Source organism: Ornithorhynchus anatinus, chromosome 10, assembly GCF_004115215.2.
Source record: "Ornithorhynchus anatinus isolate Pmale09 chromosome 10, mOrnAna1.pri.v4, whole genome shotgun sequence".
In the NCBI taxonomy this organism is placed as follows: Eukaryota; Metazoa; Chordata; class Mammalia; order Monotremata; family Ornithorhynchidae; genus Ornithorhynchus; species Ornithorhynchus anatinus.
In genome coordinates this window covers 5,677,722-5,821,900 of record NC_041737.1, presented here as the reverse complement: position 1 = coordinate 5,821,900, position 144,179 = coordinate 5,677,722, and the positions used below count along the sequence as shown (strand labels likewise).

Here is a 144,179-nt window from a genome sequence, read left to right as displayed (position 1 = left end):
ACCCTGTAACCTCTCTGACGGCAGGGATCGTGTCTAACGACTCCGTCGTATTGTACTTTGCTGAGGACTTGCCGCTCCTCTCACATTAAGTGCTCGTTATGGACCGCTGAATTGACGGACCGATTAATAACATAACTGAACTGGGTTTTTTTGGTTGAATTTCATGCTCTGTGGGGAGCATCTCTTCGAGGTCACTCCTGAAGGCTTAGGTCAGGAAGGTGAGTCACACTGATCCAAGTATTCAGTCCAACACCCCCAATTTGCTATTCTTCATTATCTTTTATTCAAGGTCCTTCCACCAGTTTCCTGGGGAAGCTGTGGGACTCCTAACTCAAGCAGTAGGAATTAACTTTGCCCATAAAATTTTATGAGTCACAGAATCTGCAGTTTCACTGATCGCCTAGGATTTCTCTGCCCTTGTATCTCAGTCCAAAAAGAGATGTTTTGTTTGTTTTTCCAGGATGACTTTTTACTACTAAGCCCTCTTTCTTCCAGAGGCCCTCAGGGTTTCCTTGTTGGTACTTACATGTTCACTTTTTATTGGTTAAATTAATGGATACCAGTTCTTTTCAAATATCAGTACTCTCAACCTCAATCAGTGCTATTTATTGAGTGCTTACTAAGCGCATAGCACTGTACTAAGTGCTTAGGAGAGTAATAATAATAATAATGTTGGTATTTGTTAAGTGCTTACTATGTGCAGAGCACTGTTCTAAGCGCTGGGGTAGATACAGGGGAATCAGGTTGTCCCACATGAGACTCTCAGTCTTAATCCCCATTTTACAGATGAGGTAACTGAGACACAGAGAAGTTGTGACTTGCCCACAGTCACACAGCTCAACCCATCTGTTCTAGTTCAGAAAAAGCATGTCAGGTATCTGCCAGTCCTGATGGCGACCACTCTATGCCCTGGACATCCTGTGTCTGTGCCCACCAATCTGCCCCAACTGGGAGATGTCCTGGGCACAAGTGTCCCGACAGAAAGTCCCTGGGCAGAAAGTCCCGAGGGAGTGGGAATGGGCCTTTAGAGTGATATTTCTTTTCACACATTCATCTTGTGCCAAGCTCTGTGCTACGTGTTGGGATAGATTGGAGATGATCAGGTTGGGCACAGTTGCTGCCCCATAAGGAGTTCACGTCAAATCGGAAGGAGCACAGACATTGTCACCATTCTACAGATGAGAAAGCTGAGGCGCACACAGAAGTTAAGTGACTTGCCCAAGGTCACACAGCAGGTTATTGGCAGAGCCGGGGCTAGAAGCTGGGTCTGCTAACACCCAGGCTAAGGCTTTTTTCCCTCTAGTCCCTTCTGCTTCCACACTGTAAACAGGAATACTTCCCAGAGGCCCTGAAGTCTTTCTTCCTGAAAAGGTCTATGTTAAAAACTCACTGTTACCGTTTCATAATATAGACTTTTCTCATTAAAGACCGACTTGGAAAGCAGTGCTTTTCCTCAGCCGTTTGAAAGACTTCCTGGAATTTACCCTTCTTAGAGACTGATGCTGCTGCTTTTCTCCTCAGTGTTTCCTCACCTTGGTAGCTTTGAAAGCTCTTTGATTTTCCGTATCCCCCAGGGAAGGCATTCTCTCATCCTTCTTCCTTCGCTCTCAATCTTTGCTTGCTGTTTCCCACACTGGTTTGGATTTCCTGGAAACAGCCCCCCGAGAAAGGAAGACTGCTTTTTTTTTTGAGGGGGAGGGAGGGCTGGGTTTTTGTTATGGTATTTCTTAAGCGCTTACTTTGTACCAGGCAGTGTACTAAGCACTGAGATAGACACAAGATCATCGGGTTCGACACAGTCCCTATTCCATGTGGAGCTTAGAGTCTTCATCCACAGTTTGCAGAGGGGGTAACTGAGGCACAGAGAAGTGAAGCGACTGGCCCAAGGACCCAGAGCAGACAAGTGGCGGAGTTGGGATTAGAACCAAGGTCCCTGTGACTCGCATGCTCATGCTCTATCCACTACGCTACTTCCCTGGAAGCTCTGCGTGTCTTGATTCTCCCTGTCTTCCGGAGGCGTAGGGTAGCGGAGAGAGTACGGGAAGAAGCATGGTTTCATGTTTGATGTTTCCCATGTGAAAAGAAGAATGACTCCAGTCCAAATAGAACCCTCACCCAAGACAATTTTGTGTCAGAGACCAGGTTGGCCATTCCCCTGCCTGAAATTTCCAAGTCCCCAGAAGGAACTGGACCCTGTGGGTCAATGGAGATGGATTCTCTTAAGAACTGGAGGGGTTCCAGGAGGAAAAACAAAAGAGAGAAATTTTGATTAAGCCAGAAGTAGCCAGGATTAAAGAGAAAAGAAAACATTTGAAGCTGTAGTGGGAATTATTTTTAGGATGGGGACAGAGGACTACTGAGGTGGGGACTTGCACGTGACAGATTTTACATACGGGATGTTACATGTTCTGTGCGAGGCATTAAGCTTAACAAATTGACAACATGGCCCATGTTCCCTTCAGGGCTGATTCATTCCCCTCCCAGGACCCCATGTGAACCCGGATGTTACTTCTGAGCCATGGAACCTGGTGGCAGTCAGTCGATCGTGTTTATTGAGCTCCTTCTCTGGGCGGAGCACTGTACTAAGTGCTTGGAGGAGTACAATAAAACAATATAACAGACACATTCTTTGCCCACAATGATCTTGGAGCTGAATGGGGGGGGGGGGGGCCGGGCTGCTTATAATGAAAATACAGGGCGGGGAGGCTTCTGCTGCCATTTCAGTACAGATGGGGATCAGATGAGCTGAAAACTGAGCAAATGGCCCCCCGAAATTCAAGACCAGTCATCTCTAGGGGAAGGGCTTTTCTCTCACTGTTTCAGAACCAGTTCCGTCTAGACCGTAAACTCACTGCGGGCAGGGAACGTGTCTACCGACAGTTATGCCGTACTCTCCCAAGCTCTTGACACAGTGCGCTGCACACGGTAGGTGCTCAATAAATACCATTGATTGGTTGAAACACCGACAGGGTATTTGAAAGCTGATAGCATTGAGCGCCCTCATTTTTAAAACCGAAAGCTACACCTCCCTGTCTGTGATTTTTCCCTCTCCTCTCCCATCGTCTTCCTCTTTCCCTTTAAGAGGCCCAGGCATTTAAAGCAGAATTCCAGGCGTTCTAAAACCAGGAGTCTTCTACTTCTGACAAGAATCTGGAGAATTGGAAAATGGTCGCTGAGCACTAATTAATGGTTAAGTTATCCAAATGAAATTAAGACAAATAGTTCTGACGCTCTAAAATAATTATAAAGCGGAGTCATTACTGTATGAAGTGCTGAGCCTAAGTATTACCACATCTTTTCTCCTAATTGGATCTTATTTATTTCCAATATCTCTCCGAGAGAGCGTGGATCACACACAGCCCATTGTGTAACCGCTCGGCTTGAACTTTTTAGAGACAAAGTAATTCCCGATTCAGCAGAAATCCATGTCATACGGAGTCTTTTCTCGCCACAGATACATGCCAGGAACAATCTCTTTAAATCTGCTTCGAGGAGATGTTTTGGGTGCTGATCCATCAGAGATCCCTCCACTCAGCCGAGCCTGTTGTGAAAGGGGAAAGGAGGCTGGAGGGACTCACCAAAACTCAATTAGGAAAAGTGCGAATTCCATGGAAAACCGAGGGGAAATCAGAAAATTTCCTGCAAAGACATTAAACTGCTCTGATCGAGTCACGCCAATGTCCCTCTTACCCGAGCTGCACTGTAATAATAATAATAATAATAATGTTGGTATTTAAGCGCTTACTATGTGCAGAGCACTGTTCTAAGCGCTGGGGTAGATACAGGGTAATCAGGTTGTCCCACGTGAGACTCACAGTTAATCCCCATTTTCAGATGAGGTAACTGAGGCACAGAGAAGTGAAGTGACTTGCCCACGGTCACACAGCTGACAAGTGGCAGAGCTGGGATTCGAACCCATGACCTCTGCCTCCCCAGCCCAGGCTCTTTCCACTGAGCCGCGCTGCTTCTTAAATAGAATCAAGGGGATGTACATCTCATTTACAAGATAAATAGGGTAATAAAAATATATACAGTGGGAGGGAGAACAGATAGTAAATCCTCATTTTGCTGGTGAAGAAAGTGAGATATAGAGAAGTTAAGTGATTTGCCCAAGGGCACATAGCAGACCGCAGGTAGACCGGGGATTAAAACCCAGATCCTGGGACTCCCGAGCCTGTGATCTTTCCGCTAGGTCACATTGCTTCTCAGACATACACTGGACACACCAGAGCTATTCAGATAAGGGGAATAAGCTAATCGGTTGGACATGGTCCCTGTCCTACATGGAACTCACGGTCTAAGTAGGAGGGAGAAGAAGAATCGAATCCCTGTTGTACAGATGAGGGAACGGAGGCAGAGGGAAGTGAAGTGATTTGCCCACGGTCACCAGCAGGTAATTGGCAGAAGGGGGATTAGAACCCAGGTCCTCTGCCTCCCGAGCCCGTGCCCTTTCCACCAGGTCACCCCGTTTGTGCTAGTGTTCTTCGTTGAGGTTACAGTTTACCTCTTGGCTAGCGAGGGATTTGTTCGTCCAGATCCAAACGCAGTCACACTAAGATGGTACCTCGTCGTCCTGACTCCGGAGTGAGTTGAGAGATGTGGCGGGTGTGAACACCTGCATGGAAAAGTCACACTTGCTAAAATGGGGCCATCCAGAGGGATCCCTCTTTGTTTGGACTCTAACCTGTTGCCTCTTAGAGAAGCAGCGTGGCTCAGTGGAAAGAGCACGGGCTTTGGAGTCAGAGGTCATGGGTTCAAATCCCGGCTCGGCCATCTGTCAGCTGTGTGACTTCGGGCAAGTCACTTAACTTCTCGGTGCCTCAGTTCCCTCGTCTGTAAAATGGGGATGAAGACTGTGAGCCCCACGTGGGACAACCTGATTCCCCTGTGTCTACCCCAGTGCTTAGGACAGTGCTCGGCACATAGTAAGCGCTTAACAAATACCAACATTATTATTATTATTATTCTTCCCCGGAAGCAATTATATCTAAGCAGGTGTGGGTCAATGGAAGCAACGGAATAAAAGTCTCGCATCACCTGAGGAAACGGAGACACGTGCGGTCAAAACCTCTTATAAAAATCATATTTACTGAGTGCCTGCTGTGTGCAGAGCACTGTACTGAGCACTTGGGAAAGTATAATACAGTAGTTGGTAGCCACTTGCCCTGCCCACATCGAACTTACAGTCTAGGGGACCACAAGGCAGGCTGTAAATATGGCCTCTTCCTCTCACTTGTGGGAGGTGACTCATGGTGTAGTGGACAGAGTAGTAATAATGTTGGTATTTAAGCGCTTACTATGTGCAGAGCACTGTTCTAAGCGCTGGGGTAGATGCAGGGTCATCAGGTTGTCCCACGTGAGGCTCACAGTTAATCCCCATTTTACAGATGAGGTCACTGAGGCACAGGGAAGTTAAGCGACTTGCCCACGATCACCCAACTGACAATTTATTGCTATCGTTTTAATGAGATGTACATCCCCTCGATCCTATTTATTGCGATTGTTTTTGCCTGTCTGTCTCCCCCAATTAGACTGTAAGCCGGTCCGTGGGCAGGGACCGTCTCTATCTGTTGCCAATTTGTACATTCCAAGCGCTCAGTACAGTGCTCTGCACATAATAAGCGCTCAATAAATACGATTGAATGAACGAATCAAAGGGTAGCTGAATGATCCTGAAATAGGGCCGGCAAGGTCTTGGGAAATGATCGGCCAGAAAGGCTTTCTCCACTGATTTCCGGAGCGAACCACTCTCCTTCAAAGGAATGAAGTTAGCCGGCTGGGTCCCTTGCGGCCCGAACGAGCCCTTGGGATAAACACCCACCAAATAGACGAGAAGGCAGATCAGTCAGCTCCAGCTCAGTGAAAGCTTCTGCCTAAACTCCCGTCTCAAGAGACTTTGTTTCCCCTTAGCATCACCTTTCGAAAGTCCTAAGAGAAGCTCAACGCAATCGACTCTCCTTTGAAAATGTGCGGGTTAAGGTTCATTCTGATTCTTCGGGACGCATCCTCCTAACCTCTTAGTTCAGGATGAGTGGAGATGCGGAAATGAACGAGACCAAACCGTGGTGCCGAGCGGTGTCCGGGACAGCAATTATCCTTCCTGTCCAGTGCAGGACGGGAAAGAGCACCGGAAGACGGTGTTTCTGAACAGTTAACGGAATGTTGGAGTCGGAGGAAGAACGCCCGGTGGGCGTAATGGCCTGCTCTGACCGCAGGGATAGTACGCAATCGAGAAATGACATATTCCCCGCTCACGAGGAGCTTGTCCTCGTCATCAGCTGTAGTGAACTCGCCTAGAATGCAGAGGTGGAGTTCTCGGCTTGCCCAGATGAAGGATTTTTTCTTTCAAATGGGATTGGTAAAGCACGTATGGGTCAGATGCCGTACTAAGAGCTGGGGTAGAAACTAGCAGACCAGGTTGGACACAGTCCATGTCCCACATGGGGCTCACAGGCTTAATCCCCGTTTTAGAGATGAGGGAACTGAGGCACTGAGAAGCTAAGCGACTTGCCCAAGATCACGCAGCAGACAGGTGGCGGGACCGACAAGTGCTTAACAGTGACCGTAATTACTATTATTTTTATCATTGGATGGACTGCATTTCGAGGTAGGGGAAGAGTAGTGGAGAAATACACCCTCTTTTCTAAGAGTTTCATAGTTCCCCATATCCGTTCATTTTTGCCAACATCCCTAGGTGGTAATGATTTTCTCAAGTTTACAGATGGAAAATAACCGATGCTCAGAGAGGCCTTTTTAATGGTATTTGTTAAGCAGTCAGTAGAAGCCAGGCATTCTTCCAAGCCCTGGGGTAGATACGAGCTAATCAGATTGGGTATAGTCCATGTCCCACGTGTGGCTCATGGTCTTCAGCCCCATTTTACCAAGGAGATAACTAAGACCCAGAGAAGTGAAGTGACTTGTCCAAGGTCACAAAGCAGGCGAGTGGCAGAACTGGGTTTAGAATTCAGCAGGTCCTTCTGATTCCCAGGCCTGTACTCTATCCACTAGGCCGTGCTGTTTCTCAGGATAAATAATAGTAATAATGGTGGTATTTGTTAAGCGCTTACTAAGTGCAGAGCACTGTTTTAAGCGCTGGGGGAGATACAAGGTGATCGGATTGTCCCACGTGGGGCTCACAGTTTTAATCCCTATTTTACAGATGAGGTAACTGAGGCACAGAGAAGTGAAATGACTGGCCCAAAGTCACCCAGCTGGCAAGCGGCGGAGTCGCTTCTCTGGCTCACACAGTGAGAAGAGAGCCATCCCTCCTCGAGGACCCTGGGATTTATTAATAATAATAATAATAATGATAATAATTGTGGTGTTTGTTAGGCACTATACGGCAGGCACTGTACTAAGCACGGGGGTGAATACAACCAAATCGGGTTGGTCAGAGAGCCCTGGCTCACGTGGGGCTCACGGTCTCAATCCCCATTTACAGATGAGGTAACTGAGGCACAGGGAAGTGAAGTGACTTGTCCAAGAAGTGGAGGAGCCAGGATTAGAACCCATGACCTTCCGACTCCCAGGCCTGTGCTCTATTCTCCATGCCCCGCTGTTCATCAGTTGTGTACAAAGTGGCCCTAATCAGAGGTCTGCTTTAGGTCTGATCACGGGGAGCGGTTGGTTTGATTAACTTCGTCCGAGCCGTCTCCTGCCTGCATTTTAATATAGGTGCAGTTGAGAAATCTTGATCTCGGTGAATTTCCGGGCAGATCAGAAAAAGTAGACATTCCATTTACGGATACTAATGGGCTTTTGGAGACGCTCGCTGAAGCGCAGCTAAATCACATCGCCACCAGCTATTTCGGAAAGCCGAGCGCCGCTCCGATATTAATGCGTGACGGGTCCGAGCTACGGTACGGAGCTTCCATGCAAAATAGAGTTTCAAACAATTAGCCTCCAGCGGGGCAATTCTTCATATTCAAAGAGTAACTCAACGTCCTAGCCGTTATTCTGACGGGGGGCTTGTCGGCCGGGACTCTATAGCGGTCAGAAGCGCCCTTTCAGGGAGCGAGAGAGGAAACTTGAAGGAATGAGGCAAGTAGAGTCCGGTTTATCAATTCTTTCTCGACAGATGGAAAATCCATTGAGGGTAAATCCATCGGTGGTATTTAATGAGCGCTTACTGTGTGGAGAGCACTGTATTGAGCGCTTGGGAGAATACCATCTCAATCCGTGATATTTACCGAGCGCTCACTATGCTTAGAGAAGCGGCGTGGCTCAGTGGAAAGAGCCGGGGCTCGGGAGTCGGAGGTCATGGGTTCGAATCCCGGCTCCGCCGCTTGTCAGTTGTGTGACTTTAGGCAAGTCACTTCACTTCTCTGGGCCTCAGTTACCTCATCTGTAAAATGGGGACGAAGACTGTGAGCCCCATGTGGGACAACCTGATCATCTTGTATCCCCCCCCAGCCCCCAGCGCTTAGAACAGTGCCTGGTACATAGTGAGCACTTAACAAATACCATCATTATTATTATTATGTACAGAGCATTCTACTAAGCGCTTGTGAGAGATGCATGAGTGCTGACCCTGCTGCCACTGGGCCCGATGGGAAGCCTGAAGCTGACTGGGTGAGTCCAGGGAATTCCCTGTCGCTCTGCCCTGGGACATCTGGCTCTCATAATAATAATATTGGTATTTGTTAAGCGCTTACTATGTGCAGAGCACTGTTCAAAGCACTGGGGTAGATATAGATCGTCAGGTTGTCCCACGTGAGGCTCACAGTCTTCATCCCCATTTTCCAGATGTGGTAACTGAGGCCCAGTGAAGTGACTCGCCCACAGTCACACAGCTGACAAGTGGCAGAGCCAGGATTCAAACCCATGACCTCTGACTCCCGAGCCCGGGCTCTTTCCACTGAGCCACGCTGCTTCTCATGCTTCTCATAATAATCAGGAATAATGTGCCATGTCTCCACCGTTCCTCTGAAGATTGTTGGCCCCAAAATTCAATCCACATCAATCGTGTCCTGGGAGTTCCTGAATGCCATTAGGTGTCATTAGCCCAAGGAAATAATATCCCTATCACTCTTCCTACTGGCATCCTACTCGGACCCGAAATAATAATAATAACGATAATATCAGAGCCAATCATGATGACAACCCACAGCCACAGGCCTGAAACACCCTCCCTTTTCATAGCCAAAATCCCTTCATCCATCACCCACCCCAGCCCCACAGCGCTTACAGACCCATCTGTCATTTATTTATTTACATGAATGCCGATCTCCCCGCTAGACTGTAAGCTCACTGTGGGCAGGGGATGTGTCTGTTTATGGTTATATAGTACTCTCCCAACCGCTTAGTACAGTGCTCATTACATACGAATGAATGAATGACTCAAGCCCCCAGTAGTTCAGACCGATCACCTTCCCCAATCTCCAGTCGATCAATGGTATTTATTGAGCGCTTACTATATGCGGAGCACTGTCCTGGGTGCTCAGGAGAGTAAGATACAACAGAGTTAGCAGACGTGTTCTCTGCCCACGTGAGCTCAATCCACAGAACAGCTCAAGTCCGCAGCCTCCTCCAGAGGGAGATTGACAAAGGCCCAGCAGAGACAAGAAGCTCCCCCCGTACCAACACACACACACACACACACGCCACAGACACTGCATACGAGACTCAGGACAACGGGCAGAAGGACCACACACAGCATTTTGAGAGATCTGAGTGACAATTCAAGTCTCTTAGCTCAGAGATACATAATAATCGTAATACTTGTGGTATTTAAGTGTTTTTTTTTAATGGTATTTGCTTGGTATTTGTGCTTACTATGTTGGTATTTGTTATTTGCTAAGCGCTTACTATGGGCAGAGCATTTTTCTAAGTGCTTGGGTAGATACAGGGTAATCAGGTTGTCTCACGTGAGGCTTCATCCCCATTTTACAGATGAGGGAACTGAGGCCCAGAGAAGTGAAGTGACTTGCCCACTGACACGCAGCTGACAAGTGGCGGAGCCGCGATTCGAACCCATGACCTCCGACTCCCAAACCCGGGCTCTTACCACTGAGCCGCGCTACTTTGTGCCAGGCACTGTCCTAAGTGTGGGAGGTGATACCAGCTAATCAGGTTGGACCAGTCCCCGTCTCAGGGTTCACAGTCTTCATCCCCATTTTACAGAATAGGGAACTAAGACCAGGAGAAGTTAAAAATAATAATTATAATAATGATGGTATTTGTTAAGCGCTGACTATTTGCCAGGCAGTGTACTAAGTGCTACAATGTGAGCCCCTTGCTGGGCAGGGATTGCCTCTATCTGTTGCCGAATCGTACATTCCAGGCGTTTAGTACTGTGCTCTGTGCACGGTAAACGCTCAGTAAATACGATTGAGTGGGATGGATACAGGCAAGTTGAGTTGGATCCACCTGGGTCTCACAGCGTCAATCCCCCATTTTGCAGATGAGGTAACTGAGACCCAGAGACGTTAAGCGCCCAAGGCCACATAGCAGACAAGCGGCGGAGCCGGTATTAGAACCCGGATCTTCTTTTTCCTGGGCGCTTGCTCTTTCCACTTGGCGATGCTGTTTCTCCTTGAAATAAGGATGAAACTTTGCAGTCTAAACAGAAGCTGAAACAGTGGCTGCTAGGAAGAAATGACCTAGTCTTCCCATAGGGTGTAATTTTGGATAGGATTCAAAATTTTCTGAATCAGTTCATCGCTCCTTAATAATAAAAAAAAAAAGACACTTCAGTGATTGTCCTTGATCAGCCGGCTAATGGCAGGATTAAAAGTCAAAGATTGCAGGGCTAAAAAGAGGAGGCTGAAAGAATCCCGCTCATCACATTGCTGAATGCAAAAAGGCCATTTTATGAAAAACTAACACCTCACTGTAGGCAAGCCACACACGGCAGACTGACTCAGTTGCGGTCACTTAGTCCTGAGAATTCAACTAGAGAGAGTCATGCTACGTGCTCCACCTACCTCCCCCCTTTTTTTGTTAAAAAAAATGATTTTTTTAAGCACTTGCTATCTTCCAGACACTGTACTAAGTACTTAGTTCAATGCCCTTCATACAGTAAACGTTCAATAAATATGATGTAATGAATGAATACAAGCTAATCATGTTGAACACAGTCCATGTCCCACAAGGAGCTGACAGTCTCTGAGAATCAAGAGAAAGTCACGAAAGAGAATCGAGGTGTGAAAATTCCCAGATAACATGTAAAGAAAGGGTGATTCCAATAACATTTAAAAATAGACCTGTTTGAAATAGGACGCGGGAAATTGGCGAGAATGTGGTGGATGAAAGTGGTCTTTTCTATTCTCTGCATCTGATCTCTTGGGATTTCGGCTTCATCGGTGCTCTGAGCAGGCAGGGAATGACTTCTGAGCTCCGCTCAGCCAGCCCGCGGTAAGGCAGAGAGTCGACATCCCCTGCTTATAGCCCAAACCATATAATTGGGGTCACCGTCGTGACCCTGGTTGGACAGTTGGATGGGAGGTGTTGGGCAATCAGAGAATTGCTCAATCAATCCACCAATTGCCTGGTCAAGTGATCCATAGATGGGATGTCATCCAGGAAATTGATTTCTGCTTTTTTTTTTTAAAAAAAAAAAAATTAAACCAGAGCTGGGAGACACACTGACCAGGGCCTGTGGACACAGGAGCCAGAGCTTGGAGACAGAGAGGGTCCAGGGCCTGAACACCCAGGGATCAGGCTCCGCGTTCTATAAACTACCAAGGTACCGAACTACCATCTGGATTCCGGCAAGGCAGCTCAGCGTCGGCACTTTGGTCCAGAAAGAGATCCTGCGTGTGAAATTTCCTTATTCAGTTATTTGCTTGTGTTTATCGAGAGCTTACTATCTGCAGAGAACTGCACTGAGCCTTTGGGAGAGTACAATATAAGAATAAACAGAAACATGGGTTTTATTCCCGGCTCCGGCACCTGTCTGCTTTTTGACTTTGGGGCAAGACACTTCACTGGGCCTCATCTGGACAATGGGGATTAAAACCGGGAGCCCCACAACGGACAGGGGACTGTGTCCATTTGATTTGTGTGCATCCACCCCAGCACTTAATATAGTGCCTGGCACGTAGTAAGCACTTAACAAATGCCATCATCATCATCAGGTCCAGGTCTGGGAGGATTCTACTCACAATGACTCCTCTCTCTTCCTTCTCCTCATCCGATTAGGGGACTCTATATCCATATCCTGCCCAGGAAGAGTTAATCTTTCTCCTACTTTCTTTCCTCTTTGGGGTAATCAGTGGACTTCTTATCCCCACTGCATCTTCTGCTTTCTCCCACCCCGAGTCTTGTGGGGAATTTGAGCTCTTAACTCTACCCCTAAAGAAAAGAGATTTTTAACTAGACTGGGCATCCCTGGGCCCCAGAAAGACCATAAGGGATGCACAAATGCTCCTCACCTTTCCAGGGAGACTGTCATTTTGGCTACGGACTCAGTTAGCGGGACTAAATTTTGAAATGAGAGTGGGAATTATCATTAGTATTTTGCAGCACGCATCATAAGATCCGGCTAATCAAATCTCATGCTTCAGAAAATAAACTAATTACCGCAGGAGTTAGAAAAGAGATCCTTCTCCTTGGTAAGTAGCATTGCCCAAATGCTCCGTGCTTTGTGTAGGAGTGTGTATGTGTGTGTGCGTGTGTATCTGTTGCCGAATTGTGCTATCCAATACACAGTGCTCCGCACACAGTAAGCGCTCAATAAATACGATTTAATGAATGAGAGAGTGTGTGAGTTTCCGGAGTCAGTCTGAGAAGTGGGGATAAAGTTGTTCTTCGGGTATCTGTCCTGCCCAGGTAAGAGATAATCTTAATAGTAATTCTGGCGTTTGTTAAGTGCTTACTCTGTATCATGCACTGTGCTAAGCGCTGGGCTGGATACAGATTAGACCTCAGGAATCCATGCTCCAGAATCAAAACTGTACATATTTTAAATGGGCCTCCCCCATTAGAGGTAAATACGGCGTGAGCAGGGACTGTGGACTTCTTTTGGACTTTCCTGAGGGTACTGCAATGTCAGGATGGAAAGTCAGGAGACTGGGGTTCTAATCCTGACTCCACCACTCAAGTGCTGTGTGACCTTAGGCGACTCACTTAAACTCTCTGTGCTTGGGAGAATACAGCAGGGTTAGTAGACACAAGCCCAGCTCTCAAGGACTTAATAATAATAATAATGTTGGTATTTGTTAAGCGCTTACTATGTGCAGAGCACTGTTCTAAGCGCTGGGGGAGGCACGGGGGAATCAGGTTGTCCCACATGGGGCTCACAATCTTAATCCCCATTTTACAGATGAGGTAACTGAGGCCCAGAGAAGTTAAGTGACTTGCCCACAGTCACACAGCTGACAAGTGGCCGAGCTGGGATTCGAACTCATGACCTCTGACTCCAAAGCCCATGCTCTTTCCACTGAGCCATGTTATGACCTAGCAGATAGAAACACATACACATTAAAACATATAAACATAAACCTGGAAATGCACGCCATCACACAGACATGTAAACACACACATGCATTCAGAAACACACATCCACACCTACTCTCCAACACCTGCAATCACAGATGTGCACCTCCCCCTTCTCCCCCCTCAAAAAAAGAGCTCACGTGCGAGCAAGCAATTTTCTTGAGGAAACTACTGCTCTTTAAATAGAAAGATGCAGGTTTTGAAAGACTCTTAATGCTCTGAAAACTATAGCATCTTGGGAAAAGTTTTGCAGTTAATCCAATCAATTGCTAAAATATCACTAACGCTCCTCAGAAGAGCGAGGGGGTGGGTTTTTATCTAGCAGCATGAACCTGAGCTTTATTGACTAAATAGTTTACCTAAAAGCTCACTCGATGCAAGGCCAGATCTCTCGGAAGGGACAGGAAAATGGCTGGTGCCAGAGATGTGTCAACTCTCCAAGACGAAGACTTAAACATAGCATGTTAGGACAGCCTTTTCTGTCACTGCTCACCCATTTCTTCCTGCTTTTCCTCAAAATGTCTTCGAGGACACTGGGGCAGAGACACTCTGCCGGAAATCCCCAGAGCCGGTTTCACTGTCATCGTTCAGTGGGACGAACGCTTTATCGTGCTAGTTGGCAGCATTTCTCCGTCTCGTTTCTCAGACGGTCTGCCCAATTCTCCCAAAGAGAATTCTTCCTTATAACAATGTCACGCTCACCTTTTATCTCCCGGTTCTGTTTGGATTTGAATCACCCAGATGCTTAAGGTATTCACCCAAACACAAACATCCCTAAGAGAGATCACAACATTCATCTTTTTCATCTTTTATTACGGGCCTTCACGGTTCATAATAGGTTACGTGGGTGACGCTCCTTTTTCGTTTTTCATTTGGATGTGCTCTGAATTCCTATTCTGCTCCTGCAGACAAAAAAAAAAATTAATCAAGAAATATCTTTGCAAGATAAGATACAATTAAAATGCAATTCTCGTCACGTGCTGGTGAATGGAGTGAATCTGAAATTAGGTGTTTGGTATTATCGTTATCGAAGCCAAAATTTCACCGTCAATGTAAAACACGTCCGATAAGCAAGATCCCACAGATTGAACACTGGAGCTTGGAGTTTGAGGGACAGGGAGGTGGGAGCTTAAAGTTGCCCCCTCCCCCGCAACCCGCCAAAAAAAAAGGTCAGCTGATCTGGGCTTCTAAAAAAGATTTAGTCCAACGCCTGTCATCAAGCGGTGATTAGGAATGGGAAACTCGGGATGGGAGCAGATCAGGGTGAGTAATTGGATTTGCTAAATCCGGCATTGGCCGGGTCAGAGTTCTGGCACCTGCCGCAGAAAGGGGCAGCTGTTCTGGAGGCCCACCAACTCAAAACTGTTGAGTTCATTAACATGAGTCTTTTGGTGAAGATCAAGTGGGGGATCAGTTTAATCCACGATAAGGTTCCTGTTGGGAGTGGGGAGGGGTAGTTTCTGTGCTTGGAAAGGGAGGGAGAGGGGTGAAATGGGCAAGGTGTGTGGTAATGGAGGAATTTTTGAACTTGGCAAGCAAACAAAATGCTTGTCATCGATCAATCAGTTGTATTTATTGAGTACTCTCTGAGTGCAGGGCACTGTACTAAGTGCTTGGGAGAGTACAATATAACACATTCCCTGCCCACAGTGAGCTTACAGTCCAGAGGGGGAGGCATCCATTCATATAATAAATGAATTATGGATTTGTACATAAATGCGGTGGAGCTGGGAGGGGTGGATGGTGACTAAAGGGACCAAGTCAGAGCAAGGCAGAAGGGATGGGGAAAAAGGAAAAGAGGGCTTAGGCAAGGAAGGCCTTTTGGAGGAGATGTGCCTTCAGTAAGGCTTTGAAAGGGGAGAGAGTAACTCTGTCGGATTTGAGGACTGGAAGTGTTTCAGGCTAGAGGTAGGAGGTGGGCAAGTGGTGGGTGGTGGGCTAGACAAGATCGGGGTTCAGTGAGAAGGTTAGTGTTAGAGGACTGAATTGTGAGGGCTGGGTCAGAGTAGGAGAGTATCGAGGTGAGGTAGGAAGGGCAAAGCGATTGAGGGCTTTAAAGCCAATGGTGAGGGCTTTTTTGTTCGATGGAGAGGTGGATGGGCAATCACTGCAGTTTCTTGAGGAGTGGGGAAACATGTCCTCAGTGGTTTTTGTAGAAAAATCACTTGAGAAGCAGAGTGAAGTATGGACTGGAGTGGGCTGAGACAGGAGGCTGGGAGGTCAGCAAGGAGGCTGATGCGGTAATTAAGGTGGGATAGGATAACTGATTGGATTAATTTGGTAGCAGTTTGGATGGAGAGAAAAGGATGGATTTTAGCTACGTCATGGTGGCGGAACCAACGGGATTTAGTGAGGGATGGAATAAGTATGTTGAATGAGAGAGAGGAGTCAAGGGTAACGCCAAGGTTATTGGCTTGTGAGACGGGAAGGATCGGGGTGCCGTCTACAGTGATGGGAAAGTTAAGGGGAGGGCAGGGTTTGGGTGGGAAGATAAGAAGCTCAGTTTCAGACATATTAAGTTTGAGGTGACAGGAGGACATCCAAGTAGAGATGTCTTGAAAGGCGGGAGGAAATGTGAGACTGCAGAGGCTTGTTTATTCTAATATGGTTATGTGCAGACGAGATTATCTTCATCCACAGCATATTGATTGAGTGCCCATTTGAATCAATCAGTCAACTGATCAATGATATTTATTGAGCACCTCCTGTGAGCAGAGCACCTGTGAGCATGGGTCTAGTTCACTCGTTGTTCCGGAGGATTTTCTCATTGTCCTTCCCCTCTCGAACATCTCCATGCTTCTCTTTCTTTCTCCCCTCCCTTCCAGCCCCTGCTAGCCATTCCAGTGAAGTTTTCAAGCCCTTCAGAAGTAGAAAACTGGAATTGGGAGATAATATTCATTTGCTCATTTTCAGGGGGATTAATTGGAAATAATAATAATAATCGTATTTTTAAGCGTGCCAGACACTGTACTAGGTGCTGGGGTGGTTATAATAATAATCGTATTTTTAAGCGTGCCAGACACTGTACTAGGTGCTGGGGTGGTTACAAGCAAACCGGGTTGGGCACAGTCCCTGTCCCGTGTGGGGTTCACAATCTCAAGCCCCATTTTACAGATGAGGTAACTGAGGCACAGAGGAGTGAAGTGACTTGCCCGAGGTCACACAGCCGACAAGTGGCACGGCCAGGATTAGAACCCATGTCCTTCTGACTACCAGGCCCATGCTCTATCCGCTTTTCCATGCTGTTTCTCTATAATAATAATAATAATGGTACTTGTTTAGTGCTTACTGTACTAAGTTCTAAGGTAGCTACAAGATGATGAGGGATTGTCTCTATCCGTTGCCGAACTGTACATTCCAAGTGCTTAGTACAGTGCTCTGCACATAGTAAGCGCTCAATAAATACCACTGAATGAATGAATGATGAGGTTAAACACGGTCCATTTTCCATATGAGGCTCATAATAGTCTAATAGGAGAGAGTAGGATTTAATCCCCATTTTACAGATGAGGAAACGGAGGCACAGAGAAGTTAAGTGATTTGCCTATGGTCACACAGCAGACAAATGGCAGAGCCAGGATTAGAACCCAGGTCCTCTGACTGCCAGGCCTGTGCTCTTTCCACTGGGCCACGCTGCTTCCCGTTAAACCTGTCATTTACATGACAGGTCCATTTTATTGCCGCGATATCTTGGGGGAACACGTTTCCGTAGAAGGAAAGCCTTCCACATGCAGTTCACATCCTCTTTCATTATTTCCTTGTCATGTCCTGGCACGATGGACCGTACATTCCTTGAAGAGGGTGTATATGTGGTTCTGTTCCCGAGAACAAAACAAAGTAAATTATAAGGACCTAATACCGGCAGGACAATAGGCTCTGTCTGTGTTAAGTACCCAGTTGAAGTAAAAGGTTCATCTAGTTGAGCTCACTATTTCTAGAAAAAGTTATTTGCCCTCTGAAGAGAGAGGGACAACACAGCTTGGCAAACCTCCTTGGGATTTCTAAACTATCTTCCCTTTCAAGAGCTCAGCACTCTGAATCCGTATTTACTCAGAGTCCTCTCCACCGGATAATCCACCCACCACCAATTTTTGAGAAGGAAATTAGAGATTCTTTTTATAAACGGTGAGAGTGCCACATGCTGGGAGGAGAGGTAGGTTAGAATAGCAGGTACAGGCTCGCTCCTGGGCTGAACTTTCTTCCCTGAGATATGAGAATTGCAGAGAGGAAGACAACCAAGTGAAAGGGAGTAATTCAGAGTGCATTTGGGAGATGTGGTCAAAGTATTCGCTGACCTTTTTCTTCCTTCTCCCCTCCTTTCCTCCTCCTCTTGTTCTTCTGTTGTTTTTTTTTTCTTGTGTGTGTGTGTGTTTTCCCTCTTCTTGATTCTTATATGTCCCTCCCTCCTCCAGTTTGGGGTTCTAAAAAGTAAGGCAATTATGCGAGTGAATATGGTAGCCTGGATCTGCTCAGCTCAAGGGAAATGAGGGATTGAACAATCGCAGTTAACAGCAAATCAGTAGTATTGAAAGTCTACCGTGTGCAGAGCAGGGTTAAGCACTCCGGAGGGTACGACAGAATTACTATACGTGATTCTGGCCCCTGGGGAGCTTATAATCTAATCGGGGAGACGGACACTAACGTACATTCCAGATAAGACTACAGATTTGTTTCCAGACTATAAGCTTGTTAAGGAAAAGGATCACATCTGCTATTTCTGTTACATTGTGCTCTCCCAAGCACTTAGTACAGTGATCTGCTCAGAGTAAGTGCTCAGTGAATATCATTGATTGACTGATGAGAGGTAAAAGGACAATGTAGACCACAAAGTGGACATGGTATTCTGAATGATCCGGTCAAGATCTGATCTCCATCTACAGGAGAAAGTCACCTGCATAATTTCTCAAGCCTCAACTTCCCTTGAGGTGTAGGTGCCAAGCAAATACTTTGAGTCCATCACATTACCCTGGGGAACTAGAAAGGATCAGTTGTCACTGGCCAAATTTTACGGCTGGAAAAAGTCCGAGAGAAATCGGGGTCCTAGCCCGGGTAACAGAAAGTCCGGGTTGATCCGGGCACTTATCCTAGCCCACCTTGACTACTACATCAGCCTCCTTGCTGATTGCCCTGCCTGCTGTTTCTTCCCATTCCAGTCCTTACTTCATTCTGCTGTCCGGATCTTTTTCTAATAAATGTTCAGTCCACATTTCCCCACTCCTCAAGAATGTCCAGAGGTTGCCCATCCGCCTCCGTGTCAAACAGAAACCCTTTTCCACTGACTTTAAAGGACTCAATCACCATATTCCCTCCTATCTTACCTCACCGATTTCCTACTACAATCCAGTATGCTCACCTTTAAAGCCAACCTACTCACTGTACCTCAATCTTGTCCATCTCGGCACCGATACCTCACCCGCATCCTACCTCTGGCCTGGAATGTCCTCCCCCTTCGTATCTGACAGACCATCATTCTCTCTGTCTTCAAAGCCTTATTAAAATCCCATCTCCTCTGAGCGGCCTTCCCTGACTAAGTCTTCATTTCCCCTACTCGCTGTCCCTTCTGCACTTGGATTTATAACCTTAATTCACCCCACCCTCACCCCTACAACACTTACATTCCTATCCGTGATTTATTTTAATGCCTGTTTTCCCCGCTGGACTGTAAGCCAGAGGGCAGAGAACAAGTCTACCAAATCTGTCATATTGTCCTCTCCCTAGTGCTTAGTACAGTCTTCTGCCTACAGCAAGCATTCAATACATTTGGTCGATTGGAGTGGAGGTGGGATTAGAACCCAGCACTACTGACTCTGGCCTTTTATGGGGCCTGAGGAGATTAAGCAATGTCGGTGTTCCCAGTGTGAATTGATGAAGGTCCCATCCCTGATTTTCAGAGCTCAGAAGCAGCACCTGAGCTCCCAGGAACCTGGGAGAGGAAAGCGAGGGGTGGGACTCACTGTGAAAAACTGGAGATTTGGGTGGCTTGGACAGGCTTCTGTAGAACAGTGAGCGTGATGTTATTAAAGACCTCACCGCATTTTCGGTGGAACGTTTGGGCAGTGACCTGCTTCTGGGTGTCTGGTACCCACGAGGACCCTTCTAGCGTTCTGGATCGGCTTTCCTTATCAGAGTAAGTGCCGCGTTTGCTGTTTGGCTAAGCTCTCGGGCCTCAGCTGGGGTACTTGCACCTTTCTATAAAACCCACCGTCATTAACTCCCGGTGACTTCCTTTTTACTAATGCCGTACCTACTGGCAGCATAAATCCAATGCCAGCTGAGCAAAAACTGAGCCTCTGGAAAGAAAAAGGCCCACACAGATGATTTTTTTTCCCACCGAATTTGCTGGTTTGACATTTTAAAAACCTCACAGTTTTACTTGATATTTGTCTCATTTGTCCTTATCTATTAGGAGTCGGGATCCTTGTTCCCTTGAAGTTCATGGCTTCACCCGTTTGCAGGGGAAAAATCATTTCGAGGCTTAAAAATAATTTTTTTCTTTTTTTTTTCCTACTCCAATCGAACTCGAAAAGAATGGTGCCGGTTTTCAGTCCCAAAGGGATTCTCTCTGAGAAGATGAGAAGCAGGTGGAAGTGGTATTTGACAGCAAACAGCCCTTTCCCTTCAGCTGTCCCTGCTGCTAAGCACTGAACGGTCCCTTAGTGGCGGGGAAGGGAGGAGGTGGCCTTCTCAGGTCGGGAAGTACTCCAGGCCCCGGGAGATGCGTGAACCCGGATCACTCTCGCAGCAAACCGACATCGCTGAAACCCAACGATCCTCCCGAGGAAGCATCCAGTTGAGGGGAGGGCTGATTCTTTGCTTCGAGCATCAGACGTGCACTGGGTGATTTTGGATAGGGGTAATTTGTGAAGCTTCTCGGAGGTTTGATGCGCCGTAATTCCAGGGACGAGGGAGATTGCAAGTGGTATTAGAAACAGTTACTTCATACGGGTTCTCGGCTGCAAAATCTCGGAACGGAGATTCGTCCGCTGTCTGGACAAGACCTGTGCTCTACCTTGTTCTCTCTCTCACCACCGACCTCTTGCTCACTCCTTTCTTTCTAGAACTCTCCCTGCTTTTCCATCTGGTAGACCTCTGTTCTCATTCATTCATTCAACCGTACTTATTGAGCGTTCACTGTCTGCAGAGCATTGTACTGAGCACTTGGGAGGGTACAGTAAAACAATAAACAGACACATTCCCCGTCCACAAGGAGCTTACAGTCTGCAGGATGACTTTAGCCCCTCTGAAATCCCATCTCCTTCAGGAGGCCTTCCCAACACCATGCTGAGCTCTTAGCACTGCACTAAATGCCCTCACTCCCGACCCTACTGAATTCCAACTATCACTTCAGAACTCCTACATCACCTAAGCACTCGAATAGTCTCTTCCTCTCTCCCCTGGGATTCATTCTCATTGGTATATACTCAGTAGAGTATATACCAAGCTTCTTCCAATCTGTAATGGATTTTAGTGTCTCTCTCTCCCTTGCTAGACTGTAAGCTTCTTGAAAGCAAGGGTAATTTTTACTAATTCTACTGTAGTCTTCCTAGCTCTTAGAACAGTACTCGGCACAGAATTCAGGTTCAGTGTGTACACTTAATGGATTGATTGATCAGAGACTCCATCACTGGAGTATGGGTTATCAGACCTAGGCCAGCAGTACAGATTTTGGTTTATTCACAGTTTGATTGCAATTATTGGTAATTGGGCTTTTCACTCCTTCCCTCCACCTTTCTCTGTGAGGGAAGGCTATTTTAGCCGGCCCTATTAAGATGACAAATGCCGTATGATAAAACGCTGAAAAGCGATTCCCTAGACGGGTCATTAATGGCTCAAACAAAATGGAGATTTACAAAATTCCTAAACGATAGGAACCTTTTTGTGTAATGGAGGGAATTCTTGTTTCTCTGAAGGAGTGACCCCCACGGAGGCTGGTACGTAAGTGTACTGCAAGGTATGGAATTCATCATGCAGTGGCAGGTTTTACAGTCCTATAAATGCTGGTTCAATACAGATTTACTCACGTAGGCACTTAACGCTACAAACATACAAATTATTTGATGTTTTGCGCTTGTGAAACTTCAGCAGTTCTGCTGCGCGAGGGGGTTGATTGTGCCACCTGATAGAGATTTATGCTTCTCTCTGGAATTCGGCATCTGAATTGGGTCTGAGGGGAGGTAGGTTGGAGGAGAGTCCTTGCTTGATTGCACAGAGTTTCTCCTGGAAGCTGCTGGGACTTGCTGGGAATAGTAATCCCAGCAGCCAAAGGTTGTCATTCAGTTGTGAAAACACAATCCGGGAGCAACCTGCCTTCTGACTGTGAGAATCTGGATGCTTTAGGTTTGGCCTGGTCTCAGGTTCTGTCTGGCAGAAATGCACCTGTGGCTTTACGGTCCCTTGGCATGAATTGGGGGACAATCAATCGATCATAATGATGTTGGTATTTGTTAAGTGCTATGTGCCGAGCACCGTTCTAAGCGCCGGGGTAGATACAGGGTAATCAGGTTGTCCCACGTGAGGCTCACAATCTTAATCCCCATTTTACAGATGAGGTAACTGAGGCACAGAGAAGTTGAGTGATTTGCCCACAGTCACACAGCTAAGTGGCAGAGCCGGAATTCGAATCCATGACCTCTGACTCCCAAGCCCGGGCTCTTTCCATTATGAGCCACGCTGCTTCTCATATACACTGAGTACTTGCAGTGTGCAGAGCGAGCACTTGGGAGAGTATAATATCACAGTGTTGGTAGATAGATTCCCTGCCCACAACAAGCTTACGGTCTGAAGGGAAGAGAGGCTTTTTGAGCGCTTACTGTGTGCAGAGCACCGTACTGAGCACTTTCCATCCTCTGCTCCTCTTGGACAAGCTCCAGTGCTCCTCTGGACCCGAACTTCCTTTTGGAAAGTCCAAGGCTCCGGAAAGGGGCTTGGGATTTGTAGGGCCCAGTCAAGCAAATGCCCCTGGGAGTAGAAAGGGCATTCGTCTTACATTCTATTTGTGAGTTTACTTTCTGTTCAAGGACTCTGGATATTCAGTCGGTGAGAAGCAGCGTCGCTTGTTGGAGAGAGCAAGGGCTTGGGAGCCAGAGGGACCTGGGTTCTAATCCTAGCTCTGCCACTAGTCTGCTGGGTAAGTCCCTTCTCTTCTCTGTGCCTCAGTTACCCCATCTGTAAAATGGCGATTAAGACTGTGAGCCCCGTGTGGGACAATGACTGTCCAACCTGATTAACTTGTATCACTACCCAGTGTTAGTACAGTGTCTGACACATAGTAAGCACTTAACAAATACGAGATGTTCTTCCTTTTGACTCTATTTATCGCCATCGTTCTCGTCTGTCCGTCTCCCCCGATTAGACCGTAAGCCCGTCAAACGGCAGGGACTGTCTCTATCTGTTGCTGACTTGTTCATTCCAAGCGCTTAGTACAGTGCTCTGCACATAGTAAGCGCTCAATAAATACTATTGAATGAAATACCATAAAAAAATCAATCAGTCATATTTATTGAGCACTCGTGTGCAGAACACTGTACTCAGTGCTTGGAAGAGTGTAACAGACTTGGTTGACGTATTCATTATCATCTTGCTGTGTGCAGAACTCTGTACTTAGCGCTTAGCAGTATCAGAGTTGGCAGACACAATCCCTGCCTAAAAGGAGCTTACAGTCTAGAGGGGAAGACGGACATTAAAACCAATTACAGATATGTACAAAAATGCTGTGGTCTGAAGGCGGAGAATACCAATGCCAACCACGAGGGTGGTACAGAAAAGGGAGTGGGAGTTGGGGAATGAAGGCTGAGACGATCCCTTTGACGAAATATGATGGTAGCAGGGAATGTCAACACTACCTGCTCTCTTTGCCAGTCGGTTCATTTTACAGCGCTCCGAACCACGCTACTCTTTCAGGATTTAAAGTTCTAAGTGTAAATCGGGTTATAGTCTACATAGCTTGTTACTTTCACGGATTCATCTTAATCTGTCCTTTTGGTTCCCCTATGGGAATGAGTGGAAATGATTAATATTGAGCAAATCCAGTCAGAGCGACTTTGTGGCAGAAATGTTAGATTGTCCCAAACGGCCTTGCTTTTGTTTTCTCCCTTGAACACACTGACACTTGTTAGAGTCGTGCTCAGTGCGTGAACCATCCCCCGATGACTCCTGGACAATGGCTATAAATCTCTATTATTTGGCTCTTATTGTCTTGTTATCCAAGAGCTGTCGACACCGATTCTTGGGGGAGGTGAGCCCAGGTGTTTCCACACGAAGAGAACAAGTACGGTTTTCCCTTAAACCCATAGATTCCTGTCCTCCCTAAACGGGAACGGGGGCAGCCGGTGCAGTCGAAAGAGCTCGCGTCCTGGCTGTCAGGAGATTGGAGTTCCGACTGATCCAGACTCAGCTGTGTGACTTTGGGCGAGTCACTTAACTTCTCTGTGCCTCAGTTACCTCATCTGTAAAATGGGGATAAAGACTGCGACCCCCACGGGGGACAACCTGATCACCTTGTATCCTCTCCAGTGCTTAGAACAGTGCTTTGCACAAAGTAAGCGCTTAACAAATGCCATCATTATTATTAGAGTTCTAGTCTCAGGTATGACCTTCTCCCGCTGTATGACCCGGATCAAGTCATGACCTTTCTGGACCTCAGTTTTATCCTCTCTAAGATGGGTACGATAAGACCCACTTCTCCGTATCTCACCAGTTTGAGGAGAAAATATAGTGAAGCAAGCGCGCTTTGGAAAAATCAGGCAGCAGAAAAACCAGGTATCATTAATGGGCCCAAAAGAAGCACTAGCAGGCAACTGTATTCTGATCCTGGCTCTACTACGTACCCGGTAAGTGACGTTGGGCCAGTCACTCACTTAGCTTCTCTATGCCTCACTTCCCTCATCTGCATAATGGGGATTCAATCCCTCTTCTCCCTCCTCTTTAGACTGAGAGCCCCATGTGAGACCCGATTGACTTGTATTTACCGCAGCACTTAATAGAGTGTTTGACTTAAAGTAAGCCTTTAACAAACACCACTATTATTATTATAATTATGAGGGCTTACACTCTAATGGGAGAGACAGTGATACAGATATTTTTATTATGCCATGTCAGAGCTGAAAATCCTTTGGAGTTGCATTTATCTCAAAGAGACTCATCTATCTTTTGGATGGGATCTAGACACCCTCCTCGCCTGAAAAAAAAGAAGTCCAGCCTTTCTATAAACACCATTCTTTCCCTAGAGTTCGGTATTGTAACGTTTTAGTGATCCAGGAACACTGCCAAGATCACACCCTGTACCACCTGCTGATCTCTCAGTGAAGTCTTCCCAGAATAATCTGCTTCCATTCCCAATCACGAGAAGGGTTCCAGAGTTGAAACCCCCTCCCAGGAAAGCTGGCGGTAGCTATAATCGAATATAGGATCGTTGAACGCTTAGAAAAACAAGGCCAACTGGAAACATCAACCTGTTTTCCGTAAGGGGAGGTTAAACCTCTCCAGTCTCCTGGAGGTTTTTGCAGGGAGATCGATTTGGATTTAGGCCAATAGCAGATGAAATTATCAGTCGATCGATAGTATTTATTGGGTACAAAGGGCACTTGGGGAGTTCGGGAGAGATAGAAGACTCGATCCCCGCCTTTAAGGAGCTGATCGCTTAATAGCCTACACGTGCATGCACACACAATTTTGTATTCAGCCTATTGTTAGGGAATAGTTTGCCCCTGCCTGGGTCTTCTTTGACCTCTCCATCATCAGACTTTCCACTTCAGGTGAACCACCCCCATGCATGAGGTGACATCTCAGAGAATATATTTCCTACTCCAGTTCTCTTGTGAGAATAAATGTCAAATGCAAACATGGTTGTTGTTGTCCAGGACAAAGAAACGTAACGTGTCTGAATTGTTATACTCTCCGCCTTCTTCAGGTTGTGACAACACAATCCATCCCCTGTGCTATTCCCTTGTGGCGCAGTTTTGATCTGACACGGAAACAACTCAAAAACGGTAATTGTGAGAACAGTGCTTTGCACATAGTAAGTACTCAATAAATACGATTAAAGATAATAGACTGTACACCATGGTGGAGAGAGCTAGGCCTGAGAGTCAGGAGAATGGTGTTCTAATCCTCAGTCCACCACTGACTGACAGTGTGATCTTGGGCAAGTCACTGCCCTTCTCTGAGGCTTGATTTCCCCATCTATACTTGTCTCGATTTCCTCAACTTAGACTGAAGTCTCACGTGTGAAAGGAACTGCCTACGAACTGATCCTCTCACACCTACCGCAGCACCGTACTCTTAGCGCCATTCTCTGTGCTTAAAACATCCGATGAATATTATTATTCTGGGATGGACATGGAGCAGAAAAACAAATCACCAGCATTAGTGTCCACAGAGGAGTACGTGAAGGCAAAAAATGCACACACCAGAGAGACATCCAATAGAAATCACCAAGATTGCAAAAGAGACCCTTTCAAATTAGCACAGGTTGGAAAAAGCTTCTACTAGTCCCCCTGTAATCATTTATTTCCAAACCTCACCTTAGTTTCAGCCAAGGTGATCAATACAAAAGGTTAATGCTAAACAAATTCAACAGTTTCTGATAGATTTTAAGTACCTTGAGGGTAAAGGTTATGTCTACCATCTCTATTGTCCTCTCCCAAGATGCACGGAGTAAGTGCTCAATAAATACTCTTGACTAATTGAAGTTTGGGAGCAGAATAAAAATGTGCCTTTTTCCTAGATGATTAGAATATAAAAGAGAGTCTAACCAATACATTTCATAATAGTAATTGTGGTTTTTGTTTGTATGTGCTAAACACTCGGGTACATTCAAGACGATTAGATCAGATGCCGTTTCTGCTCCAAACGGGGATCACAGTGTATTTAATTCCCATTTTACATATGCCGAAACTGAGGCAGGGAGAGTCGAGTGACTTGCCCAGGGTCACTCATCAGGCAAGTGGCAGAGTCAGGATTAGAACCCGGGCTTTCTGACTCCCAGTCCTGTGCTCTTTCCATTAGGCCAAGCTGCTTCTAATTATTCATTTTGTATGTAGGTGGTCCTTTATGAGTAACAGAAGGCAGTCTTTTTTTTTTTTTTTCCAAAAGGAAAGATATTATAAGCCATTTTTTAAATCGTACTGACACATTTTTACTGAGACTTGGAGACAGATTTTAGTTAGAAATTAGTTTTCTGGAGCTTTAGCAGTTGAGTGTCCCGGAGTCCATACAGTTTCCTAACTTCATAATCTCCTAAATTTGTCTGGACGAGGTGGATGGGTTCACTCGTTTCATCGGCGAGGTGTGCTTTGAAATCTTTATGTTACGGAATCCAATTTTACAGTGCTTGTTTTACTAAAGGTCTCAAAACTTAAACCTACCCAGAGCCTGTCCAGCCTGGGATCCTGGAAATCTGGGGGAAGCACAATTCCACCACACTATTAGTTAGGGAGAGAAGTCAGAGGACTGAGGATATGACTGACTGGGAAGAGCAGTGATGGGGAATGGAGGGAGGTTCAAAGTGGACACGGGAAGGACACGGGGAGTTTTGGTGACGGGCTCAAAATGTAGTCTTGGCAAGTCAGAGAAGAAAACGTGACGTTCCTCAAATCGGTGGGTTTTGGTTTTTTTCTGCCTCTAAAGAAATGCCAGTTAGAGGTATCGATGAATCAGTGCATTCATTGAGTCTTACTGTGTGCAGAACACATGAATTAAGCATTTGGAGAGTTGTCAGATGCCTACCGACGGGGAGCTTCTAGACTATGGGGGAAACTGCCAGTGTACAGATCACCCAGTTTGGAACTCTACATTTGTGCAACAGCACACAACCTAAGCGCTCAGTGAAAACCACTGACTGATTGATTGATTTGACAAATACTTTTATTTACTCTCATGCAGAGTAAATATTACCTGCTCTTTTTGGCTCAATCACTCAGCTTTATGAGATCTTGCTGTAGTTTAGCAAGTGACATCTGTGTGACACCCCCTGCAAAAAAAAGAGCCAGTGTCATCTCCAAATGTGGAGCTTTTGCTGTGCCCATTGACGTTGAGATCGTCTATTAAAAATAATAATGATAATAACAATATTGGCACTTGTTCAGGACTTACTATGTCCCAAACACTGTTCTAAGCACTAGGGTAGATACAAGGTACTCAGGTTGGACACAGTCCCTGTCCCACACGGGGCTCACAGTCTTAATCCCCATTTTACAGCTGAGGGAACTGAAGCTCAGAGAAACGAAGCGACTTGCCCGAGGTCACACAGCAGACAAGTGACGGAGCCGGGATTAGAACTCACATCTTCTGACTCCCAAGCCCGTGCTCTTGCCAATAGGCAAGATGTTAACCAAATCGGTCCTAGCACCATTCCTCAGGGACTACATGATTCTTCCTCCCCCGCCCCCATTCTTTTAGTCCTTCCTCTTTGTTGATTATAGCCAGTTTTCTTTCCAGGACAGGACGTTCTCTTGGCTTTATCAAAGGCTTCTTGTGTGGAACCTTGTCAGTGGCCATCCAAAAACCCAGTCCGATGAGCCAAACTGGCACACTTTCCCCTTTCAAAGCCCTACTAAGAGCTCACCTCTTCCAGAAGGCCTTCCCAGACTAAGCCCCCCTTTTCCTCTGCTCCCCCTTCCTTCCCCATCACCCTCATCCCCTCCCTTTGCTCTACCCCTCTCCCTGCTCCACAGCACTTGTGGGTATATATGTACATATTTATAATCCGGTTTATTTCATTAATGATATGTACATTTATATTGATGCTATTGATGCTTGCTTACTTGTTTTGATGTCTGGCTTCCCCCTTCTAGACTTGAGCCCACTGTGGGCAGGGATTGTCTCTATCGTCTTCATTCTTTCCAAGCGCTCAGTACAGTGCTCTGCACACAGTAAGCGCTCAATTCATACAATTGAATGAATGAGGGGAGAGTCTAGCATAGTAGTCACTACCTGGTTATGGTGAGATGGCATCCATGAGGTTGAATGAGTAAGAGAGAGAAAACCTCTTGCCCCCCTGGCTCAGCGGCGACTGAAAATCCAGCAATCCACCTCTTCTGCTCTCATGCTCAAACCCCAGTGGGTAAGAGAGAAAAGATGCGTTGTATCCCCAGCAGAACATGCCCCTGATGGCTTGAGTTGATCCACCATAGCTATTAATGAACAACTGCGGTATTTGTTAGGCACTTACTATGTGCCAAGCACTGAGCTAAGCGCCGGGGTAGATACCATACAAGCTGATCTGACACCCCCTTGCCCCACAGGGGAGGCATTTAATCCCCATTTTACGGATGAGGAAAATGAGGCCGAGAGAAGTAGAGCGACCTGTCCAAGGTCACACGGCAGGCAAGCGGCCGAGGCAGGATTGGAACTCAGGCCACCTGGCTCTCAATCCTGTGCTCTGCCACGGGGCTTTTCCAGGCTCGTCTGAAATGGAAACGTTCAGTATCAGGAACTCTCCAGAGCCACGGTCTAGAGTGTCAACAGGGGGATGTATCAGACGTAAGGAGGAGGAGGCGTGCACACCCCTCTTCCTAAAGGTAAAGAGGGGACACTTCATCCACCGTGAATAAATAGTCCAGCTAAAGGAGGCCAGGCTTGCCTCGGTCTCTAGGAAGCCATTCCTATTCACGGAGCCTTTTGATTGTGCTCTGAGGTCCCGTTAGGAATCATCTGTTGGAGGCAGCAGTCTGGTCTTAATGACCCAGGGAAGGACTTTCTAATGAGCCCTGACAGCAGCCCGAGCCTTCCCTGTGGCGGGAGGAAGGTGATGGACACGGTAAAGGAGGTGCGTACGGTGGGGGGGCTTGCGCCTCTTCATCTGATATCTTTGTCCGGGAATCGAGAGTGAAGCTCACCGGACAACGGAGCCGCCCGTCGCGACGGCTACGGAAGGATTTTCGACCGCTTTGGAGGCGTTCTACAAAATTAAGTATACGAATTGTTTTTCTTATTGGCAACTATCGATCTCTGGCTGTGCCAGTCTCTCTCATTAACACTTTTATTACCTTGTCAATCACAGAGCCACCTGCACTCACCAGAGGCTAAAAGGATTTACCATTATTAACAAAACTGCCGGGTGTCTCGGAGCAGTCGATGCTGCCGAAAGTGGAAGGGGAAATCAGCGGGGATTTCCATGGTGTTTGAGGATACCGAATGCAATTTAGAGTAGAAAAACGCCTAGGTTCCACTCCAAAATCGTTTGGTTAAGAAACAGAATACCCTGCCCCTCCCGAACGCCTATAATCCCCGATTTCTCTTGGCGTTTAGGTTGTGTTAGTTGAAGCTAGTTTTGAGGAGACTTTCTCGTTCAGATAGAAGTGAAAAATTCCATCAAAGATTGTCACATACGCCCAGTTAGCTGTTCTTATTGTTTCCACTAACGGTGCCCTATTTGAGCAAACAGATTAGCTGTTAATTGGTATCCTCTAAATCAGTCTGGTGCCCCTATTTGCTATTTTTTCCCATTAGCAATCAAAGTCAGTAGGGACAGGCTTGAGTTCCAAGCCCCAGTGCATTGATAAAAATGCCGTATTGTTTGCCGGGTGGTTGGAAAATTGCCCATCCGGCCCCCGTTCTAGTTTCCCCCGATTACCTTCCCATTGTAGAGCATTGCTTTCATCTGGCTACGGCATCATTTGATTGCTTCTTTACAGTGGGTAGGGTTTCAAAGGATTCTTGGAATAACGGAATGGATTCTGTGTGTTACAGAAAAGGAAACTGAATCTTTGGGTCAGGAGTCCTGTGGAAATATGAAAGCTACAGTGATCTTGTAGTCGCCGTCATAGTCCTAATGAAATAATAATAATAGTGATAGTAATAATCATTTGTTACGCACTTACTATACATCAAGCACTGTTGCTAAGCACTGGGCTAGAGGCGATACAGTCATATTGGACCCAGTCCCTGTCCTCTACTGTTTATTTTTAAAGAATTAGCGACTGTTTCATTCTCTAGACCGTGAGCTCGTTGTGGGCAGGGATCGTCACTACTTACTGTTGTACTCTCCCAAGTGCTTAATACAGCGCTCTGCACACAGTAAACTCTTAATATGAATGAATCAATGATTTCATTCTCTAGACCGTGAGCTCATTGTGGGCAGGGATTGTCACTACTTACTGTTGTACTGTACTTTCCCAAGTGCTTAGTACAGTGCTCTGCTCACAGTAAACTCGTAATCGATACGAATAAATGAATGAATACCTTCCGAGTACAATGCATCACATTCAAAGGATGCACAATAGATACTATTATTATCCCTACTTCTCTCAAAGGCCTCTTTTCTCAGCCTTTTCCTCTTTTCTACATTGTATCTCTGAAAATCATTACCAAACACACCCTTTGTCCCCTTCAAAGAATGGGAAATTTCCACATTGAATTCTATTCCTCAAAAATGGTCCCTGTGAACTCAGGCGAAGGAAACTTTAGAGCTCTCCGGCCCCTACCTTCTGTAGACGCAGAACCGAGGGTCAGAATGGGGGGCAAAAATCAGTCCGGTGAAAGGCAAAATACTATCCAGAGAGCCACAGGGCCCCCATGATCGCCTTGGAGATAAAAAACAAAAAGAAAAATCTGAGTAGCAGCAAATGAAAACTCCGTCATTCTCCCCACAATATTCCCCTTTTGTGAGCTCCCTCGGGGGAGGCTGCCGTTGTTGAGAGATGATGGTTTTTAGGGTGTTTACTCAGTGACCTGCAAATTTTACTAGCTTCTCGATATGTCCTTTTCCCAGTTTACAAAGCTGCTTCCACAGTTTTCACCAAAGCCGTGTCCCCTTGTCCACAGGGACTAGCTGCGGTCGGTCGTTATGTGGAGTTCATTCATTCAGTAGTATTTATTGAGCGCTTACTATGTGCAGAACACTGTACTAAGCGCTTGGGATGAACAAGTCGGCAACAGATAGAGACAGTCCCTGCCGTTTGACGGGCTTACGGTCTAATCGGGGGAGACGGACAGACGAGAACAATGGCGATAAACAGCGTCGAGGGGAAGAACATCTCGTAAAAACAATGGCAACTAAATAGAATCGAGGCGATGTACAATTCATTAACAAAATAAATAGGGTAACGAAAATATATACAGTCGAGTGGACGAGTACGGTGCCGTGGGGATGGGAAGGGAGAGGTGGAGGAGCAGAGGGAAAAGGGGAAAATGAGGCTTTAGCTGCGGAGAGGTAAAGGGGGGATGGCAGAGGGAGTAGAGGGGGAAGAGGAGCTCAGTCTGGGAACGCCTCTTGGAGGAGGTGATTTTTAAGTAGGGTTTTGAAGAGGGAAAGAGAATCAGTTTGGCGGAGGTGAGGAGGGAGGGCGTTCCGGGACCGAGGGAGGACGTGACCCGGGGGTCGACGGCGGGATAGGCGAGACCGAGGGACGGCGAGGAGGTGGGCGGCGGAGGAGCGGAGCGTGCGGGGTGGGCGGTAGAAAGAGAGAAGGGAGGAGAGGTAGGAAGGGGCGAGGTGATGGAGAGCCTCGAAGCCTAGAGTGAGGAGTTTTTGTTTGGAGCGGAGGTCGATAGGCAACCACTGGAGTTGTTTAAGAGTGAGTTAAAGCTGAGGTAATTTGGGTTCCCCTAATTAGGCCAGTCAACAAGAAAAGACCAGAAAATTAAATTTATGTGCCTTTTTCTTCTTCCTGGGTAAACTTTATAGTTCCTCTCTGAGGGCCCCATGAGGTAAATTTTCTGTTTTTGCGAAGACCGACCTGAGCGTGATCCTGTTTCTTTGCTGACGGGATTTGCACTCGTCTGTGCAGCACACTTCTTAAATGCTTCAGTAATTCTAGTGTTTTACGTATAAGACATCAGATGGCCCCGAAGACCAGATCGAGTGTATAATGGATGGTGAAATGGACTATCCCTTCAATGTGTCCTTCCTCCCCATTTTTAGGGTAGAGTCCCCAGGCCGGTGACCTGGGCCTCTCCCAGGAAGGTATAGGTCTCTTTCTATAGACAGTGCATATACACTGCTAATAAAGTGTCGTCCAGTTAAACAGATCCCATTGAGAACATTCGACGAGCCAGCCATAGATTCAACCAGGAGTTTTCTGCTTGATGCAGACGAGAACACATTCATTCATTCATTCATTCAATTGTATTTATTGAGCACTTATTACTTGCAGAGCACTGTACTAAACATTTGGGAGCGTACATTACAATACTAAACAGTCACATTCCCTGCCCACAATGAGCAGACTGGGCAATGGGTAATTTCCTGTCTATTAACTTTAGCTCATTCAACCAGCTAGCTCCATCCTGGTTAGCCTCGTTCCTTCCTCTCATCAACTTACCATCTCATCAGGAAGCAGCGTGGCTTAGTGGACAGAGCCCTGGCCTGGGAGTCAGAAGGACCTGGGCTCTAATCCCGGCTCTGCCACGTGTCTGCTGTGTGACCTTGGGCAAGTCACTTCACTTCTCTGGGCCTCAGTTCCCTCATCTGTAAAATGGGGATAAGAGTGTGAGACCCATGTGGGACAGGGACTGTGTCCAACCTGACTAACTTGTATCTATTTCAGCACTTCGAATGATGCTTGGCACATAGTAAGCGCTTAACAGCAATTATTATCGTTATTATCATCAACCCCATCCACAAACGTCACTCGTCTATTACCAGCCTACTCACAGTGACTCTCGTCTCTCTTGCCCCCGACCCCTCATCCATGAACACCCCCCTCTTGCCTGGAATCACTTCTCCCTTCATGTTTGGAAGTCCTCCACTCTCCCCATCTTCAAAGTCCCTTCTCAAATCGCATCTTCTCCAGGAGGCTTTCCTTGATTAACCTGTGATCTCCCTCCTATCTCTTAGTACATCGTAAACCAACGCTCGTGCTAATTAAAGGCAACTTTTGAGTAAATGCTGGAACACATAGGCGTTGATCAGAAGGAGATGGAGTTATGGAAGAGCAATGAGGGAAGAGTAGAAAAATAACCAGGAATGAGGTCAAACTGGTGGGATTTTAAGAGAGCTTAACGTAATTTTGCTTATAGGAATAATTTTTATTGGGGGAGAGTTGTAAAAAAAAATTTAAACAAGTTTGATATCATTATGATATTTATGAAGCACTTACTATGAGCCAAAGCACTGCGCTAAGCATTTGGGTAGATCCACATATCCATAATTTATTTATATCAATGCTTGTCTCCCCTTCTAGACTTGTAAACTCATTGTACTGTACTCTCCCAAGCACTTAGTTGAGTGTTCTGCTCTCAGTAAGCACCCGATAAATACCGTCGACTGATGTACATAATTATTTCAGACTTAGTCCTTTTTCCACTTGGGGCTCACAATACGAAAGGTAGAGATAACACGTATCTCAACCCCATTTTACAGACGAAGAAGCCGAGGCTCAGAGAAGTTATTTGCCCGAGGTCAGACAACAGATCAGTGACAGAGCTGGAATTAGAATCTGGGTCTCCCTTGCTGCCTCCGTGTGGAGTTTACAAAGAAGTTTTTCCAAACTGCCATTAGGTATGCCCATGTGGACTTGTCAAGTGGGTCAAGACCAGAACCAAAACCGAATAAACCCTCCAGTGACGCATCCTCTAGGATAATGAACTGATTCTTCACTGAACCGTCTATAAATGACCATTCCTAAGTACCCTGCATGGAGAACTGAATAGTCGCTAAAAGCTCTTGGAAACGGAGTGGAAAAAAAGAATCTTGGGAGGAGTGGTGAAAAAGAGACGGGGAAATGAGAACCTGTCCATGCTTTATTTCAGAACCCAGGCCTCCTGACTTCCAGCACCGTGGTTGTCCCAGTAAGCCACATTAAGGTCTCCAGATCAGTCCTAACACTGCACAGCTTTCAATCCATGTTGAAGGATTGGATGGGTGAGAAGGGGTCAACTCTGGGGTTATGATTTGTATAAGAGGCTTTTGGTTGTCTTACAAATTTGCCCGGGTGTCCTATCGATTCTAACAGTCCCGAGGTGAAGGGGCTATCCTACGACCCAATACCGCGCCGAGGAGTGAGGCAGCATGCGTAGGATGATGTTTGGAAAAACGATCCCAAAGAGCAAAGTTCTGGATGAGAGAGATCTCTTGGCCTCTAGGTTTACCCAGTAAAACTTCCTACCTAGTAAAAAATACGTTTTTGCTCACTTGCAATATCCAAGAAAATCCTCGAGATAAAATCTGGGTTTGGTGGGTAACTTTTAACCTCCTCTCTGAGGCAAAGTGTAGAAAATGACGGTCATAAGACATTATTCCTGAGAAAATTCTGCTTTCTTTCTTTATTAGGAGCATTAATTAACCTATTATGCTGGCCAGTTATATTGCGCTGAGGTTATTATGATGCAATTGGAGGTTCATTACACTCTAATGTGCCTAGCGGACATGACCTCTCGGAGGGGTGGGACGAATGTCTCTTCCAGGAGCCGGCTCGTCATATCCAGAGCGTAATTGGGCGCTCGTGGAAAAAAATACATTTTGTTAAATGGATCCAGTTATGAAGAATCCCGTGACTGGAAAACTAGAGATCTGGATACCGAGCACATTTCCATCATTTGTTAGGAAATGAAAGAGGCTGCATTTTGGCCATCTCATCTTACTCAGCTTTATTAGATGAAGGATGTTTGCTCAGCTCTTCCATTCCTCACAGGCCCCCAAAGATGGGAGAACATAAGGGATGCCATATTGAGCCAGATAATTGGTCCATTCATTCTAGTGTTTGGTCGGAGGCGATAGCACCAAAGAATGTCTCCTTACCCTTAATGATGGACCTGAATGTCCTTTGCCTTCCCGCTAATAACTGACCTTGGACTTATGAACAAGTCCAAGCCCTTGAACCTTCTCTTTTCCCTAATGTTTCCTTCTGATAACCAACTATTGACCCAGTCTCCATGTGTTTATCTAGCAGTTTCTGACCCTGTTAATATTCACGGTCTTCACCGGGTCCTGAGCTCGGCACACAGTTAGTGCTCAATAAACACCCTTGATTGATTGTATAATGAGTTCCAGATTTTCCCGTCCGGAGACTCCTAATCCTTTCAGTTCATACTCATACAGAAACTCCCTTCCCCTACTCTGAAATGTCCGCACAGGAATTCCACAGATTTGTGGCACCAATCTGAATAATAATAATAATAATCGTGGTATGTATTAAGCGTTTACTAAATACGGTGCTAAGCGTGAAGTAGATCCAAAATATGCACCTCAGACTCAGTCCCCTTTACAGCTCATTCCCAGCACATGAGAAGTGGCATGGCAAAGTAGATAGAGCGCAGGCCTGGAAGTCAGAAGGTCAGGAGTTCTAATCATATCTGTGCCACTTGTCTGCTATGGGACCTTGGGCAAATCACTTCACCTCTCTGGGCCTCAGTTCCCTCATCTGTAAAATGGGGATTGAGGCCGTGAGCCCCACGTGGGACAGGGACTGTGTCCAACCTGCTTTGCTTGTACCCACCCCAGCGCTTAGTACCGTGCCTGGCACATAGCAAGTGCTTGATAAATGCCATTATTATGATTATTGATTGAAGTGAAGCAGTTGGACTGGGCTGTGGAGCTTTTCCCAGATTAATTTGATATGATTTCCTGCCCGACGTACACTGCCCACATCTTCTAGTGCTTAGAACAGCGCTTGGCACATAGTAAGTACTTAACAAGTACCATCATCATCATTATTATTATTATTTGGTATTTATGGCATGGAGGGCATCACTGGACGGGAAATGGTTGGATATTAGATAGAACCTCCTAGCAGGAGAATAGAACATTACCAAGTCCATGAGCCATCCAAATCCGCTCTTGTGTTCTCTGGAACATAACATAAGCTCCGCAGCTATGAGTTCCTTTCACTGATAACTAGAAAACGGTCATTATCATCTTTGTTCTCAGACTCCTCCTCATTAATTGTGCACCCATACTAGACTGTAAGTTCCTCGAAGGCAGGGATCATGTCTACTAAACCTATCGTACAAGCGTTTAGTGCTGAGGCAGATAAATTGCGGAAAAAGAAAGTGAGTATTTAAGGTATGTACATAACCGTTCAGTGGAGAACCACAATGGTAGACTGTGGCTCTCATATCTCCAGGCGAGCATTCTCTATGTCACGATTAGCAACACTGCTTATTTAGTAGCACTGATGTCAATCTTCCTGGCTGAAACCGAAACGAGCCTGGACGTATGGTAGTCTGCACATTTTCTTCCTCACAGTAAAGGCCCTTACTCTGAACACAGTGTGTAATTCATTATTCTGCAAAGAGAGCGCTTCGAGATGGAGCGCGAGAAAAATACCGGGTAGAAATCAAGCACGTCAGAAAAACAGGAAACAGAAACAGTTCTGCGGGGACTCTGAAGAGCTGTTTTCTCATCAGATCCAACTCTCCTGCCTTGCATTTAAAAGCTTCTGTAAAGCTAGCCGGGCAGAACACGGAGAGACAAGAATAAAATACAGGTCCTGCTATTCAGCTCCTCTTTATAGCCATGTCATCGCTAATAATGTACGACTTCATTCCTTTCAGAATACAGTTGTCTGAATGTTGTAGGGCGGGGGGGGGGGGGGGTCTTCTTCGTGGGAGCCCTGCCAAGCACACTTCATCTAATTCTGATTTATGCCCCTAAATGCGTGAGGCATCGAGCTTCACAATATAAAATTCCCCTCCTGCTGCCTTCCCAGCAAATGCATAAAAACTCGAATCCTAATGAAATTTCCCTCTTGCCTGTACAGGGTGTTGAACATCCGACCGTTGTTGTCAAATACCCAGGGGTTGCTGAAATAATCACTATGGAGTCAAGTGGAAATCTTGCTGAAAAGCCCTCTAGACTCTAAACTCTTTGTGGGTAGGGAACACGTTTACCAACTGGGTCATATTACAACCTCTAAGTACTGTGCACAGTAAATGCTCAATAAAAAAACACTGATTGATTGATTAATTGAAAAGGGAGCTTGGAGTGGGGAAAGCGTAGAAACAAGGCAGCGAGCCCATAGACGTGATTTTCACAAAGCTTGACTTATCCTTGGTCAATTACAGGAAGATTCATTTGTTCTTCATATTTGAAGTAGACCCCACCGATAGGTGAAACTCAAAAATGAGAAGCAGTGTTGCCTAGTGGAGAGAGGCCGGGGCCCGGGAGTGAGAAGGACCTAGGTTCTAATCCCGGCTCCACCACGTGTCTGCTGGGTGACCTCGGGTAAGTCACTTAACTTCTCTGTGCCTCCGTTATTTCATCTATAAAAGGGGGATTAAGACTGTGAGTCCTATGTGGGACAAGGGTTGTGTCCAACCTGATCAACTCGTATCTACCCCTGTGCTTAGTACAGTGTCTGGCGCATAGTAAGCACTTAAACACCATAAAAAACAGAAAAACCAACTAAACAGCAACAACAAAAAACTACCAGTTTATGTGTGGATGGGAAGTCCAATGTGGGATCTACCTGCCTGGCCATATCGTGCCCGCAAAACGATGTCACATATTTTCTGTGTTATGGATCTTCCACCCATCAGTCAATCTATAGGATTTATCGATCACTTACTGTGTACAGAGGGTTGTACTAAATGCTAGAAAAGCCAATACACCAGAGTCGGTAGGTACGTTCCCTGCCCGTAAAGAAGCTCAAAGTCTAGAGAGGGAGACAGATAGTAATGTACCTAAATACAATACAGATATGTACAAAAGCGTCCTGGGGCAGAGGGTGGGGTGAAGATCAAGTCTTTAAAGATCCAAGGAGATGCAGAAGGGAGAGGAAGTGGGGGAAAAGAGGACTTAATTCGGGAAAAACCTCCTGGAGGAGATGTGATTTGAATAAGACTCTGAAAGTGGTGGTCTACGGAGCGGGAGGGAGTTCTAGGCCAGAGGGAGAATGTGGGCAGGTGGCTGGTGGTGAGGGAGATGAGAACAATCCAAGTGCCTAGGTGACACAGAGGGGGTAGGGGAAAAGAGGATTTAATCAGGAACGGTCTCAATCTATGGTATTCACTGAGAACCTCTGTGTGAGTAGCTCTGTACTAAGTGTTTGGGAGAGTGAAATGCAGTAGCGTTGGCAGACACTAACCCTTCCCTCAAAAGAAGGGAAACGGAGTGGCCTAATGGAAAGAGGACGGCTTGGGAGTCAGAGGACGTGGGTTCTAATTCCCTCTCCACCACTTGTCTGCTGTGTGATCTTGGTCAAGTCGCTTAACTCAGAGAAGCAGCGTGGCTCAGTGGAAAGAGCCCGGGCTTGGGAGTCAGAGGTCACGGGTTCGAATCCCGACTCTGCCCCTTGTCAGCTGTGTGACTGTGGACAAGTCACTTCACTTCTCTGTGCCTCAGTTCCCTCATCTGTAAAATGGGGATGAAGACCGTGAACCACACGTGGGACAACCTCATTCCCCTGTATCTACCCCAGCGCTTAGAACAGTGCTCTGCACGAAGTAAGCGCTTAACAAATACCAACATTATCATTAATTTCTCTGTGCCTCAGTTACCTCATTTGTAAAATAGGACTTAGGATTGTCAGCCCCATGTGGCACACTGACTGTCTCCAACCTGATTAGCTTGTCTCCACCCTAGCACTTAGTAGAGTGCCTGGCACATAATAAAGACCTAAATACCATTAAAAAAAAGAATTTGTAATTTAGCCCATCCCCTCCCCCTCCCTTATTCTTAGATTGTGAGCCCCTTGAGGGCCAAGGACCATATCCAGTTTTCACTTGTGTAATATTTCCTAGCACTTAGTACAGCCTTCTGCACATAGTAAATGCTTAATAAATACTAGTAAATGCTTAACAAATACTACATGTTCTGTCCCAACACATGGGAGGTATTTATAGGAGGTGACATCACTGTTTCCTGTAGAAGAGGGACTTGGAGGAGGCTCGAGCTTTCAGGTTTTGAAATTCCACTTAAAAGGAGTGGGAAGTGGCTGTGAGACAGAGTTAGAATTATGCCCTTTCTTCATATCCTAAAATGAGTACCGTTATTTCATTTGGGATGGGGGGAAGGGGTTAAGGAGTGAATTAATAGAATAATCTACTTACTGAAAGTCTCAGAGCTCTCTGAAAGAAGGGTCCTCCAGTTGAAGACGCTCTACCTCTTTGCTTACAGATGTTTCTCAGGCGAGTAGGTGACTTCTTGCTCTGAGCTACCTCTCTTGGCTTCAGAGGGTCATGCTTGGTTCTGTCAGCCGTTTTACCATTCCAAACCACTTCTGGATAACCGGCAACACAACGTAAGCAGTTGTTTAGCACACCGTAGTGGTGTTTGCCCAGCGTGGGAAGTAAAGCCCTAAACATTTTAGTCCCCTAGTGTCTGAATGAATCAAGATACCTTCCAGAGTTCCTCTTCTCCCCAAGGACTAGCCATCATTGGGAGAACTGGGTTCAAGAGCTGTTATTATCATCAGTGTTGATGAAAAAAAGCTCAGTGCTTTTAATAGTTAATTGCCTGCTCCTCCACGAGACTGAAAGCTCCTTGAAGGCTCCTTAAAACTTCATTGTACTGCAGTCCCCCAAGTGCTTAGTACAGTGCTCTGCACACAGTGAGTGCTCAATAAATCGATTGATCGACTGATGAACAGCTCTAAATATTTCCTCGTCATTCATTTTTGGTTAAGGTTGTATACAGCACAGGGAAGTGCGTGTTTAATCTTTTCAGATGCTCCTCATTATGTTATTTTTTATTTTTATTTAGTTTGGGCTGCTGAATTATTCTCAGATTTTTGTTGGAGTGTCTAGGGCATTTTTTAAGGATACTGTTAGTTGAATCAAGTATCACTGAATTTTCATGCCTGTTATTTTCTCCCCCCACCCGGCACAAAGTACACAAATAAATGAGCCTCTGAATCCTTGGTAGGAATCCTCAAATGATACTCCTTGAATTGGCAAAGAGCTTAACTACAGCCGGTCCTGAGCGCAAGCCACTTTATTTCTCTGTGCCTCAGTTACCTCAGCCATGAGAAGGGGATTAAGACCGTGGGCTCCATGTGGGATATGGACCGTTGCAACCTGATATCTAGTTTTTATCCCAGCCCTTAGTACAGAGTCTGACATATAGTCAGTGCTTAACAAATTTGGTTAATATATCTATATAAAGTTATGTGAAGTGCTTGGAACTTTGTTTCAGAAAACTGCATGCCATATCAAAATAGCATATGCTGTTCACTAAAACTTTTATGAACAATTTATCCACTCGATGCAGTAAAACTTGCCACAGGCTTTCTCCACAACTTGTGCTTAGGGGAGTTTCCAAACAGAAAATATGACAGCCTTTCAGTAGAAGGCTCTTGTCTGAAACTAAAAAACAAATGCTGCAAACTCAGGAAAAATATATACACCCTAACCAGATCTGTTGTATCTTATTAAATGCCAAACCATTTTGGAAAAAGTTGATTTTGGGGTTTAACATATAAGCTTTAGCCCACATGCTTTTAATAATCAACCGGAACATCATTAGCAACCAATTACTTGATTCCTTAGTGGAGACACAGCAGTTAAAGCCTGGCGAGAAATTGAACTGGATGTGCCTGATTCCTTCCTGCTCGGCTCTGATGACTGATGTCTTGGAATTTTTTTTTTTTAGAATTAAACTTAAAAGGCCAACAGGCTAAATTTTGTGTTCCTAACCAGAGAAGGAGAGAAGGGAATGATTGCTCTTTAAATAATTAATTAACTGACTGATTATGGTATTTGTTAAGCACTTACTATGTGTCAAGCGTGGTTCTAAGAGCTGGGATAGATGCAAGATAATCAGGCTGGGCACGGTCCCTGTCCCACATGGCGCTCACAGTCTTAATGCTTATTTTAAAAGATAAGGTACTGAGGTCCGGAGAAGTGAAGTGTCGAGGTCACACACTGGACAAGGGGCAGAGCTGGGATTAGAACCCAGGTCCTTTGGATTCCCAGGCCCATGCTCTGCCCACTAGGCCATACTGCTTCTCTAGGGAGACTTTCTTTGCAGCTTTCCGGATGCCAGAAGCATTACTCAGTCCTGAACTCTGTGTGTCCTTGGCAGTCCGAGAAAGACATCTCTCTCCTTGCTAGATGGCAATCTCCTAAAGGGTAGAGAACGTCTCTACTCACTCTATCATAATTTCCCAAGTGCTTAGTATAGGGCTCTGCGCAGCATAGGAGCTCAATAAATACAACCGATAGTTGATTCACTTAGCGGGGGGAATCGGAATTGAAAGATAGCTTGAGAGGGCAGAAGGGGAAGGTTCGGTGGACAGGAAGACAGTCAACATCCTAGAATTGAGAGGCCAGGATCAGAGAGGGATCGAAATTGAGAGTGGGGAGCTCAGACAAAAAGGAAAGGGTAATTAGGTTTCCCAGACAGAGACCCTCCACGAACTAGAATTCTGGATACGCCTCGAGCTTCACCCTAGAGTGGTTTGGAATGTAAAGCAAAGCGGGGGATTTCTCTCAAGAGTCAGGATTTTGCAAAAACCAATTTTTTTGACACAGCCTGAGCAGCGAGGAGGGAGCGTGGCTGGTCGTGGGAGACGACTTTCCATGCAGTGCAGGCGTTTCCAAAGGCAGGACGATCGAATTTGATCAAAAACCCCATTAGGGCCCTATCTGCATCACTGAGATTTATAGGGCAATTTGGTCTGACCCCATGGATTTCTCCCCCTTCCTTCAGACACCTGGGTCCGCCTCTCACTCCCCTATCGGTGAGACACGCGGAGTGATTGATCTATCAAGCAGCCTTAACTGATCATATTCATTTATTCATGCCCTGCAAGCCCGTCTCCCCCTCACGACCCCAGATGTCGAACAAATCGCATCGCTCTCCTGTCCTCCCGGCTCCGGGTGAATGAGCGATGCTGTGGCCGAGGAGACCTCTAAAGACTTTTCAGGGATATAAGCGGTGCCATACCTATATCGTGATAAATACGCATTAACATAAAGTGATTTATTTCCTAAGAGGAACCGGAGATGTGTTTACAAGATGCCGAATTATCATTAAAAATTGTCTATGGTCTAAAACGATGTTAGAGCAACAGCTGGTGAGTGATTCCATCCTGCGTCAATCAGTCAATCAATGGCATTTACGGAGGGCTTAAGGTGTGCGGAGGATCGTACTAAGTGCTGGGAGAGTGCAGTGTAACGGCCTTCTGGACAAGCGTGGGCAGGTTCGTTGCTACATTGTACTCTTCCGAACGCTTAGTACAGGGCCTGGCACACAGTAAGCATTTAGCAAAGACCACAATTATGTTTTGGTCCTCTGGCCCCTTTTCATCTGGAGAGTAGATGAGTCTGACAGGACTCGCTCTTTTCCAGTGCCATCCAAATGGCTTTCCATCCTTCTGTTCTCTTCAAGGTTTTGCAAATTGATTTTGTAATGATTTTTCTTCATAGTCATTTTTTTCCTCCAAGCAAGTTCCATCTTAGTTAATATATTGCATTAGACTATATATAACCAGGGACCATAACTCAGCTAAAACATAACACATTTTCATTTTGTTACTCCATTATTTCTGCAGTAGGTCAATACAATCTGAGGTGAGGCATGCCTTGCTCAGCACTTATCGATCCACTGCTCTGCTCATTGTTTACATCAAAACTCCGCTTGTCAGCTCCGCTCCGATTATGATTATCTTATGAGACAAGAAATGGCATTTGCCTTCAAAGACTGGATGGGAATCACATTCTCACACAGAATGAGAACCTTTGTGGGCCCCAAAGATCTGGGTGATGTTTTTGCTTCTTCCTGAGAGAGGAGGGAAAAAAAAAAAAATTGATCTATTAGGATGCCTAAGGAAAAACAGAGCAATCGTCCTATTTCCTTTTCCACTAAACCTATTTCTTCTAGACCGTAAGCTCGTCGCGGGCAGGGAACGTGTCTGTTTATTGTTATATAGTACTTTCCCAAGAGCTTAGTACACAGTAAGCGCTCAATAAAGATGTGACTGGCAGTTGCCACCATGGATGAATCAAATTAGTCTCTTACCAATGCCCAAATTATGGCCAATGGATGAGTCCAGATTGGTGGGTGTGTATGTGGTGGAATTGGTCTTCCGATATGGTTGGAAAAATCTGGTCCTGGAGTAGTTCTGAGTCAAGGTGCATCCTGGCTGATCCATTGATTTATTTATTGACTTTAATCTGCTGTGATTTGTCACTGATTGAGTTTGCTGACAGATTGATTTTCGTTTTCAACATCGCCAGAGGAAGAATTTTGGCCATGATGAATTTTTAGTTGTTTTTTATTTTTTTGTGGGGGGCGGTGGTGGTGATTGATAGTTACACATTGTTGTACAATTCGGCTCGGAAGGATCGATCTTCCATTTAGTATTTGATTTCTCTATAAATGCCTTCCGCCGCATCTGTTGTTCCTCAGTGCGTTGACTGCCGGTCCCTCTCTTTGTATTTCCACCTGGAAAACAACCTTATTGAGTGCTGAAATCTATTTGCATTTATCCTGGCCTTTCTGTTCTGGTAGACCACGTTGAAACCCGTTTAGAGAGCCCCCTCTCCCTCGTCATTGCACAGAAAATCAGTCTTTTGGGTAGGCTGGCTTCCTTAAACATAGGTGTGGGATTTTTCTGTGAGGTCTAACAGTAATAATTTTTGTGGTAATTGTTAAGCTCTTACTATGTGCTAAGTGCTAGGATAGATAGAGGTAATCAGGTCCCACGTGAGCTCACAGCCTAAATAGGAGGGAGCACAGGTATTGAATCTTCATTTTGCCGGAGGTACAGAGAAGTTAAGTGACTTCCCCGAGGTCACACAGCAGAAGAGCGGTAGAGGTGGGATTAGAACTCCAAGCCCAGTCTCCTTCCACTAGACCCTACTGCTTCCCTAAGATAGATCTTCGGAAGATTCCATCTTTAAACCATTTCCTTTTATGACAGTTGCTCCTCTAAGCGGGTTTGGCTATATACGAGAAGACAATGAATTGCAAATGTGGACAATTACTATACCGTCACTTTTACTACCTGACAGAATCAACCTTCTGGGAAAAATGGAAATATATCAGGAAATGGAAGACTTTAATAACTTGAATATTTAAAGATACTGAGAAGGAGCAGGAGAAAGAGGGTGAGGAGAAAGAGGGAGAGGAAGAAGAGAAGGAGGAGGAAAAGAAGCAGGAAGAGAGGAGGAAAGATATATCCTTATTCCTTCATTCCCTGAGCACACGTTAACTACGTATATCATACAAAGGGAATGGTTCCCATAACACCTCAACTATATAGTCCATCTCTCTCTAAGGAGAATAATAGAGCCTCCTTTTGACTACATGAGTTAAGGGATAATTACAGTGACTTGATGAATTATGATATTAGATGGCACACTATGTAATTTAGCTGCATAATAATTATTGTTGGTTTTTCCAAGGCTTGGATAGAGAATGGCCAATTTGATGGCTGGCTTGATACATGCCGGATCTCGTGCAGCTAGCTCTACAATCTCAGGAAAATCCCAGAGTTTTGCCAGAACCTCTCTTAAATTCCCCTTGAGGGCAGTTTCTCTGAGTTTCACACCAGGTGAGTGCTGCAAAGCACAGGATCTCTCCTGCTTCATTCCAGTCTCTGCCGTGTGACCTTGGGTAAGTCACTTCACTTTTCTTTGCCTCATTTCCATCAGCTATAAAATTATCAATCCATCGGTGGTATTTTTTGGGCTTTTACTCTGAGTACAAAATTGGCTGGGTGAGTACAAAATAGCAGAGTTGGTTGACTTGTTCCCATCCACAATGAGCAGGATTAGACGTGCCCTCATTTTTCCTCCTCCTATAGACTGTGATCCCTATGTGAGACGGGGACAGTGTCCGACCTAATCATCGTATCTATCCCAGCAACTAGTACAGGGTTTAGCACAGAATAAGCACGGGACAAAAAACATAATTATCATTATTATTTGTATTATTCTGGAGCTGCTGCTGTCGATGATACATAGTTCAGCAGATTCCACCTGCTTGGAACAGGCTGAGCCTGGTAATTCCGGGATGGAAAACTCTGTCCTAGAAGCATCGTGGCTTATCATATAGAGCACAGGCCTGGAAGTCAGAAGGATCTGGGTTCTAATCCCAGCTCTGCCCCCTGCCTGCTGTGTGTCCTTGGGCAAGTCACTTAACTTCTCTGGGCCTAGTTACCTCATCTGTAACGTAGGGATTAAGACTGTGAGCCCCATGTGGGACAACAGCTGTGTTCAACCCAATTTGCTTGTATCCATCCCGGTGCTCAGTATAGTGCCTGGCACATACTAAATGCTTAATAAGAACCATCATCATTATTATTATTGTCATTGATGAAGGGATCAAACAAGGACCCTCCTTGGTGAAGGCCTACGAACCTCCATACCAATAGCATCCTGATTAGCGAGTGATTTTACTACCCCTTCCGATACCGGCTTTCAGGTAGACACTGAAAGCTCTCGGGATAGTTTTGTTTGAATTGCTAATATCAGGTGGTCAGGTTTGTGAAACCGTAAATCAAATGATGGACAAAGGTCAAAACCATGGTCAAAAGTAGAACTCATTTAAATAGTGGCTTCTGCATATGGCCTGGCCAAGGTGGTTTTAGTGGAATGATTTGTGCTTAATTACCCCTCGATGGTGCTGTGGTTGATAACACTGTGCACACCCTAGCCCCTTGGGAGATTTAATCTCTGTCTCCTCTGGTGTTTGATGGCTGAATTGCCTGGCCTGCTTCCCCCAGACTGTAAAACCTGGAGGCAGCAACTGCTTTTCCCTGCTTGGGCTTCTTTTTGAAAGGTATTTGTTAGACACCTACTATGAGTCAGACGCTGATCTAAGCTTCGGGGTAGATACAACGTAATTAGGTTGAATATATTCCCTGTCTTGCAGGAGGCTCACACTCCAGGAGGGAGAACAGGAGATCTGAGGCACAGAAGTCAAGTGTTTTGCTCAAGGTCACACAGCAGACAAGTGGCGGAGCCGGGATCAGAAATCAGGTCCTTTTGACTCCCAGGCCCGGGCTCTATCCACTAGGCCACACTGCTTCTCCATATCTGGCGGACCAATTTAACCTTCCCCTTAAAGATCATCTATCTGTTGGTCAATCTACCAATCAATTTATAATAATAATAATGTTGGTATTTTGTTCAACGCTTACTAAGTGCAGAGCACCGTTATAAGCGCTGGGCTAGATACAGGGTAATCAGGTTGTCCCACATGAGGCTCCCAGTCTTCATCCCCATTTTCCAGATGAGGGAACTGAGGCCCAGAGAAGTGAAGTGACTTGCCCACAGTCATACAGCTGACAAGCGGCAGAGCTGGAATTCGAACCCATGACCTCTGACTCCCAAGCCCGGGCTCTTTCCACTGAGCCACGCTGCTTCTCGTAATTTATCTCAGTCTATTATAATCTATTACCTATTTATCATCTGTCTATACTCTATCATCTATCTGTATTCTATCAATCATCTATCTATCTATAATCATCCAGCTCTTGGAAAGTACAATTCAGCAACAAAAAAATCCCTGACCACAACGGGCTCACAGTCGTGCCCTCACCCTAATGCAGATGTTTGAGTTCCTCCGGGGCACCTGAGGAGAATCCCCCTCAAATTCCTAGATAAACACCAACTAAAAAAAGGAGATGAAGGATAAGACCCGGTGGCGGTGGAGGGTTCTCTCTCGTTTGGCTTATTAATCAGAAGAAACAATATCCCGAAAATCGGGGAAACCGTGCTGGGGGCGGAGAAAGGGCATCATCCAACTGCAGGCAGGTTGGTCTACCTCCAAGGGGTCAGAAATAGACCTTTTAGGCTGCGTCCCTCTGATGGTTCTCGAAACCTTGCCGCTAATCATTCTGAAGTCCTGCTCCGGGCAGGGAAGATCGTGGGAAGGGGAAGAGCAGAACTCGGGGGGGGCGACCAGGAAGAGAGCGGGTGAGTAACGTCTCCAGCTCACTGGAGCCGGCTAGGTTGGAGATTTTCTTGCATAATGGAACCTTTTCTAAAGGTTAATGCACGCACCGCACCTAAGCCCGGCTTACTGTAAAGGTGAAAGGGAAAGCTTTTCTTGGAGAAATGGGGACGAGAAATGAAGAATGAAAGAAATCAAACACCTTCTACGTTCCAACCCCAACCACCGGGATCATGCGGCATACTGAAATGGAAAAGATTAACTATGAAATGGAGGATTTGTAGAGCTGTTAGGCAGTGACCCGCGTCCTCCCCTTGCCCCTCTTTCCGTGCCCGCTGGGGTCACAGGCTAGTATTTTCACACAGTCGGGATTTTCATCAGGTGGCGGTCTTGTTCCCGCTGCCGGGGGCGTTTGGAGACAGAAATAACCACCTGGTATGGAGTAATTCCTTATGGGGAAAAGAGAATCCATCAATCGGATTTATTTATCGAGCGCTTACCGTGTGCGGAGGGTTGGAGAAAGAGACCTACAGGGGCTACTTAGGGCACTCCAGAACACTGGGCAATTATTTGCCGATCCACTCGTGGTCTCTGTCGAGGGCTCACTAAGTACAAGGTGCTTGGAAGGGGACAGTAGAGCCGGTAGACATGATCCCTACCCTTGAGGAGCTTTACAGCCGAGTGGGGCACCCAGAAGCAACAGAGTAGCACTAGATGAGGTACGTGGTATAGGCTGAGTTGTGGAACGGAGGGCATTGGCTCCCTAAACACACACTAGAGTGTTTTTTTCAGAAAGATATAGAACCCAAGCCATGTCGATCAAGAAGCCCCCTGACGTTTTCCTTTGTCCGGAGTCATTGTGTCTCCATCCCTGACACCTCTAAGTGAATAGGTCATGGTAATAATAATGATAATGGCATTTTTAAGCACTTACTATGTGCCAAGCACTGTTCTAAGTGCTGGGTAATCATAATAATAATGGCATATGTTAACTCCTTACTATGGGCAAAGCACAGTTCTAAGCGCTGGCGGGGAGGATACAGGTGATGAGGTTGTCCCATGTGGGGCTCACAGTCTTCATCCCCATTTTACAGCTGAGGGAACTGAGGCACAGAGAAGTGAAGTGACTTGCCCAAAGTCACACAGCTGATAAGCGACAGAGCTGGGATTTGAACCCATGACCTCTGACTCTCCAGCCTGTGCTCTTTCCACTGAGCCATGCTGCTTCTCTGAAGCAAGGTAGTCAGATTGTCCCAAGGGGGGCTCACCGTCTTCATCCCCATTTTACAGATCAGGTAACTGAGGCACAGAGAAGTGAGCTTGTCCAAGGTCACACAGCAGGCAAGTGGTGGAAGCGGGATTAGAACTCATGTCCTATGACTAGCCCCCGCTAGTTCCACTAAGCCATGCGGTTTCTCTATCCGTAACACCCAGAATACCTCAGGGAGCCCCTGTTCCTGCCCACCCCCGGTTAACATTAGAAGCAGCTCCCGTTGCCCGTTCTCCGGCCCCTGCCCCAGCCCCTGTTCCCTGAGCACCCTAACGCTCGCCTCGGGCCGGCACTACAGCTTTTCTTCTTTGTCTTTTTTTTTTTTAAGGGTATCTCTTAAGCCCTCACTATGTGCCAGGGACGGGACTGAGCATTAGGGTAGATAAAAGCTAATCGAGTTGGACACAGTCTCGGGACTCACAATCTTACAGATGAGGTAACTGAGGCACAGGGAAGTGAAGTGATGACTTGCTCAAGGTCTCTCCTCCGGCAGTCTGACAGTTCCAAGCTCTGAGATGCCCCCTCCCGCCCCATCCTTCCCCGCTCTCTCTTCCCTCCTGTGCTCCTCTTCCCACCCCTCCCCTCCATTCCCGTTCTTCTTCGGGCTCCCGCGTCTGCTCTCTGGGGGCCCAGATGCCAAGTCATTTCCTGATGGGAAGCCAACTCCAGGCCAATCAGAGGCCGGAACGGTGACCTACAAAGTCACAACGTTTACTATTCAGCTCTGCCCTGATTACTGCTCCTAATAGGTTCCCCGAGTGATAACCAAGGAAATTACGCTAAATGCATCCATGTATTCCCAAGATCAGAAGACCTGACCAAAAGGGTGTATTTAAAAGCCGGGGTAAAATCTATGATAGAGTTATACGATCAAACAACAGTGTAAATCCAGCCACTATCTCCGGTAGACAGTTCCCCTTATCGGATTCTTTTCCTATAGCACTCTCGAATTTTAATGCCAGTTATTAGATACGGAGCTCTCTTTGATTCCCTCCGAGCTACGTGAGCCCTAGGTGGGATAGGGACTTTGTTCAACCTGATTAACTTGTATCTACTCCGGTGCTTAGAACGATGCCTCTCACATAGAAAGTGCTTAACAAATACCACAATTATTAGTAGTCATCAATCAGTTATGTTTTTTGAGAGCTTACTGTGTGCAGAGCACTGTATTAAGCACTTGGGAGAACACAGTACAACATAGTTGCTAGACTCGTTCCCTGCCCACAAGGACCTTATGGTCTAGATGGCGAAACAAAGTTAATATAAATGATCTTCGGATAGGTGCATAAATATTTTGAGGCCGAGGATGGGGTGAATAAAGAGTGCAAATCCACATGTAAGGCCAACAGAGAAAGGAGTGGGAGAAGAGAAAATGAGGGAAGGCCTCTGATGACATCTAACGTAACATCTATTTAGCATAGATGATGGCAGATTTCTGGTATGTTGCCTTTTTCCTCTATAGGATGAGAAGGAAAACACTTTGAAAAATGAGTACTGTATTTACATGTATATTCTCCCCGCCCAATCTAACGTCAAATATTTCTTTGTTGACATTGCAATTTGATCTCGTAGCTATATTTATTACATTGTTCTCATTGATTTTTAATATATTTATATTGTTTGAGTCAATTTTGGGCATCTTGGGAACACACTAATGTACTTTATATTATTTCCCAAGAGAAACTAAAATTCATTTAGTGCTTTCCCTTAGCACTTGGTTTTCATGGAACCAATTAAGAGCACTAACCAGGGGATAGCAGTTTGTACCAATTAAAAAACAAAAAAAATCCTCCAAAAATAAAACAAAAAACCCCACCTTTGAATTTGCATTTTAATGGTTACTTATCTCAATATTTAATTTCGAAGATGTTAGCTTTCATATCTTACTTAGAAAAAAAACGTCTGTGAGAACATTCTCCAGGTCTGTCATTATCTATGCTAAACTGAAATTCATTCAATAGTATTTATTGAGCGCTTACTATGTGCAGAGCACTGCACTAAGGTATTGGAATGTACAAATCAGCCACAGATAGAAGTCCCTGCCCATTGACGGGCTTACAGTCTAATCGGGGGAAATCGATTTTAATCAGTATTCAAATTAGCTGAAATATGTCAACTGTTGCGGAAGAGGCTAAGGGAGTCACTTAAGCCTCACTATGAAGTGAGAGAACTCCATAAATAATATCAGCATTGAAAATCCCCTGTGCTGGGACAAAAACGCTAAAGTAATCGATCAGTGGCATTTATTTGATCAATCGATAGTATTTATTGAGTGCTTACTGTGTGCCGAGCGCTGTATTAAGGGCTCGGGAGAGTACAATATACTCTCTATCTACCCACAGCAAGCTTACAGACCAGAGGGGGAGACAGATATCAATATAAATACGTAAATAAATAAATTATAGATATGTACAGAAATGCTCTGGGGCTGAGGGAGGGGTGAACGAAGGGAGCAAATCAGGGCGACGCAGAAGGGAGTGGGAGAAGAGGACATGGGAGAATAAGGAAATAAGGAGAGGCCTTTCGGAGGAGACGACGTGTCTTCAATAAAACTTTCAAGGTAGGGAGAGTCACTGTCTGTTGGATGGGAGATGGGAGGGCGTTCCAGGCCAAGGCAGGTTGTGGGTGAGAGGACCATGGTGAGCTAGATGAGATCCCGGCACAATGAACAGGTTGGCATTAGAGGAACAAAGTGTGTGGAGCAGCTCGACTCAGTGGAAAGAGCACGGGCTGGGGAGTCAGAGGCCGTGGGTTCTAATCCTGGCCCCCGCAGCTTGTCAGCTGTGTGACTTTGGGCCAGTCACTTCACTTCTCTCTGCCTCAGTTCCCTCATCTAGAAAATGGGGATGAAGACTGTGAGCCCCACATGGGACAACCTGATCGCCTTGTATCCTCCCCAGCGCTTAGAACAGTGCTTGGCACGTAGTAAGCGCGTAACAAATGCCATCGTTATTAGTAGTAGGAGAGCAGTGAGATGAGGTAGGAGGGGTCAAGGTGATTGACCTCTTTAAAGCCGACGGTAAAGAGTTTCTTGTTGATGTCCAGGTGGGTGCGGTGAGGGAGGAGGTGAGCACTAATGGGGTATTTATGCTACCTGTCTTTCTGACTGTATATGATTAAAAAAATACATCAGTCAATCAGTGGCATTTTTTGAATGCATACTGTGTGCCAAGCATTGCACTAAACACTTGGGAGAGTACGGTGCAATAGAGTTGGTAGACACGGATCCTGCTGCCAAAGATATTACAATCTAGAGAATTTGGTGGAAATACTACTACTAATACTACTGATGATAATAATAATAATGATAGGAGTATTGGTTAAGTGCTTACTTTGTGCCAAGCACTGCTCAAAGCACTGGGGTAGATAATTGTATCATATGATCCCTGTCCCACATGGAGTTCACACTCTAATGGGGAGGGGAAAAACGGTATTTGATCCCCATTTGACAGAGGGGGAGCAGGGAACATGATGACCAACTCGGTTATAGCGTACTCTCCCAAGGGCTTAGTACAGTGCTCTGCGCACAGTAAGTCCTCGATAAATATGATTGATTGATTGAAACTACATTTCTTGAAGCAGCGTGGCCCAGTGGAAAGACCCCGGGCTTGGGAGTCAGAGGTCGTGGGTTCGAATCCCAGCTCTTCCACTTGTCGGCTGTGTGACCGTGGGCAAGTCACTTAACTTCCCTGCGACTCAGTTACCTCCTCTGTAAAATGGGGATTAAGACTGTGAGCCTCACATGGGACAACCTGATTGGCCTCTATCTACCCCAGCACTTAGAACAGTGCTCTGCACATAGTAAGCGCTTAGCAAATACCAACATTACTATTATTATTATTATTCTCCACAGTAATCCCATCACTGGCTGATCATACTTCCATTATTTCAGGATGCTAGGGTTGCTTCTGAGATAGGAAGACGTGCAACCAGACGTTCTGCTCTACATCTCAAAGGGAACAGGGTGGAGTTCGGTAATTAGCGGTGGATTCTTTCCTCCACCTTCTCCTGCTGCAAAGAGTGGACCAGCCAGGAGGCCAGCAGAAAATATCTAATTTATGTAGTCCGACGCTTGACAGAGATGAGGAACAAAACGTTGATCTCTGTGCGTGGTTAGCGTCATTCTCCCAGTCACACAATTTCAGTTTGATTCAGTTGGATCAGAGAAGCAGCGTGGCTCAGTGGAAAGGGCCCGGGCTGGGGAGTCAGAGATCATGGGTTCAAATCCCGGCTCCGCCGCTTGTCAGCTGTGTGATTTTGGGCAAGTCACTTGACTTCTCTGGGTCTGAGTTCCCTCATCTGTAAAATGGGGATGAAGACTGTGAGCCCCACGTGGGACAGCCTGATCCCCTTGTATCCTCCCCAGGGCTTAGAACAGTGCTTTGCAAATACCAATATTATTATTATTTTTATTCATAATGAGTTATAGCACCGAATAAATAGCTTTGATGGCTTCAGAGCCAGCAGGAAAAATGGGAGAGATCATTTATATGGCAGCAACTTCCCCCAGAATGCAAACTGCAGTTGGCACCGTCTCTCTGCATATGGGAGATCTGTTAGGTGAGCACTCTGGGAGGAAACAAAATGGTTTTCGGAACCGCAGATGGAGCGATGAGCACTGGGAAATGTTATGAGCCTTCCGCTTCTCACATCTCCCTTCGCGTCTCGCCACATCCCTCTGTGTCCCATCGCCCCTCCCCTCATCACCCCGCTCTCCCCCAAGTCCGACCGCACTGCAGTGCTTTCACTCTGCCCAATATTTGCCACACATTTTTCAGGGGGTTGTTGCAGGGAAAGCAGCTCAGAGGCGGCTCTGAGCTCTGACCTCTCCGCTTCCACTGGCTCTCGAGCCACCGGGCCAAAGTCACCTCGGTTCTCCCTCCCTCTCCTCATCTACGTCACCTTCCGGAGTGGAAGCCGAGAGCCCGGAATCAGGGAGGATCCTCGGGGCCAGCTGCCATTCCCACTCTGCTCAGGTCTGCCATCCATATCTGGCCTGAAGGGAAGGCCAAACCCGGAGACCCCTCTTGGGAGGGGATGAGTGTCGCGATGGCCTGGGGATGGAGCTGGAGAAGATTCTTGTCCCCAAAGTAGTATGTCTCTACCCTTACTGATTTTCTATTCTTTTTTCAGAAGAATAAAAGGAATAAACCTGAAGCTCTCTGCAAATGCCGGGAGGAAGCCCGTGGTGCCTCTCGTGCTATTATTTTCTTTCCCCTCCAGAATTACTCTGTCACCTCGGGTAGATTTGGACACTGATCAGATCCTGTCTTGGGGGACCAATCGGAGGAAGCTACTCCTGAATGCCCTGTAAAGCACTGTTTTTTCAATGATGGAATTAAATAAAAACGGTCATCCGGAAGCGATCATTTTGTGTGGCGGGTCGATCTCTCACGAGGTGCGAACTGCTCACAGAACGTTCCCTGAGCACTTTAATACTCATCCTGCCTCCAGTCCTACAGCATTTATGTACATTTCTTATATTCTATCACTTCCCCTATCTCTTATTTATTCTAATGCCTTTTCCCCCAGCTAGACTGTAAGGTCCCTGAGGACCCTGATTGTGTCTATTAACTCTATTGTACTCTCCCAATTTCTTACTACGGTGCTCTGCACAGAGGAGGGGCCCAGTGGATACTACTGATTGATTAATTGATTGATAATCAAGGATCAGATAGTAGTGTGACTATGCCGTGGTGAAATAGTAGAATCAGAATAAATGATAGGATGCACAATTTAATATATCAATTAACGATATTTATTCAATGCTTACAGTGGAGACAGCCCTGTACTAAGAACCAGGGAGAGTACAATGCAATAGAGTCAGTGGACACATTCCTTGCCCACAGTGAACTTGCAGTCTAGAGGAGACGACAGGCATTAATATAAATAAATCATTTATAATACATAATTCTTTGATATGAACCTAAGAGAGGTGGGGCGGATATCAAATGCCCAGAGGTCACAGATCCAAATGCATAGGCAGCGCAGAAGGGAGTGGGAGCTGGGGAAAAGAGAGGCAATGTTGCCTAGTGGATAGAGCATGAGCCTGGGAGTCAGAAGGACCTGGATTCTAAACCCAGCTCTGCCACTTGTCTGCTGTGTGTGACCTTGGGCAAGCCAGTTCACTTCTCTGGGCCTAAATTACTTCATCTGCAAAATGGAGATTAAGACCGTGAGCCCCATGTGGGACATGGACTATGTCCAATCTGAGTTGAATCTTCATTTTACAGGAGGGCTCTGAAGTACAGAAAAGTGAAGTGACTTGTCTAAGGTCCCACGGCAAGCAATTGGCAGAGCCAGAATCAGAACCCAGATCCTCTGACTCCCAGGCTTGTTCTTGCTCCACTAGGCTTTGCTGCTAAGCAGCATCATTTTCATTAACTAGAACAGTGCTTGGCACATAGTAAGCACTTAAATACCATCATCATCATTATTATTATTACTACAGGGGGTATGGAGACAGGGACAGGATGGCTATTCCAGGCCTCACCCATCTCCCAGGACAAATTAAGCAGTAGTCAGAAGTCTGCCGGACAATTTTACTCACCTGCAGGGAGGGGCTTTCATCCTCCCTCCTCCCCAGGATGTTGAGAAGGGATTCCTCTGCAGGTTTATGACAGCTTCTTTCCTCCCTCTCTGCAGGGGCTGGGAGCTGAACTCATTATGGTTATTTACTATTTGGTAAGCGATCAGGTGCTCAAGATTCTGCACTCTCCCCTCCTTCGAGAAGGTTTTATTTTTCAAAATGAAATACCCGAAAAGCACAAAAGCAACGACTCCCTAAACTCCCTTTTCAGAAGGTCAGCTATGACTTCATCTGGGGCCACTGGGGTTCATTCTGCCTCTATCGTGCTTTTTCTTGCTTTTTACTATGAAACCCCAATTTGTGCGTTCCTTCTCATTTGCTAAGTCAAAGCCATCAATCTTTAAAGAGACAAGGGCAGTCCCAATTCTTGTTTAGATGGGTCAACTTGATAGTACTAGCAGAGGAAGCAGGAGAGGATGGTCAAATTTAGGAATGATTATAAGAGAGTGGGTTTTGCTGAAAAGAGAGAGAGACAGGGAGAGAGAGAGATGAGAAAAGCTCGTAAAGCTTGTCTACCTGATGATGCAAGATGGGCTGGAGTTAAAAATGACCTGTTGATTTCAATTCCATGAAAAGCAGTTGAATAAGTGGTCAGCCAATAGAATATCAATGGAGTTGTCTTGAAGCTCATCAATATTACTTCTGTTTTAGTGTCATGGTTTAATATGACATCGGTGGTAAATAACCTGTGTCTGAACTTTTCATCTAAGCATCTGGGCAAAAAATGCTCTTGTTGTTTAAATGATTCACTAAAGGTGTTCTGTTTGAAAATGGTAGATTGGAAAGTAGTCAGTGATTTAAGGCCTACTTAAAAAAAAAAAAACCCAAAACCTTTGGGGTTCAATCTGCTTTTCACATTTCTCCTCCTTTTGGCTATTGGTTTTTCAGATTATTTCCCCAGAGGTACATTAGTTTGCATTTTCCATTTGCCTTGCCATTCATTGTTTCTCACCTCCAGCCCTTTCTGGCTAATTCTTTTATGGCTCTTTTTCCTTTCTGGGGATTTTCTCTTACTGGCTCTTTGTTCTCCTTCCTGGTTCATTAGTGGCTATTCTAAATATGGAATAGAGGCACCTCTCAACAATGGGATCCCCAGAACACTGGATATACACATTCGCCACCGGGATATACTTTTGGACCCTGATCTCCTGCTTTAGCAGAATAGTCATGGAAATATGGAAAGATCATGGATTTGGGAGTCAGAGGACTTGGTTGCTAATTTTCGCTCCACAACTTAACTGCTGTGGGACCTTGGGCAAGTCACTTAACTTCTCTGTGCCTCAGTTATCTCATCAGTAAAATGGGGATTAAGACTGTGAGTCATATGTGGGACGGGGGCTGTGACCAACCTGATTACCCATCATTTCTTGATTGCTGATTCTGCCACTGACCTGTGTATGACTTTGAGCAAGTCACTTAAGCTTTCTGCACTTCAGTTTCCTTGACTGTGAAATGGAGATAGGATACCTCCCTCCCTACCTCTTAGATTGGGAACACCATGAGAGAAAGGGACTGTAACCAATCTGAATATTCTGTACCTACCCCAGTCCTTAACACATAGTGTTTAATCTGCTCCTCCTCCTACTCTACCTCTTCCTTCTCCTTCTCCTATTATTATTATCATCATTATCATCATTTGCTAAACACTGCGTCCCAGACACTGTACTGAGCGGTGGGGTAGAATCAAGGCAATAAATAAATCACAGACTTTATCATTAGCTGTAATTTTTTTAAAGGGAAATTAAAAAAAAAGAGAGAAAAATCTAGACCCTCTATCCCTTCCTAGACCATTTTCTCAGTTACTGATCTGTGGCAAGGAGCTCTTGGGTAGGACACAGCCTTCTGAAGGTTTAGAACATGTTTAGATGGCACCCACCTCTCTCACCAACTTAAAGGTGAACTTTCCCTGTCCCTTCTGAAGCAGCCACATTCAGAATTGGCTTCAGATGTGCAAGAAAATGGTGCTGCTGACTTGGAAGCCAGCCCCTGGCAGAGTCTGGCCCAGCAGAAAGGCTTTTGGAGAAAACTGAAAGGTTGGTTGGAAGGAAGGACCAGCCAACTCTGAAGCCAAGGAGTATAGGAACAGAGCTGGGATGCTTATATAGCACTTTATCTTTAATTTCCTTAAAATCGGAACAGTCAAAAGTGAAGAAGACTTAAATTCAGAGCCTACTTAGGAATAAATGGGGATTAATGCTATGAGCCCCATGTGGAAAGGGGACTGTGTTCAACCTGATTAATTTGTATCTATCCCAGTGCTTAGAACCGTGCTTGACACATATTCATTCTTTTATTCAATCCTATTTACCGAGTGCTTCCAGTGTGAAACTCTCCCTTCCCCTCCCCTCAACACTGTGCTCATTTGAATCTATTTTTATTGCGCTATTTATTTTGTTAATGAGGTGTACAGCCCCTTGATTCTATTTATCGTGATTAAGTTGTCTTGTTTTTGTCCTTCTGTCTCCCCCGATTAGACTGTAAGCCCGTCAGTGGGCAGGGATTGTCTCTATCTGTTGCCGAATTGTACATTCCAAGGGCTTAGTACAGTGCTCTAAGAGAAGCGGAGAAGCAGCGTGGCTCAGTGGAAAGAGCACAGGCTTTGGAGTCAGAGGTCATGGGTTCAAATCCCGGCTCGGCCACTTGTCAGCTGTGTGACTTTGGGCAGGTCACTTAACTTCTCGGTGCCTCAGTTCCCTCATCTGTAAAATGGGGATTAAGACTGTGAGCCCCACATGGGACAACCTGATTCCCCTGTGTCTACCCCAGCGCTTAGAACAGTGCTCGGCACATAGTAAGCGCTTAACAAATACCAACATTATTATTATGCTCTGCACATAGTAAGCACTCAATAAATACTACTGAATGAATGAAATGAATGAAGAGCACTGTGGGGCGGGGAGAGAGGGAAGAGAAAAGGGAGCGAGTCGAGGGGACGCGCAAGAGGGGGCAGCTGAGGAAAAGGGGGCTTAGTCTGGGAGAGCTGAACAAGAACCATAATTAGTATTATTATTATTATTTTTATTATTAGCTGGTATCTATGCCAGCACTTAGTACAATGCCCGGCACATAGGGAGGGCTTCAGATACCATTAAAAATAATAATGGTATTTATGATATTTACTATTCATTCATTCAATCGTATTTATTGAGTGCTTACTGTGTGCAGAGCACTGTATTAAGCGCTTGGAATGTGCCATTCAGTATCATGTAGAGACGATCTCTGCCCAACAACGGGCTCACAGTCTAAAGCGGGGAGACAGATGACAAAACAAAACAAGTAGTCAGTCATCAGTAGGTATATTGCAGTGGGGTGGATGCAAGATAATTAGACACAGACATGGTAGTAGTCTTTCCGATATTGATAATAATTATAATAATTATGGTACTTATTAAGCACTTACTGTGTGCCAAGCACTGTTCTAAGCTGGAGAGATACAAGTTAATCAGGTTGGACATAAGTCTCTGTCCCACTTGGGGCTCACACTCTTAATCCCCATTTTTTTTTTCCCAGATGAGGTCATTTAGGCCCAGAGAAGTGAAATGACTTGCCCAAGGCCACACGGCAGACAAGTGGTGGAGCTGGGATTAGAACACATGACCCATGATGGTGTTTATTGAGAGGTCGTCGGTGTAGTGCAAGGTATAAGTACTGCAAGTCACCCCTTTCCCTCCAATCTCAGCTTCACAGCATTTATGCACAAATCTATAATTTATCTTAACATCTGCCTCCCCCTCTAGACTGTAAGCTCCTTATTATAATGATGTTTGTTAAGCGCTTACTATGTGCCAAGCACTGTTTTAAGCACTGGGGGAGATATAAGATTAGTTGTCCCACGTGGGGCTCACAGTCTTCATCCCCATTTTACAGATGAGGCAACTGAGGCCCAGAGAAATGAAGCGACTTGCCCAAAGTCACACAGCTGACAGGTGGCAGAGGGGCGATTAGAACCCGTGACCTCTGACTCCCAAGTCTGTTGTCTCTCCCCTGAGCCACGCTGTTTCCCCTTGTAGACAGGGAACACGTCTACCAACTCTGTTGTTTTCTACTCTCCCCAGCTCTTAGTACAGTGCTTCGCACACAGCTACCCCAGCGTTTACAGCAGTGCTTGCCACAGAGTAAGTGCTTAAGAAATATTAGGATTACGGTGATTATCATGATTATGACCCCTCATTCATTCAGTCGTATCTCTGGAGCTCTTACTGGGTGCAGAGCACTGTACTAATCGCTTGGAAAGTACAATTCAACAGCAAATCTTCAGGCAAAGAACAGGGAACTGGCTAGATAATAACAATACTGTTGGTATTTGTTAAGCGCTTACTATGTGCAGAGCACCGTTCTAAGCGCTGGGGGAGATACAGGGTGATCAGGTTGTCCCACGTGAGGCTCACAGTCTTCATCCCCATTTGACAGATGAACCACTGAGGTGATGGCCACAGACAAAATGGCAGCCATACCAGTAAACCAGAACCGGCTGCCTTTGGAAGCCTCCCCAGCCTTGATTTTTTCTCCCGGTAACCCGCCTGAAATTTCCTGTCACTAGCAACTGGAAATTTAAGTCTCTGGCTTCCAGGAAATATGGCATTTGAGGCTCCCACTGGGAATCAAATGATTTGGGTACCGTTGTCTACTCTTCTTTAAGTAATGCTGATTTAATCATTGTCAGGGTGAGTGTCCTGCTGGCAGAGTTCCCACGTGAACTTGTGAGGGGTAGGTTAAATGTTAATGGATGTTTTGTGTGTGAACACTCATTTCTCAAGCAGAGTGTGAGTTATTTGTGTTACTGGCCGATGCTGCTTATGCGATCTCCCGCTGCCGGGCGCAGATTGAATTTGCAGTCTTTCTCATTTGCTCGGCTGTTGGGTGGAGCCCATGGTGAAATCTCCTGCGCCTGTTTTCTCAGTTTCCTGGCTCCTACCGTGTCTTAATTATCTGTTAAGCTTCCATGCCCTCCACTGCAGCTACCCCGCTAGAACTACCCACCGTGTTGAAATCCAATTTTTTCCCATTACCGAGTGATATTTTCAGCACCCTGCAAGACCTTCCTCCCCAACCCAATTAAGCCTAAATTCCTGCACTTCGTTTTCAAAATAACTGATTTTCCTTGCCCTGAGCCTCAGCGTACATAAAATCTCCTTCTTCACAACACTTAAAGGGCCTTCGTTCACTCTCTCTGGATGCTCGCTCTTATATATTCAATTTTCATTCTCTTCATAATGCACATCCTTGACTGAATATAAAAGAAACACCCACACCCGTGTGAATGCACCTCGCTTATGAGATTCCCGTCAGAAGATAATTTTACATGTTCGATTCATTGTCTGTGATTTATTCCAGACTAAAGACTATTTTCCAGGCATTTATAGAAAGACGCGATCCTTTTGAACATCTATTTCGGGGGTCCTGCATCACCTTCACACTTGTGCCCTCCCAACCGCACAGAGCAACTTAAGAGCTTGGTACTGTGCTTTGAAGACAGTAAGCACTTCAATCATTCAATCGTATTTATTCAGCGCTTACTGTGTGCAGAGCACTGTACTGAGCGCATGGGAGAGTATGCTATAACAATAAGCAGACGCATACCCTGCCCACAGTGAGTTTACACTGAATAAATAGCATCTATTGATTGGGCTTATCAGTTTACATAACTCTGCTATGTAAGTCCCTGTTTTCCACACATCCATCTTCCAGTCTCTTCTACCTCTGAACTCTAAATTGTCCTGTTTCCCATCTGGTGTTACACTCCTTGAGAGTAGGGATCATGTCTTCTGCCTCAGTTGTCCTCTCCCAGATGCTTAGCTCTGCTTTCAGGGGTGGCTCGATAATCAACAGTGGCAGGTATTGAGCACTTACAGCGTTCGGAACACTGTACTAAGCGCTTGAGACGGTACCGACTGAGTTGGCAGACATGATCTCTGCCCGCAAGAAGTTTACAACGCAGCTTTCTGGATCCGTTGATCCTCAGCAGGTCACCTCCGCCTCCTGAAATGGTTTCTCAGTGGGGCATCCGCACTATGTTGATTGAGCTGCTGGAATGGCTGCAGGGTCCTTTGTGATCCCCTCCCCTTGGGCTTCCTCCATTTCCCCTCCTTTCTCCCTCCTCCCCAGTCCAGACTAATTAATCAATCACCCAATCAATCAGTGGTATTTTTGAGATCTTACTTTGTGCAGAATGCTGTACTAAGCACTTGGGAGAGTACGGTACGACAGTAGACACGATCCCTGACTTCAAGGAGCTTAGATAAAAGAATAATTAGCAGGTTTAGGCTAATTGGAAAACCAACAATGAAATTATTATTTCCCTAGAAAAGTATGTAAGTGTCTCACTGTTGACATAATATAAATTTAAAATAAGAACAGCAGGTGTTCCCAGAGTTCTAATGAATCACAACTCTGCAATCCCATTTGCACAATTAGCACATATGTATTTTTTCCTATCCCCAGCACTTGTGCTTGTATGTTTCCTTTATATGTATATTCAATCGTCGATTCAGCTCCGTCCTCTTGATGTATTGTTACTTACTACTTTCAGTTATATCCTTCTTCTTTCTCCTATTCCAACCACCTGGAAATCAGTCTTTATCTGTCTACCTAATTAGATTGTAAACTCCTTGAAGGCAGGGACAAGGAGAATCGAAAAACAGCACGGTCTAGTGGGTAGAGCCTGGGCCAGGGAGTCAGAGGAGCTGGGTTCCAAACCCGGCTCTGTCACTTGTTTGCTGCGGTGTGACCTTGGGCAAGGCCCTTAACTTCTCTGCACCTCAGTTACCTCATCTGTAAAATGGGGATTAAGACTGAGCCCCATGTGGAACGTGGAATGCGTCCAACCTGATTGCCTTATATCTACCCCGGTGCTTAAAATAGTGACTGGCCCATAATAAGCATTTAACAAACACTGTAAAAAAAAAAAAAATCCAATGCACTCTTCAAAGGGCTTTATATAGTACTTGGAATGAGTACTATATAAATATATGTTTATATATATATATATGTTCAGTAAGTATCTCTGATGAATTTATCTAATAATAGCAATAATAATAATGATGATGGTGTTTGTTAATCGCTGACTATGTGACAAGCACTGTTCTTAGCGCTGGGGTAGATATAAGGTTATCAGGCCATCCCACATGGGGCTCACAGTCTTCATCCCCATTTTACAGATGAGGTCACTGAGGCACAGAGAAGTTAAGCGACTTGCCCAGAGTCACACAGCAGACAAGTGGCAGAGCCGGGATTAGAACCCACGACCTCTGACTCCCCAGCCCGTGCGCTTCCCTCTAAGCCACGCTGTTAATGTTAGATTTCTAAAACAGATTGCAATCAATCCTATGTATTGAGCACTTACTGTGTGGAGGGCACTGTACTAAGCATTTGGGAGAGTACAATATAACAGAGCTTACATTCTGGGGGGATCAACAGACATTAAGAGATATGAATAAATTATGGATATGCGCATAAGTCCCGTGGGGTTAGTGGTGGGTTGAATAATGGATGCCAATCCAAGTTGCAAGGGTGACGCAGAAGGGAGTGGGGGAAGAGGGAATGAAGGCATTCCTTGGAGGAGATGTGCTTTCAATAAGGTTTTTGAAGGTGGGGAGTGTGATGGTCTCTCAGATATGAAGAGGGAGGGAGTTCCAGGCCAGAAGCAGAACTGTAAACTCCCTGAGGGCCAGGATCGGGTCTACTATCTATCATATTCTCCCAAGCCCTTAGTACACTTCTCTTCAAATAAAAAGTGCTCATCAATAAAAATGATTGATTGACTAATTGATCCTCCTCAAAGGATTTCATCTCTCCTCCCCACTCTGACAACTTCCAGCATGCAGTCAGCGGCAACCGCCATTTTCCCTCTCTCCAGCGATCACCTAGCGATTCAGGAAGAACCCAGTCAAACTAATGTATTAGTTTAGAATGCTAGAATAGTGGGGAGGAATGCTTTCATAACCTGCCAGTGTCGGCCGCTTTTCAGTGTGGTTTCTTCTAGTGTGCGCTGGAAATCTATGGAACCTGGGAGTTGGACATCCTTTGGTGTACAAGACAGACTTGAGGGCTTTGGCCGGGGAATCTGTTTGTTTCAGCTGTTGGGAGCCAGGCAGCACTAGTGCCTTTCTCCTCGGGTTTCCTGGGAGCTGGCAGTCACTGAATGAAATCTGCCAATTAAGGCTCGCCTCGAGGTTACTTTCCCACAGATTGTTGTCATCTGAAAGATTCAAGTTGAGTTGCCAGGTTCTGCATAAACAAAAAAGGCTCCTAGACCGCCGGGAAAAAGAGTCTAATTGGGCTCAAAGAGATCCACCGATCTGCTAGAGTGGAATGCTGCTCTCTGTCTTTATGCCCTGGTCCCTTTTTAACTTCTGACCCTTCAGCTTTCAAAGGGCTTGTTGGGAGAAACCACATTAAAGTCGGCCGACGTGACCCACTGAGAGCTTTTTGCTTGGGTCAGGGGGAGGATGACAGTGACGAACTTGGAATCTTCATCTGCGATGAGATGTTGGAATCGCTCTTCATTTTTCCTTAGAATCAGCAAGATGACACCAATTTACAGTGAATGCTGTATTTAAAAAAGAAAGCCATGAAGAAAATTTTGAAAAAAACACAAATGTGTGTGAATCGAATGTCCGGGCTTCTTAATACTTGCCTGTTAGTTGATTTAGCCCTCTAGAAAATAGTCAATCAGTCAAAAAGTACTTACTGAGTGCAGAACACTTTATTAAGTCCTTGGGAAAGTATAATCCAGTGGAGTGGGTAGACACAATGCCTGCCCACGAGAAGCTTACAGGCTACAGAGGGAGACAGACATTATAATTGATTGGTATAGGGGAAATAGTAGAGTATAGGAATAATTACGGAAGTATGAGTAGCAAAGTGCTCAAGTGGTGCACAGCCAAGTATGAGGTCAATGCAGAGGGAAAGGAGGTTAGGGGAAATCCAGGGCTTAAACAGGGAAAGCCTCTTGAAGGAGATGTGATTCCAAGCGCTTAGTACAGTGCTCTGCCCATAGTGAGCGTTCAATAAATACTATTGAATGAATGAATGAATGAATGAGAGATTTGGAGGTGCAGAGAGAGGTGGATTGTCAAATATAAAGGCGGAGGGATTTCTAGACCTGAAGGAGGACATAGGATGGAGTCAGTGTCAGGATAGACGAGTTCGAGGAACAGAGAGAAGGTTGGTGTTCGAGGAGTGGAGTACATAGATTGGAGAAGGAAATCAGCAAGGTTATGTAGGAGGGAGAGAGTTAAACGAGGGCCTTAAAGTTGTTTGAAGGGAGTTTCTGTTTTATATGGAGGCAGATGGGCAGGCATGGGAGGTTTCTGTGGAGTCCGGAGATATGGACTGAATAGTTTTTCAGAAAAATGATCTGGGCAGCAAAGTGAAGTATGATTGAATGAATCGATCAGTTAACCAGTGTTCTTTACTGATTACTTTGTGGGGTCAGAGCACTGTACTAAGTACATGGGAGAAGACAATATAGTACAGTAGATAGAATATATATCTTGTTGTGGATTGTGCCGATGACAGTGTCCCCAGTACACGCGTGCTCTTGTATGTACTATCCTAAATCCCGGGACCAGACTTCAGCTGTGGCTGGTGCGTGCTTGGGTGTTCTATGTGTTGCCGTAAAAATCACATCGTGATTTTGGGTTGGCTGCCTAAAGAGAAGGAATTCTGGCGGGGCTATAAAATTGATCTCTCTGATTCCTTTCTGAAAGATTCACTTTGCCAAATTTGTAAGCCAGAGGATGGAGAAAAGTATGCAGCTTGTTTTTATTCTTCTATCATCATCTGAGTTTTTCTCCATCCAAAGAGCAAAAAGAACCAAAAAGATGAGCTATAATTTCCAAGAAAATGCATAAAGACCTTTTTTTGTAGAAGGCCCCAAAACAGTCCCTGGTCATTTCAGTCAGTCGATCATATTTATCGAGTGCTCACTATATGCAGGGTACTGTACTAAGCACTTGGGAGAATACAGTGCACAAGGCTGGAGTGAATACAAGCAAATAGGATGGGCCACAGTCCCTGTCCCACGTAGGGTTCACGGTCTTCTCCCGCTCCCTCTGCATCACCCTGACTAGCTTCCTCTGTCCTTCCCCCCTCCTGCCCCACAGAACGTATGTACGTATCTGCCATTTATTTATTCATATTTCTGTCTTTCTCCCTTCTCTAGATTGTAAGCTTGTTTCCCAAATGTTTAGTACATTGCTCTGCATACAATAAATGTCCAATAAATATGATTGAATGGATGAATCCCCATTTTACAAATGAGGTAATTGAGGCCCAGAGAAGTGAAGTGACTTGCCCATGGTCACACAGGAGATGGGGCAGAGTCAGGATTAGAACCCAGGACCTTCTGACTTCCAGGCCTGTGCTCTATCCACTAGACCACAGTGCAATCTATTGAGGGGAGCCAGTCCTGGTAATTGATGAGTCGGAAAGTTTGTCAGTAGAACCAGCTGTCTGCCCATGTTGAGATCTTTGAAAAATGCTCTGAAAGAAGCCTTCCCCGTTGAAAAATGGAAGGTGACGGATAAAAGTTGGATCTGCGTGAAGGTGACGTGAATTTTTGAGACAGAAACTGAATGCTCTGGGGTGATGGTGACATAACTGTTATCTAAGTAAATGGGTCCTCTATCGATCGCTCCATCTAGCTGTCTGATTATCTATCTACCTATCTGTCCATCTCTCCATCCATCAATTCTCCAATTCTCATCCATCAATCTCTCTTATCTATCCAGCTTCCTGTCTGTCTGCGATCTATCTAAAGCCCTTTCGGATTATTTGAATCACTGAGTGCTCAAAGCAGCCCTGCGAGTTAGGGCAAGTTTGATTCCATTTTGAAGATGGAGAAACTGAGGGGTAGAGAGGTTAGGTGACTTACCCAAAGTCTCACAGAAGGAAGTTGCTGAGTTGGACAAGAGCCCTGATCCTCTGTCTTTTTTCAATGCACTGTCCATGCCTGCTGTTTCCTCTCTGTCTTCCTCCTCCCTGCCTTGTCTGCCTGTCTGCCTGCCTGCTCATCTGCGTGTCTCTTCATGTTTTTTCTGCCTTCCTCCCTATCTGCATGTCTGTCCTTCTGTCTGCTGATCTGTCTGTCTTCCTACTTTTCTGTCAGTCGGTCGTATTTATTGAGCACTTACTGTGTGCAGAGCACTATATGAAGCACTTGGGAGAGTACAATTTAACAATATTACAGACACATACCCTGACCACAACGAGCTTACAGTCCAGAGGGGAAGACGAGCATTAAAATAAATAAATAAATGGCAGCTGTGTGTATAAGTGCTGTGGGGCTGGGGGTGGGGGGGATGGATGAAGGAAGCGAGTCAGAACGATGCAGAAGGGAGAGGGAGAAGAAGAAAGGAGTCTTTTAGTCAGGGAGGGCCTCTTGGAGGAAATGTACCTTCAATAAGGCTTTGAAGGAGGGTAGAGTCATTGTCTATCTGTTCATCTGTGTGCCTGCCTGCCTGCCTGCCTGTCTGTATAGTAATCTGTTTGCGTGATCATTTGTAATAATAATAATTGTAGTATTTGTTATGCACTTACTATGTGCCGAGCACCGTACCTAGCACTGAGATAGCTACAAGGTCCCAGGTGGGGAACCCCAGTCTAAGTAGGAGAGAGAACAGATGAAGGAACTGAGGTCCAGAGAAGTTGGACTTGCCCAAGGTCACACAGGAGGTATGTAGTGGAGCCGGAATTAAAACTCAGGTCCTCTGACTCCCGAGTCCATTTTCTTTCTACTAGACCATGCTGCTTCTCTATTTATTTACCATACATTTTAATCAGAACAATATACTAAGCATTAAATAAGCCTATAAATCAGCTCACATTGCTGCTGGTGCAAACCATCTCTTCTAAAGCAACACAGGATATTGAAAAATAAATAAGCACAAAAAGGTAATTATGGCTTCTGGGAAAAGATTTGCCCTGGACTCCAAGCCTGCTTGCTCAATGAAAACTTTTTTTTAAACCAAATTAAAAAAAAAAATATTGCTTCGTCAATAATGAAGTCCTGAAGCATGAATAATACTTTACCCATCAGAAATGAAGCTTCTCTCCTAAAAACCTGGCAGGTGACTAATATTAAAAATATTGAATTGATATTTATAGCAACTTATACTGATTTATTTTGAAATGATTTCTTCAGCTGACTGACATCCACAATTTTTTGCTGGGAGCAAATCAACTCCTCCATCAGAAAGCAACTTGGAAGGCCCGGCTTGACTTCAGTCATTTAACGGCTCATGCGGAACCCCTCGGAGCCAAGTCCGGCATCCCGATTTCGGGCTGACCGAGGTTTCGTGTTTAGTGAAGGGATGGCAGAAACAACTCCAGAGACTGTCTGTGGGAGGAAAGCAAAGTAGATCCTTTAGGATCTCCGGGGAAACACCGGTGGGTAGGAGAGTCTTGTCTTCAGAAACGACAATGTCCTGTGTTCCCTCATCTGCAAAATGGGGATTCAATACCTATTCTCCTTCCTACTTAGACTGTGAGCCCTATGTGTATGCACCACTTTTGTACATAACCATAATTCATTTATATTCATATCTTTATCCCTCTCAAGATTGCAAACTCACTGTGGGTAGAGAATGTGTCTGTTACATTTTTCTATCACCAAACACTTAGTACAGTGTTCTGCACACAGTAAGCTCTCAATCAATATGATTGCTGGATGCATTGATGTTATTATTAGTAGTAGTATTTTTTCGGAGTGTACTGACGGGCAAGGCTCAGCCGTGGGATGGTGCCTAGGTGACCCATGGTCTGGTTGTTTAACCTCCACCTGGGAGTTTGCGATCATAAACTGTTCTCCTTCAGGCCAGAAAATTCTCCTGTGGGTGTTTACTGCACTTTTTCCATTTCATATTTTATAGGTGTTTCCTTCTTCAGATCCCTCCTTTGCAGAAGTTCATTCCTACTTCAGGATTTCACAGCACTTCACAGCCCCAGTAAATATTTTATAAACGACTTTGACATACAATACCCTAAGCCAACTAAATGCTAACCAGGTACGCTTTAATATAATCTCTCTGGTAAATGTCACCCCTTGCCTTTAACACAGCGCTAGTGGAGTGATTCTAGTTTGAATTCCCATCTGGCTTCTCACCTCCTCTCTCACAGAGCAGTTGCGTGCCGGCGGGAGGGGGAGAGGGAAGAGTTCTGGAAAGAAGAGGAGCAAGTTGCAAGCTTGTTGTGGACTTAGCCACTAGGGCCATGGTATTTCTCCATGTGCAGAGCACTGGCCTAAGCACTTGGGGGAGGATAATTGAGGAAGCCATGCTCCCTGCTTACAAGGAACCTGCAGTCTACAGGAGAAACTTACGCTATACCCGTTCTATGATATCTGTCTCACATGCTTAGTGTCTGCACACCGTAAGCACTCCGTAAATGCTATGGGTTGATTGACTGATGTAAAGTGAACCGACTCTGTCGTTCCTACACATAACTTCAGAAACGTAACAAGACAATTGGAGCATGTGGATTCGGGGGAAAGGAACGCTAAAATCCATTCCTCTGGACTTGAGGATTTCAGGGATTAAAGATCTCCGTGAAATACTGTCAAGGTTCATTGGGATAGCATGTGTTTGTGTGTGTGTGTGCACGTGTGCATGTACTCATTAATTGAGCATTTGCTTTTTTGTTATTTTTAATGGCATTTGTTAAGCACTTACAAAGTGCTAGGTACTATACTAAGTGCTGGGATAGATTCACTCATTTAATTGTATTTATTAAGTGCTTACTCTGTGCAGAGCACTGTACTAAGCACTTGGATAGTATAATTCGGCAACAGATAGAGACAATCCCTACCCCACAATGGGCTCATTCAAACTAATCAGATTGGACTCCATCCATATGCCAAATGGGGCTCACAATCCTAATCCCCACTTTAAAGATGAGAAAACTGAGGCACAGAGAAGTTGAAACTTGCTCAAGGTCACACAGCAGAAAAGTGGCAGGGTGAAGGTCGTTCTGATTCCCGGGCCTATGTACTATCCACTAAGACATGCTGCTTCCCCATGTGCAAGAGCACTGTCTTAAGCACTTGGAAGAGCACAAGTGAAGAAGACACGATCCTTTCCCACGAGGAGCCTAAAGTCTATTGGAGGAACTTACAATATATCTGTTCTCTGATTTTGAAGATGAAGCTTGGGGCATGAGGAGCCAGATGTTCAGAAAGCAGCTGAACGAGATAAGAAAAGCAACTGAAACTGCGTAGCTTAGTGGATAGACCACAGGCCTGGGAGTCAGAAGGACCAAGGTTCTAATCCCGGCCCCGCCACATGTCTGTTGTGCGACCCTGCGTAAGTCACTTCACTTCTCTGCGCCAAAGTTCCCTCATCTGTCAAATGGAGATGAAGACCGGGAGCCCCAAGTGGAACAGGGACTATGTCCAACCTGATTAACGTCTATGGAACAGGGACCGTGTCCGACCTGATTATTAACGTCTATTTACCCCAGCGTTTAGAACAGTTCTTGGCATACGGTAAATGCTTAACAAGCTTCGTAACTGAGGCTGCTTCTGATATCGCTGCTGCTTCTGCTGCTATTTGTCCCCCCGAGTTGGTGGCTCTCAGTAGTTTCTCCTTTTACTGGCTCTGGCTGCTGTTGCTTTTCTTTCTTGGCCTTAGCTTTTCCTCTGTGTGAGTGTGAGCGGAGGAAGAGGTAAGGGGAAGTGCAAGAGGAACTGTGTCACCACTCTGGTGAAACAAGGACAAGTTCCCATTTCTAAACAAGATCAAAGTCCCCGATTTTAGGTACTTTGGGCTTATGGTAGAAGACTGGGTAGCTAGAAAGGTTTCCAGTGATCTCAGTAAATGGTCGTTATTCAGTCAATCAATTAATCCATCAAGCAGTGGTGTTTATTGAGCACTTTCTGTGTGCAGAGCACTGTATTCATTTATTCATTCATTCAATAATATTTATTGAACGCTTACTAAGTGCAGAGCACTGTACTAAGCGCTTGGAATGGGAAAGTTCACTCTATAGGGCAATACAACGGAAATGGTAAATAGGATCTCTGCCCAAAGGAAGCTTAAACAGTCATTCAGTCAGTCAGTCATATTTACTGAGCACTTACTGTGTGCGAAGACTATATGAGGCATCTGGGGAGCGGGTACAATATAAGAATATAAAGAAACACATTCCCTGCCCACAATGAGCTTACATTTTATAGCTTACTGTCTACAGGGGGAGAGAGACATTAAAATGTATTACAGATGGGGGGAAGGTAAGGTTTAAGAATACTTACACAAATATGGTGGGCCTGGGGTAAATATCCAAGTGCTTAGAGGGTACAAACTCAAGTTACATAGTCGTTGATCCCCGTTAACTTATTGTGATGTCTTTCCCCGCCCTTCTCGACTGTAAACCCATCGTAGGCAGGGATTGTCGCTTTTGATTGCTGAATTTTACTTTCCAAGTGCTTAGTACAGTGCTCTGCACACAGTAAGTGCTCAATAAATATGATTGAACACAAAGTATTTTGAGCCTACTTTTTTTCAGAGTACAGTACTAAGCTCTTGGGAGAGTGTGGTTCCTTCCCTGGAGAAGCTTACAATCTAGCAGAGGAGTTTTACAGTCTGATATAAAATCTCTAGCATTTACTTTGTCCCAATTCCAACCCCTCTTTCTTGCCGTCACGTCATTTTACCTGCCTTTGCCGTCTTCTCGGGTTTCCTTCTGAACACATATAAATGGCAAACATTATCTTCATCTCTCTCATAGGTTGGGGAGGATTATAGGGAATGTGGTTTCTCCTCGGATATTCTCTTTAAGGAAGAATTCTAGGTCTGCTACTGCTGGGGCTATTCACAAGATTAGGGCAAATGACCTGATGTGAGCTGAGAATAAAATTTATACAGGTTAAGAAATGTGTTTTCTAGCATTGGAGAAGTTGTTTCAAAAGCACTGGGTGGCTTAGACACCCATCTCCCCCTCAGTATTTCTCTTTTCATGACACTTCCCTCTCTTTCTCTGTCTTTACCTCCATCTTCATGTGCACATATGCACACAGTTTATAGTATCTAACTATATGATGCTATTTCTTCCCTGTCATTCTTACCAAATAGGGGATTGCGAATGGTACCAGCCAAAGAATATTCAGTGCTAATGAAGAAGCACTCCCAAGCAGGATTAATTACAGGGTTTTGATTGCTTGAATTGTGGAAGGTGAAATTAGCTTTGGATTCCATTCTGTTCACCTTCACACATTTAAAGGTGGTTACCTGGACCTCAGTAGGATGAAACAAGTTCAAGTTCAGTCCATTTCCCTTCCAACCTCCCAAGTCAACAACACCATTGCCGTGCAAATCACACCCCTGTCACGGCATTCCTCCTTTATTTAGACAAATGAATATTTGCTTCAAAGGATAAAGTCCTCTCCTTCCTTGGACCCAACATAAATCAGTCAGTCGTATTTAGTGAGCACTTACTGTGTGCTGAGAAGGATGGGTTTGCTAGATTTCTTTTGAGTCAGTCTCCCTTAGTCCCGAGTCTTAGAAATCAGCAACTCACCTTGCAGAAAAAGGAAAATGAGTCTTTGATGATTAATCCACCTGAATGGTTTGCCAAAATCTCCATGGATCCTGGGTGTTTTGACCTGTCACTCCTATTAAAATAGAAGCCACCTGGAAACTTTGACAAAGAGGAGCTGCTAATGGAATTTCTTCTTCAGGAGGGAATCCAGATACGCATTCAAGGGTTCTAAATCTTTTGAAAGGGTTTATTCAGTTCTCTTAACCCCTTAGAATGTGAAGTTCAGGTGGGACAGGCACTATGTCTGATCCAGTATTACTATTCGAGTGGCCCCCGGGACAATGCGCTGTAATAAGTATTTAGGAAAGTACAACAGAAGCGCAAGACACATTCCCTGCTCTCAAGCAGCTTCCACTCTATTTCTGTATTCAAAGATGTTGCTATTAGTGATGAGGCTCCATCTGTGAGTGTCACTGAGGGTGGATAAGGGCACCCAACAAACTATAGACTGAAAGTCCCTGGTGGACAGGGATTGTGCCTACCAATGCGACGTTACTGAACTCTCCTAAGCACCTAGTACACCGCTCTTCCTAGTACACTGCCCTGCTCTCAGTAAGCACTCAGTAAATACCACTAATTGATTGACTGATTGATCGTTTGAGGAGCTTATGGCTGTTTTTGAATCTCCTCTTTAGCGTCTTGGTATCGTTTCTTTCTCTGGCTCTCTGTGAAAGTGTGTGTGTCTGTGTGTAGAGCAACTATGGCAGCTAGACAATTGTTATTTTATCAAAATCCTTCAACGTACCCTATTTATGCATTTTAGTTTTTAGCATGTGCTTTCCCAGTTAAATGTAGGCAAGTTCAGTGTTTCTACTTTCTCCTAAAGGTCCTTAAATAGCACATTTCTCAATAAGAGCAAAAATACCGAACTGTGTTAAAGGACATGAGGGTTTAATCTACCTGCTGCTAGCATATCCAGCTCCTATTAGTATTAATAGCTTTTACCTGCTGCATCAGGGTAGCTCAGACCTTTTCACCCCTTTAAAGCTGAACCTGTTTCCCACAAAATGTTTTCCTCCTTATTGGCTTTAGGGCTGGTGTAACCATCATATGGAAACCTACCTCTAAAACCACCGAGGAGCCAAAGGAAAAGGATTCCCTGTTGCGGAGTCTTTGAAATATATCCCTCTGAGGCCTGAATGCTTTTGCTATTCACCTGTCTCCCGATGTAATTTCCATTCCCGTAGCCGCTGATTGTCTGGGCCACTTTAAACCTATGATGACCGTCTATCTTCTTTTACTTATCGATTCTCTAGTGCTGCTGTTTGTTCTGAGTTGGGTGACATTCTCTTCAACTCGTTTTTTCCTCATGATGATTTCTGGACAGCTCACGGTGCGCTGACCCAGACATGCCGGTAATCTCGCTAACAGGATCAAACTCAAATATTTAGATGAAAAGCTTAATGTTGGGGAGAAAAGTGCAGCCACCGACTAAGTCATTTGCTTTTTGGATGAATGTTCTCTCTTTGGTTCAAGGGAGTCTCAGGCCAAAGTCTCCTTTTGAAAGTGCTATTGTTTATTTTTCTTGGGGGCATAAAATCAATGAGTCTTTCTTTCTTTGAGGATGTTGCATTAAAAATGCCATGACATATGTGTTTAAAATGTAAAATCCATATGAAGGAGAGAAAAGCCCTGAATGTTGATGATATTTTAGGTTTACCCTTTCCACGTGATCCAAGAACTCATTTTTCTTTTCTTTTATCCACAATCACATGCATATGTCTATTAACCATGGCTGCACTTTTCTCCCCAACATTAAGCTTTTGTGTGTCTTTCTCTTCAACGATTAAATATTTCCCTGTGAGTGGAGGGTCTGTATGAGGTGAGATTCAGATATGACTTTCATCGCTGTCAGCTGCTTCGACACACACACACAAACCAACACACATAAACACACAAACTCACATGTGCACCCGAAAAATGTTCACACACGCATATGTTAGCACCTCTTCAGACACATGTATGTGCATGTTCATGCACACACTCACGTACACATACCCTTACTCACAAGCTTGCACACATTCAAACCCACCCATGCGCACACACAGCACACTTACCATCCATGCACATTCTCTCTCTAGTATAGCCAAGGACCAGGCAGCATCGTCTAGTGGATAGACCACGGGTCTGGGAGTTCAAAGGACCTCGGTCGTAATCCTTACTCCGCCACTTGTCTGCTGTGTGACCTTGAGCAAGTCACTTCACTTCTGGTTGCCTCAGTTACCTCATCAGGAAAATGAGGATTGAGCCTGCGAACCCCATTTGGGCCACGGACGGTGAGCAACCGAAATAGTTGGTGTCCAACCCAGAGTTAGAGTGCCTGGAACATAGTAAAGCCTTTATAGATACCATTAAAAATTACCATAATTAAAAAAAAGAAAAAGGACTGGTTAGCTTGGGCCTGGTAAATTTAAGAGGGGAGATGGCAATAAATACCATTGATGATGATGAGGCTGATGGGAAGGGTGGCAATCTGGACCCCCTTCAGGGAACTGACATGTCAGCAGTGGTGAGCGGTAGAACCTTAAAAAATGGGAGTCTTTCTACTCTCCTACTACACCCAGCCCACACACTTCATTCCTCTAATGCCAACCTACTCATTGTAGCTCATTCTCATCTTTCTTACCGCCGACCTCTTGCCCAACTCCTGCCTCTGCCCTGGAACGCCCTCCCTCTTGATACTTGGTAGCCGATCACTCTCTCACCTTCCAAGCCTTATTAAAAGCACATCTCCTCCAAGAAACCTTCCCATGAAGCCTTTATTTCTTCTACTCCCTCTCCCTTCTGCATCTCCTTCGTACTTGGATCTGTACCCTATAAACATTTTGTATCCTCCTCAGCCCCACAGCACTTATGTCCCTATTTGTAATTTGTTTTAATATCTGCTTCCCCCTCTAGAGTTTAGGCTCCTTGTGGGCAAGAGTTGTGGCTCCCAATTCCGTTGTATTGTATTCTCCTAAGCGCTTAGTGAGGGGCTCTGCAAACGGTAAGTGTCCAATAGGTATGAGTGATTGATTGGTTGATACTTCTTTTTTATGGTATTCGTTAATCGCCTACTCTGTGCCAGGCACTCTAAGTGCTAGGGGTAGATATAACCTAACCAGGTTGGGCACAGTCCATGTCCAAAATGGGGCTTGCCGTCTTAATCCCCATTTTGCAGATGAAGTAACTGAGGTCCAGAGAAGTGAAGTGGCTTGCCCAGGGTCATACAGCGGACAAGTGATGGAGCCAGAATTAGAACCCAGGTCTCTTTCACTTCGAGGCTTGTGCTCTATCCACTAGGCCATACTGCTTCTTCCCACTTCTGCCCCCTTTATCCTCCCTGCTTTATCTCTCCGGAGAAGAATTTCATGTGTATCTATCTATAATTGTGCACATCTCTATGATTCTATTAATTTATATTGACGCTATTGATGCCTGTCTACTTGTTTTGTTTTGTTGTCTGTCTCCCCCCTTCTAATAATAATAATAATGTTGGTATTTGTTAAGTGCTTACTATGTGCAGAGCACTGTTCTAAGTGCTGGGATAGATACAGGGTAATCAGGTTGTCCCACGTGAGACTCACAGTTAATCCCCATTTTATAGATGAGGTAACTGAGGCACAGAGAAGTGAAGTGACTTGCCCACAGTCACACAGCTGACAAGTGGCAGAGCTGGGATTCGAACCCATGACCCCTGACTCCCAAGCCCGGGCTCTTTCCACTGAGCCATGCTGCTTCTGTAGACTGTGAGCCCATTGTTGGATAGGGATTGTCTCTATCTGTTGCCAAATTGTACTTTCCAAGTACTTAGTATGGTGCTCTGCACACAGTAAGTGTTCAATAAATAAGATTGATGGAATGAATGATTGAATTTCATTTCAGGCCTGGTCAGCCATCTCCCTGGACGCTAATCCTGGCCTGCCCCAAGATTGCCAGTCTTTTTTTATTTTCTTTAAATGGTGCTTGCTAAGCACTTACTATGTTCCAGGTACTATTCTAAGGGCTCTGTTAGAAGCAAGATAAGCAGTTTGGACACAGTCCAGGTCCCACATGGGACTCACAGTCTTAAATCCCGTTTTACAGATGAGGCAACTGAGGCACGAAAAGTGACTTGCCCAAGGTCAGCCAGCAGACAAGTGGCAGAGCCGGGATTAGAACCCAGGTCTTTCTGACTCTCAAGCCCGGGCTCTAGCCACAAGGCTAAGCTGCTTCAATGCTGCCCGCCGACAGTGCCGGACGGAGCGTCAGCACACTGGCCCGCTGATGGTGATGGACACTTCCCAGAATGCCCTTTTCTAGAGGGGAGGACAATGGCGACGTCAGGGGAACAGGGATGAGGAAAGAAGGGTAAAAGGAGGTTTTATTTTAAAAGGCCAATTCTGAAAGCACAGTCCTAATGTGCCCCAAACTAACAATTCTGCTTTAGGTAAAAAAAAATAAAATAAAATGAAGAAGATTAAAAACCTTTGGTGTTGGAGGGAGGGTCACTGCTTGAGCTAAAATGCAAGAAAGGATTGTTTGGAAAATGGAAAAGAGAGGGAGATTGAAAGGAAGAGATATAAGCGAGCCATCAAGGAATACAGACACACAATAAGGGAGGTAAGAAAGCAAAATGAAGTAATGTAGCTAGGGGACTCAAAGGAAATAAGAAAGGTTTCTATAAATATATCCAGGAAAAAAAAAAAAGGAGAAAACAGGGGAAAAGAGAAGCACTAGGAAATGAAAAGAGGACATTGACAAAGACTCCAGAAATTGCCACCAACATTTGAAATCACAGATTCTTCTCAGTGTCGATATAATGTTGATAAAGAGAAATGATAAAAAGGAATCGGAGAACCTTTTGCAGGAAGCAGGCAAATTATTCATCTCAATAACAGATGAAGCTATGATTCAGGGGCAGATGGAGACGACAAAACGAAATCCTATAAATTTAAACCAGCAGGTTCAGACTAAATGCACATGGCAGCTTTGAGAGAACAGGAGGGGACATTTTTAAATCTCTGAAAACAAATCTCTGATGTCCAGGAGTGATCACTGAGGAGAGGACAGAGGGAAATGAAAACACCAGTTTTAGGAAGGCTGGAAAGATAGGCTTAGAATATACTCGTAGTTAGTAGTAGTAATATCAATCAGTCACTCAGTCAGTGGCACTGAGTGTTTATTGTGCAGAACACTGTACGAAGCCCTGGGGAGAGACATGTTCCCTGCTTACAAGGAGCTTACATCCTAATCCTCTTTGACCTCTTAGCTGCCTTAGCTCCCGTCTCTTTGGTCATGCACCTCGGGGCGTGCCGATTGCAGAAATTAAATACTCGAGGGCTCCGACGGGTACCGACCTCCTAACTTGGGCCGGTCACAACGTGGGCATCTCCCGTCACTTCGGGCAGGTTTCCTCTGCGGTGGCAACTGGCTCAGTGTGGGCAGAGAATGTGTCTGGTATACTCTTATATCGTACTCTCCAAGAGCTTAGCCAGTGCTCTGCGCCCAGTAAGCGCTCAATAAATACAATTGACTATAAGGGACCCCCAGGTCAGGCCGGTTTCTTATACCCCTTCACCAGAGATGCCACGTTTTCAAGCCGCGATTGCCCAAGCACTGGGGAGATTTGGAGCACTGGCCCTCTGGCACGTTCGCCATGCCATCCCCCACCCCCTTGGACAATCCAAGGGCCCGTGTTTCTCACACAAGCTCCTGAATTACTTTGTTGGAGATCCCCATGGGTGTGGGGCAGAGGGTCACAGACATTAGGAACCCTAAATTTCAGGAGTCTCCACTTTCCGAGGTCAGCCCCAATACCACCGCCGGAAAATATTTTTACCCACTCCCCACATGGGTTAATAATTGAATCAGAGATAAATCAGGCTGCCACACAGGTAGCTGCAAACTGGATGATTTAGGAATAGTTTGGATAATTACTAATTAGATCTGCTGACAGAGGGGGATTTGAATTATTCATGAAGGGCTCTAAACTGTCGGTAGTTCATTCCCACACACCTCGAAAACTAATTTGATAGCTGTTTATTATATTTTTCCCCTAGCTGATAGGTTGATATTTATCACTGGCCTTATTTTTAACAATTACATCTCTGAATAATCTCGAGTCGACTAAGAGGGAGAATATCTTGCCAAGAAAGGTCTTACTACTTTCTCGAAAGGAAAAAGTCTACTGATGACTGGCTCTTGGTGGTTCAAACTAATGTGACGGTTCTATGTGGCTCTTGTACAGTACCGGCCTCCTTGATGGTCTCCCTGCCTCCCCTGTCTATCCTTCGCTCTAATGCTTGGAATGTTTTGCAAAAAGAATAATTTCCAATCCTCTCCCACTCCCACCTAGCCTCCGCACTCTGCCCCACTAAAATCAACCTATTCCTTGTGCTTTATTCTGGGCTCCTTGCTCACCCCCCCTTCTCCCTGGGACTCCTTCCTCCTTTGCATCTGGTAGACCACAACTCTTCCCATCTCCAAAGCCCTACAAAAAATAAAATCTCCTTCAAGAAGACTTTCCTGACTAATTTCTTCTCTTCCCCTCTTATTTTCTCTCCTACTGAATTACCCATGCGTTTGCGTCCTTGCTCCCCAGACACTTAGTACTCATCCCATCCCCCAACCCCATAGCGCTTACGTACATCTCTCCGTACCAGTAATTAATTTTAATATATCTCTCTCCTGCTAGATTGTAATAATAAGGTCGGTATTTGTTAAGCGCTTACTAGGTGCAGAGCACTGATCTAAGCGCTGGGGTAGATACAGGGTAATCAGGTTGTCCCACGTGAGGCTCACAGTTAATCCCCATTTTACAGACGAGGTAACTGAGGCACCGAGAAGTGAAGTGACTCGCCCACAGTCACACAGCTGACGAGTGGCAGAGCCGGGAGTTGAACTCATGACCTCTGACTCCGAAGCCCAGGCTCTTTCCACTGAGCCATGCTGCTTCCCAATTGTAAGCTCCCTGAAGGCAGGTTTTGTGTCTTCTTATTCTCTTTTACTCTCCCCCATGCTTGGTACATGACTTATGACTCCAGTGCTGTGGACTTACAAAAATCATATGCAATTTATTGACCGTGTAGACTTTGGACGGGCTGGTAACCCCCAAAATATTTCAGAAGGAATAACCATTTAAAAGCACATTTTCCTGGGACACTGGTAACTTCTGAGATTGGTTCCCTATTAAAGCATTAGATTAATCAATTGAACTAAGGATTTTGAAAACATCAATATCTTCTAGCCAGGGTGTGTGGGGGTGGGTGGGAGGGTGTGTATTTAGAGAGAGAGCGAGAGAAAGGAGAGGAAGAGAATGCACTGTCCTTTGTTTTTAAAGGTAATGCTAATCTTTAACATAAGTATGGTGGAATATATATACTCCCTTCCACGCTGTTTGATGTTGATAGAGAAGCAGCGTGGCTCAGTGGAAAGAGCCTGGGCTTGGGAGTCAGAGGTCATGAGTTTGAATCATGACTCTGCCACTTGTCAGTTGTGTGACTGTGGGCAAGTCACTTCACTTCTCTGGGCCTCAGTTACCTCATTTACCTCAGTTACCTCCTCTGTAAAATGGGGATTAAGACTGTGAGCCTCACATGGGACAACCTGATTCCCCTGTATCTACCCCAGTGCTTAGAACAGTGCTCTGCACATAGTAAATGCTTAACGAATACCAATATTATTTATTATTATTATTATTATTATTGACCACAGAGATTGTCAGATTTGTAACCTCATAAAATTGTCAACCTTAGCCACATTTCCAACCTAGGGTTTTTAATATCACGCTTAGAGAAGCTCTCTGGCCGTAGACCCAGCCCCGGCAGGGCCAGAGAACCCATGAGGATACAGACGTTCTCACCCCCTGAGAGACCAAGAGAGAATCCTTTGGGGGTGGAAATCCAGAGATGGCAACTCCCAGGAGGACAAGAGTAAATCCCAACCACATTCCAAGTCATGAGAAACAGAAAAGCTTCTAGTTTGGTTGGCATTTCTTCCCCGAGCTTCGTACTAATCACTCCAGCTGCTGTCCTCTCGTCCTACCCCCTTCCTGAAACTTCCTCCCCTTTCGTAACTGTCAGAAGACCCCTCTCTCCTTCTTCAAAGCCCTTCTGAAATCACCTCTCCTCCAGGAGGCTTTATCCAGTCTCACGTCTCACTCCAACATCAGCCCTTCCTTGCCACCCAGACTGTAAAGTCATCGTGGGCAGGGACTGTGTCTACCAACTCTGTTAAACTGTACTCTCGCAAGCACTAAATACGTTTCTCTGCATACAGTAAGTGCTCAGTAAATACCATAGATTGATTAATTGATTAAACAGACTTAGAATTCACAAACCATGTGGAACTTGGGAAAATATCTGTATACTCTATCACTTCCTGTCATTTAAATGTTTCTCTCCCTCGATCCATCAGAAGATGCTTGAAGCCTTTAATCATGACTACAAACCCCACAGTATTCTCACAGATGATCAATACAGCACTGTGCATAGAGTATGTGCTCTCTGAATCAAGTGATCAACAATACAGTATCTAGTAGTATACAATATAAACATGGGAATGGGAGTCAGAGGAACTGGGATCTAATTCCAGCTCCACCACTAGCCTACTGTGTAACCTTGGGCAAGTCTCTTAATTTCTCTGTGCCTCAGTTTCCTCCACTGAAAAATGGGGATTCAGTGCCTGTTCTCCCACTTACTTAGACTGAGAGCCCCATGTGGGATGGGAACTGTGTCCGACCTCATTAACATGTATCCACACCAGCGCTTAGAACAGTGCTTGGCATCCCGGCTCCACCACTTGTGTCAGCTGTGTGACTGTGGGCAAGTCACTTAACTTCTCGGTGCCTCAGTGACCTCATCTCTAAAATGGGGATTAGGACTGTGAGCCTCATGTGGGACAACCTGATTACCCTGCATCTACCCCAGCTCTTAGAACAGTGCTGGGCACATAGTAAGCGCTTAACAAATACCAACATTATTATTACTATTATATAGTAAGTGCTTAACAAATAGCTAATAAAAAAAGAGTGTCTGCAGTGTGTGCAGAGCACTGTACTAAGCACTTGGGTGAGTAAAATAGATTTAGTAGACAACAAACAGGTAGATTGAGCCTTGCAGAAATCTACAAGCCAAGAAGGGACATCATAAACTCGGTTTCTGCCCGGACTTTAACTTGGCGTGCAGAATGTTAAACGGTAATTGACATCTGAAATAAGCCAAGTGAGATGCCGACTCAGTAAACTATGGGGGCGTCTTATTGTTCTGCGTGCTGATAAATCTTCGGGGGAGAGAAAATGTACGGATGTTAGATTGTCCATCCATAATCATGAGCCTAGACGTCAAGGTGAGACCCCAGCACGCTATTTTTCCTACCATCCTTTATTGCCACTGGAGGAGACAGAATACAGGACCCGATGGGTCATTCGTCTCACCCCGGTTGACACATCTTATGTTCTTCAGTAATTATGTAGTCCTAGTGGACAGGCTGTTGAAGAATAGCGTTAGCCATGCACTCTCTGAATCACAATGCGGCAAGAGGCCAAAATAACTCATGACAGATCTAATCCGTTGTGTCCCGACTACAAGAGAGATGCGGGGAGACGTAATAAGCCCAAGGCAATACCTCAAGCTTGAACCTAAGCCTTAAGCTCCCTGTATTTGTAGATTTTACTACAGGGGTTGTCATTAGCCACAGATCAAAGCCGTGGCAAGTCCTTAGTCCCGAATAGGACCAAGATTGAGAGCGTCCTCCGTGATGATTTGGCTAGTGAAGTCCTCATCACCATTGCCATGCTGTTGGTGGCCTGGTTTTGCCTCTTTTCATTCATTCGTTCATTCAGTCATATTTATTGAGAGCCTGCTATGTGCCAAACACTGTACTAAGCACTTGGGATAGTACCAAACAACAATAAACACATTCCCTGTACACAATGGGCTTACGGTTTTACTGTGCTCTTCTTCCTGCATCATCTATGCACTTGGATCTGTGACTTTTGGACATTTCATTCATTCGATCGTATTTATTGAGCACTTACTGTGCGCAGAGCACTGTATTAAGCGTTTGGAAAATGCAATTCTGTTGGTTGCAATTCACCAACAGATAGAGACAATCCCTACCCAGCAGTGGGCTCACAGTCTTGATATTCACCCCACCCCCAATCCCAAAGCACTTGTGTGCATATCTTTAAATGATATATCATAAATTACTCATTTACTCATAGTCATATCTATCTCCCCGTCTACACTGTCAGCTCGTTATGGGTAGGGAACATGTCTGCTAATTTTGTTTTATTGTACTCTCTTAGGCTCTTACTACAGTGCTCTGCACATAGTAAATGCTAAATGAATACCTTTGATTTATAGATTGACTGATTATGAATCACCATGCAATCTCCCTATAAAGAAATCCCATACAACCAACTCCTCCATGTTTTATTGTATCTGTGCCTTTGATCTCTCAATTTCTGGGATAGAACTTACTTAAAAAATGCTAATGCTTAACTCAAAGCTTAATATCATTCTTGACTCCAATAAATTTCAAGGCTAGTCTGAAATCCACTGATTTTTTTTTTTCACTGAAGGAGAAAGATAAGGTACCACCGTCATTCCTGTCTTTGGCCTTACTCTGGGATTCTTAGAGAGAATCTTAATCAAAATCAAGCGTCTTAAGTCAAGGGGACAAGAGTGGCCGAAGTGTGTCCGCATAAGCTCCAAAGAGCAACTTCAGTGAATTTTAGAGCCACCGCTACTGCCTTGCCAGTTATTTTTAGATTTTCAGAATGGGACTAATAGATTTAGATTAGATTCTGTCATTCCACACTCACGATCACCTTCGCAGAAGGATAGAAACACTAGACAATAGCCATACGCAGCAGTACTATGATATAAATTTAAGCACAGAGCAGCATGGCTCAGTGGGTAGAGCCCGGGCTTGGGAGTCAGAGGTCATGGGTTCTAATTCCGGCTCTGCCACTCGTCGGCTGTGTGACTTTGGGCAAGTCACTTAACTTCTCTGTGCTTCAGTTACCTCATCTGTAAAATGGAGATTAAGACTGTGAGCCCCACGTGGGAGAACCTGATTACCTTGTATCTCCCCCAGGGCTTAGAACAGTGCTTGGCACATAGTAAGAGCGTAACAAATACAATTGTTATTATTCTAGACTGCAGGCGCCCTCTAGACTATGAACTTCTTGTGGGCAGGGAACGTGTCTACAACTCTTGTACTGTACTGTCCCAAGCAAGTGCTTCGTACATTGCTCTGTCCTTAGTGAACTCTCCATAAATCTGATTGATAAGTGATTGACTGATTGATTGGAGGACAGCTAGTCCCAAAGAGGAGCTGAAATGATACCTGGTCAGCTATGTGACTATGGGCAAGTCACTTAACTTCTCTGTGCCTCAGTGACCTCATCTGTAAAATGGGGATTAAGACTGTGAGCCTCACGTGGGACAACCTGATTCCCCTGTATCTACCCCAGTGCTTTAGAACAGGGCTCTGCACATAGTAAGCGCTTAACAAATACCAACTTTATTATTATTAATATAATCAGGCTTCACTTCTGACTCTGGATTGGAGGTGGCCAAACGTGTCACAGAGAGGTCAGTTAAGCTTCTTACTTGTCTTCCCCGGTCTGACCCGGCATATAAGGCAGTCAGAGATCAGGGCCTTGTCTTCCACAGGGGTTGGGGAGAGTGGGGGAGAACTACTACCTCATTAATCCAGGTATTTATTCATTCAGTAGTATTTCTTGGGCGCTTACTATGTGCAGAACTCTGTACTAAGCGCTTGGAATGTACAGTTCGGCAACAGATAGAGACAATCCCCGCCCAGCGACGGGCTCACAGTCTAATATCCGGCCTTGATTTATGTATCAGCCTTCACGCTGACCTCCCTGCCTCCTCCCTCTCCCCACTCCAGTCCGTGCTTCACCCGGCCGCCCTGATCATTTTTCGACAGTAATGTTCAGTCCATGTTTCCCCGCTCCTCAAGAACCTCCGGTGGTTGCTCATCCACCTCCACATCGAAGAGAAACTCCTTACTGTCACCTTCAAAGTCCTCAATCACCTTGCCCCCTCCTCCCTCACCTCACTATTCTCCTGCTCCAAGCCGGCCCACACACTCGCTTCCTCTAATGCCAACCTACTCACTGTACCTCCATCTCCTCTATCTCACCACCAACCTCTCGCCTACATCCTCCCTCCGGCGAGGAACGCGCTCCCTCTTCAAATCCGACAGGCATTGACTCTCCCCTCCTTCAAAGTCTTACTGAAAGACACTTTGCCTCCAAGAGACCTTCCCTGACCAAGCCCTCGTTTAATAATAATGATAATGTTGGTATTAAGTGCTTACTATGTGCAGAGCACTGTTCTAAGCGCTGGGGTAGATACAAGGTAATCAGGTTGTCCCACGTGAGGCTCACAGTTAATCCCCATTTTACAGATGAGGTAACTGAGGCACAGAGAAGTGAAGTGACTTGCCCACGGTCACACAGCTGACGAGTGGCGGAGCCGGGATTCGAACCCATGACCTCTGACTCCCAAGCCCGGGCTCTTTCCACTGAAACATGCTGCTAATCATTTCTTCTTCTCCCACCCCCTTCTGCGTCAGCCTGATCTGCTCCTTCCCTCAGCCCCACAGCACTTACGTACATATCCATGCTTTATACTAATTAATGTCTGTCTCTCCTGAACCGTGAGCTCCTTGTGGGCAGGGAACGAGTCTGCCAACTCTGGTGCGTTGTCCTCTCCCAAGCACTTAGTACAGTGCTCTGCACACAGGAAGTGTTCAATAAATACAGTTGATTAAATGATTGATTGATCGGAAGAAGGGGGCCCTTGGAAACACTGCCCGTCACTCCCGCTAGACTGTAAGCTTCCTGAAGACGGGGATCATATCTACTAGCTCTAGTGGACCTTACCGAGCAGTCAGCACAGTGCTCTGTACACAGCAGGGGCTCAATATTTACCACTGACAGACGGATTCCGTTTCAGGTCCGGGTTGACTGGGTACGATTGGCTGATCTGTCGAGACACCCTTCCCCTGCCTTTATGCTCCTGGCCTGTCTTCAGAGATGGCAGGGGTAAATCCTGAATGAAATTCCTTGGCTGGTACATTAGGCAGTATCTTGACTCATGGTTTCAATCGAGGAAGAGTAAACAGAGAACAGAAGGCAGGGACAGAATTTAAAGTGTTTAAAGAAGAAGAGTTGCAAGCAAAGCCTTTCGGTCTTTACCTTAAACTCTTCTCGGTCCTTTTCTCTATTCCTTTCCGGAAACCACGCGATCGGGGTGGGTTCCCGAGACCTCTGAAAGTCAGTATTTGTAAGTTAAACTGGACACATGAGATTCAAGGGAAAAATCTTCTCCCGAAAAATTGGCATGTAAGGAAGACCATATTACGATAGAAATATGACCCTCCGGAGCCTGGTTTTATGAGGCCATTATTACATGGTTGTTTGGGCAGTTGAACTCTCAGGAAATGAATGACTCCATAAAAGGAGCCCTGAAGTGTCCTATTGCTTAATTAAACTCATATACAAAATGTCCTTCTGCCATGATGCATATATGTATATATATTTTAGATTTAGTCAGAAAAGAATGACTCCATAAAAATTCAATTTCAACCTTTCAACATTGAAAACCCAAATAACTTCTCTCTTCTCTCCAAGTCATATTTTTCCCAGAGCAGTGGCTTCAAAACACAAGGCACTATATTGTTTATTGCTTGTTTCTCACATTTCGCAGTTAACTCGCTAAAGTTCTTTATACATTGATCCTCCCCCTTCAAAAGGGCCAGATCATAGCTTCCCCGATCTTCAGAGCCCTTCTGAAATCTCTTGTAGACATTTTGCTTGGGTAAATTGAAGTAGTAGATGAAACTGACAGGAGAATACTTTCCTGACCTTTATTCAATGTTTTTTAGCGCTAAGCACTTACTACGTGCCAGGCACTCTACTAAGGGCTGGGGTAGATACAAGATAATGAGGTTGGATGCTGTCCCTGTCCCATATGGGGCTCAAAGTCTGAAATGGAGGGAAGAGTTTGAGATTAACACTGTGGGACATGGACTTTGTCCAACCTCATTAGCTTATATCTTCTTCAGAACTTATTGCACATAGTAAGCACTTGAGAAGTGGCGGAACCGAAATTCAGACCCAAGTCCTCTGACTCCCAGGCCCTTGTTCAATCTACTTGTCCAGGCGGTGGCTCCTTCATCATGTCAGTAGTAAGCTAACAAGCGAGTCTTGTGGAATTACTTGTGGAAAGGCAGGTCTGAAATTTGTCAGGCTTTGGCCCATTGTGTGCTCTTGCTAGAAATGTAAAAGGAACAGTAGTCCCCCACTGTTACTGCTTGCATATCAATCAGTCGATCTTGTTTATTTAGCACTTACGGCATGAAGAGCACTAAGCACTTGGGAGAAGACAATATAGCACTATAGCAGACACATTCCCTGCCCACAACAAGCTTATGGCTTAGAGGGGGAGACACACATTAATATAAATAAATTACTGATGTGCACATAAGTTTTGTGGGACTGGGTGGGGGGGGATGGGAGAAAGTCAGGGTGATTCAGCAGGGAGTAGAGAAAGGGAGATGAATGTTTCAGCAGGGAAGGCCTCTTGGAGGAGATGTGCCTTCAATAAAGCTTTATTGTGCACTGCACACAGTAAGGGTTCAGTAAATACCAGTGATAGATTGATATCAAGTCCCGTACTAAGCTCTGAGGGAAGATAAACACGACCTGGTCTCAAGTCCTCAGGAATTTCAAACTTGGAATATTTGGACCCCAGATCTGAGCCTTAGTATACATACGGAAGGATTCAGGGAAAACTGTTCACTTCCAGGATTCAGAACGAATTTGGCCCTGGGAGTTACTATGAAACTGTATTTGTTTATAATGCATTATAAGCAAAACATCAGTCCTCAGAGATTCTGCAGTTCCATTTGTGTGGAAGATGGACAGTTGAGTACTCCAGATAATATAATAATAATAGCATTTGGTAAGCGTTTACTATGTTCCATACACTGTACTAAATATGGGATAGATTCCATACAATGCAATCAGGATTCACAGTCTGAGTTGAAAGGGAGAACAGGAATTTAATCTCCAGTTTACACACGAGAAAACTGAGGCACAGAGAAGCAGTGTCACCGAGTGGATTCCAGGTGGTCTAATCTCTAATGACCTTGGGCAAGTCATTTAACTTCTCTGGGCCTCAGTTACCTCTTCTATGAAATAGGGATTAACACTGTGAGTCCCATGTGGGACATGGACTTTGTCCAAATTGATTAGGTTGTATCAACCCCAGCGCTTAGTACGAAGCCTAGGCACATGGTAAGCGCTTAACAAATAGCATAAAAGAAGAAAATAGTTAAGTGACTTGCCCAAGGGCATACAGTTGGTCAGTGCCACGATTAGAACCCAGTCTTCCTGACCCTCAGTCCTGTCTCTTGCCAGTGACTGCTTTCAAAGCTATAATTTAATTTTACAAAGTCAAATTTTCAAATCTCAGGAAAAGGACCGGATATTTCTCAGTCATTTTGGAAGTGTTGCCGAGAGGTCTGTTCCTCTTCACATTTTTGTCATGTGCCTTTCAGTTTGCTTTCACAGCAAATGCCGAGCCGGGCGGCAGTCCACCAAACAAAGAAAGGATAGAAACGAATGGCAGGAATGGGGTGCTGCGCTCCGCCAGCCAGGGCATCTTTCCCAACAACGGATCGTTCATCTTCTGCCTGGAGATCAGTCCACGTGTTGTTATCGGCTGCCTGAGCCGAAAGGTTTTCCAGCCGGAAACCGGCTGTGATGGGGTCAGGTTTTCCAGCGGGAAACCAGCTGTGATGGGGTCAGGTCTTGCCTGGGATGGAGACATTCGGGTTAATGATGATTGATGCCGTTTTGCTCTGCGTCAGGTAGTTCCTTGCCCAATCAGGCCTTTGTGCCGTCACTTATGAACTGTTTCCGGAGACCTTATCTGTGGCCTGCTCAGGTCAAGGAGGAAGGGATGGAAGAGGAAAATAGCCCATTAAATTGGGTACGGGGATGTCATAAAATTGGGTTAAGCTCATTGTTATTTTTGTAACCTTTGCTTTGGGAGTGCTTTTTTTCAGTACTCTCATTTAACGGGGGAGTCCGAGACATTCAGAAACCGTGACCCAATCTTTGTTTCTTAGTGTCGGTCCGTGCATTTGTACGTATCTCCCTAAAAATAGATATGCGTGTTTATAGCTGTATTTTTTAGGCACCAACACACTGTGTTTTCTCCTCTACCCCTAATCGATTTGAATGTCTCTTTCCTACATTAGATTGTAAACTCCTTAAGTATAGGAATCTTGTCTACCTATTCTCTTGTACTCTCCAGAGTGCAGCGCTGTGCACCCGGTAAGTGCTGAGGAGATAGCGCTGGTCGATCGCCTAGATCTAGAGGGAAGGAAGGAGGGAAGGAAAGAAAGAAAGGGAGGGACAGAGAGAGAGGTAGGGAATGACCATGAAAGTGGGGAGAGGGAGGGAGAGAGAAAGGGAAGGGGGGAGAAAGAGAGAGAGAGAAAGGGAAGGGGAGAGAGACAGGGAGAGAGAAAGGAAAGGGGAGACAGAGAGACAGAAAGAATTATCCTTCCTGTTCCCATCTCCCATGGCCTTTGGTTTGTAGATACTGCTGCTGGTGGTACGATTTTGACGATGTGTGTGGGTGTGTTGATAAATTCAATGCATGCTTAACACTCCCTTCCAAAACATGTATACAGAAAGATTGTGCTTCCCTATACTTTTGCGTTTTCCACCCACACCAGCTGAGGCCCAGACTGAGCTTCCCCTTTTCCCTCTGCTTCCTCTGCTGCCTCTCTACCACCCCCCCCCCTTCGCCTCCCCTCAGCTAAGCCCCCTTTTCCTCCCCTTTCCCTCTGCTCCTCCCCCCTCCCTACCTCTCCCCTCAACACTGTGCTCGTCCTCTCATTTGTATATATTTTTATTACCTTCTTTATTTTGTTAATGAGATGTACATCCCCTTGATTCTATTTATTGCTATTGTTTTAATGAGATGTACATCCCCTTGATTCTATTTATTGCTATTGCTTTTTGTCTGTCCGTCTCCCCCGATTAGACTGTAAGCCCGTCAATGGGCAGGGACCGTATCTGTTGCCGATTTGTACATTCCAAGCGCTTAGTGCAGTGCTCTGCACATAGTGAGCGCTCAATAAATACTAATGAATGAATGAAGGCCGTTTTAGGTTTCTCCCTTTCGGAGAGGCGATCGGGGTTAAAGCTAAGGGAGGTGTGAGGGATGGGGGGAGAAAACTGAAATTAGCATAGGGGTAGGGTCTCGGTTCTGAGAATTCTGGATGGAAGTCATCTACTTTCACTCGTCCAAATGATGCGGTGTCTGTATATTATTAGCACTAACAGCGATCCCTCTAGATTGTAAACCTCTTGAGGTCGGGGATTACGTCCGCTAACTCTGTGTACCTGGTCGTCACTCAACAAATAGAGCTTATGGATTAAATAATGCTTACCTCAATAAGGTCTCACCAAGTGGGGCATACGAGGAGATAGGACAATCACCCTGTAGAGCGTAAGCTCGTACTCTCCCAAGCGGTTAGTACATTGCTCCTCACACAGTAAGCGCTCCGTAACTATGACTGACTGATTGAATGAATATGGAGAAATAACATTTCTCAAGATTTTGTCGTACTTGCCCAAATACAAAATACTATGCATTGCACCCAATGGGTGTTCAATAAATGTAATTCCCATCATCAGTGGTACTGTTTGCTGAAATCAAATGGGAGGACCTTCAAGCAGATAGTTCAGGGGAAATGCTTTACACAAGGCTTAATGATAATGTTGGCATTTGTTAAGCGTTTACTATGTGCTGAGCACTGTTCTAAGCGCCGTTTTATCACAGGGTAATCAGATTATCCCACGTAGGGCTTACAAGTCTTCATCCCCATTTTACAGATGAGGTAACTGAGGCCCAGAGAAGTGAAGTGGCTTGCCCAATGTCACACCGCTGACAAGTGGTGGAGGTGGGATTAGAACCCATGACCTCTGACTCCCAAGCCGGGCTCTTTCTACTGAACCACACTGCAGTGACAGGATGATTGGCTAGAAAAGTGCAGTGGTCAGGAACTGGGGTAAACTCGTCCTCTAGACTGTAAGCCTGTCACGGACAGGAAACGTATCTACCGACTATGTAATACTGTACACTCCCAAGCACTTAGTCCAGTACTCTGCACGCAGTTAGCACTCACTAAATACCACTGATTGCTAGGAGAAGAGGGAAGGAGGTTTTTGGGGTTTGGTTTTCTTTTTCAAGTCAAGGCTTCAGGAAGATGTGAAGGCAAACAGAATGGAAAATGAAGTCAGAGATGCTAATAGCAAATGTGAGAACACAGGCCAGGATGAGCTTTACTTATACACAACACGGATGAGAGGGCCGATCGCTCACATACATACACCTAAGTCACCATCTCATTCTGGAATTGGAGGATGGGAACACAGAGAGGTATGTTATCGCGGGATTCTGCCGGTGATAGGGATGATAAGTAAGTTTTCTAGCTTTTTCAATATTGTCTGCACAAGGTATTGTTGCTTGTGAAGTGATTGGGATCCCCGATGACTCTCTGGGCCGTCCCGAAGGTGTTTTAATCTCGACTCCCCACTTGTCTGCTGTGTGACGTTGGGTGAGTTTCAACTTCTCTGACCCTCAGTTCCCTCATCTGTAAAATGGGGATTGAGACTGTGAACGCCACGTGGGACAGGGACTGTGTCCAACCTGGTTAGCTTAGATCTACCCCAGTGCTTAACACAGTGGCTGGCACATCGTTAGTGGGGAAGCGGCATGGCGTGGTGGATAGAACATGGGCCTGGGAGTCAGAAGATCATGAGTTCTAATCCCGACTCCACCATTTGCCTGTTGTGTGACCTTGGGCAAGTCACTACACTTTGCTGGACCTCAGTTCCCTCATCTGTAAAATGGGGATCGAGACTGTGAGTCCCAAGTGGGACAGGGACTGTATCCAACCTGATTTGCATTTAGTATATCCACCCAGGCATTTAGTATAGTGCCTGGCACATAGTAAGAGCTTAAATGCCACTATTATCCTTATTATTACTAAACTCAGGCCCATGTAAAGCTACTTGCCAATGAAAATACAAAATCGGTGATATCTTCAATTGGAAATATTGTCTGTATTGTTTATTCTAGCCATTAAAGGATGGTCGTTCTTTGTTCCTGATCGTGAGTTTATTGGAAGTAGATCCAGACATTTCTCCACGGGTCATTTGTACTGTAGTTCAGCAGTAGAATTAAAGATTCTTTAAATGATTTCTCCAGTCCTGACCTGTAGGACTCTCTGTCAGGCAGACGAAATCCTTTTTCATTTTCAGGCTCTTCTCATCTCAGGTTGGGCTTGGGTAAATACTCTCTGATCCTTCTTAATTTTGTAGGACTTTTTTTCTTTCTTTTTTGGTCCCGGACAAGGGACATGATTCCTTAATGGCTCCTTAACTTCTTTGATGCCTTGATTCAAAATGACTTCAATTATCATCTCAAAACTTCTTGTCAGGCCATTTTCCGTTCTCTCTGTTCAGTGGGATTCAAGAGACATAAAATATTTAAAATTAATGTTTAAGAGAGAGTCTGGAGAAAGAGGCTCTCAGCTCTCAAAAAAAAAAATTATTTGCAGCCCTGCATTCTAAGTGTTGACAGTAAAAATAATGAAATAGCTTTACTGGGTTTTTGCTTAAATTCATTACACCTCCTATTCAGTCCCATAATTGTCCCCTCCTGTCAATTTGCCCCAGTGTAAAGACCCCATCTTTAACCAGAAGTCACACAGGTGTTTCCATGGGAATGAAACCACTTGCTGTAGCATTGTCTGCTGTACATATTTACAGCATATTAGGTAACACCTGGGCACCGAAATCTTTTAATACAATATATTATTTGAAAAAAGCAGTAGCAATTCGGTTTTTCCATCACATTAGTTTCTTGCCATGATGATGGATGGGCATGCATGCTATAATTACAAGCAATGGGGGTAGGTTGTCAGGGACATGGAATTTAGGACTTTAAAAATAAAGGAATTGAAAATGTTCCCAAATCTTGGCAACAAGAAAATAATGCCATTTTTTTTGTGTGTGTGTGTGTGTGATTCTGTTATACCTCACCTAAGCCTACACTGTTTTTTGGAAAGCATCTCTTGGATATGTCAAATGGGAGAGCAACTAGAGGTTCTTTTCTTTAAAATTCTGATCCATTGCTATTGGCTTTTCATTTTAATTTTTTATTCAGTTGAGAGGCACCCATCTTTAGAACATTAATGGATTGGAAATAGGGGTAAACTACAGCTCAAGCCCCTCTCAGGGTCACACCAGGGCTCTACCAGTCTCAACTACAAGAGGGCGAGTCATCCATTCTATTCTTAGCTTGGGCAGTGGCAAGCGAGTGGAAGGCAATCTGCTACAAGTCAAAACTCACCTGTGTGGGCAGCAGCAGCAGCATGGGAGAGAATCAGAGGTGAAGACTCAAGTTAACTGTGAGGAAGGAGGCGATGGTAAACTGCTTCTGGATTTTTACCAAGAAAACTCTATAGATCCGCTGCCAGAATGATTGCAGATGGAGGTGGGGTATTCTGGGAGAGATGTGTCCATGGCGTCGCTACGGGTCGGAGACGACTCGGACAGCTCAAAGACAAGGCAAGATGGGAAGGGAAACTCGCTTCTTTCCCCATGTTCCTCTTTACCTTCCTCTTCCACCGAGCTTTCTAGACTGTAAGCTCATTGTGGGCAGGGAACATATCTACCAACTCTGTTATTCTGTACTCTTCCAAATGCTTTGTACAGTCCTCACTGACTGGAAGTAACAGAACTCATTTCCCTGCTCTCTTTGAATGACCAACTCTTACTTAGTGCCTCCAGAATGACAACTGCAGCCCTGATGAGGCTTGAAATGGTGATCTGAGGCATCATAAAGAACTCGATGCCTAGAAATAAGAACCCGGTATAAAGACCTAACCCCTCTCAAGGTCGCACCTGCAGAATTTCCAGTCCTCTACCAGTCTCGACTCCAGGAGGGAGAGTCAAGCAGAGGCCTACCCCGTTCCATTCCCAGCTTGGGCAGTGGCAAGTGAGTGGAAGGCCATCTGCTATAAGTCAAAACTCACCTGTGCTGGGCAGCAGTGACATGGGAGAGAGTCGAGGGCAGAGACTCGTTTACTTGCAGAAGGAGGCAGTGGTAAATCACTTCTGCGTTTTGACCAAGAAAACTCTATGGGTACACTACCGGAACGATTGTAGATGAAAGTGGGGCGCTCTGGGAGAGATGTGTCCATGGCATCGCTAAGGGTCGGACATGACCTGACAGCAAGACAACAATAATAAATACCTAAAGAAGATGGAAAAAGTAGGCAGACTCCTTACCCAGCTTCTGAGGAGGAGACATCATAGAGAAGCAGCACGGCCTAGTGGACAGAGCACGGGCCTGGGAGTTCGAATCCCCTCTCTGCCACTTGTCTGCTTATGTGACCATGGGTGAGTCACTTCCCTTTGCTTCTTTTATCCTCTGTTATCTCATTAACTGATTAGCTTGGATCTACCTTAGCACTGAATACAGTGCCTAGCAAACGAAGAGTGCTTAGCAAATACCATGAAAACTCAATGGAATGAAAAAGAGAGCAAATGTCTAAGAATGAAGGGGGAGTCAATTCCAAATGCTCACCTCTACCTAGTCAAGGAGGAGTAGATCACATGCATGGATGTCTGAAATTTAGGCATTGACCTTCCAGGTGATGGTGTCATTTGTAGAAAGGGACTACTTTAAAGCCCATAATGCAGTTTTTCACGCAATCACTCGGGTGACACTTATAGAGCACCTACATTATTCCCTGGGAAAATCCCTGGGCATTGATTCAGACACAACCCCTCACCCATAGTGGGACAGTCTAGGATGAAGGAGGACGGACACACAGGAAAAGACAGGGACAGAATCCAGGGGAGGAGATACTTTCCCAAATGCTTTAGTACGATGTTCTGAATGCAGTAAGCACTCAACAGACACCACTGATAGATTTATTGAGGAATGGTTCAAGAACAAGGGTGGCAATAATTGTTGCTCTCTGGTTAGGGGACTCTTCAACTCCTCACTGCTCCAGCTTGGGCCTGCCAGATCTAAACAGCCTTGACCTCCCTATCATCAATCCATCAGTCGATCAGTGGTATCTATTGAATGCTTACTATGTGCAGAGCACTGTACTAAGGGTGGAGGGGAGGATCGTAAGCTCCTCTAGACTGTAAACCCATTGTGGGCGGGGAATGTGTCTGTTTTTTGATATATAGTACTCTCCCAGGTGCTTAATACAGTGCTCTGCACACAATAAGTGCTCAGTAAATAGGAGTGGCTGACTACAATGCAACAGAATTAGCAGACGTGTTCCCTGCCCATAATGAGCTTACAATCTTCAGGGGGAGACAAATATTAATATGAATAAATAATTTATAATATATAATTTAGAGATGTGTGCATAAATGCTGTGGGATTAGGGGTGGGTGGAAGGAGGAGACAACATGGAGAAACAGTGTGGACTAGTATGGGCCTGGGAGTTGGAAGGATCCGAGTTCTAATCCCACCTCCTCCACTTGCCTGGTGTGTGACCTTGGGTAAGTCAACTGTATTCTAAATGCAGTTCCAGGGCTCTGTCCCAACTGTAAGGAAGCCCCCAATTCTCAGAGTCCTGGTGACACGGAAGCATGGAGACACAACTCAGAGTAAAGTAAGCATTCTTAGACTTTATCGTTATTGTTATTGAGAGAGGATTTATTCATTTGTACCATTAATAGCAATTTGAATACATGCTTTTAATTATAATAGTAATAATAGTAATGGTTAACTAGGTCTTATTCAATAACAGTTAGGGTCATAAGACTGTTAATCAAGGAGGAACACTAGGTTTATTAAGTGCCTTGCTAATATTACCTATTTTATATGCACTACATCTTTGCGATGAAGGTAGGTGAGTAATAACCTCATTTTACAGATGGAGAAAACTTAAACATGGGCAAAATGTAATTAATGATTCCAAACACTTAAAAAGAGGAACCTCCCCATAATAGGGAAATCCATTTTCTTAAACTGTGACTAATCCATTGATTATGTTGAAAGCATTCAAGGAAATATCCGAGCATGTCCCTTCCCTGCTCCTCTCTGTGGATTTAAATTTCTGGGCTTGTTGAAAACATGGTGCTGTGGAGATGCAATTTAGATCGATTTGAATAGGACATTGAAAGGTGGGGACAGGAATTTGTCTGGATTAATTTTGGGAAGATGAATAACTATTCCAGAAATATTCTACAGAGGAAAATAGAATCGAGGAGAAAGATGTATGACATTCCCTGATGCCAATAGCAAGGAGAAAACAATCGGTCAAGACCAAATTATTTTAGGTGCTCATAAAGGGAAAATGTTTAGAAACTGTTCATTAGGTAGAGTTATACTGGGGCTATTGTCTTTTGGAGCATGTCATAGGAATCTACTGTTTTGCAAAAATATGCACTCTCTAGTTTTTTCTGTGTTCTTTTATGGCATGAATTGGATCCCCAAACTCTCCTGTGCTCTAGAAAATGTTTAGTACAAAGCTCTGACACAGAATGGAGTGCTCAATAAATGTGATTGAATCTAAACACGAGAAACAGAGTGGCCTAGTGGATAGAGCATGGGCCTGGGTCTCAGAAGGACCTGGGTTTTAATTCTGGCTCCTCCACTTGTCTGCTGTCTAATCTGGGGCAAATCACTTCACTTCTCTGTGCCTCATTTACCTCATCTGTAAAATGAGAATTAAGACTGCAAACCCCAATTTGGACAGGGACTGGGTCCAACCCAATTGGCTTGTGTCTACCCCAACACTTAGAACATGCCTGACACACAGTGAGAGTGTAACAAATATTATTGTTATTATTAATGCGTAATTCTCTAAATAGCTATCCACTTGAGAAGAGTGACATGTAACTGCAATCCATGTTGTTATTACTCATTTTGTAATGCATAAATGGCAATATAGGCATATACACACCTTTAGAAGTGGACTAAATGACTCAGTTTCCTCATCTGTAAAATGGAGATAAGATGTAACCCTAATTTCCCCATCTCTACAACTGGATATGATCTGATTATCTTGAATCTACACCAGCTTTAACACAACACTTCAGCTCCAAGTCAGAGCCTAATAAAACACCATTACCGTAATTCATCTGTAGATAGAACTTGTCAAAGCAACCACAAGGGAGGGATTCTACCATATCCATTGAAGAAGGAGCTGTTTGGTTATATATCACTCTTTTTAGTCTCTCTGCCTAGGTGGACAGCTATTTGCAGAGAGTTCAGATTTTTGCAAAACTGTGGATTTCCATAATCCCATGCTCCCAAAGAGTTTGTCCCTAAATTTCTGTGAACCACCTGTATCGAAGGGACTTCCAGACCTGTAGTCGGTTTGGATAAGTGTTGGTTTTAATCCTGGCTCTGTCACTTGTCGGCTGTGTGACCTTGGTCAAGTCACTTCACTTCTCTGTGCCAAAGTTACCTCATCTGTAAAATGGGGATGGAGACTGAGCCCCACGTGGGACAGGGACTGTGTCCAACTCAATTTGCTTGTATCCACCCCAGGGCTCAGTACTGTGCCCGGCACATAGTAAGAGCTTAACAAATACCATCGTTATTAATATTATTACTATTTAAGAACTTATTCCTCCACATATCCATTTTTTTCTTCTTGTTGCTAATTATTTTGCCTCTCTCTCAAACCCCACAGATATTGAGTTCATATCTTCTTTAGAGTCTCCCAGACACTTAGTACAATAACCTGTACGCACAGTAAGGCTTGAGTAAATTTCTTGGATTGAATGATTTTTTTTTATTATGATATTTTTTACTATGCGCCAGACACTGAACTAAGTGTTAGGGTAGATACAGGCAAATCAGGTTGAACCCAGTCCATGTCCCACATGGGCTCACAGTCTTAATCTCCATTTTACAGATGAGATTTCTGAGGCACAGAGAGGTATAGTGACTTGCCCGAGGTCACACAGCTGGTATGTGGGGGTGCCGGGAGTCCTCTGAATCCAAGACCTGTGTTCTTTCCAATAGGCATACTCTGTCACACTGCTGATTGATTGATAGGTACAGTAAAGAATCAATCAGTGGTATATATTGAGCGCTTACCATGTGCAGAGCACTGTACTAAGCCCTTGGGAGAACATAGTAGAAGAGAGTTAACAGAAACGATGGCTGCCCATAGTTTGGGGAAAAAGTGAAGAGTGTGAGCAAGTTGAGCTGGTGAAGAGTTGACATGCCCAGACAAGTGTCTTGAAAGTGCTCTAGTCTCTAAAGGGAAAAGGAGCACTTGGAATCAAGGGATTTGGGAGCCCAGAATGTCAGCGATTACATTTTTTTCCATGCAGAATCGGATTTTTTTTTCCCTGCAAGTTAAAAGCATGTGATATATTGCCATTGTTCTTGTCTGTCTCCCCTGATTAGACTGTAAGCCCGTCAAACGGCAGGGACTCTATCTGTTGCCGACTTGTTCATTCCAAGTGCTTAGTACAGTGCTCTGCACATAGTAAGCACTCAATAAATACTATTGAATGAATGAATGAATGAATTTCCCATTGGTCACTGGGCAGAAATTACCCAAGGAAAAACCAAAAAAACAAAAAAATGAAAAAAAAAAGAAAACCTGTGTTCGAACTTTGTTTTCTCCCAAGGAGTTTTGGACTCTTTAAAGATTAGAAAAAGGGAGTTATTATATTTTCTTGACATTTACCACAAAATAGCAACGGATTCCTAGCTGAAGTCATGTGGGAGCTCCTAGGAGGCTAGAATGATCACCTCAGATTGCAAAAAAAAAAAGTGTAATGATTTTTGCTGCTTTTGTTAAGAAGTTTCTGCTTGACAGAATTTGCTCCATCTATTCTGAATTGTGGTGAAGTTGTTGTCAGTTTGATCTTTTGGATTGTGTATCTGCCACCTGCTTCCTCAGTCCTCTATCACTTGGCCTGAGTCCAATTCTGCTCTGCACAGACCCTCCCTCCCTCAACCTCTCTTCCTCCTTTATGCCAACCTAGTTTGGTGACTAAATGCTCCAAACCAGAGAGAAGATTGGGAGTCAAAGAGTCCCGGGGCCTAATCCCAGTTCTACTATTGATTCCTGGGCCACTGGGCAAATCTTTTGATTTTCCTGAGTCTCAGCCGCCTCCTCCTCTGTAAAACAGGGATAAGGTCCCTGCTTTTCCCATTTCTTAGATTCTGAGCCCTGTTGGGGGACAAAGACTGGGTGCAATCTGATTCTCTGAATCTCCCCCAATGCTTAGCATGCAGTGCTTAGCACATGGAAAGCGCTTAACAGATACCACACAGGCAGTGCTAAATGACTGCCCTCATTACTGACCACCCTCTGCCCCATTTGGGCGCTCTTTGCCAATGCCACGAATGCCCTATCTCCTGTCACCAGAAACATAACCCTTTAAAGCTCAAAACAAGAAGCAATGTGGCCTAGTGGAAAAAGCTTAGGCCTGGGAGTCAGAAGGACCTGGGTTCTGATTCTGGCTCCACCGTTTGTCAGCTGTGTGGCCTTGGGCAAGTCACTTCACTTCTCTCAGTTACCTCATCTGTAAAATGAGGATTAAGACTGTGAGCCCTATGTGGGACAGGGACTTTGTGCCTCCTGATTAGCTTGCATCTACCCCAGAATTTAGTACAGTGCCTTGGCTGTAGTTAGTACTTCACAAATACCACAGAAATAAAAAGGCAGAGCCAGGATTAGAATTCTGGTCCTCTGACTCCCAGGCCCACTGCTTCTGATGTCCCAGAGCAACTACAGCACTCCATTCGGTCTCACCCTCGGTCAGCTGGATACTGACAACCCTCCGGTACTGTGTCAAAATGGTGAGGGGCCGACCAATACCCTCCCACCTGCTCTGGGCACTGATCCCTCTTTGCGACCACAGACACAGGGACAAAACTACATCGCTTATAGGTTGAACCTAGATTTCCCATCGGAGTCTAATGGGGGGCTGCCATAAGGCCTATCCTTTTTCATCAGCTCTGGCTTCTCTTTCCAGCCTCCAGAAGTTTTATTTCCAGTTGGTCCTACATCTAATTCCCGCCCAATCAATTCTACTTCCCAACCCTCAGCTGGATGGTCAAGTGGGTCTGTTGTTTACAGGGAAGGTGTTTTTCACTGGATTTCACTCTTAAAGTCCCTCCAGCTTCACTGCAGTATTATATCTCCTTTCCTCCATCTTTTCCCACCCCCTTCCACTCTCCTAGTTGACCAGCTCTCTTATCTCATCCTTGAAGCTACAGATAAATCTATTCCACAAGTGGCTTTTGGTCATCTGCAATCGTTTGCCTTTTCCTTTGGGACTTTCAATTTATTTGCTATTGAGGTTAAATTGGACCACTTTATTATGTTCTTCGCTCTTAAGCACGCTCCATGAAAGAGTCACCTGAGGACAGTGAATCCCCAGAAAAGCCACCACTCTGTCTAGGCTGTGTGGTACCCTGCGTCGGCCTCCTTGCTGACCTCCCTGCCTCCAGCCCCCACCCCACCCCCAGTCCAGTTCACACTTCACTCTGCTGCCCACATCATCTTTCTGAAGCATCGTTCGGTGCTCACCTCCTCGCTCTTCAAATATCTCTCTGAATCAAACAGAAACTCCTGACCACTGGCTTTAAGGCACCCCATCAGTTCTCTCCCTTTTACCTATCCGCTCTCATCTCTTATTCCATCCCAGCTTGCATTCTTTGTCTCTTGTAAGCGAACCTTTCCACGGTGTCTCGTTCTCCTTGCCCCTCGGACTCTTTGCCCTTTCCCTTCTTCCTGCCTGCAATTCCCTCCCCCTTCAAATCCATATTCGAAAAAAAAGGTGTTACAATGCTCTCTGAGGATGTGGATGGGCAACAGTTACTAGCTTCATTTTATAGTCAGGGAAAATGGGACTCAAAGAGCCTTAAAGGAGAAAAAGAGAAAGAGCAGGGGAGAGAAACCCCTAGATTTTGGCCCTCACAACACTCCTATCCATCTGAGGAAATAGGGGCAGAGAGCCCCCTAACTAACCCAGGGCTCTGCCTTGCCTTAGCCCCCCACTTACCCCAGAAAGACAGGGATCCCCATCTTGCTCCTGGCACTAGACAAGGGACTCAAGCCCAGCTTCAGAGAGGCCTGCCGGAGTGTCGTTGACAGCTGCACGGGGCTAGAAGACAGTTCACTGGCTCCCGGAGTACAAAGAAGCTTCCAGAATCAATGGAATTTAATGAGTGCTTAACGAGTCGAGAACTCTGTCCTAAGCAAGTTGGAACATACCATACAATAGAGTTGGTAGCCACACTCCTTGCCCTCAGTGACCTCATGACATCGCAGTCCTGACCCACACAGCGTGTTCCCGTCATGACATCACAACTAACCTCCTCGCCCAGAGCAGCTGCCATACAAAGTCAAAGCATCTTCCCATTGTCATGTCACCGCCCTGTCCCTCACCCAGATCACAAAATACTATCGTAGTTACTGCTATTATTACTTGTCTCATGCCGTCGAGTCGTCTCCGACCCATAGAGACGCCATGGACACAAATCTCCCAGAACGCCCCACCTCCACCTGCAATCATTCTGGTAGTGGATCCATAGAGGTTTCTTGGGAAAAACCTGAAAGTGGTTGACCATCGCCTTCTTCTGCACAGTAACCTCAAGTATAATAATAATGTTGGTATTTGTTAAGCACTTACTATGTGCCGAGCGCTGGGGGAGATACAGGGTCATCAGGTTGTCCCTCATGGAATCCCCATTTTACAGATGAGGGACAGAGAAGTTAAGTGACTTGCCCAAAGTCCCACAGCTGATAGGTGGTGGAGTCGGAATTAGAATCCATGACCTCTGACTCCCAAGCCCGCGCTCTTTCCACCGTGCCACGCTGCTTCTCTGAGCCACGCTGCTTCTCTACTGAGCTACGCTGCTTCTCTTGAACGTGTGGATTGAATGACAGAGATGAGTCAAGGTTAACGCCAAGGTTATGAGCCTGTGAGACAGAAAGGATGGTTGTGCTGTCTAAACAACCGTTTTCTCATCATGGGGACGACAGGGTTTGTGTGAGAAGATAAAGAGTTCTGTTTAGGAGTTTGAGGTGTTGGCAGATCATCTAATTAGAGACGCCTTAAAGGGCGAAGACTGCAGAGAGGGAGAGACATCAAGGCTAGAGATGTAGATTTGGAAATTACTGCATAGAGGTGGGAGTTGAGGCCAGTGGAGTGAGTGAGTTCTCCAAGGGAATGGATGTAGTTGGAGAAAAGATGGGACCCAGAACTGAAGCTTGAGGGACCCCCACAGTTAGGGGTTCAAAAGCAGAGGAGGAACCTGTGAAAGAGTCTGAGAATGAGTGGCCAGAATAATTTCCTGTCCCACTGCTTCTCAAATAGGAGGGAGAACAAGGGGTGAAGAGCAAGTTTACAGATGAGGAAACTAAGGCACAGAGAAAGAAGTGACTTGCCCATCATCTCCCAGTTGGCAGCTGTCTTAGCAGGGATCAGAACCCCTGTTTTCTGCCTCTCAAAACTGCTCTTGCCCCTTGCAACTTCCCATCGGTGATGTCGCAGTCTGATCCCCCTTCCCTCCTTCCTCCACCCTCCCCAAAAGCGGCTGTCACACAAGGCCACACCATCTCACCGTGGTGAGATCCAAGCGCTGATCTCACACGGAGGTGCTCGGTCAGCTCAGTCGTTTCTACCCACCTCCATTAAACCCAGCAATCCAAATACCTGTTTAGTTTTCATTTTTCTCTCAAAATGTCTCAGCCCATGCCATCTGCTTCTCTTCGCTTTGCTGCAGCCACCATTAATTTTCCTCAAGATAAATATAAAGTCTAAAAAACTTGTCATAGTCAATATTTCCAGGGAGCTGAGCCAAGCCAATTAGATCGGCAGCATTCGTTTATACAAATGAGTGTTTTTTTATTTAGAAAAAAAAGGAAACATCACATTACTAAATTGATCCTCACAAACAGGGAGCCTGCTTAACTATGGCATAGTTTTAATTTCATTCAGCTGGAAAGTGGTATTAACCCCTTCAACGGGTAAATCAAGATGGATGGACGGGCTTGGATAAGCTCATGCTTTTTAGTCTGTCGTATATTCTGATTTTTTTCCTACTTGATTCTATTTTCAATCACGAGGTGGCATATAGAGCTATTGCAGGGTGATATTTAGAAGGACATTTCTCTATTAAAGAATAAAATGGCCAGTGAGGGCCATTTCATTGACTGCTGAAAATTTTAGGTAAATAAGAGCTGCAGGACAAGAGGCCACAGGTAGTATTGAAGCTTATTGAGCAGAAGTATGCTACAGCAATAGGCCACAGGACCCCTTGAACTTACAGTGGGTTACATATATGCTGACCACTTGAACTGATTCTCTAGGACCATCACAGATCTTTCGGATGACCTCAGAAAATTCCAAAGACGTCTCGAAATTCGGGGATGGCCTAGCTAAACTAGCCATATCCCCCCCAGGTTGTAGTCCAACCGAGCATTGGTAACCACTTCCCTTGGCTTTACGTAGAGTACAAGCCTAATCGGGAGAGGTAGGTGTGATCTGAACTTTCTTTTTTTATTTTCATTGTGTTTTCAGGTTTTTCTGGTGCAGACACATAGGATGGGGAAAAATCTCAGAGATGAAATTTAAACCAAATAATCGTATTCTTCCTAAATTCCTGCTGTGAGATATTTCCCAAATGCTAAAATTAAAGGTACAAGTCACCAGTCGAACTTCCAGAATTTTCAACTTCCTTTCCCAAAAGGGCGCATTGTTGAGTTTCTTGGAATTGATGTTGTCCACTTAATTTTCCTTTAACACAGCACAGGGCTATGACAAAAACTCCGTGTTGAGGAAACCACGTGCTATACTCTCTGAATCCGATGCTGCTGTCATGCACACACTGGTTTCTTCCAATACAACTGTGTATCCAGGCAGGTTCATGATGTCAGACGAATGCTTTTTAAGTCCATAACAGTGTTCTAGCCAGAATGTGTAAAGCAAACATGCAATGTGGCAGAACAGTGTATTTATAGAAAGACAAACAGTGGGGAAAAAAAAATCCCTTATGAATAAGCTCACACTAAGTTACAAACTTAACTCTTCAGGAAATTCTGAATTTAAAGCCCTAAACATCACATGAATTATTTCCAGTAGTATTTTCTTAAAGCTGAAGTTCCGATAGAGGAATGTTTTGCCATATTTTGAGGGCCAAAGGTCTGTTTCATTGGTTTAGCAGACATTCACTTGTGTATTTGTTTGTTCTGGATCTTTTTCTCTGGCTCTTTCTCTTTCTCCCTCTGTGTGCATTCATTCAACCGTATTTATTGAGCGCTTACTGTGTGCAGAGCATTGTACTAAGTGCTTGGAAAGCACAATTCAGCAACAGAAACAATCCCTACGCAACAATGGGCTCACGGTCTAGAAGGGGGGAGGCAGACTTCAAAACAAGTAAACGGGTGTCAATAACATCAGTATAAATAGAATTAAAGATATCTACACATCATGAATAAAATGAGTAGAATAAGAAATATATACATAGATACACAGGTGCTGTGGGGCTGGGAGGGGGGTAGAATAGAGGGAGTGAGTCGGGCCGATGGGGAAGGGAGGAAGAGTAGAGGAAAAGTGTGTGTGTATGTGTTAGTGTGTGTCTATGCACGTGTGTCTTTTTGTTTCTCTCCTTCCTCGCTCCAAAAGGGAGGAAGTTGACATCTTGTAAGTAGGATGGTTCAAGGCAAGATCTGCAGGATTAAAAAATTGTGTTCCATTCTAAAGTAGCCCTTAGCATGGAAACTTGGGAACTGCTGAAGCATCGCCTCATCTCTAGTAAGTCCATCCCTCTAAAAAGCATTTAATACATTTACTGCATGAGGTACAAATGACACATGGCTTGTTTCTTACATCTATGTCCATGCTCGGTTTACCCTCCAGGCTGTTAGACGTGCAGACCATATGCTACCCATTTACTAATTGTTTATCCTTGCTATTAAAGAACTATTCCACAACCAGGGTAATTATAATGATGGCATTTTGCCTTGTTGTATTGTTGTATTGTTCTAGTCCTGCCTCTGCCACTGGCCTGCTGAGTGACCTTGGGCAAGTCATTTAACATCTCTGTAAAACGGTGATACAACACCCTTTTTCACTCCCTCTAGGATTATGAGCTCTGTGTGGGATGGGGATTCTGTCAATTTTGTTTATATTGAAGTTAACTGATTTCTTCGAAGTCACACGGCAGGCAAGTAGTAGAGCCAGGATTAGAACCCAGGTCCCCCGACTCCCAGACCGTTGCTCTTTCCACTAAATCACACAGCTTCCTATAGGACTGAGAGGTCGAAGGATTCGGCAAAGAAACATGAAAATAGCAAACATTGTTTCCTCTTCCAGGGCAATTTGAAAACTCAAATAACCAAGTTCGGGGTCTTTTTCCCTGTGCTCCAACCGTGACTGATAATGCTCTGTCTTTGAGGATTCCTTCTGCAGTGACATCCTGTAGAAGCTACCCTAAGGTGCTAGCAGGGCAATTCAACTTCAGTGGGAAACTCAGGGGACAGAATGACAAAGAGAAATGTGTGAAACTATTAGTTGGCCCCCTCTCTCCCTATGAAAACCATTTCCCTGGCAGTTGACTTGAGATGATATTTCCACACTTGTGTTTGCTGTGGGTAATTCAATTTTTTATTTACTGTAACGTTATTGATGACTTGCCTTCATCTAACAAAATCGTCCAGGGTTATTAATATTGATGAATATATTTATTTTTTCCGATCTACATAAAATAACACTTGCATTATACAAAGACAAAAACATTAACATAACACATAAATCAAATGCTGCAGTTCACATATCCTCTCTTTGTAGATTTAACATTTAGCTAAATGGAATTTTAATAATACATCAGTAGGTACCGCACTCCGTGTTTGAGTTAAATTGTGTTAGTTCAGTTGTATTAATGACATTGTGTTCATTTTTTTTATCATAGAAATAGCAAACCTGGGCTCATTCAAAGGATCAGCTTTTTGTCTGCTTTAATGTTGGACAGTGCAGGAATGCTTGTCAACTCAGAGTACATCCTCTGTTGGTTGGACATAATATCCAGCAGGGAGTTTCGACTTGAAACATTCACCTCCCGTCTTCTTTGTTGCTTTCTGGGTGTAAGACCTCTGCGGTTTGCTTTGGTGTGATAATCTGCCTCAACAACGGTCAGTGTGTACCTGCTTGGCAAATTAATACATCAGCTGATTATTCCAGGGCTTTGGGCAAGAGTTCATGAAGGCAAATTTGTCTTTATCCTTGCTAACTCACTTTAAAAGATGGAAGCATGTACACATGCCGTAATGTATTTCTTTATATTAATGTAATAATAATGGTAAATTTTATGGCATTATGGTAGATATGGATTAAGAAGGTTGGACACAGTCCCTGTCCCACATGGAGCTCACACTCTTAATCCCCGTTTTACAATGAAGGAACTGAGGCCCAGAGAAGTTAAGTGACTTACCCATGGTCACCCAGCAGACATGTGGCAGAGCCGGAATTAGAACCCAGGTCCTTCTGACTCCCAGGCCCGTGGTCTGTCCACTCAGCCTCACTGCTTGTCAGCGTCCGTCTCCCTCTCTAGAATTTAAGCTCGCTGTGGCCAGGGAAAATGTCTACCAACTCTGTTATATTGTATTTTACCAAGGGCTTAGAACAGTGCTCTGCACAGAGTAAGAGCCCAATAAATATGATTGATTGGGGGTTTAGCTGATGTGGGGCAACAAGGTTGAGAGTCAGTAGCAGAATAAGCAGTATCACTCTCTGTCCTGCTCAGAGACATCTCCTGAAAACCACTTGCATTCCAACTCCTACCTCAACCATTTTGATCCTGGCAATCTGCTTTTATGCCAGTCTGTCCCCTGTCCAGGGCATAAAGGGCAAGTACAATGCAACAGTGTTGATAGATACATTTCCTGGCCGGAAAGAGTGGAAATTATGGATTTGAATGTATGTCCTGTGGGACTGAAGTTAGGATGAATATTGAGAGTTTAAAGAGTACAGAGCCTAGTGTATGGACAATGCAGAAAGGAGAGAGAGTAAGGGAAACATAGACTTAGTTGGGGAAGGCCTCTTGGCAGGGTTGGTGAAGAATTAGTTGAGATCATTTTAGATTGAGAAGGTTGGCAATGGAGGAGCAAAGCATATGTGCTGGGGTGTAGTAGAAAATCAGCAAGGTAGGATAGGAGGGGGATGATCTCATCGAGTGGTTTAAAGCCAATGGTAAGGAGGATTTTTTGATATGGGGGTGGATGGGCAACCGCTGGACGTTCTCGAGGAGTGTGGAGATATGGACCGAATTTATGTTTTTTTAAATGATCTGAACAGCAGAGTGAAGTTTCTGTGGAGGGTGAGGGGCAGAAACCAGCTCGGAGAGGGTCAAGGAGAAAACTGGAGGAGAGGAAGGGGAAACAGTGGGTGGAGACAACTCTTGAGAATAGGGAGATGAATGGTAGGAGGGAGATGGGGCAATCATTGCAGAGAGCCGTTGGGCCAAGGGAGGGATTTTTTAGGAGAGGGGAAACATGAGCATGTTCAAAAGCAGTGGGGAAGAAGCTTTGGGAAAGTGAACAATTGAAGTTGGTAGTCGGAGAGGGGAAAAAAGGAAGGGGACAAGTGTTTTGATTAGGTGTGAGGAGATGGGGGTGGAAGTGCAAGTGGAGGGTGTATTTCTCAGATGGTGAGTGGATGAATTGTGGGAGAAGAACTGCGTCCAATCTGATTATTTTTACCTACCTAGCACAGTGCCTAGCACTTAGGGAGGGCCTAATAGGAAATTAATTAATGATTACTTATAGTATTTGTTAAGCACTATGTGCAGAGCACTGTTCTAAGTGCTGGGGTAGATATAAGGCAATCAGGTTGTCCCACCTGGGGCTCACAGTCTTAATTCTAATTTTACAGATGAGGTAACTGAGGCACAGAGGGGCTAAGTGGCTTGCCCAAGGTCACACAGCAGACAAGTGGCCGAGTCAGGATTAGAACCCATGTCCTCTGACTCCCAAGCCCACGTTCTTTCCACTAAGCCATGCTGCTTCTCAAATGATACCCTTTATAAAAAGCTATGACTTAGATTGTCCCATCTGATTCCCCAGTGCTTACTAAAGAGGAAGCTCTTAATGCAGTAATAACTGTCTGATTTAAGATAGATAGGCACCCTTGATTTGAATCTTTTGTTAGAAGAATAAAAAGGAATGTTTCAAAAGACTCAAGGGGCCACAGGGTTTTAAAAATGTTATTTTTATGGTATTTGTTAATGGCTTACTATGTGCCAAAAATTGTTCTAAGTGTTGGGGGAGATACAAGGTCGATTGGACTCAGTTCCCCGTCCCACATGAGACTCACAGTATTAATCCCCATTTTTCCGTTGAGGTAACTGAGGGAGAGATAATTAAGTGACTTGCCCAAGGTCACACAGCAGACAAGAGGCAGAGCCAGAATTAGAACCCAGATCCTTCGTGACTTTCCTATGGACACTCAGTGAGTTGGAAACAGGAAGGAGATGGCCAAGGCTGAGTTCAGTCCTTGACTGCAGTCAAGATCACTTTCAGAAAACATACACCCTATGCCCCTTGCATCTAAGAATAATTTAGGTACTTATTTATAATAATAATTAATAATCATGGTATTTTTTAAGCCCTTAGTCTGTACCAAGCAATCTGGTAAGTACAAGCTAATCAGGATGGACGCAGTCCCTGTCCCCACATGGGGCTAAATGATCTAGAGGAGTAGGCGGACGGGCACTGAATCCTTATTTACAGATGAGGAAATTCAGGCTCGGAGAAGTTCATTCATTCATTCATTCAATAGTATTTATTGAGCGCTTACTATGTGCAGAGCACTGTACTAAGCGCTTGGGATGAACAAGTCGGCAACAGATAGAGGCAGTCCCTGCCGTTTGACGGGCTTACAGTCTAATCGGGGGATACGGACAGACAAGAACAAAGGCACTAAACAGCGTCAAGGGGAAGAACATCTCGTAAAAACAATGGCAACTAAATAGAATCAAGGCGATGTACAATTCATTAACAAAATAAATAGGGTAACGAAAATATATACAGTTGAGCGGACGAGTACAGTGCTGTGGGGATGGGAAGGGAGAGGTGGAGGAGCAGAGGGAAAAGGGGAAAATGAGGCTTTAGCTGCGGAGAGGTAAAGGGGGGATGGCAGAGGGAGTAGAGGGGGAAGAGGAGCTCAGTCTGGGAAGGCCTCTTGGAGGAGGTGATTTTTAAGTAAGGTTTTGAAGAGGGAAAGAGAATCAGTTTGGCGGAGGTGAGGAGGGAGGGCGTTCCAGGACCGCGGGAGGACGTGACCCGGGGGTCGACGGCGGGATAGGCGAGACCGAGGGACGGCGAGGAGGTGGGCGGCAGAGGAGCGGAGCGTGCGGGGTGGGCGGTAGAAAGAGAGAAGGGAGGAGAGGTAGGAAGGGGCGAGGTGATGGAGAGCCTCGAAGCCTAGAGTGAGGAGTTTTTGTTTGGAGCGGAGGTCGATAGGCAACCACTGGAGTTGTTTAAGAAGGGGAGTGACATGCCCAGATCGTTTCTGCAGGAAGATGAGCCGGGCAGCGGAGTGAAGAATAGACCGGAGCGGGGCGAGAGAGGAGGAAGGGAGGTCAGAGAGAAAGGAAGGGAGGTCAGAAGTGAAGTGACTTCCCCAAGGTCACGCAGCAGACAAATGGCAGAGCCGAGATTAGAACCCACGACCCACTGACTCCCAGGTCTGTGCTCTATCCATTAATTCACGCTGCTTCTCAGCCGTCCCCTTTCCAGAACTTACACGGCACCAGACCCCAGTCTTCCTCTGCCACGGCTTCTGCCGCTCAGTTTCGCGGTTCAGAAGCCGTGATCTCTTCTCCAGGGACTTGGGAGGAGGACGAAATGAACCGCGAAACTGAGCGGCAGAAGCCGTGATCTCTTCTCCAGGGACTTGGGAGGAGGACGAAATGGCCTGGAGCAAGGAAGGGCGTCAGGGACCCCTCCCCTCTCACACCGTTACCTTCTAGGTTTGGCACGTTTCTGTCAAGGAGTCCGTATGATGTCATTACAATAGGTCGCATAGTCCCTGTCACGCACATAATGTAATAATGAGCACAGGTTAACTTCTGGGTCAGCAGAAGGACGTCTGCTGTCCGTCAACCCTAGCCGAGATTCGGCATCCCGCAAACTCATCTGCCGTTTCCAAACATTTTCTGACAACCGTGGAGCCGTTACCGTGTCGGGTTATGCCTCGTGTGTGTTATACCTGAGTGCACCGAGTGACACGTGTCTCACCGTTATTCGACGGTTTAGAAAAATACCGATTTTGGACGGTTGCCCTCCCCCGGATCAGGAGAAGTGAAAAGGGTCGCCTGATCCGTGTCCCACTTTGGATGCCGATTCCTTTCAACCGGAGAGTTCTCTTATCTGGAACGCAGGCTGAGAGCCGTGTTGCACCGTTTAATGCCACTAGTTTTTTGATAAATGCCGTGGAACACAAAATTAGATCTGCCGAGGATTGATTCGCCTTCTGTACCATTTTTAAAATACATACAAAAGATGGGTAAGTGATAAAACACAAAATTAGATCTGCCGGGGATTGATTTGACTTCCGTACCATTTTTAAAATACGTACAAAAGAAGGGTAAGTGATCAACATGTTTTCTGTGGCAGATTTATGGATGATTTTTATAGTAATGGTGGGATATAATGTTTATAAAACCATATAAAGCATTCTTATTGTTCATTATCATTACTGTCCATTCATTTTCCATTGTTTTTGCCAACGCCATATGTCTCTGCAAAGACCAGCTCCCAGATATGAAGAGGTAGATTGGAAATCTTACATTTAAATGGCACTAGATAGGAGAGGTGACATGCAGATTCTTCTAGACTGTAAGCTCTTTACGGTCAGGGAACGTGTCTGCTAATTCCATTGTATTTCTACTCTCCCAAGCTCTTAGAACCGTGCTCTGCACATAGTAAGCGCTCAGTACATAGTAAGCGCTCAGTAGCTACGATAGATTGACTGACTCACTTGGACTGCAGTGCTCCGTAAAGAGAGAACTTAGTTCAGGCAAGAGCAAACATGGACCACAATTTTAAGGGTGAGATTCAGTCAATCAATGAAGAGGAGGAGGAGGCAGGTCGCACATAAAATACAAGCAGACTTAAACGACAACTGACAGAAGCACGGGATCCTATGAAATATAACCAACAGAAACATGCAAAGGTTATCATGGTTTTTTTAAAAATGCCAGTTGATAAAGAATTATCATAGAGATTGGAGTGAACACAGTCCGTCTGGGAAGTCTTCACGGAAGAGGTGGGTTTTAAGTGCTGTTTGGAAAGCACAACACGGTGGCTGAAGAGGCGATCAGAGGGCAGAGAGAACAGCGTGGCCTCGTGGAAAAACCACAGGCCTGGGAGTCAGAGAACCTAGATTCTCCTTCCAGTTCTGCCACTTGCCTGCTATGCGTTTTTGGACTACTCTCAATTTTAGAGGAGCCGCGTGGCTCAGTGGAAAGAGCCCGGGCTTGGGAGTCAGAGGTCATGGGTTTGAATCCAGGTTCTGCCATTTGTCAGCTGTGTGACTGTGGGCAAGTCACTTCACTTCTCTGGGCCTCAGTTTCCTCATGTGTAAAATGGGGATGAAGACTGTGAGCCTCATGTGGGACAACCTGATGACCCTGTATCTAGCCCAGCACTTAAAACAGTGCTCTGCACATAATAAGCTCTTAACAAATGCCAACATTATTATTATTATTATTATTATTCCTCATCTGTAAGATAGGGTTTCAATACCCACTCGCCTTCTGAGTTAGACAGCCTCACGTGAGATCGGGACTCTGTCCAACCTGATTAACATGTGTTTAGTCTAGTGCTCAGTACAGTGCTTGGCACATGGTAAGCGATGAACAAAAACCAAGGTTATCGTTATTATTAGTATTAATGATAAGAATGAACTGGCTATTCATGAATAGAGATTCAGTCAATCAGTGATGATGAGGAGGAGGCAGGACACATCTAAAATACAAGAAGACTTAAACACCTGACAGAAACACGGGATCCTATGAAATATAACCAATAACAGAAACATGCAAAGGTTATCATGGTTTTTTTAAAAATGCTAATTGATAAAGGATTATCGTAGAGATTGGAGTGAACAAAGTCCATCTGGGAAGTCTTCACGGAAGAGGTGGGTTTAAATGCCAATTGATAAAGGATTATCAATGTAAAATTGTCATCCAGTATTGTCTTCTTGGGCAGCACCAACCTCCTCTTCCTCATCCTCCTTGCCTTCCTTCTTCTCCCCTTACTCGTCCTTATCGTCATCAGCAGCAGCATCGTCAGTGCAACCATTAATATAGGATGCTTATAGGATGCAGAGGAGACTTTCAGGACATTCAGAACCCAAGTCTTCTGTCCTTCAGGGCTTTCTAATTGGTGTCAGGTAATCTGGATGACAGAGGAACCAAGTGACAGTGAATCTAGAAGAGCTGTCGAGGATGCATCTGTTAGATCAAGATGAGAAGAGTCTTCCTGGTCTACTAAACCTGGGGATCAATCAGTGTTTCTTTCGTACCCAGAAAGACACATGCTCGTTGTGGGCAAGGAATGTGTCTATTGTTATATTTTACTCTTCCAAGCACTTAATAGAGTGCTCTGCACACAGTAAGCGCTCGATAAATATGATTGAATGAATGAATGAACATGAGACAGCACATGCATGCCGGAGTCAGGTATTCTCCAGTGTCATCCGGTTTCCACCCTAAATGCTTGCCTATATGTATGGGATTCCTCTTTTAGACAGTCCAATTCCTATTTTAATGCCAGTCTCCACACCTTATAATAGACACCATTCTTGTCCTTTGAGTAAACAGTCTATACTGTGATCCTCCCCACCACCCCGTTGATAGATCCATGATCACAGTTGCCGCCAATTCCTGTTCAGTGAATTATGGCCCTGTTTTGAAGGGGAGCCCAGATGAAATGATCTGCACTATTGACCAGCAGGAAAGTAAAGGTCCTCTCTTCTAGGGGAGATGTTTAGCCAAAGATAGGCGAGAATAAGCGAGAATAATCAGAACTATATAAAACTTGCTCCTTCTGGATAGACTTCTAGTGTCCTGACTTAAAATAATAATAATGCTATTTATTAAGCGCTGACTAATAGAGCCAATCAAACAATCCGTGGTATTTATTGAATGCTTCTGCTTTGCTGAACACTTAACTAAGCGCTTGGGAGAGGGCAATATAGTAGAGTTTATGGACATGATCTCTTCCTCCAAGGAGCTTACAGTCAAGAGGAGGACCATGCAGGCTAGAGGGGGAGCTGACAGTCTAGACTGAGCATTTACCGTGTGCAGAACACTGTACAAAGCACTTGGGAGAGTACAATATAACGATATAACAGAGCTGGCAGACGCATTCTAGGTAGACACGTAGGGAGCTGAGTCTAGAGGGGAAATCTACAGTTCTACTGCTCTAAATAAGAATTACAGGCAGAGAGAATACCCAAAAGCATATGAACCCTAAAATGTCATGTGTCACACTGTTTTTCAATTTTAGTTATATTTATATATCCTTCATATTCATATGAGATGCCACTGACAGATCCTCTGTGCACCCCTATGTGCGAATCCGTGACTAAAAAGACCACTGTGATACCTATGGTACCAGCCACATTTTGGGTGCAAAAAAGCTGTCCCATACCATGCTGTGTGACATTTTCAGCCCCGTCAGAGTTTTCACTTCTATCTCCTCATCTACCATTCCTTATGCAACTTCTGCTCAATAAGAACGACTCCTTTCTCGATAGCAGTACAAAAAACCCGTCTATCCTCGGCAAATGACTCACCTTTTTCAGTGAGTCAATCAATGACATTGTTTGAGCACTTACGGTGTGCAGAGCCTTGTTTTAAGTATTTTTGACCTGAGCTGTATTATATTCTGAGGCTTGGTTTGACTCTGTCTTTAAAACAATTTCCCCATCCTCGTTGCTTTCAGTTTTCCCAGTTTCAGCTCACCATAGAGCAATCGTTTGGGTATTTTAATGCTAATATAACTTCAAGCTCTGACTGCTGAACTTTGTGGCCTGTGGCCACTTGGGGCTAGAAATTTCTAAAACAGCGAAGTTTTTCTGCTTATATTTCCTGCCAGATTCCCACCTAAACAACTTAGGAGCCTTTTAGCACCCTCGTGAATTAGGAGTGATTAACCTAATTGTATGTATTGGAAGCTAAGATGGGAAGGATGAGTTATGGAGGTTAAATACCTAGCCCAAGGTCACGAAGGAAGGAACTAACCTTGTTGTCTTACTTTAACTATTGTGTCTAACTACCTTCTCATTGGATTTGTGTTGGTAGTGAAATTGCTGTTTCAGCCAGCAGATATTTCCAATTAAAATTCCGAGTTTATTTGATTGCAGTGAGCGGAAACCTCGTTCTCTTGGTTAATTATTGTATTTACAGCAGGTTGGAGCTATGAGACTTGTTAAGGGATGTGGTAAATGGACGATTGAAAAGGAATACGGATCACAATCTATTATTGAGGCTCAGAAAGCTCTCGAGGAAGCAGCCTGAGAGTAGAATTCTGTTCTCTGCCTCATCCGAAACCATATCAGCTGCGTTCATCAGGTGAAAAACAATTTTCTTGATCAGTGTGAAATGCTGTAAGTCATCTTTACTGAGTACTAACTAATCTCAACTATTTTTTTTTAGCATTCTTATCTCGTGAGCTCAGGGAGGGACAGAGACTGATAGTCCCATTCTTCGTCTATTCTAGCACTTAGCACAGTGCTTGCCACATAGTCTATGTTTAATAAACCTCATTATTGTTTTACTGTTATTACAACTAATGATAGCAAGAATCTGTGTAGGTGAATAAATGAATAGGTATTTGTTGAGGGTGATTTGGGGGCTGGTAAATCTGGGAAGATGAACTTAATTAGGAAATAACTTCTGAGGAAGATGGGATTTCCAGAAGATTTTGAGGAGGGGAGAACTGTGATCTGATGGACTTGAAGAGAGGGAGCAGGTTGTTTAGGAGGGAGTTTCAGCATGGACGAGGGGGCTTGGGGTGGCGAGTTCAGACAGAGCCATGGTGAGAAGGTTGGCTTGGGAGAGATGAAAAACACAAACTGGAAAGCAGTGAGAAAAGAGAACAGATGTGCCAGGGGAAAAATGGTGGACAGCCCTGAAGACAAAGATCAGGAGTTTTTGGTTGATGCGATGGGAAATGGAGATGTTTGCCACTGGAGACTTTGGAGAAATAGGGAGAGGAGTGTTGAAAATATTTTAGAAAGATGATCCAGACTGCAGAGTGTAATAGACTCTGGAGATAAGAAGATGGAGGCAGAGAAACCAGTGTGGAGGCTGATATAGTGGACTGGTCAAGGGACAATGAAGACTTAATCCAGGATAAGGTCCTTTTGAGGATTAGAGGAAGCAGCGAAGCTAGAAAATATTGTGGAGAAAAAAATGTGACCAATGAACATGAGAATTCAAAGGGACTGAGGAGTCAAAGCTGACCTCAAAGTCGTAGGCTTCTGGGACATGGAATGTAATGCTGATAACAGGAACAAGTTCAGGATCAAAGAGTGGGAAGACAGGTATTCACACCAGGACTGTAGCCACGTGGCTAGTCGGGGGCCTGATACTCCGAAGGAAACATTTCCGTATTTCTTCTCCTCTTTTAATTTCCTCACCCTGCAACCAGGAAGTTTCCGTAGGATCTTAAATGGATCATTTCAGATTTGTTTTGGTATGCATGTCAAATGATTCACTGAAATCCAAACCCACTCGATCAGCTGCGTTTTCTCTATTCGTTTTGCTTATGCCATTCAGAAAATCTATCAAGGCTTGTATGACTTGGTTTTTTCCTTTTAAACTCAAGAAAAGCAGTGTGGTTTAGTGGATAGAGCACAGGCCTAGGAGTCAGTAGGACCTGGGTTCTAGTCCAACTCTGCCACTTTTCGGCTGTGTGACCTCGGGCAATTCACTTAAACATCACTGTGCCTCAGTTATCTCATCTTTAAATGGGAATTAAGATTGGGAGCCCCATGAGTTTACCATATAGAGGGCTTAGGACGGTACAGAGTGACAGAGTTAGCAGACTATATATACATACATATCAAGTGTTGTATAAAATATATAATAATTATAATAATAATGGTTGTGATATTTATTAGGCACTTACTTCAAATCATTCCATGTCCTAAATACTAGGGTAGCTACAAGATAAATAGGTATGCCACGGTCCCTCTCTCGCACAGAGGTTACAATTCAAGGCGAGGGAGATCAGGTATTGAATCCCCATTTTGCAGTTGAGGAAAGGGGGCTCAGAAAAGTTCCCTGACTTGCCTAAAGCAGTCCAGTGGTGGAGCCGGGTTTCAGCCCGTCTCTCGACTCCCAGACCTGTGTTCTTTTCCACCAGGCCACATTGCTTTTCTAATGTTACTGATCCTATTCCTACTACTTCTGTGGATCATGCCTGGATGGGATTCAGGAGTCTCTGAGTCTTTAAGGCTGCTGTCCTAGCACTGCTGATTCAGCCTGAATTGGTCTGTAGAGGCTTGGGCTTGGTCGCCTTCCTGCTGCTCCTTGATACACTAGGTAGCTAGGAAAAACAGCTAGTGGAAAGAGCATAGGCCTGGGATTCGGAGGAACTGGGTTCTAATTCCAATTCTGCCCCTTGTCTGGGCTGTGACCTTAAGCAAGTTACTTAATTTCTCTGTTACCTCATCTATAAAACAGGGATTAAAACTGTGAGCCCCATGTGGGACCTGGACTGTGTCTAACTTGATTATCTTGTATCTTCCCCAGTGCTTAGAACAACATCGCTAAAATCCACCCTTTCCCTCCAAACTGATACCCCGATAATCCAATCCCACTTTGATTACTGTGTCAGCCTCCTTGCTGACCTCCCTGCCTCCTGTTTCTCCCAACTCCAGTCCATATTTCACTCTGCTGCCCTGATCTTTTTTCTACAAAAAAATGTTCAGGCCTTGTTTCCCCACTCATCAAGAACCTCCAGTAATTGCCCATCCACCTCCACATCAGACACTCCTCCCCTTTGGCTTTAAAGGACTCGATCACCATGCCCCCTCCTACCTCACTTTGCTACTCTCCTCTTACAACTCAGCCCACACACTTTGCTCCGCTAATGCTAACCGTCTCACTGTACCTCTATCTCCTCTATTTCGCCTCCAAGAACAAGAACAAATATTTAAATAAAAAAAGGGCAACATTGAACCTGGGAACTTCTCAGGAATTGTTCCTGTGCAAGATTTTCTAGCATATAAACAGAGATGAATATGGTTTTATTCTCGTTCATTCATCATTCATTCAATCGTATTTATTGAGCGCTTACTGTGTGCAGAGCAGATCACTGAGGGTAGGCAGAGTGGTCTACTGGAAAGAGCACAATGTGACTGGGAGAGAGGAAACCTGGGTTTAAGTCCTAATTTTACCACTGGGCTGCTGTGTGGCCTAGGGTAAATCACCTAACCTCTCTGGGGCTTAGTTTCTTTATCTGTAAATTGGGGATAGGACACATTTTGAGACCAATCTGACGACCTTCTACCCAGCACATAGTAAGCCCTCTAGACTTGAAGCTCGTTGTGGGCAGGGAACGTGTCTACCAATTCTGTTGTACTGTATCCTCCGAAACATTTAGTACAGGGATCTGCACACAACAAATGCTCAATAAATACCATTGCCTTAGTGATTGATTGAAGTGCTTAATAATGCCATAATGATTATATACTGAGTCCTAATATACGCAGCGGTAAACCACTTATGTATTTTACCGAGAAAATTCTATGGATACACTACCAGAACGATTGAAGATGGAGCTGGGGCATCCTGGGAGAGATTTGTCCATGGTGTCTCTATGGGTCGGTGACGACAAGACTGGGTGCAAACACCTTGTACTAATCTACTCTACTAAGCCTGCTGTGTGATCTTGGACAACTCACTTAACCTCTCTGAGCCTCACTTTTCTCATCTGTATAAGATCCCTGCTCTCCGCTCTCTCTACCTCTTAGTATTTGAGCCCTGTACAGGACAGCGGCAGTATTTGATCGGATTAGTGCTTAGGACAGTGCTTGGCACACAGCAAGCATTTGATCAATATCACCAATAAGCAAGCACTTGGAGAATATGAGAACAGCACGACTCACATTTCTTACCCTCAAGAAGCTTGACAAATTAGCAGAGGAGAGTGAAAGAAAAAAATGTATTTAGAAATAGGGGAGCAGGAGGGAGAACAAGGATATAAGAAGCAAGTATTACAACATGACAGGTTGAAATAAGGCAGCAAATAATTGAATTAGTAATATACAAATACTTTAGACATTTAAAATTTCAGCTTCGACTTAGACAAGGAAACAGTGAGAAGTACTGGTCTATTTTTCAGCCTGGTAGCTGGCAAGTGGTTCAATTTTAAAGTGGTGAAGGTGAAATCCAGGGCAGTTTATTCTGTGAACTTAATCTTGAGTGAAAGGCAGAGGTAAAAACCAAACATTCCTTCAGGAGAGGAAACGATTTCCATGTTGATTAATATCTCTGCTAATGATTGTCCCCAAAGACTTCTATAATGCGGGGCAACCAGTCCGATATCTTGATGACAGATAAAAGTCCTGACAGTCCCGAACTCAAATCTCACCTGCTTCTGGACTCCGTGCACTGAGCGGAAATGTTAAGTTAAGCAAATCAATCCCCAGCCGGTGTGTAGATAAGTTTCCTGCTTCTTGGTATTCACAAAGCATATATATAACTCTACAGCTTTGTGCGGTTTTCAAACACAGGCAGCATTTACCCTTTCATCTGATATCAGGCAGCTTTAAATTGGAATGGAAAAGTCTCAATACTGTGGGAATGATAATAATAACAGCAACACAACAATAATGATGCTGATATTTATTAAATGCTAAGCACATACCAAGGACCAGGGTGAAAGCAAGATAATCTGCTGGGCCACAACCCGCTGTCCCATCTGGAGCTCACAATCTATTTCATTCCCATTTTACAACTAAGGCAACTAAGGCCCAGAAAGGCAAAGAGACTTATCCTTGGTCACCTACCAGTTCAGTGGCGGAGCCGGAGCTAGAAACTGGGAGTAATGGTAATAATAATAATGATGATAATGAGGATGCATTAAGTGCCTACCATATGCCAAACATTATACTAAGCACTGGGGTAGATACAAGATCATCAGGTAAGGCCCAGCGGGCAGTGGCAAAGCTGGAATTTGAACCCAAGTCGTCCTACTTCCAGTCCCGTTGGTCTTTTCAGTAGGCAGCCCTTCCCTCCCCAATGAACGTGGAGAGAGTCTCAGTCACGCAACTACATCGTCAGCCATCTGCTCATGCACAGGTAGGATGTCACCATCAGCCGTATCATAATAGATATGAGAGTAGAAAAGGCAGTAGAGGGTGGTTGCCCCCTCTAGACTGTAAGCTCATTGTGGGCAGGGAAATGTGTCTGTTTATTGTTGTATTGTCCTCTCTCAAGCACTTAGTACAGTAGTAAGTGCTCAATAAGTATAATTGAATGAATGAATGAATGAGTTCCTTTCCTTTCCAGTAGAGGAGCCATCTTGACTCATTCGTTCATTCATTCAATCAATCATATTTATTTATTCATTCAGTTGTATGACCCATGTCCTGATGGGCCTGCGAGTCAAAGAACCTGGGTTCTAATCCTGATCCGCCACTTCAAGCAATCACTAAATCATATTTATTGAGTGCTTACTATGTGCAGAGCACTGTATTAAGTGCTTGTGAGAGTACAATATAACACTATAACAGAGGTGGTAGACACATTCCCAGCCCACAATGAACTTACAGTCTAGAGGATGAGACAGACATTCCTATACACAAATTACAGATGTGTGCATAAGTGCTGTGGGGCTGAGGAGGGTTGGGAATACAGGGAGTCAATCAGGGTGATGCAGAAGGGAGTGGGAGAAGAGGACAGGAGGGCTCAGGTTGGGGAAGACCTTTTGGAGGAGATGTGCCTTCAGTAAGGCTGTGAACTGGGTGAGAGTAATTATCTGCCAGATTTGAGGAGGGAAGGTGTTCCAGGCTAGAGGCGAAACGTGCGTTGAGAGATCAGTGGAGAATTTGACGACATCAAGGAACTGTGCGAAGGTTGGCATAGGAGGAGTGCGGTGTGTGGGGCTGGCTTGTAGTAGGAGAATAGTGAGGTGAGATAGGAGGGGGCAAAGTGATTGATTGATTCTGGTTCCACTCTCTCATCTCCCCTTTCTGCCACAGAAGGCAGAAATGCACACTGAATTGGACTGGACTGAACTGGACTGAAGCCGGTATCTGGCCGTCTCTCCTCTCTCACCTCCTCCACGCAGCCCTCCACTCTGCATCGCTCCATCCATGGAATTTATTTCCCCCTCTCCACACCTTCTGAACCCTGTAATCTAGGAAGCCTCTTCATCGCTATTACTCATAGTATTGCATTGAAATGCAACACCACTGTCAAACACCCAATGCTAAATACCTCCTCTGCATAAACTATGTACAGGGACTGACATTTGCATATGTTATGACTACGAGATCTGAAAAGAACCTCAGATTCTTCTAAACATTTCATTTGTGGTTAAAAATAGGATGGGTTTTCTGTTATTTATATAGCTCTGAGTTAATTGGACAGCAGCTGAACCTGCCTCTTTGATTACCTGTCTCTAAACGGTTTTTAATAGCCAATATTTGGTGAAGTACATAACAACGTATTATTATATTAAAGTTTAATGCTTACTGAAGACATCTCGATTGGAAGGGACAGTGGGTATATGGTTGTAGCGAGCCAATGGGCTCTGATTTGATGTTAGTGTATGTCAGCCCGCGCAGCTCAAGGCATCATTTTCTAATGGAGTAGGTGACAGTTCTTCAGAAAGAAAATCATTTTAGTTTGAAGGCCCCCAAACCTCCAAGAGACCGGAAGGACTTATTTTTGCTCAGTCCACTGAGCTTAAAAGGGTCTCTAAAGTAGTTTTCTCTAGAGAGGGAGGCTTGGTAGATGAGGGAGAAGGGGGCAGATGAGAATAATTTAAGAGGACACACCTTTCAATCGACCATTCAGTAGGTAGTATTTATTGAGCGCTTACGGTGTGTAGAGCATGGTACTAATTGCGTGGGAGAGTAAAATATAACAGAGTCGGTAGACGTTCCCTGCCTACAACAAGCTAATGGTCTAGTGGGCCTGTTACCAGGGCAGCATTTTCTGTAATGCATTAGGGATTTCTGCTTTATGGGAATTCGGAAAACATCCCCTCATTCATGATACCCGCATTCGTTTTCCCAGTGATCCTGAGTGCCTCGGTTCAGTCTAAATTGGAAGGTGAAGAAATGAAAGCGTGTACTTGCTTGGCAAGTCCATGTAGGCTCATAAAAATGAGCTGTTATGCTGGTCTTTCATCCCAATCCCTACAGATGAAAAACCCTCTCCACACGATATGCTAAAGCCCTCTTACCTCGCTTCCACTGAGCACGGAATCACTGATTGAAAGCAGAGCAGGTTTTTTGTCAAGTTGCTATGGTGAGAGAAGGGGAGAAGGAAGTCCAAATTTTGATGAAATTGAAATCTCCTTTCTCTTGATATTGCCCATTTCCTAGTAGACTGTATACACACAGGGCAACATGAAAAGATGGATAAGTGTATCTGCATCCCATCAGGGAGAGCCTTCTGAAGCTGGGGAAGCTAATTTTTCTGAATGGCTCAGCCGGTTGTATTCCTGCAGCTAGATTTCCCATTTTCAGCAAAAGCAGCAGCAGTTTGCAGAATTCGACTAGTGTGGTTAACCCATCTGGGACCATGGCAGTAGAGGAAGCATTTCCAAGCCCTTACGTTCTAGACCTGGGTGATAAATATTACATGTTAACTCCTTGAGGGTTTTGACGGTTCTTGTGCCGGAGCCTGTGAGTTTCCGATGGATGGTCTTTTAGGGAGCTCTGCTGTCCCACTTACACCTGTGGCATACTGGGCAGGGGGAGTCAGCTGCCTTCATGCTCCAGAGGGGCTCGCCGAACCTGGAATCCCCTTCCCTTCCTCTGAGTGTCCCTCAGGCGGAGGGACAGAGTCACTTTGGGGTTGCTCTAAGCAGGTTCCCGGGAGAGCAGCTGGATCAGGCAATCTGAACCCAGAACACCATGGATACTCTCCATTACTCACCCAATCTTGCCTTCTTTTTTTTTTTATCACACAGGCCTTGTGTTTCTACTGTACTTCCACAAGCACTTAGTACATTATTTTAAAAACGGTACTCGTTAAGGTCTTATTATGTGCCAGGCACTGAACGGAGCACTGGGGTAGATATAAGCTACTCAGGTTGGACACAGTCTCTGTTCCACATGGGGCTCACAGTCTTAATCCCCATTTTACAGATGAGGGAACTGAGGCCCAGAGAAGCGAAGTGACTTGCCTAAGGTCACATAGAAGACAAGTGGCAGAGCTGGGATTAGAAGCCAGAGCTTTCCAACACTCAACCTGGTGCTCTATCCACTGGGCCCTGAGGCTTCTCTCTCTTTTGGGAGTGAAACAGGATTTCCTGATTGCCGGGATGCAAGAAGCCCAGCCAAGGCTTGTGGGGAAACGTGGAATGGCTGCATGGGAACTTCAAGGGAGTTCAGCCTAATGCAACCATGCAGGCATTCATTCATTCATTAGTGTTGATTATTATTAATCTCATTTATTGTGCACTTGCTGCCTTCAAAGCACTGTTCGGTTTTTCCTGTGGGCAGAGCAATCTACCAGGCTCCTGAGAGGCCTGTGATTGGTGTTCAAGACAATCCCTGCCCTGCAATCAATAAATCAATCAATCCATGAAGTTTACTGACCACTTACTATGTGCAAAGCACTGTACAAAGCACTTGGGAGAATATAATACAGTTGATAGACACTTTCCCTTGACCCCAAGGAGCTTACAGTCTAGGGGAGCTTGCTATCTCTTGGTGAAGGATAGTTCTTGCCTATCGGGATCCAACCGCAGTTTCTTCCGTCTTCCCACCCAAGATCCTCCTTCTCACCAATCCACATTCCTTCCCTGTCTTTTCTCTGTATTGGATGAAGGACGAGGTCTTCCCACCAACTTTCGATTCCATGTCTTTTGCTCACTTCAACTATTTTCGCAGATTTTTGAGTGCAGAGCACCAGGACTAGTTCGTAGCCTATTCTCGGCCCAAAGCTAGGTGAGTACGCAGGGCACAGATTCCAGTTAATTAAATGCTTCTCATTTGCAGCTTTCCTGCTCCAAGCAGGTGCTGTCTCAATTCCACTCAACAACTGTGCTAATGTGTCTCTTTCCATCCTGCAGCATAGTTGTATGGTAACTTAACCTTTCAGAAATCTGTGCCTCCCTGTCACAGATACTCCGGGAAGCAGCACTAATGGAATTTAGTGAGGAGGAGGAATTACATTAGCGGCTTGTAGAATGGTATTTAGGGTGGGGTCGGAACAGAATGTGGCAAGTGATAGGAATGGTGTTTGGAGAGGGGTCAAATATGAGAAGCAGCAAGCCTAATGGGAAGAACAAAGGATTGGGAGCCATGACCGTTGCCGAATTGTACTTTACAAGCGCTTAGTACAGTGCTCTGCACACAGTAAGCGCTCAATAAATACAAGTGAATAAATGAATGAATGAAACCCGAGTTCTAATCCAGTCTCTACCACTTGTCTGCTGTGTGACCGTGGGCAAGTCACTGAACGGCTCTAGGTCTAAGTTTCTTCATCTGTAAACTGGGGTTATTACCTGTTTTACCTCTCTCTTCGACTGGGAACCTCATATGGGATGAGGACCTGCGAGGTCCTAGTGTTTTAGTACGGTGGGGAACAGCCTGGCCTAGTGGATGGAGCACAGCCCTGCGAGTCAGAAGGCCCTGGGTTCTAATCCGGACTCCGCCACGTGTCTGCCGTGTGACCTGTATCTCAGTTAGCTCATCTGCAAATTGGAGGTTAAGACGCTGAGCCCCGGGTGGGACGGGACCGTGTCCAACTTGATGAGCTTGCATCTACACCAGTGCTGAGTACAGTGCCTGACAAAAGGTAAGTCCTTAAAAAATACCACAAATATTATTGTTATTACCTTCTCTCCCAAGTGCTAAATGCACTGCTGTGTAGAAGAGCATTCAATAAATACCAACGATTGATTGATTTCACTAGCACCTCTGGGCAACAGCTGTCAATCAGAAGCCTTCCGGGCCAACCAGAAGCCATGTTCCAGGATTCACACTGACGGATTGAAACGATGAGTTTGTGGCCCTCAACCAAACAGATTTCAGCCATCCCACATGCAGTGAAGTAGTAGCTGTCATTGTAAATTTCTTCTCTGTGGGCTGAAAACGAGATCGTAATCATTTGCATGCTTAAGAAACATATGGGCTCTGTAGATTTTGTCCCAAACAAACATTTGTTTAGACCAAGGCAGACTTGGCCTCTGGCTTCTTGCAGACAGCTAGCTAACTTGAATCTCATTGAAATTTAAAAATACGCTGGGTTAAGATGACAGACACTAATTAATTTTCCAATTAGTTAAGGATTGATTCGGAACGCCGCCGCTGCCATTTAAAGAGCCGCAATCACTTAGGTTGCCAGAGTGGCTCTGTGTTTAACATTTCCATTAGGCATGCACGTTCTTTCTTCTGCCCATCAATCACTCCCAGATTGATCCAGATCGCAGGCCTCTCCTACGCAAAATACTACCTTCGGTCAGCCCCCGTGCAAATATTATTCCACAGAAAAGAGGGAGGTTGTGGTTAATGATTATATACTCAGGCCGAAGCAAACAAGGATGCAAATAGAGCCCGTAGCGCTGACAATCTTCTCCTCTTGGTCATTATGGAAGGGACTCTTCGGCCAAGAAGTACGGGTCAATAGCAATAATCAATAGAGAAAGGCATCCACCTACGGACGGGGCCGCACCAGAGGCTAACGTGGCTGATGGATGCCGCAAAGTTAAGAGGTGGAGAGAATATAAGCTTTGGCGTGGTTGACCAATAACTATACAGTTATCTTAGTAAGTCTTCAGTAACTACGATCGATCGATTGATCGATCTCCGATCACCCATCACGTGAGATAATATCTTACAAACTAGAGTGTGGAATCTTGATGGCGATGGAGCTGACCGTCAAGAACGCCTTGGTCCTGAGACTTTAAGATTGAGAATCCACCTGAGGCTTCTGGTCCTACCTAGTGTTCGGTGTCATCCTACCCTAATCCAGCAGCCCATTGGCTTGGTAGCCTTTCAACCTTCATCATCCGTGGCTGTTTTTCAACTTTCTAGCTGAGCCTGTTCACGTTAAGGAATTCCGGAGGCAGTTCTGTAGTTCTGTAGCCAACCCTCTGTAGTTTTCTGCATTTGTGACTACTGTAGCATATTGAAGTAGTCATTGATAATGATAATGGTTATGTTCTTCTTCTTCTTATTGTGTTAAGCACTGGCTATGAGCCAAACACTGTACTAAGTGCTGGGATGGATATAAGATAATCAGGCTGGAAATAGTCCCTTTCCCAAATAGATCTCATAGTCTGAGGGGGAGAGAGAGTGGGTATTGAAACTCTATTTTACAGATGAGGTGAGGTACAGAGGAGTTAAGTGACTTGTCTAAGGTCACAGGGCAGGCAAGTGACAAGTGCTCTGATTCCCAAGCCCATGCTCTTTCCTCTCCATTCAAATTACTATTACTCTGAGCTAAGTGCTTATCCTATTTTGGCTGGACCACTGCATCAGCTTCCTTGCTGATATCTCTGACTCCTGTCTCTCTTCACTCCACTCCATATTTCACTCTGCTGTCTGGAATATTTTTCTAAAAAAAAAAAAATCTTCAGGACACTCCTCAAGAACCCCCTGAGGGGTTACCCATCCATCTCCGCATCAAACAGAAAATCCTTACCTTCGGCTTTAAAGAACTTCTTCAGCTCACCCTTCCTACCTTACTTTGTTGATCTCCTAGTACAGCCCAGTCTGCACGCTTCACTCTCTGTTGGTCTAATGGATTGAGCTCGGGCCTGGGAAAGGGGAGACACTTCCCTCAAGATGGATGCCACAGCCCCGGTTGACAAAACCAAGCGAGACTAGAAGCCATGTCTCCCCTTTCCCAGGCCCGAGCTCCATCTATTAGGCCAACAGGGAGGTGTTCCAAATGGAACAGGAATTAATTTCTGAGAAGATTCCCAGTTTGATCCCCCCCTCCCCACACACCCCCGGCGGTAGCCTATCCTGGAATGCATTACCGAGAGGGGCAATTATTCCATTTCCTAGTGTTTAAACCACAGAGAGGGGCTGCCATGGCAGGATAATTATGGTCTGGAAAAGCTTCTGAGAAATGCAATTCAGGATGTTATAAAAATAAAAAAGAAACTAAAAACCCAAATTATTACAAATCTCCTACTTGGAGCCTTTTCAAAGTCTGAAAAGACCAGGAGATATTTTTGTAATTCCAAAGAACTTTGATGATAATTTTTACAGCCACTTAGATGAGAAAATTATTTCAGTACTTAATGGAAAATTGTTTTCTAATGTGTACCATGAAATTTTGCCCGGTTTTGTAGGTCCCAATTTATCCTGGAATACATCTGTGTGTAGCAGGAGTCAAGTTTCTTTTACGATAAGCCGTAGGGAATCAAACCCCAACTTCCTAACTCCCTCAAACCATTAAATTCCCTCTGGAAACACATTGAGGCCAGTCTGCCTGCACTGGCTAATTGCACACACATTCATTGTCTTGGATTAAAAAATCCCCATCTTCCCAACTGGGATCCTCCTGGGTGGATCAAAGGAGATAGGAGATTTCCGGGATAAGTAGAGAAGAGTTAACTCCTGATAAAATGCTTAGGGGACATCAAAGCCAAAGGATACACTGAATTACTTTTGCAGTTGATGAGGGAGGATGGTGCTTTTCAGTCAACCCAATGAAATAAGAGGGGAAACCTATTTCTTTAGATATAGACCATCTAGGAAAATGTGTTTCTACAATCAGATGCAAGGCTTGGGGTATTTGAGTCCTAAGCTTACATGGTACATCAAATGAGGGAGGAGAATGATGGTAGTAAACATTAAGACTACACTGGAACCAGAAGAAGAAAGTATGAACAGCCCATTAAGTACCCGAGAGGCAATAAAGTAATTAAAATCGATTGATAGCCATATAAAGGATGCTAAGGAGAGCATTCTTTAGAATCCATCAGTACATCCTCCTGTCTTATTTTACTCATTTCTGAACTGGTATCATAAGGCGTACTTTGTATCTGCCATATTGGGGCCCAGATTCATTTGATTCTATTCCAACTCTACCGGGCTTTCTCCTTTTTGAAGGATGTAAAATGGTATACAAATTCAGGGGACTTTTAACTATAAGGACTAGTTGTTAGGGAGGTGTTTTGGATATCGTAGGACTTTCTTCAGAAAAGATCCCAGAAATGGAAACTTTTCACTCATCTCTCATTTTTTCCCCAGGGAATGTCAAGTACATTTTCCTAGTCTCCCTTCCCTCACTTGTTTCTTTCTTATTTATAATAATAATAATGATAATGTTGGTATTTAAGCGCATACTATGTGCAGAGCACTGTTCTAAGCGCTGGGGTAGATACAGGGTAATCAGACTGTCCCATATGAGGCTCACAGTCTTAATCCCCAGTCTTAAGCCCCATTTTACAGATGAGGTAACTGAGGCACAGAGAAGTGAAGTGACTTGCCCACAGTCACACAGCTGACAAGTGGCAGAGCCAAGATTCGAACCCATGACCTTTGACTCTCAAGCCCGGGCTCTTTCCACTGAGCCACGCTGCTTCCCATGCATTTTAGCCATGATGACTCCTCCCAGGGTCTCATCTGGAGAGTTTCCATTTCTCTACCATTCGGCTACAGGAGGGAGAGTCAAGCAGAGGCCTACCCTTTCCATTCCTAGATTGGCCAGTGGCTAGCGAGTGGAAGGCACTCTGCTAAAAGTCAAAACTCTATTGCCATTGTTCTTGTCTTGTCTGCCGATTAGACTGTAATCCCGTCAAAGGGCAGGGACTGTCTCTATCTGTTGTTGACTTGTACATTCCAAGCGCTTAGTACGGTGCTCTGCACATAGTAAGTGCTCAATAAATACTATTGAATGAATGAAAACTCACGAACGCTGGGCAGCAGCGGCACGGGAGAGAGTCGAGGGAGGAGTATCGAGTTTAGTGCGTGGAAGGCGGCGATGGTAAACCACTTCCGGATTTTTACCGAAAAAACTCTACAGATCCACTACCAGATCGACTGCAGATGGAGAGCGGGGTGTTCTGAGACAGAAGTGTCAGTGGTGTCGCTATGGGTCAGAAACGACTTGACGGCATAAGATAAGTAATGATGATGAAGGTATTTGTAAAGTTCTTATTGTGTGTCGAGCACTGTTCTAAGCGCTGGGGTGGATTCAAGCTAATCGGGTTAGACACAGTCCTTGTTCCACATGGGGCTCACAATCTTAATCCCCATTTCAGAGACGAGGTAACTGTGGCCCAGAGAAGTGAAGCGACTTGCCCAAGGTCACACAGCGGACAAGTAGCCGAGCAGGGATTAGAACCCAGGTCTTTCTGGCTCCCAGGTCCTTGCTTTATCCACTAGTCCATGCTGCTTCCATGCTGCACTGCACACAGTGTGAGCACAATGAATGCAATGGAATGATGGATTTTCTTGATATACTTTAGAACAGAAAAGCCCCTCTGGTGTTTGGGTTTCCCTTTCCTTTCTCAGGTCACCCAGAGAGTGAAGAACCTTCCCTGTTAAAAGAAAGGTAAAAAAAAAAATACATATGTAAAGCAGAGAGGCAGTGTAGTCTAGTGGATAGAGTCGGGCCCGCGAGTCAGGAGGACCTGGGTTCTAGACCCAGCTCTGCCGCTTGTTTGCTGTGTGACCTTGGGCAAGACACTTCACTTCTGTGTAAAATGTGTAAAATGGGGATTAAGACTGTGAGCCCCATGTGGGACAGGGACTGCATCCAGCTTGATTTGCTAGACTGTAAGCCCGTCAAAGGGCAGGGACTGTCTCTATCTGCTACCGATTTGTACATTCCAAGTGCTTAGTACAGTGCTCCGCACATAGTAAGCACTCAATAAATACTGTTGAATGAATGGAGCTTAGTAATAATAATAATGTTGGTATTTGTTAAGCGCTTACTATGTGCAGAGCACTGTTCTAAGCGCTGGGGTAGAGACAGAGGAATCAGGTTGTCCCTCGTGGGGCTCACAGTCTTAATCCCCATTTTACAGATGAGGTAACTGAGGCACAGAGAAGTTAAGTGACTTGCCCACAGTCACACAGCTGACAAGTGGCAGAACTGGGATTCGAACTCATGACCTCTGACTCCCAAGGCCAGGCTCTTTCCACTAAGCCATGCTGCTTCTTCAGCATATATATCAGTGTTTATTCAAGTACTTATTCAGCTCTCCTGACATACATTAGCTACTATCTGCTGTTCTGTCTCCCACTCACATTTTTTGTTAGTCATTTTTGTGCTCTTTCCACTGAGCCGCTTGACAGGTAGTAAGCGCTTAACAAATACCATCAGCATCTCTTCCGTTGATCATCATCATTATCATCACCACTGGTATATACTGAGTGATTACTACGTACAAAGCACTTTCCACAACAAGCTTACAGTGTAGAGGGAGCTTCCGGAACCTTAGATTACTGGATGGGCCCACTTTAATTCCTCACTTAGAGGTAACTGGCATCAAACTATCATTCAAGGAATTACCAGGGTGAGTCTTGTAGAGGGTAGAAACCCAGAGCTCACTATACCCCAGCCTGGTCTCATCCTGTTACTGACACAGGATCAGAACACTAGAACACCAAGACCGCCCGAAAGGTGGAGAAGTGGGTTTTTCTTATTTCCAAGTTGTGACATTTTGTGTGTGTATACCCTGGTTTGCATAGCTGTGGGTGTCTGCCTTGATTCAAGCTACTCTCTAGAATGATAATAATAATAATGTTGGTATTTGTTAAGTGCTTACTATGTGCCGAGCACTGTTCTAAGCGCTGGGGTAGACACAGGGTAATCAGGTTGTCCTACGTGGGGCTCACAGTCATCATCCCCATTTTACAGAGGAGGTCATTGAGGCACCGAGAAGTTAAGTGACTCGCCCAAAGTCACACAGCTGCCAGGTGGCAGAGTCGGGATTCTGACCTCTTTCCACTGAGCCACGCTGCTTTTGGAGCACGTGTTAAAACCTGCCCATGATTAGCAGTGGCCCCTGAAGCCTCTGAACATGGTGTCTGGTGTTTTTGTGTGTTTGGCTGACCTGCTTTAACCTATCTGGTTTGGCGGTGGCCCATTCTTCTTGTCTCCTACCAGACAACCTGGCTTTCAGCTGATCTGCCCCCGACAAGTACTGAGAGGGCACCGGATGTAATTACGTCCAGTGTTTTGATTTTAACGTCGGTCACTCGTATTTATTGAGTGCTTATCGTATGCAGAGCACCGTATTAAGCTCTTGGGGGAGTGCAGTATAGCAATAAACAGACATATTCCCTGCTCACAGCGAGCTTACAGTCTAGAGGGCTCCCTTTGCCTAGGCTTCTGTTGTTGAGTTCTGCGGCTGAGAAGTGTGGCCACATCAGACGGATCTGAGAGGGGAAAACAAAGGCTCCGAAGGAAGGGAAAGGGCCGGCTTTCTTCCCAGAGAAATGCTCTAGGTAACTGCTGCCTTCAGCAAAGTGTTATACTATCGATTGATACAATAAACTAAATGGCACCCTAGAGGCTTGAAAAAAATACCATGGTTTCCGAAAGGGCTTAGCCTGTCCCCGAGGGGTAACTCACCTACTTAAAAAATATCGTCGAAAGTGTTCTGAGTTCTCTAGAGAAAATGGAATTTTCTTTGGGCAGACCTCAATACTCAGGGGCTGAACTGGAATCCCCGCCATGTGCTGGAAAAAGGCCAATATGTCAGAGTCACAGAGTTCATTCTCCCTAGGTACACAATGTGGAAGTGTTTTCCCACAGAGGCAGCGAAGCTTGGTGAAAAGAGTAGAAGTCTGGGAGTCAGGAGCCGTGGCTTCTACTCTGAGATCCACCGCTTGTCTGCTGGGTGACTTTGGACAACTCACTCAGCTTCTCTGTGTCTCGGTTTCTATATCTGTCAAATCATCAGCATAATCAGTGGTGTTTCTTGAGCACTCACTGTGCAGAGCACTGTAAGCCCGTCAACCGGCAGAGATCGTCTCTGTTGCTGAACTGTACATTCCAATTGCTTAGTTCAGTGCTCTGCACGTAGTAAGCGCTCAATAAATGAATGAAATCAGTGCCCGGGAGAGTACATCCAACAGAAATGGCAGACATGTTCCCTGCCCACAATGAGCTTATAGTCTTAATAGGGTGAAGTGTGCTGTTCTCCCTCTCCATTAGAAGTGAACCCCGTGTGGAAATGGATCTGATTCTTTTGTATCTACTTCCCCAAGGTTAACAGGGAGCATAACACATAACGATGTTTAATAAATGCCACAACAATGATTATTGTTACGATTATCTGGGCATCAGTCTTTTCAGCCACTCCCATTTCCATAGACACAATCTCATGAATGGTAATGTCACTGCTAGACACTTCTCTCTCTTCTAGCAAAAAATGAGCTCGTTTAGAATAGAAACACTTAAATCCTGCTCAAATTAATTTACTTTTCCTACTGAAAATCCCCCCAGAAATGATAGATCGTGTCCAATAAAGAGATAGATTCAGAAACTGGAAAGAAAAAGGATTAACTTATGACAGACCATGCAGAGAAATTCATGGCAAAACGCTTTAAACATATTTATTTCAAACTTCATGTAGAAGGCAACGCCGTCAAAAGAACAATATAATTAGAGAACAATTGGAGATGGTGAGGCATATTGCATTTTTCCCCCAGAGTAATTATCAAATACATCTGAAAGAATAAGACTATAAAATAAGAATCATTCCTTTAACTTTACCATTTAGATTTTCTTCTGAGAGGATCTATAATTCAGTCTGAATCAATTTTAGTGGAAATGAATGAAGCATCTAGATGTTTGTAAGGATTAGTGAATATGGCCAACTGATAAGAATCAAGAAGCTACATATATTGCCCTTATCTATGTCAATAGGGAAAATCTCCTCTGATGTGATTATATGTTGTTTCCCACCTATTTCTGACAAACCAAGAATACAGTATTAAGATAATGGAATCAATCAACTCATTTCTCCCTTCCCCATCCCCCCAACTCAAAAAAAAACACCCAAAAGAGAATTTGTGTTGGGGATGTAGGCCTAAAGAAATGAAATGTAGGTCTAAAGAAATGAACACCAGTAGTTAGTCGACTATTTTTATTGAACGCTTACTGTGTGCAGACCACTGGATCTTAGTACTTGGGAGTGTACAAAGTAGCAATATAACAGACACACTCCCAAGCCACAATGAGCACAAATCCATCAATAAATCAATTAGACATATTCTTTGACCACTTACTCTGTACAGAACACTGTACTAAGCTCCTAAGAGAGTACAATATAGTAGAGTTGGTAGACACATTCCCTGCCCATATGGAGTTTCCAGTCTACAAGGTGACATGGACATTAATATGAATGAATAACTAAAGGATATGTTCATAAGTGCTGCGGGGCAGAGGGAGGGATGAATGAAAGGTGTAAATCCAAATGCAGGTGTGAAGAATAAGGGAGCGAGAGAAGAGGGAAATGAAAGCTTAGACGGGGAAGTCCTATCGGACTCGGAGAAAATATCCTTTGAACAAGGCTTTGAAGGTGAGGAGGGTGATAGTCTGTCAGATAGGAAGAGTAAGAGCATTTCAGGCCAGAGGGAGGACGTGGGCAAAGGGTTGATGGTGAGCTAGACATTGTCATTAGAGGAGTGAAGTGTTTGCTCTGGGTTATAACAGGAAATCAGAGTAAGGTAGAAGGGGGTAAGGTTACTGAGTGCTTGAAAATCAGTGGTCAGGAGTTTCTGTTTGTTGCAGAGATGGATGGGCAACCACTGGAGGACTGAGCAGTTTTGTAGAAAAATAATCTGGGCCGCAGAGTGAAGTATGGGCTGGAGTGGGGAAAGACAGGAGGCAGGGAGGTCAGCAAGGAGGCCGTTAGAGTAATCAAGGCGGGTTAGGAAAAGTACTTGGATTGATGTGGTAACACTTTGTATGGAGAGGACAGGGAGGATTTTAGTGGTAGTGAAGGTTGAACCGAAAGGATTTAGTGACAGATTGAACATGTGAGTTGAATGAGGACGATGAGTCAAGCCTAACGCCAAGCTTATGGGCTTGTGTGACAGGAAGGGTGGTGATGCTTTCTACAGTAATGGGAGCACAGAGTTTGGGTGGAAAGATGACATGGTTGGATATGTTAAGTTTGAAGTGTAGGCAGGACATTCAAGTAGATATGTCTCGGAGGCAGATGGAAATGTGCGACTGCAGAGAAGGAAGAAGATCAGGGCTGGAGATGTAGATTTAGGGGTCATCTGCATAGAGGTGATACCAAGGGAGCGAACGATTTCTCCAAGGGAGTGGGTGTAGATGGAGAATAGAAGCGAACCCAGAACTGAACCTTGCGGGACTCCCACGACTAGGGGGTGGGAGGCAGAGGAGGAGCCCGTGCTCTTTCCACTGAGCCACGCTGCTTGTCTGAGGTCAGCCGGGTAAGGGAGGAGGGAGTAAGCTGATGGAACGCCTTAAAGCCAATGGTGAGGCATTTCTGTTTGATATGGAGTTGGATGGGTCAGTTTTTGAAGTTTTGAGGAGTGAGGAGATACGGACTGAACGGTTTTTTTCAAAAAAAAAAAATGATCTGGGCAGCGGACTGCAGTTGTGGACTGGGAGGAGGTTGATGCAGCAGTAAAGGCAGGAGATGATAAGTGCTTGGATCAACATGGGAGCAGTTTGGATGGGGAGGGAAGAGTGGTTTTTAGCGATGTTGTGAAGGTAGAACTGACAGGATTTTGTGACAGATAGAATTCGTAGTTTTTATCCTGGCTCTTCCACTGGCCTGCTGTGTGTCCTCGGGCAAAAAACTTAAGTTCCCTGTGCTTCAGTTTCCTCCACTGTAAAACGGGTATTCAATACTTAGACTGTGAGCCCCGTGTGGGACAGGCACTGTGTCGGACCTGATTACTTGCAGCTATGCCAGCACTTGGAACAGTGTTTGACACATAGTAAGAGCTTAACGAACATGATAAGAAAGAGAGATGAGTTGAGGATAATGCCAAGGTTAATTATCTTGTGAGAAGATGGAGTTGTTGTCTGTGGTTATTGAAAAGTCAGGGGGAGGACAGCTTTCGGATGGGAAGATGAAGCGTTCTCTTTTGGACGTGTTAAGTTGTGCGGGTCAGTGGGACATCCATATAGAGATACCTGAAGGGAGGAGGCAATAATAATAATTACGGTATTTGTTAAGTGCTTACTGTTTCAAGCACTGTTCTAAGTGCTGGGGAGGATATAAATTGATCAGGTTGGACACAGTCCCTGTCCCACATGGGGCTCACACTCTTAATCCTCATCTTTTACAGATGAGGTAACTGAGGCACAGAAAATGAAGTGACTTTCCCAAGGTCACACAGCAGGTGAGTGCACAAGGTCTGGTGGAGCTGGTCCTTCTGACTCCCAGGCCCACGGTGCATCCACTAAGCCAGGAGTAACATATCCCCATTTTACAGATGAAGAAACTGAGGCACAGAGGGATTAAATGATCTGCCCTAGGTCACAGAGCAGACCAGTGGCAGAGCAGGGATCTGAAGCCACCCCTCCAGCCATGATCTTTCCATAAATTCTCCCCGTCTCATCAACATCTCCCCTTGGCAGAGGAAACTAAAACTCTTGTTCGTTTGCTTTCTAACTCTGGAAAATTAGCCACCCTTAAACGTCATTTATTTTCCTGCATAGGAAATGGAAGGACAAGGAAATTTCCTAGCGGGGCAAATAATGATAAATCAATGTTTTTACTTTATTAACAATTAGATTTCAAACAATAGATTAACCCCAGAATCGAGTAGCTCCCCAAGCAAGACCCCGGCAGCCTAACCTCTCCTCATGAGCTCATTATCTCTAACAGAGCAGGTGAGGCAGTGGGAGGTGGGGATCAATGTGCACTCCAAAATGAAAATTAAACTTGCATCAAATTTACAGGCTGCAGATTGACTCCTGGGGAAGTAGAAATCTATGGCAACTCAGCATTGTGAGATGCTGAAAACCTTTCCAGGGGCCTTCGCCTTTCCAGTCCAGACAAGGCAATATTAAACCTAAGAAGCAGCGTAGCTCAGTGGATAGAACACAGCTCGGTGGAAAGAGCACAGGCTTGGGAGTCAGAGGTCATGGGTTCGAATCCCTGCTCTGCCACTTGTCAACTGTGTGACTGTGGGCAAGCCACTTAACTTCTCTGGGCCTCAGTTACCTCATCTGTAAAATGGGGATGAAGACCGTGAGCCTCACGTGGGACAACCTGATTACCCTGTATCTCCCCCAGCGCTTAGAACAACGCTCTGCACATAGTAAGCGCTTAACAGATACCAACATTATTAACACGGGCCTGGGAGTCAGTAGGACCCGGGTTTTAATCCGGGCTCCGTCACATGTCTGCTGTGCGACCCTGGGCGAGTCACTTAACTTCTCTGTGCCTCGGCTACCTCATCTGCAAAATGGTGATAAGACTGTGAGCCCCATGTGGGATAGGGACTGTGTCTAACTTGACTAACTTGTATCTACCCCAGCGTTTAGAGTAGTGCTCGACACATAGTTAGGATTTAACAAGTACCATTATTATTATTACTGTTACCCACTCTTGGGTCTGTGGTGTTCCAGTTTGGTGCACTTTTGCAATTCATTATATAATGAATTGTATGAGAATGGTATTATGGAGACACAGAGGAACTAGTACAGGCCTGGGAGGCAGAGAACCTGGGTTCTAGTCCTGGCTCCACTACGTGCCTGTTGTGTGACTGTGGGCATGTCACTTAACTTCTCTGTGTCTCAGTTTCCTCATCTATAAAATGGGGATTCAAAACCGAAATTCCCCTTAGACCATGAGTTCCATATGGAGTCTGATTATCTTATATCTATCCCAGCTCTTATTACAGTGTTTGGCACATAGTAAGGGCTTAATAAATACCATTTTTATTGTCGAACAAAAGCTATTTTTAAGATGGAGAAGTGGAATTCGTGTGGTAACTGCTCTATTAGGTGATGTTCTATGCTATTTTAATAATAATAATAATAGTATTTGTTAAGTGCTTACTATGTGCCAAGCACTGTTCTAAGCACTAGGGGGATACAAGGTCATCAGGCTGTTCCATGTGTGGCTCACAGTCTTAATCCCCATTTTACAGATGAGGTAACTGAGGCACACAGAAGTGAAGTGACTTGCCCAAAGTCACACAGCTGACAAGTGGTGGAGCTGGGATTAGAACCCATGACCTCTGACTCCCAAGCCCGTGCTCTCTCCACTGAGCCACGCTGCTTCTCTATCATTTATATTATTTTATCATTTAGAACTTATTTCTACCCATATTCTTTTTTTATCCCCATGTCATCACTTTTCCCTTAGTGACAAATTCCCATCTGGGCCCGATTTCAGTGCCACACCACCTGAGTGATCTCGTCAATTTCTGTTGCTCAATCTTCATTGCTGTCAAATCCCATGTTATTCTATGAGGAACAAATTCAAGACAGTTGAATCCTATTTACAAAAACATCTGGGGCCCATTTTCATGGACACAGATTTCTTAACATCTTCTGCCCCTCCAGTGGTATCAAAGGTATTTTCCCTATCAACGGCATTAATGGAGCACGAGCTCATTACTGAGCCCCATAGCTGGCCCTTGGAGGGCCGTACAAAAGAAATACTTGCACTTTCTGCCATAATGTGTGGTTTCAACATGGGCTGAAGTACAGAATTAGAGAAGGTTCTTCGGACAACGTGAACCCGTCATCTTACTCCGCTGAGAAGCAGCAGAATCTAGTGTAAAGAGCAAAGACCTGGGAATCAGAGGCCCTGGAATCAAATTCCAGCTCTTCCACTCGTCGGTTTTGTGACCCTGAGCAAGTCACTTCACTGCCTCGGTTACCTCATCTGTAAACCCATGCAGGATGTGGAGTGTGTTCGACCTCATTGGTTTTTATCTATCCCAGGACATAGTACAGTTCCCGGCCTGTAGTGATTAACAAATACCATAAAATAAAATAAAAAATTGCAAACGTGAAGGCAAAACCAAACCATCGAAGCTGTGGAATCAGATAATAGTTCCATCAGTGAAAATATTCCGTTTGAGGCAACATGGAGGCAACCTGGAGGAAACACCAGGGCTTGATGCTATAGGAATAGGCGTGCCAGTTTCCTTTAAGCTTTCAGTCTAAGTGGATTTCTGGCAGAGATCTCACCAAGTCAGGAGAGGATTCGTTATAAGACTTTATAACGTCAGATAGAGGCTTTTGGAGTTTATGTGTCAATGGGAAGCAATCCACAAAAAGTGAATATGGCGCAGTGGATAGAGCACGCGCCTGGGAGTCAGAAGGTCATGGGTTCTAATCTCAGCTCCACCACTTGTCTGCTGTGTGACCTTGGGCAAGTCATTTCACTTCTTTGTGACTCAGTTACCTCATTTGTAAAAGGAGGTTTGAGATTGAGCCCCATTCAGGACAGGGACTGTGTCCATCCCAATTAGCTTGAATCCTCCCCAGTGCTTACTACAGTGCCTGGCACCTAATAAGCACTTAAAAATACTATAATTATTATTATTACCTATTAAGGAGGATTGGAAAGTGGGTTAAAAGTATACGGTTGCTTGGTGGAATGGGCGAGGAAGATAATTCAGACAGAGGAGAGGAAAGACAAAGCCAACTGACAAAATATTCAATAAGTATGACATTTATTAAGTGCTTACTATGTGTGAAGACTAGGGTCGATTATGGGTGATCACATCAATCTTTGTCCCACACAATCTATTTTGACCCCATTTACAGTTGGGGATGCTGAGGTCCAGAGAGGTGACTTGGTCTAGGTCATTTAGAGAAGAAACGTGGTAGAGTGGTTAGAGCACAGGCCTGGAAGTCAGAAAGTTCCAATCCTGGCTTCACCATTTCTCTGCTGTGTGACCTTGGGCAACTCACTTCACTTCTCTGTGTTTCTGTTACCTCATCTGTAAAATGGAGATTGAGACGGGGAGCGTTACGGGGGAGAGGGACTGTGTCCAACTCCATTTGCTTCTATCCACCCCAGCGCTTAGTATGATGCCTGGCACTTAGTAAGCGCTGAACAAATACCATCATTATTGTTATTACACGGCTGACCAGTGGCAGAGCTGGGCCTAGAATCTGTCAAAACCTGTGTGATGCTGTGAAGGCCCGAAGTTGTGGTTGTGGTTTTGGCTGAGGTGGTGACTATGGCTGGTGAATGTTGAACTGAACTGTGAGGGACATGAAACCTGGCTCTTCCAGCCTCAGCACCCTACTGCTCTTTTGAAATATAGCGTGGTCCTTATCTCGTGTTGTTTTTTATTTTTCTTACTTTATCTTCCCTTAGTTTTCTGTCACGAGGCCACTATTCCCCTCATACTTTTAGACTTGACCCCCTTGGGGGCCAAGGCCATATCTATTTTTCACTTGGACATCTTTTCCTAAGTCAGGTACCCTGTTTTCCACACAATGGGCACCTTAATAAATACTATCGTTACTATTACTTCATTTCTTTTCCCTCCGCTTTGGCTTCATAAATAACACAAAAGAACAATGCAGCGATATCCTCTTAAGGAGTTCTCATTGAAGACCTTTTCCCTGGGTCCAGTCACATGGGTCCCATGACTTCCATTTCATTCCTCTGAAGTTTTCCTCATTAGGGAGCGTTTAGTGTCTAGCACCTGGAAAAATAGGTCAAGTTACCGCACTGACTCCACATCATGGAAATTGGTGGCTGACATCGAAGCAAATCAAGATTCTTGACATGAGCCCCATTTGCTCTTGACATGCTCTTTTCAATCTGAAGATAAATGCCCCTCATTCAATATGCCCGAGCCTAATCTGTCAAGTAAATTCATTCTGATTTTCTAGGAAAAAGCATCTTTTTGGTGATGTCAGCTCATTTTCCAGACAAAACATAAACAATACTGCAATCCTCTTTGGCCGCTTGTCCAGCGCTTCGAGCATTGTCAATGTTTGGCCAGTTATGCCTGTCTGATTTCTCTGTACTCTAGGCATGAGAGGAGGAAGACTTCGAGGGACTGTTCTCTCCAGAATCTGAATTACAAGAAGGCAGATAATATGAGCTTGGTAATCATAATTGTCACATCTGTTAAGTGTTTATTACAGGCTGCGTTTTGGGCTAAGCACTGGGGTGGACTCAGAGATAAAGCAGAGTCCCTTTCCCATGTGGGGCTCACAGGCTCAGCAGGAAGGAGAATAGGTATTGAATCCCCTTTGTACAGATGAGGAAACTGAGGCATGGAGAGGTGAAATGACTTGCCCAAGTTCACACAACAGGTGAGTGGCCGAGTTGGTAGTAGTAACCCAGATCTTCAGAAGCCCAGGCCCACGCTCTCTCCAGTAGGCCATATTGCTCCTCTTATCATTTGCCACTAGCTTACTCTTCTTTTCAGTCTTCTTTCCAGTAGATAGCCAAGACAACTTCTTTATTTTACTAATTAGCAATAGCCATTGGCAAAACTGGATTGAACTATGCAGTCATTCTCCTCTTTGCTAGTTATACCATATATAGATATTTGAAGTAGAGCCCTCTGATGTGAAATTCACCCATCTGTGCATCTGTGGATTGAGAAGCAGTGTGGCCTAGTAATCGATCAATCATTTATATTTATTGAGCACTTCCTGTGTGGAGAATAGTGTACTCTGCACTTGGGAGGTGCCCACGGTGATCTTACAGTCTAGAGGGGGAGATAGACATTAATACAGATACATGAATTACAGATATGTACATAAGTATGGTGGGGTTGAGGGAAGGGTGAATAAAGGATGGAAATCCTAATACAAATATGCAGAAGGGAGTGGGAGAAGAGGAAATTAGGGCTGAGTTTGGGAAAGCCTCTTGGAGGAAATGTGCTTTCAATATGACTTTAAGATGGAGAGAGTGATTGTATGTCGATTATGAAGAGGCATTCCAGGATATGGGTGAGGAGTCGGTGGTAAGATAGATAAGTAAAAGAGCTTTGGACTGGGAGTAGGAATGCCTGGGTTCTCATCCCAGCTCTGTCACTGCCTGCTGTGCAAACCTGGAGCAAATCATTTGACCTCTTTGTGTCTTGGTGAGCCCCAGATGGGACAAGAACTGGGTCTGATCTGACTGTCCTGAATCTTCTCCAGGGCTAAACACGCTGATTTGAAACAAATAAGTGCTTTATATCACTTGATATTTATCAATTATTGTCTACGTGTAGAGCTCTATACTAAGTGTTTAAATGCTTTATCAATATTATGTATTATTACTGCTATTACTAAATCCATATCTTCTGCCAGGGGAATACTCCCTCCCTGATCACTGTTCCTAGAATGCAGCCACTTCCTTGGAGATCCTTAAACCTCACTGGGAATTATTGTAAGCTTGGATTGGGCGTGTTTCCGGCTCATGGAGGGTAGTGGAATCCCTGCTTTTGGTTCTTTGGTGGGATTCTTGGGTCTCCACCTCTAAACTCTAATCTGTAAAATAGGGCTTCACTGCATGTTCTCCCTCCTATTTAGACCGTGAGCTCCTGGTGGGACAGGCAATGAGTCTGACTTAATTGACTTGTTTCTACCCCATCCCTAAGAACAGTGCTTGACACATAGTAAGCGCTTAACAAGCCCAGAATAATAATAATGACAATTACAATAAGCTCACTGTGGGCAGGCAACGTGTCTACCAACTCTGTTGTATTATACTTTCCCAAGAGCTTAATAAAGTGTTCTACACATAGTAAGTAGATACTCAGTATCTCAGTATTTGCTCAGTAAATACCATTGACGATGATGATGAGAAGCAGGATGTTTCTGTGGATAGAGTACGGACCTGGGAGCCAGAAGGACCTGGGTTGTAATCCTGACTCTGCCACATGTCCACTGTGTGACCTTGGGTAAGTCATTTCACTGAGTCTCAGTTACCTCATCTGTAAAATGGGGATTAAGAGTGTTGGAAAGGGATGGTATCCAAACTGATCAACTTGTATCTACCTCATAATGTCGCACGGTGCTTGGCACATAGTAAGTGCTTAACAAGTACCATAATTATTATGATGATGATAATGATGATGAAGGGAAAAGGCAGTGAGATGGTGGGAGCTGCAAAAAGGGAGATCGGCCTGCTCATCTGGCCTCTTCTATGGGTGGAGAAAAGTCTTGCCCTGGCTGCGCACCTCTCCAGCAACATGGCTTACTGGAAAAAAACGTGGGCCTGGGTGTCAGGGGACTTAGGTTCTGGTCAATCAATTGGATTTATTGAGCTCTTACAGTGTCCAAAGCATTGTGCTAAGCTACAATGAATTGGTAGACACATTCCCTGCCCACAAGGACCCCTGGCAGCATCACTTGCCGTTGTGTAACTTTGGGCAAGAAGCTTGACTTCTCTATGTCCCATTTTCTCATCTGTCAAATGGGGATTAAATACCTGTTCTCCCTCCTACTTAGACGGTGAACCTCATGGGGGGCAGGGACTTTGTCTCACCTCCTTATGTCATAGCTACGCCAGTGCTTAGTTCAGCGTTCGGCTCATAGTAATAGCTTAACAATGATCAAAATTATTATGATTATTTTTATTACAGTAAGGGTGGTCAGAACAGCAGCAGGTCTGCTCGTTCTCTAGACTCTGAGTTCATGCTTGACACACAGTGTGCCTTTGTTGTTGTATTGTACTCTCCCAAATGCTTAGTACAGTGCCCTGCACACAGTAAGCGTTCAATAAATATGACTGAATGAATGCATGCTTCAGGCCCACTCTTCTGATGCCAACATTTAGGAAAAAAGCTGTCCACTTAACTTTTAAGGGGAAAGCCAACTGTTTCCACTCAAATTAAACGTGTTTAGCCATTTTAACCAGCCTCATATGAAATGTGGACCTCCCAGTTTGCCACTCCAATGCTTGGCATGAAAGATTGGAGAAATAAGACCTAAGCACTGTTTTTTGAATAATAGTGCTTGGGCCATTAGATGCATTTTACAGTGATCCTGTGCCTCTCTTAAATGCAGAGAGTACAGTTTGTAATAGCAATCATTTTCCCAAATTGGTCATTACCCCAGTTAATGACCTGTTTATTAGAGCAACAACTTTGGCTTTTCCTCCCACTGTTAATTAACAGATCTGTCATTAGCTGTTGGTAGACTTGCATCCCTTTATGTAGAACTGCAGCAATAATCTCCAGCCTGTCCTTTTAATGGTAGTTATTAAGCACTTACTATGTGTCAAGCACTGTTCTAAGGACTGAGATAGATAATAAATAATGATAATGGGGGTATTTGTTAAGGGCTTACCACGTGCCAGGCACTGTTCTAAGTGCTGGGGTGGATACCACATGGGGCCTAGAGTGTCAATCCCCATTTTACAGATGAGGTACCTGAGGCACTGATAAGTGAAGTGACTTGCCCAGGGTCACACAGCAGATAGGTGGCAGAGTGGGGTTTAGAACCCAGGTCCTTCTGACTTCCTGGACCTTGCTCTATTCACTAGGCCTTGCTGCTTTCTCAGCCTTGTGTCTTGAAGAGGCCTCCTCCAGTCCATTTACCAGGCTCCATTTTTATGGTATTATATAAGTCTACTATGTGCCAGATACTGTACTAAGCACTGGGGTAGATACAGGCTAATGTTGCCTTGACCCCATTGAGAGTTGAGACCAAAGCAGGAGCAGGTGCATGTAATTTATTCACTTTGACTCCTTCCCTGTCTTTATATTGTGTATTACAATCCTGTTAAAGGCATCTACTCTTGGAGGTATCAGAGTGCTTGGCACATAGTAAGCACTTAGCAAATACCATAATTATTGTTGTGAATTTCTGTTATGGAGGTCGCTATTGCAGAGTCTAATGGACTCCCGGTAGAATTCTCCAACCAAAGTATTGCCTACTGTGGGTGTGAGAGATGCCAGCAGAGAAGACAAGGTGTGTTGAAGTTGACTTTCACTGGCCTAAGAAAGAATTGACTCAAGTTGTTTTTTGCTTCCACAAATGAATACCTGGGAAAAGCAATAGGGGATTTATAGATCGGGAGGAAATTGACCCCATACTTCGGTATAGGTCAGTAACCCCAAGACTTCTCCTCTCCTCAGTGAGCTCTGTTTTCTGTCTGTACCATCTTTGGTTCACTTGGTGATGATGTATCTTCTGAGCAGTCACGGGAATAAAAATCTAGCCCCAAGACTTGGTAGGAATTAAAAGCTCACAGCCTTGTTCTGATGAAAAAAAAATTAGCCATATGGCTGGTTGTCTAAGCTACTGCATTCTCAACATAATGGATCATGCCATTCATCTCTCTACCATGGATCCAGAAGATGGTCAGCACTCCTGACCTCACAAGAAATATTACTGATTGATTGGTGAGTTAGCCGGGATTTTGGAGAACAAAGCCCTTTTCCCCAAGATGTGGCCATTTAAGACAATCCTTTAGATCTTTTGGAATAAAGCATAATCATTCAGGGCTTCCAGACAATGTATTTCAGCTGACCCGGTGATATTCTAGTCAGGTGTTGTAGGAAGAGGGATAAAACAGCAGAACATCTAGTCTACTTAAAATGCTTTGGAACCAGGATGTTTCTGAGGCTGGAACAGTGAATTTATATACTTATAGTAATGTGTCTTTCCATCTAGACTGCAAACTCATTGTAGACAGGGAATGAGTCTATTTATTGTTATATTGTACTCTCCCAAGCACTTAATACAGTTCTCTACACACAGTCAGTGCTCAGTAAATATGATTGATTGATTGACTGAACGGTCGAAGTTTTGCTGCTAATAATAGGTTCCACATGGATTATCTGCTCCCTAAATTGCAATGTTAGTCAATCATATTTATGTTATTTACTTATTAAGTATTATTAAGTATTTGGGAGAGTTGACAGACATTATTTCTGCCTTCCAGTAGTTTATAATCCAGTCGGGGAGACCAACAATGAAATAGTAATAATAGTATTTGTTAAACATCTACTATATGCCAAGCACTGTGCTAAAGAGCTGGGGTAAATACAAGGTAATTAGATTCCACACTGGGCTTGCAGTCCAAGTAGAAAGGAAAATAAGTATTGAATCCCCATTTTGCAGGTGAGGGAACTGAGGGAAAGAGAATGAAGCGACTTGCCCGAGGTCACACGGCAAACAAGTGGAGAGGCCCGGATTAGAGAAAGGTCCTCTGACTTCCAGGCCTGTGCTCTTTCTTCAGTGGACCATTCTGTTTGAAATAAATTACATAGAGGGGAAACAGCAGATTATAAAGATATGTGCATAAATGTTATGGGGATGGGGTATCACCGTGCTCAAGGGGTACAGTCCAAGTGCTAGGCCTCTCAGAAGAGAGGATGAACGGGGTAGAGAAAAAGAGAGAGGTTAGTCAGGGAAGACTGCTTTGAGGCGTGGATTTTAGGAGGGCTTTGAAGATGGAGAGAGTGATGCAGGTGGATAGGGACAAGGGGTTGATGGTGAGAGAAATGAGATTGACCTTCAGTAAGGAAGTTGGTATTAGAGGAGCAGTGTGTGTAATTCGGGTGACGGTGAGATTGGTTAGGGGGAGAGAGAGCTGATTGAAAGGTGCCTTTGCTTTCTAAACCCTCTGGAATACGAACAGTTGAAATGTGTGGTTTGGCTTTTCTTTTTATTTATGGCTGCTTTCTGCTAGAAGTGTGGGAGGAGGCTGATGTTGCTTTAGAGAAAGAATGTGTTTCAGTAGGGGTGATTAAAATGATTTCTCTGGAGGAACACCTTTATCATGACAATTAGAATAACCTTGCCAATTGCCCCAAGCCAAACTCTGAAATCAGTCCATCAGCAGCCTTAATCTTACTCTCAATGCACCCTGAGCTCAATAAATATCACTGACTCAGGTAATTTAGTTCCTTATGAACCAAATGGTATTTATTGAGCATCTCCTGTGTATAGAACACTGTACTAGTCACTTGGGAGAATACAATAGAATCAGTAGACATGATCCCTGGATTTCTCCTGTATCAAATTCTCCACTCTGAGCCTTCTGAGCCAGAACGACCTCCCTTTTGGAGACAGTGTGCCCGAAGGTGGTAAGAAACCTGATAGTAGGTTTTAAAGAAGCAATTGTTCTCTCAAGAAATGGTTTATCGGCACTGATCTACGTAGAACCGCAGAAAGCCATCTGTCTGGGGGAGATTATTCCCATATGCTCTTAAATTAACAGAAGAAAAACATCCGTTAGACCGCTAACGGCATTTTGAAAAACTACTAGGGACGTGGCGTGGTGATTTTGTGGAAAAGGTTATCTCACTCTGACCGGAACACAGCATCTCGGTGTCCGTTCGGTGCAGTCTGCTCCCGTCCCTCAGATGGAGCTTGTGAAGTGGCTCATTGCATTAGGTAACCGGATGGTTGTGTTGTCTTGCCACAGAATAGCACATCCTAAATGTTGTCAAATCATTCCCACAACAATTGACTGGCGTTTTTGAGCCTTCT

The 144,179-nt window shown here is 44.9% G+C and overlaps 1 non-coding gene across 1 annotated transcript; it reads left to right on the top strand.

Annotated features, from left to right (window-relative positions):
• Window positions 1-126,415: 126,415 nt before the first annotated feature.
• Window positions 126,416-126,551, top strand: LOC114814886. The gene has a single exon (XR_003762682.1). It is a non-coding gene; the product is annotated as a small nucleolar RNA SNORA7 (small nucleolar RNA).
• Window positions 126,552-144,179: the final 17,628 nt, after the last annotated feature.